General features: G+C 46.0%; 2 protein-coding genes and 1 pseudogene across 2 annotated transcripts; 1 reads left to right on the plus strand and 2 right to left on the minus strand.

Annotated features, from left to right (window-relative positions):
• Positions 1-691: 691 nt before the first annotated feature.
• LOC149438009 (receptor-type tyrosine-protein phosphatase U-like) lies at positions 692-46,081 on the plus strand. Its single transcript, XM_089660350.1, has 12 exons — positions 692-779; positions 5,235-5,351; positions 7,104-7,258; positions 7,675-7,810; positions 15,288-15,437; positions 18,927-19,026; positions 21,433-21,512; positions 29,962-30,096; positions 31,449-31,574; positions 36,482-36,639; positions 38,415-38,550; positions 45,389-46,081. The coding sequence occupies exons 1-12, from the start codon at positions 717-719 to the stop codon at positions 45,461-45,463; spliced, it is 1,431 nt and encodes a 476-aa protein (XP_089516476.1). The 5' UTR covers positions 692-716; the 3' UTR covers positions 45,464-46,081.
• Positions 46,082-52,177: 6,096 nt separating this feature from the next.
• LOC149438010 (asialoglycoprotein receptor 1-like) lies at positions 52,178-99,919 on the minus strand. The gene is made up of 12 exons (XM_089660351.1): positions 99,828-99,919; positions 97,838-97,920; positions 95,839-95,871; positions 88,174-88,284; positions 84,654-84,695; positions 79,313-79,354; positions 79,087-79,215; positions 76,155-76,199; positions 73,881-73,955; positions 71,539-71,690; positions 63,136-63,242; positions 52,178-53,222 (listed from the first exon to the last, which is right to left on the minus strand). Exons 2-12 carry the CDS (start codon positions 97,869-97,871, stop codon positions 53,069-53,071), a joined length of 924 nt encoding a protein of 307 aa, XP_089516477.1. The 5' UTR covers positions 97,872-97,920; positions 99,828-99,919; the 3' UTR covers positions 52,178-53,068.
• Positions 99,920-115,416: 15,497 nt separating this feature from the next.
• LOC149438011 (proteinase-activated receptor 1 pseudogene) lies at positions 115,417-117,574 on the minus strand (annotated as a pseudogene).
• Positions 117,575-130,520: the final 12,946 nt, after the last annotated feature.

Here is a 130,520-nt window from a genome sequence, read left to right on the forward strand (position 1 = left end):
AGGCCAGACTTAAAGCGAAGCTCCAGTCAAAATCTAAAAAAAATAAGTCAGCAGCTACAAAAACTGTATCTGCTGGCTTTTAAGAGAACAGGCGCTCACCTGTCCCTCGATCCAGCATTGTCCTCACCGCAGCCAGTTTCACTGGCCATCCTCGCCGGCATCCTAAGTGTGAGCACCTAACGGTGACAGCTTGTGGCTTCACAGCCGGGTGCCCACGGTGCATACATGAGTAGCGCTGGGCCTTGTGAATGGTCTCGCAGTCTTCTGGGACCTGTCACGTGTCCCAGAAGACTATTGGGAGGGAAGGAGGGAGGGAGGGAGGGGAGAGGACAACTGCTTCTGATCACCTAGGCAATCGCAGTGGGATCGGTACCTATCAAAATTGAGTACCCGCTCCCCAAAGATGCCAATCCTTACCAGGGAGTGGGGGATGAAGCCTTAAAGCAGAACTTTCCCTTTTGTGTGGAGCTCTGCTTTAAGTCTGTATGTAAAGGGATGCAGAGCTGGGAATTTGTAGCTCATATATCCTCCAGTAATGGGTTGAGTAAGATCTGTACAGCTCAAAGTCTTCTACATGGAATGTATTTTTATAACAGCAATATAGTCTAATGACATTTTTCTGCAGGAATGGCGTGGAATGTTTTATGATCATTTATTTCAGACTTATTACTCTTCTTCCAGGTCCCCTTCCTAGGACTCTGGCAGACTTCTGGAACATGGTGTGGCAGGAGAACAGTTCCGTCATTGTCATGCTGACGGGATTGCAGGAGCAGAACAAGGTGAGGTGATGAATAGTGAAGGAGTGGTGACTATGGATGAGAGGACAATGAAGCTGAGAGGATAGGAATATTCGACAGATATAGTGAAGGGTAAATAATGGATAGTGAATGTGTGGTGTGTGATAAACTAAACGTGAGATGTCCAAGAAGACAGGTCAGGTTGTAAAAGGCTGACAAAGTATAACAAGTGAACTTGAGGTGGTAATGAAAGTGAGATAAATGTTCAGTGAAAATAAGAAAAAGTGTAGTCAGTGTGAGATTGAGGACCACGAGAGGAAGGTGATGAATAGTGAAGGTGGAATGGTGGAAAGAGAACATGAGACAGTGGGCAGTAAAGATAGAAAAAATAATAATGTGAGATAGTGGCTCATGATTGTAGACCATGAGACTGAGATGGTGTGCCATGATAATAAGATGGTGGGCCCCAAGTATGGGATAGTAGATAATGAACATGACATAGTGAACATTGGTTAGTGGACCATGAAACTGAGATGATGGATCATGTGGTGAGTTGGTAAACCATGAGATTGAGATGATAGACCATGAGACTGAGATAGTGTGCCATGATAATAAGATAGTGGGCCCTAAGTATGGAATAGTTGATAAGGAGTGTGATATGGTGAACAATGAGTATTGAATGGTGGACCCTCTGGCTGAGATGATGGACCATGATAATTGAGATGATGGGCCATCTGATGAAATGGTGGACCTTGGGACAGAGATGGTGGATGGAAACCACCGTGACTTGGGCTCCTGGAGGGGCCTTGGGGCCAGCCTCCTTCCCACTGACTATGGACCCAGGACTAAGGTGATCCCCCTCCTGGAATTACAAGGAACCTTTTTCCCCAAGAGGGTTTTATCATTTTCCATGGTATTTGGCTGTTTGTGAATTATACCAGCTACCCTTTCTGTGCTGGGAAAGAATCCATTGTTTTCTTGATTGTTTGTTTGCTTATGTAATGTAATTTTATCCTGGGACTTGTAATATCTGCCATACCTGTCTAGGGGGAAGATCTTTGTGTATAAATGCTATGCTGTTTGTTAATAAAATCAGTACTGTTTTATTCCAACATTGCTTATGCCTGATGCTTGGAGTAAAGTTGCTTTATTCAAGAGTGGAGGAAGCTATAGTTTTATGGAGATATCCAGTCCGGGTGCCAGGCAGTTCATCCCATTTGGTGGCAGCAGTGGGATCTGTTTCTTCTCCCTTCTTTTGGAGAAGTGTTCCAGGAATCAGTCACCATGGAAGAAGAGTTCCAGTGGTGAATGCAAGAGATGTTCACCCAGTAAGAGCCTGGTTCTGCCCGGGACATACTGGAATTGAGAGACGCAATCCTCCAGGAGCTCTGAAGGGAGGTTCTTTAAGTGGGGCAAGACCGTTATGGAAAGATCTTCCCTATGCCCATGGATCAGCACTGGTTGCAGCTGAACTTGTGTATACTGTTCCTAGAAGAGCATCCTTGGGAGGAATGGCTGATGGAGCTGGATAGGCTGGTCCAGACAGAACTGATGCTGGATGATGGGTATTGGGTGCTGCAATGGTATGCTACCCAAGTGTGTCCATCGCTGGAGAACAATCCCATAGAAGGCTATGCCTTTGGCGGCCTTGGAATGGTTTTTTTGATGTTTCAGGAGGATCCACAACTTGGTAGTGCAGAGGAGTGAAGATGGGAAGACAGCTGAGATTTTAGGGAATTGAACCTTCCTAGTGAGCTTGGATTGGGCAGTGACTTGGACTTTATAGTCACACAAGAATGGGAGCTGGAACAAGCACACAAATGACTGTTTGATGAAGCTCAACATTATGCCCCAGCACCCATGTATTTTATGGATTATGAGTCACCTACTGAAGCACTGACCCTGGGCCCGAGTGTTGCTAGCTTGTGCCCTGGATCTTCAGCAATTCCAGAGCAGCAGGGAAGGGAGGAAGCTGTCCTCACTCCCCAGAAGCAGGCTGAGATGCAGGGGGGAGGAAGCCATTCCCCCTCCCCAGTGGCAGGCCAAGGACAAGGGAAAGCAGGTAGTTTTCTCTCTCCAGCGGCAGTTAAGAGTCTCAAGAGAAGAGGAAGCTGTCCTCCCCACCCCATCAGCCAGCCAGAGTGGAGGATGTGGGATCCCCCAGCAGCAGCACTGACAATAGGGCAGAGGCCCACCAACCTTTGCCCAGCACCAGCAACAACTCAGGGCAGGTGGCTCCTCCCCCCCCCCCCCCATGACAGGCTGATGTAGTGAAGCTCCAACTCCCAGCTGAAGTGCTGGCAACAGGACAGAGTGCCACTGGCCTCTGCCTAGCACCTACAGTGCCTACATGGCTCTAGGGAGCTAGGGAAGTTGTCCCCTCTCCCCAGTACCAGATCAGGCCCCAGAACAGTAAAGACCTCCCAGCTGAAGTGCTGGCAACCGGACAGAGCATCCACGATTTCTGCTCCACACTTACATCAACACGGGAACATCAGGGAGAAGCCGTCATCTTTGCTTCTCCCCAGCAGTCAAGGTAGTAGATCATGTGGACAGAATATGTGGATTCATACTGCCCGACTAACAAAGGTCCAGACCAGTTGGGGGTCTGAGACCTGGTTCGTCTACCTTGGGTAGGGGCTAAGAAATGTCACAGAAACCACCGTGACTTGGGCTCCTGGAGGGGCCAGCCTCCTTTCCACTGGCTAAGGACCCAAGACTAAGAAGACCCACCTCTTGAAGTTACCAGGAACCTTTTCCCCAAGATACTCAGGAATTCCTTCCTGAGTATCTGGCTGGCCATGAATCATACCTGCTACATATTCCATGCAATTAGGGCTGGAGGGACTGTTTCTAGGACCCCTTGGCATACTGTGCATAGTGTAACTTTTATTTTGGAGCGCTGTGTTATGTGGGGGGGGGAGATTCCAGTATTAATGGGGTTAAGAAACCTTATTTTCTATGACAGGTTTCCTGGCATCAGCTGTTGTTTTCTGTAATTAGATTTAGGTGATAAACTTTTGTTTAATTACTTCCAGAGTCCAGACTTCCAGGTGCCAGGAAGGAATCCATTGTTTTCTTGTGTTTGATTGTTTGTTTTTTTATGTAATGTAATTTTCTCCTGGGACTTGTAGTGTGTGCCATACCTGTCTACGGGGAAGGTTTTTGTGTATAAATTCTGTGCTGTTTCTTAATAAAGTCAGTCCTGTTTTACTCCAACATTGGTTCTGTCTGATGCCTGGAGTAAATTTGCTGTATTCTGGTTCCAGTGGGGAGGAAGTTGTAGTTTAGTGGAGATACCCAGTCAGGGTGTCAGACAGTTTGTCACAGTGGACCCTGAGAATGAGGTGGTGGAGTGTAAAGTGGATGTGGATATGGACCCTGAAGCTGAGGTGATGGGCCATAAAGAGATAATGTGCCATGATAATGAGATGGTGATCCATAAGTATAGGATGGTGTACAGTGAGTAAGGAATGGTGGACTGTGGGTATGAAAGGGTAGACTGTGGGTATGGAAAGGTAGACTGTGGGTATGGAAGGGTGGACTGTGATGAGTATGGAAGGGTGGACTGTGATGAGTACGGATGGGTGGACTGTGATGAGTACAGATGGGTGAACTGTGATGAGTACGGAAGGGTGGACTGTGAGTACGGAAGGGTAGACGGTGGGTACGGAAGGGTGGATGGTGAGTACGGAATGGTGGACTGTGAGTATGGAATGGTGGTCTGTGGGTACGGAAGGGTGGACTGTGATGAGTACGGAAGGGTGGACTGTGATGAGTACGGAAGGGTGGACTGTGGGTATGGATCTGTGAGTATGGAATGGTGAACTGTGGGTATGGAAGGGTGGATGATGAGGGAGAAATTATAGACTGGAAAGATGCTGGACAGTAAAGGTGGATGTGATGTTGTCCAGATGGTGTAACTCTTCCTGCTTGTAGACTCTCCGTTTCTGCTCAGAGTCCTATTTTGTAAAAGTGGTGCAGTACACAGTACTTAAAGCAGTACCAGTAACCTGCATCTGTCCCCTGAAGTACTTTTCTGCCACTAGATGTCCTCAGTCTGATGAGATTTTAATCATGGATAGAATCAGACAACCCATTTCCTCTGAGCCCAAGCCATCATGGATCCAGCCCAAGCCATCATGGATCCGCCCCCAGCCCCTGACTGGATAATGAAATGTGAAGCAGCACTTGGACGAGCTCCGCTCTCTTTTACTCTGTTCTCACCTCCTATCAGCATGCTCATTGTCAATACATGAGTTGATTAGCCTCTGGTGCTGCTTCTAAAACTCAAAGTCTGATCTCTGTTGTCCAATGAGTGCAAAAAGCTGATACCAGGTGACATTCCAGTACTGACACTGCTTGTATTTATAAAACACACGGAATGACGTGTTCATGATTACAGCACTGCATTGGTCTGTGTGCTTTATGTCTGCAGTTCAGATTTGTTTATAAACGTCCCAACTCATTTCAGTTTTAAATGTTGAATCCCCTCAGGTCAAATGTGAGTGCTACTGGCCAGAGCAGAGCCAGACCTACGGTGACATCACAGTGTCCGTCCAGAAAATCACCCAGACTGCCGCCATCATCACCCGCACCTTCAGCCTGAAGAAAGTAAAGATTTTATTATTTTTTATGAAATCCTAAAAATAGAAAAAAATGTAATAGAACCAAAAATTCTATTTTTTATATTTATATTCTTTTTTTTCTAATTTGTCTCGTTGAAATGGAACTAAAATTATGCAACAAAGCATGGCAACATTATTTACAATTTATTTATTTATTTATTTGCATTTTTGTGCTTTTTTTTAATGTAACACTAAAATATTAACAAACAAAAGAAAAACAAAAAAAGTTTAATTATTAATGATTAATCAGGGCTGGTTAGGAAACATAATGTTTATAATCAATGTTACTTTGTATCTCTATATCTCCTGACTGAACAATATTTAGAGAAATTTTACTTTGTATCTATCTCCCATCTGATAGATACAAAGTAACATTGTTTATAAACATCTATCAGATGGGAGATAGAGAGATACAAAGTAACATTGTTTATAAACATCAATAAGATGGGACATAGAGAGATACAAAGTAACATTGTTTATAAACATCGATCAGACGGAGATAGAGAGATACAAAGTAACATTGTTTATAAACATCGATCAGACGGGAGATGGAGAGATACAAAGTAACATTGTTTATAAACATCAATCAGACGGGAGATAGAGAGATACAAAGTAACATTGTTTATAAACATCGATCAGACGGGAGATAGAGAGATACAAAGTAACATTGTTTATAAACATCGATCAGACGGGAGATAGAGATACAAAGTAACATTGTTTATAAACATCGATCAGATGGGAGATGGAGAGATACAAAGTAACATTGTTTATAAACATTGATCAGACGGGAGATAGATACAAAGTAACATTGTTTATAAACATTGATCAGGTGGGAGATTGAGAGATACAAAGTAACATTGTTAATAAATATCGCTCTATCCCCCATCTGATCGATGTTTATAAACAATGTTACTTTGTATCTCTCAATCTCCCATCTGATCGATGTTTATAAACAATGTTACTTTGTATCTATCTCCCGTCTGATCGATGTTTATAAACAATGTTACTTTGTATCTCTCTATCTCCCGTCTGATCGATGTTTATAAACAATGTTACTTTGTATCTCTCTATCTCCCGTCTGATTGATGTTTATAAACAATGTTACTTTGTATCTCTCCATCTCCCGTCTGATCGATGTTTATAAACAATGTTACTTTGTATCTCTCTATCTCCCGTCTGATTGATGTCTATAAACAATGTTACTTTGTATCTCTCCATCTCTCGTCTGATCGATGTTTATAAACAATGTTACTTTGTATCTCTCTATCTCCCGTCTGATCGATGTTTATAAACAATGTTACTTTGTATCTCTATCTCCCATCTGATCGATGTTTATAAACAATGTTACTTTGTATCTCTCAATCTCCCATCTGATCGATCTTTATAAACAATGTTACTTTCTCTCTGATCAATGTTGATAAACACATATCAGTCTATGTTTTGACAGCACCAGAACGGCTGTATTTACAGAGAACAATTAGTTGCTGGTACATGGCGGTGGGGAATCAGCAATGTATGTTATTGTGGACATGTGTAGCACATCCAGTGTCCTCGAGTAGTTAAAACGAGCAAATACAAACCTTATATATTATGAGGTCAGTGAGCAGCATTACAGCTGTCTTTGTTTTGAGTCCCACCCGTAACCTTCTTTTATCTGTTGATCCCGCCAGTAGATCCCTTATTTTCTCCTCCTGTAATACGGTGGCAATGCTGTCTTATGTACATCTCTCCGGTTCAGGCGCAGTCTACGGTGCAGATTACGGTGGATCAGCTCCAGTACTTGCGCTGGCCGGATCATGGGGTGCCCAGGAACACGTCTGACCTGGTGCAACTGATAGCACTGATGGACAAGTGTAGGACCCCCGGGTCCGGACCCACCATCGTACATTGCAGGTATGGTACTAGGTACAGTTTGCATTCATGAAAGTACATTGCCCCCGGTAGTGTTTATTTCCTATTATCATCAGCTCCATCTAGTGTCCATAATGCGCTACTTTCCTGATTGCAGTATTTCCGGAACGTACCATTATATGGCCTTTGGAGGGAGCTAACAATCATAGGAAATACATTTATTATGGGGATTAATCATGGTGGCTGTGCTGAGCCATTCACACAGCAAATTGTTTATTAATAGACTCCATTGAGTCTTGTATGCCTGGCTTCATGTAGGGGGCATGCTTTCTCAATAAAAAAAAAAAACAAACAGCAGGCTGGCTTATGCCACCCTTGGTTCAGCCTGTGGGGGGGTCAAGTAATTTCTTTCTTCCTATAAATCCAATTCACACCCCAGTGGTCTTCCATGTTTGCAGTGCTGGGATTGGCAGAACGGGCACATTTATAGCACTGGATATTCTCCTGAAGATGGCGCATGCGGTGAAGAAAGTGAATGTCTATAAGTGTGTGTCAGAGCTGAGGAAGAAGAGATTGAAGATGGTGCAGGAAAAGGTTTGTTCATGTTCTATTGTCCTCCTTTATGTCACACCACTGACTTCATCATCACATGACACCTAATCCAATGTCACCTGATTCCCTATTCTCCCTGATAGACAACGAAGAGCTAATAAATGGCTATAGATGATACTCTTTATTATTTACATAGCTCTGACATATACCACAGCGCTGTACAGAGATCACTGAGCCAGTCACATCAGTCTTTGTACCAGAGGAGCTTACACTCTAATGTCCCCTCCCCCGCAGTCACATCAGTCTCTGTACCAGAGGAGCTTACACTCTAATGTCCCCTCCCCCGCAGTCACATCAGTCTCTGTACCAGAGGAGCTTACACTCGAATGTCCCCTCCCCTAGAGTCACACCAGTCTCTGTACCAGAGGAGCTTACACTCTAATGTCCTCTCCCCCGCAGTCCCATCAGTCTCTGTACCAGAGGAGGTTACACTCTAATGTCCCCTCCCCCACAGTCACATCAGTCTCTGTACGAGAGGAGCTTACACTCTAATGTCCCCTCCCCCGCAGTCACATCAGTCTCTGAACCAGAGGAGCTTACACTCTAATGTCCCCTCCCCCACAGTCACATCAGTCTCTGTACGAGAGGAGCTTATACTCTAATGCCCCCTCCCCCACAGTCACATCAGTCTCTGTAGCAGAGGAGCTTACACTCTAATGTCCCCTCCCCCACAGTCCCATCAGTCTCTGTAGCAGAGGAGCTTATGCTCTAATGTCCCCTCCCCCGCAGTCCCATCAGTCTCTGTAGCAGAGGAGCTTATGCTCTAATGTCCCCTCCCCCGCAGTCCCATCAGTCTCTGTAGCAGAGGAGCTTACGCTCTAATGTCCCCTCCCCCGCAGTCCCATCAGTCTCTGCACCACAGGAGCTTACACTCTAATGTCCCCTCCCCCACAGTCCCATCAGTCTCTGCACCACAGGAGCTTACACTCTAATGTCCCCTCCCCCGCAGTCCCATCAGTCTCTGCACCACAGGAGCTTACACTCTAATGTCCCCTCCCCCGCAGTCCCATCAGTCTCTGCACCACAGGAGCTTACACTCTAATGCCCCCTCCCCCACAGTCACATCAGTCTCTGTAGCAGAGGAGCTTACGCTCTAATGTCCCCTCCCCCACAGTCCCATCAGTCTCTGTAGCAGAGGAGCTTACGCTCTAATGTCCCCTCCCCCGCAGTCCCATCAGTCTCTGTAGCAGAGGAGCTTATGCTCTAATGTCCCCTCCCCCGCAGTCCCATCAGTCTCTGCACCACAGGAGCTTACACTCTACACCAGAGAGGTTGTGGTGCAGTTGCGCTCTCTCTCTCTCCAGACACCAGGGGGCCAGGCCTGCTCGCCTGGCCCCAGAAACACAGGAGGTAGAGGAAAATGGCGGAGGGCTGCTAAAGCTTATTAATGAAATGGAGTCTTCCCTAATTGGAAGAACCTTCCGGTTTTCTGAGGATTCTGCAGATGAGGATGACGGTGAGGACTCTGTACCTGGTTCTGTAAAGGAAAAAAAGAAAGAAAAGCCGCGCTTTATTAAAAGTGACAGTTTGGACTCCAGTGTGGACAGCCATGTGCACTGCAGTGTTTTGGAGGGAAATCCTCCTGTGTGTGCACAGAGCTCTGCAGGGAAGATGGCTGCTGTGCCTGCAGGACTGCACTCTGCTGGGACTGTGGACTCTGATACCAGGAACCCTGTGACTGTGGACTCTGCTGGGGGGAAGGTAAAGGTGGGATCTGACATTGTGGCTGGACAATCCCTGCTGATGGCTGCAAATGCAGCAGAAAATGGTGGGAGGGAAAATGGCAGCTGCATTGTGAAGGTGTTGCTGAAACCCAGGGGAGAGTGACCAGGAGTGGAAGGCTTTTGCCTAAGAGGAGTATGTTGGGGGAGGGGGAGACAGGAGCATCTGGTGTGAGTGGGTCTGCTGGGAGCAGTAGTGCCATGAGTGAAAGGAAACATGTGAATGATAAGAGTGCTTGCAATGCTGGAAAGGGGAATGCATGTGTGTTGGTGGATGGAGTGATTGCTGCTGTTGCCTCTGATGGTAGTTTGCAGAGCGGGGGTTCGGAGGTTCCTGCAACCAATGGGCGGGGTGCAGCTATAAGGTCCGGTACAAGTAATGCTGCAAATAAGACCTATGCTGGGGCTCTGGCTGGGAGGAGGGGGTCACATCATGCTGTCAGCTCTGTGGGAAGGTCTGCTGCAGGTCTGCCATCTGCACCCCTATCCTTCAGGAGGCAGAATGTGGTACAGCTCAGGTGGGAAGGTGGGGGTGCTCCCCCGGTCAGGAAGTTGGTGGTGGACAGGATTTTGGAGATGGGCTTTAAGGCGGATGACATCTTCGCATTGATCAGTCCAGTGGGATCCTATGAATATGATCTGTCCTTTGTGCGCCCCGAGTCTCTGGATATATTCTGGGAGAAATATGAACACATGTATAAGGGTCTGCTGGAGTGGAAGGGACTCGTCCCAAAGGTTGTCTCACACCAATCTCTAGTGAAGACGGTCACCATCCTAGTAAGGAATGAGTCGATCCCTTTGCTGACTTGGCTGTCTGGCTGAGGAGATTTGGGGAGCTATTGACCCCCCCTGAAGAAGATTGTGGATGAGAGAGGGATATGGACTGGTGGGTGGTCGGTGCAGATGAGGTTGTATGTGTGTGGGAATGTGGTCCAGCATCTGCCCTCCTCAGCCTTCATTGGGAAGGATAGGATTGTGGTGTTCTACCCTGGACAGCCCAAGCTGTAATAAGTGCGGTTCTCGGGGTCACTTGGCCTCCTCATGCCCAGAGATGAAGTGCTCCCTATGTCAGGATCTGGGGCACCTGGCTAAGGATTGTAACATCATCAGGTGCAATCTGTGTGATAAGGTTGGCCATTCATACAACCGGTGCCCTGAGGCCATGCACAACCAGTCAGCTTTGGTGGAAGAATTTTTTCGGCTGGACATGGAGGAGGCAGAAGAGAGGGAGGCTGTGCCAGGGGTCCCCAATGTCTCTGTCCCTGTGGTCCCAGTGTCTGATGATCCATCCAATGTGTCATCTCCTGGTGTTATGCCCCCTGAGCCAGTGTCTGTGGATGTTGTGTCTGATCCTCCTGTGTCAGTTTCCCCAAAGGTAGTGGGGGCTGTGGAGGGAGCTGGACCAAAATGTATGGTTACACCGACCCCCGCTCCCCAGTGTCTGAGGATCAGAGGGCGTGAGGCGCTGGGGGGTAGAGTGAATGATGGGGGTGTTGGGGTGAAGGTCGGGGGGGACTGCTGCGGTGAGTGGAGAGAGTGGGGTGGATGATGTTGGTGATGGTAGAAGGGAGGGGGCTTTGCAGTGTGGGTTATCAAATGATGATATGGAGTGGTTGGAAGGAAAAAGGAAGTATGGGAAGAAGAAGCGGAAGAAGGATGTGCCTGTACCTGACCCTGGGAGAGTGGAGGTGTCTAACACATTTGAAGTGTTATCTGAGGTGGAGGATGAGGGATCTTTGGGTGATGAGTCTGTGGTTTCCATGGAGGAGGAATCACAGAGGACATTGAAGCGTGTAGGGTCTCCAAGCAGGGAGGGGGTAAGCAGGCTAAGAATCGGGTACCTCGATCATCCTGATGGCGGTTCCCACTCCTTTGAAGGTGGCGACCATTAATGTCTCCAGCATAAAATCAGTAAGCGCTCGTAACATGGCCTTATTTTTGCTCAGCAGGTTTGATGCTGACATTTTCTTTTTGCAAGAGACCAGGTTGTCCAGTTTGGGGGATGTTCATATGGCGAAGGAGTGGAGGCGCGGCCCCTCCTTCTGGTCTCTTGCGGCCGAGCCTTACACTGGAGTTGCGGTACTTTTTTCCAGCATGGTAACCCGTCGGTGGATTATTGAGGTAGAAATGGGGAGATGCATGGTCTTAGACATCTCCATGGGGGGGCAGGACCTGCGCCTGATTAACATCTATGGGCCCCAGACAAAATGGGACAGGAAATGCCTCTTCATGAAGATCAAGCCTTTCCTTTTAACAGCCCAGCAAGTTGTCTTCGGTGGTGACTTTAACACCGTCACTAGGACTAAGGACAGGAGAGGGACCGGAGTCAAGCTGGACTGTGATGGGTTTTTTTTAAACAAAAGAGCTGGAGAGGCAGGTCTGGTTGATGTGCACATTCATTGCTGCCCAGACGACACGGGATTCACTTTTCAGCGAGGTTCTAGTCAGAGTAGGATAGATAGGGTTTTTTTTTTTAAAGGGGAACTCCGCCTTCTCGGCACCAGTGTGTCAGGCGGTGGAGTTTTCTGATCACTGTATTCTGTCTGTGACTCTGAGTGGCCCAGATACACCACCTAGGGGGAGGGGTACCTGGAAGCTGAATTCGGCACTCCTGGATGATGAGAAGGTGAGTCAATCCTTTTGAGGATTTTTTTCAGGCACAGGTATCAATCATGGATGTTTGCAGCTGTAAGTCCGAGTGGTGGGAGCTTACAAAACGAAGGATCGTTGGGTTTTTCAAGGCCATAGGAAGAAATAAACAGCTGGATAAGTATGTCACCTACCAGCGTCTCGAATAATGGAGATCCGAGGGCGATCTCTGAGGTTTAACTCTTGCTCAGGCAGTGTCAATATAACAGGCATGCCTCTTTGCTTCTGGAAAGGGATTATGGGAAATATCACTCCCCGACCCTTACCAGAATTTCAAACAAGGTAGAGCAGTTAAGTTAGTTGTAGGCCTGGTTGACAGTACGGGTTTCCTGACAAAGTCCAAGTCAGGGATCCTGGAAACCTCCAGGTCATATTATGTTGACCTCCTGGGTAGGAAGGACCTCGATCAGGTGAGCATGTTGGGTTTCTGGACTCTTCTCCAGGACTGGGAAATGGCAGTTCTCTTGTGAGTTTGACAGAGGACATCACGGCAGATGAGGTGGTGAAAGCTATTGATCAGCTTGCCATGAAGAAGTCGCCTGGGCCAGACGGACTGACAGCCGAGTTTTATAAGCACTTTAAGGTGACTCTGGCCCCATATTTGGTGGAGGTGTTTAATGGCTGTCTGAGAGAGGGTTCGCTCTCTCACTCCATGCGACAATCTGCAGTGATTCTTCTGTCAAAGGGTAAGGATTCTTCGAGAATCGAGAATTGGCGGCCCATTAGCCTTCTCAATGTTGATAGGAAGATACTGGCAAAGATCATTTTCTGGCGTTTATCGTCTGTTGCAGGCAATTTACTTTCTTGCCATCAGCACTGTTCAGTTCAGGGTAGAAGCACTTTTTCAGCGGTGTTAGCTGTCTGGGAGGCCCTGGAGCGGTGCAGGGCTGCAGGCTGGGGAAAGTTCCTGCTGGCATTGGATCAGGCCAAAGCTTTGATCGAGTCAATCATGAGTACCTATGGCTGCTTCTTGGCAAGTATGGCCTGGAGGGGGGCTTTATCGATTGGCTAAAGACTTTATACAGAGGGGCTGAAAGCTTCATGCTTGTAAATGGTTGGATTGGACGGCTCTTTGAGGTTGGCTCAGGTGTGCGTCAGGGTTGTCCTTTGAGTCCTCTGCTATATGCGTTTGTAATCGATCCCTTCATTCGGAGGTTAGAGAGCGGACAGTTGTGTGGAGTTCCTTTGGGCATTCCTGGGGGGCCCCCTCTTAGGGTTGAGGTCTATGCTGATGACGTGTCTGTTTTCATCTCCGGGACGCAGGAGGCGGAGGAGGTGGTCTCGGTGATGGAACAGTATGCTGAGGCATCTGGCTCAAAGATCAATCAGGATAAGAGTGAGGTTTTCTGGATGGGAGAGGAAGGCGAAGGCATTACCCTTCTGGACACCTTCCCAGAGCCCCAGCAGGAAATTAAAGTTTTAGGCATTAGATTTGGTCCCGATGATTACGGCCTTGCAAATTGGGTAAGCAGGCTACAAGATGCCGATGCCAAGGTGGCCAGCTGGAAGGATTGGAAACTCTCTTACAGGGATAGGATTGACCTGATTAAAACTTACCTGATCCCGGTATTTCTGTATGTCAACTTTGTCTGTGTTTTGCCAGTGTCTCTCTATGCAAGGATCTACAGTTGTTTTTTCCAGCTGTTATGGGGGCATAAACTGAACCTCATTAAGAGGTCTGTAACCTACCTTTCCAGGCGGATGGGTGGCCTAGGTATGGTCAACCCGGTGGTTTTCTTTTCTCTGATGTTTTTGAAACATAATTTTGGTAGCATGCTGGCAGAGGAACCGCCTGGGTGGGTTGGTATTTTTCAGTCCTGATTTAGGCCTTTTCTGTGGAGCTGGGAGAATGGAGGGCCAGTGAAAAGCCTGAGGGTCCAACATGGTAAGCTCCAGGCTTATGTTGCCCTATGTCTGAAAATGCTTCGGCAATGGCGAGTGACGGTGAAGGAAATTAAGTCTCTTCCTAGGAAGGCCCTGGAGAGGAGGGTTGTTGAATCTGCCTTTAGCGAGCCATTGACCTTGAGGGATTGCCCAGGCCCAGTTATGAGGGAGGGTCTGCGTTTGATGAATCTGGAGAGAATCCCTTTAAAGTTTCGGGATTTGGCCTGGCTCTCGTTCCATGGCAGACTCTATGTGAAGGGCAACCTGAAGCATTGCTCTGCAGAGAACCGTGGTTGTCCAAGAGTGGATTGCGGTGGGGTGGAGGAGACGATGGACCATTTCTTGCTTCAGTGCCCCTTCAATATAGAAGTCTACAAGCGGGTGGGTGGGGCTCTGGGGATCCCTTTCCTTTCCCGCTTGAGTTACGCGGAGTGGTCTTACGAAGCCTTTCAGACTCACCGAGACTTTGAGACCCTTTTTTCTAGTTAGCTTAGTAGTCCGTTACTACACGTGGAATGCACGGTGTCAGGTTTCCATTCGCAAAAAAGTCCTTCCTGTCGAGGTGGTGGTGAACAACATTCTGGGTGAGGTTGGGAAGATTCTGGGTCTTGAGAAGGACAGGTGGCGATCGGGAGCCTGGACAAAGGTGTGGAGGAATGTCAGGTCCCCGTAGCTGATGTTTATCAGTCACTGGGGGCGTGGCTTCTCTTTCTGTCTTTTCATGTCCCCTAGATTTTTGTAACATCAGAATTTTGAAGAAAGGCGGCATGCATGGGATCAATGTTTCATCGTTTCTTAGCCTGAGGGTGTGTTTAGGTGACGGTCAGGATTTGTTATTATTTTGCTGAAGCTGCTTTTGTTTAATTATATATATTTTATTCTGTATATATGTAAATATGATTTTTTATGATGTTTTTTGTTTGCAAGATTTTAATAAACAAAAAAATTACACTCTAATGTCCCCTCCCCAGCAGTCACATCAGTCTCTGTAGCAGAGGAGCTTATGCTCTAATGTCCCCTCCCCCACAGTCCCATCAGTCTCTGTACCAGAGGAGCTTACGCTCTAATGTCCTCTCCCCCACAGTCCCATCAGTCTCTGTACCAGAGGAGCTTACACTCTAATGTCCCCCCACAGCCTCTCTATTCCTCATGACTTCACCAGATGACAATGGTCAGAATATATGATCTTTCCCCCCTCCCGGTAGGAGCAGTACATCTTCCTCTATGACGCCTTGCTGGAAGCTCTCCTCTGTGGGAACACCATTGTTTTGGTATCGGACATCCAGAAACACATCCGTCACATGTCAGTACGGGATAGGAGGACCAACATGAGCGGGTACAACAAGGAATTCCAGGTAATGAGACAGTTGTGTTCATATAAAGTGAATTTTTATAGTGGAAACAAACACTACAAATGGTGAGCCAACGCTTTCTACACGAGATCACCACTTAGTGTGTCCTCTCCACCACCAACACTGGAGGCCGTCACATCTCCATAAAACAACCCAACCCTTGGTGGACTTTATTAATGGTAATACCTCATTCAGTCAGGAATTTATTTGATATTGGCTCTCCAAGAACTTATTATCCACTGAAGCACTACTCCCTTAGGAGTTGCTGAAGTTTTGGGTTCCCCTATAGTCCTGCACAGCCAGGCAACATGGACTTCCAGACTTGTACTTCAGAGACAATAAACAGTCCTTTGAACTTTTTTTTTTTAGATTTTATTAGGAGATTGGAACGTGGACGAGGATGAGGAATGCATGGGATGCCCAAGGAACAGTTGAGCTGAGGACAACTTCCTGAAACTATGTACCAGTGCTCAGAAGGGTTTCTCTTCTAGGAGAGCCATCCAGCCTCTCCTGGTGTAGGAATCCCTGGACAAGGGGATCTAGTGTCTGACACTTTAAAAGCACAGTCCAGCCGGGGGCTAGTCAGGTTTCCCACCCAAATGCCCTCTCCCCTACTCCAGTCCAGGAGATGTAGAAGTACTCACTGTCCCTCTTCTGCAAGCTGCAGGTTGGCAGCTGCCTTCAGGCCTTCTGCTGAGCTGGCTCCTTCAATAGCTCCACAGATGGTCCTTTCTCAGGGGGCTGGGGAGCTCCACAGATGGTTCTCTCTCAGGGGGCTGGGGAGCTCCACAGATGGTCCTTTCTCAGGGGGCTGGGGAGCTCCACAGATGGTCCTCTCTCAGGGGGCTGGGGAGCTCCACAGATGGTCCTCTCTCAGGGGGCTGGGGAGTTCCACAGATGGTCCTCTCTCAGGGGGCTGGGGAGTTCCACAGATGGTCCTCTCTCAGGGGGCTGGGGAGTTCCACAGATGGTCCTCTCTCAGGGGGCTGGGGAGTTCCACAGATGGTCCTCTCTCAGGGGGCTGGGGAGCTACACAGATGGTCTTCTCTCAGGGGGCTGGGGAGCTCCACAGATGGTCTTCTCTCAGGGGGCTGGGGATGTTCAGCTTTCCCTTTGTCAAGTCTATCCTCGTAGCAGGCCCCTTTCCTGAGCCCCATCCCAGACTCCACACTCCTGCTCCTGCTCTCACATTTTCCACCCGAACTCTCCCTCTTCTACTGAGCAGGCTCAGCTCTGCCTAAAAGCTGTCCCACCCCCTTGCCAAACCTCCTGCTTGGGGACTGGTTGAGATCCTTTAGGCAAACAGCCCACCCACTCGTCACCCCCGCCCACTGAGCTTTAGAGACTTCTCCAAGTCTCTAGAGCAGGGGAAGGTTTCAGAGAGATGATCTGCAGAGCCTCTCAGCCCTGACCCAAATTTGGCCCCTCTGGCTATTTCTTCCAACTGCTATTCAGCCTCCTGTCTAAAAAATAATTATCTAGCTCCCCCTAGTTTTCCTAGGAGGGTGCTAAACATGTTAAAGGGAATCTGTCACACTGCCCATCCCAGGTATGGCAACAGGTTCTTCTGATAGGTCAACCGCTACCCCTGGTAACTCTGCTGGGTTCCTCTTCTAGAGCCATGACTTTAATTCCTGTGTAAGCTCCATGTTGGTCATAGAGCTTACACAGGTTTACGTTTGGTATGTGGACTGTAAGGTTGCCAAGTATACCAGATCTTGTGGAACAGTCCAGTGTCCTGCAGTGCCCATGTCCTTTGGGCTGTCCCATATGATTCAGGACACTGAGAAGTAGTTTCAGGAACTGGCTGGTGTTGTGGCGGCTGCCATTGCCTGGTGCAGTCACTTCTGCTTCCTCTGTATCCATCTGCCAGACCTCAGATTCTGAAGCGGTGTGAGTGGCACACATAGTCCATGTATAATCCAGTGTGTGACTCAAGCAGGAAGTCCGCACTGGACAGAGTCTCAGAGGACCTTCTACTGGTTCATGAGCTGAACCTCTGGAAACCTCAATCTACAGAGTTCTCACACCTGTGGAGTGTGGTGCTCTATACTGCTCTGTATATGTGCATTGGTGTGCACTGAAGAGGACAATACCTTACTGTGTGTTATACATTGAACTGTATGTTGCTTATTCCACTATTCCTCATTCTGTACACCGTCCTGTACCTTCTCTACTCCACACCACCTCATTCAAAATTTTTGGTCATAATTCTTCTATGTCATATATAAAAGATAATATGCACTATATTGCCAAATGTATTGTTTCCGCCGGCCTTTCCACACATGTGACCTTTAATGTCCTTACAGTCTTAGTCCGTAGGGTTCAATATTGAGTTGGCCCCGCCCTTTGCAGCTATAACAGCTTCAGCTCTTCTGGGAAGGCCGTCCACAAGGTTTAGGAGGGTGTCTATGGGAAGGTTGGACCATTCTTCCAGAAGCATATTTGTCAGGTCAGGCACTGATGTCGGGGGAGGAGGCCTGGCTCACAGTCTCCGCTCTAATTCATCCCAAAGGTGTTCTATGGGGTTGAGGTCAGGACTCTGTGCAGGCCAGTCAAGTTCCTCCACCCCAAACTGGCTCCTCCATGTCTTTATGGACATTGCTTTGTGCACTGGTGCACAGTCATGTTGAGGGGGTCATCCCCAAACTCTTCCCACAAAGTTGGGAGCATGAAATTGTCCAAAATGTCTTGATATGCTGATGAATTAAAAATTCCCTTTACTGGAACTAAGGGGCCAAGCCCAACCCCTGAAAAACAACCCCACACCATAATCCCCTCTCCACCAAACTTTACACTTGGCACAATGCAGTCAGGCAAGTACCGTTCTCCTAGCAACCACCAAACCCAGACACATCCATCGGATTGCCAGACAGAGAAGCGTGATTGGTCACTCCAGAGAACACGTCTCCTCTGCTCTAGAGTCCAGTGTCAGCGTGCTTTACACCACGGCATCTGACACTTTGCATTGCACTTGGTGATGGAAGGCTTGGATGCAGCTGCTCGGCCATGGAAACCCATTCCATGAAGCTCACTACGCACTGTTGTTGGGCTCATCTGAAGGCCACACGAAGTTTGGAGGTCTTTAGCTATTGACTCTGCAGACAGTTCTTTTGTGCACTGTGCGCTTCAGCATGCTCTGAAATGTGACGTGGCCTACCACTTGGTGGCTGTTGTTCCCAGTTGCTTCCACTTTGTTATAATCCCACTAACAGTTGAGTGTGGAATATTTAGTAGCCAGGAAATGTCATGGATGGACTTATTGCCCAGGTGGCCACCTATCACGGGACCACGCTTGGAGTCACTGAGCTCCTGAGAGCGACCCATTCTTTCACCAATGTTTGTAGAAGCAGTCTGCATGCCTAGGGGCTTGATTGTATACACCTGTGTCCATGGAGGGGATTGGAACACCTGAATCACATAATTGGGAGGGCGGGGACAATACTTTTGGCAATATAGTGTAAATCTTTAACAAAATGATTTTCCTTTCAGGATCTGGAGAAACTCACAGAATTATATCAGATCTATCAATGTAAAGAAGGAAATAAGCTGGAAAACCTGGAGAAGAATCGTAACCCCAATATCCTGCCAGGTGATATCACTGTTTTATAGGGGAACAATGTAATATTTTGGGGGGAAATTGTCTTTTTTTTTTTTTTTCTCTTTTTCTTTAAACAAATAATGTATTTTATTAATTACCAATTAATCACTTGCTGTTTGGAGCAATTTTTTTTTTCCACACACAAATCAGCATGTTTTGCTGCACTACTTGGAAGTTACAAAAATGATATATATATTTAAAGCAAAGACCCTGGAAAATAGAATTGTGGCTGTAGCAATGTTTTATGTAGCAAATTTTTTATGTCGCAATGATATTTGGCACAGCCATTTACAAGTGCATATCTTCAGGGAAGAAAATGCTAGTCCTGAGTTGGACCTCCTTTTGCCTTCATTCTTCTTGGTATAGATCCAACAAGGTGTTGGAAACATTCCTCAGAGATTTTGGTCCATATTGACGTGATGGCATCACATAGTTGCTGCAGATTTGTCGGCTGCACATCCATGGACCATTGATACTAGGCAGTATGGATCCCCCACACCACGATACCACCAGTCTGAACCGTTGATGCAAGGCAGGATGGATCCACCACACCATGACACCACCAGCCTGAACCGTTGATACAAGGCAGGATGGATCCACCACACCATGACACCACCAGTCTGAACCGTTGATGCAAGGCAGGATGGATCCACCACACCATGACACCACCAGCCTGAACCGTTGATACAAGGGAGGATGGATCCACCACACCATGACACCACCAGCCTGAACCGTTGATACAAGGCAGGATGGATCCAAGCTTTCATGTTTTTTACACCAAATTCTGACCCTACCATCTGAATGTCGCAGCTGAAATCCAGACTCATCAGACCAGGCAACGTTTTTCCAATCTTCTATTGTCCAATCTTGGTGAGCCTGTGACAATTGTAGCCTCCGTTTCCTGTTCTTAGCTGACAGGAGTGGCACCCAGAGTCGTCTTCTGCTGCTGCTGTAATCCATCTGCTTCAAGGTTGGATGCGTTGAGCATTCAGAGATGGTATTCTGCATACCTTGGTTGTAACGAGTGGTTATGGGAGTTACTGTTGCCTTTCTATCATCTCCAACCAGTCTGCCCATTCTCCTCTGACATCAACAAGGCATTTTCCTCCACCCAACTGCTTCTCACTAGATATTTTCTCTTTTTCAGACCATTCTCTGTAGAGATGGTTGTACGTGAAAATCCCAGTAGATCAGCAGTTTTTGAAATACTCAGAAATACTCAGACTACCCCTCTGGCACCAACATTAATGCCATATTCAAAGTCCATTAAATTCCCATTGATACTCGGTTTGAACCTCAGCAAGTCTTCCCCACATCTGCATGCCTAAATGTATTGAGTTACTGCCATGTGATTGGCTAATTAGCAATTTGTGTCACCAAGCAATTGAGCAGGTGGGCCTAATAAAGTGGCTGCTGAGTGTATATATTGTGATATTATGGTGACCTTGAGTTGAGGGGCTTCAGGATTCTTACCCTAGAGATGGTTGTGCGTGAAAATGCCAGTAGATCAGCAGTTTTGTAAACACTCAGACCAGCCCGTCTGACACCAACAAGCATGCCACGTTCAAAGTCACTTTAATCCCCTTTCTTCCCCATTCTGATGCTCGGTTTGAACTTCAGCAAGTGGTCTTCATAACATCTATATGCCTAAATGCATTGAGGTACAGCCGTCTGATTGGCTGATTAGCAATTTGTGTTAGCAAGCAATTGGACAGGTGCACCTAATAAAGTGGCCGGTGAGTGTATATTTGAAGTAAAAAAAAAAGACTTTATTGCATCATTTGGAGATCCTGTTATCATTTTTTCCTATGTCGCTCCCCAAATACCTCAAAGGCAGTTGGAAGTAGTCCCTGGATCAAAATATTTCCAAATGAAACCTTATTTGTACGCAGTGTAGCCATGCATCAGTTAACTTGATAATAACTCTATGACTAATTTGAATACCTAAAAAATAAAGCTTTATTTGGATATATTGTATTTATTAGACACTGGCAATAATTTAGGGAAAATAACATTTCTACTCTTTACGATAAATGTCTTATTATTTTTGATAATGCAACTGTATCTGACAATTACACTATCAAACAAGTGGTACTGCAGATCCCACTGCAGCAGGTAGGTGGCAGCGTTTACATTCAGGCTGACTGTTTAATTGCATGCATGTGATCACTATAACAAGTTGTGAGGTACAAGTCCTCCTTTACAGTCTGTGACTTTCCTCAGCTGTACCACTCTTACCATAAAGCACTCCTTTGTATGCTGACCCTTCTAACCCTCCCAATATCCTTACAAAACTAAGAAACAGATTTTGGTGGGGATTTTACAGCCAAAAGATAAAGTAAAACTCTGACACATGGCCAGATGTCTTCTCACCTAAAGTGTTCTCTCTGTCTGCAGGTGATCACTGGCGGCCAGCCCTGATGTCCGCACTGAACACGCGGGAGGCTCCTGGATACATCAATGCTGTGTTTGTGAATGTAAGGATCATCCCAACTCAGTGCTTCCCGGTCACGGAAAAAGGCGGGATTATTATAAAGGAGCATCATTATTAGAAAGCAACATAAACATAGTATATTTATATATTATTGCAACATTTTTTTAATATATACAGTGGGGCAAAAAAGTGTTTAGTCCGCCACCAATTGTACAAGTTCTCCCACTTACAGAGATGAGAGACGCCTGTAATTGGCATCATAGGGAGACCTCAACTATGAGAGACAAAATGAGAAAACAAATCCAGACAATCTCATTGGCTGATTTGGAAAGAATTTATTTGCAAATTATGGTGGAAAATAAGTATTTGGTCACCTACAAACAAGCAAGATTTCTGGCTCTCACAGACCTGGACCTTCTTCTTTAAGAGGCTCCTCTGTCCTGCACTCATTACCTGTATCAATGGCACCTGTTTGAACTTGTTATCAGTATAAAAGACACCTGTCCACAACCTCAAACAGTCACACTCCAAACTCCACTATGGTGAAGACCAAAGAGCTGTCGAAGGACACCAGAAACAAAATTGTAGACCTGCACCAGGCTGGGAAGACTGAATCTGCAATAGGCAAGCAGCTTGGTGTGAACAAATCAACTGTGGGAGCAATAATTAGAAAATGGAAGACATACAAGACCACTGATAATCTCCCTCGATCTGGGGCTCCACGCAAGATCTCACCCCGTGGGGTCAAAATGATCACAAGAACGGTGAGCAAAAATCCCAGGACCACACGGGGGGACCTAGTGAATGACCTGCAGAGAGCTGGGACCAACGTAACAAAGGCTACCATCAGTAACACACTACGCCGCCAGGGACTCAGATCCTGCAGTGCCAGACGTGTCCCCCTGCTTAAGCCAGTACATGTCCGGGGCCCGTCTGAAGTTTGCTAGAGAGCATTTGGATGATCCTGAAGAGGATTGGGAGAATGTCATATGGTCAGATGAAACCAAATTAGAGCTGTTTGGTAGAAACACAACTCGTCGTGTTTGGAGGAGAGAGAATGCTGAGTGGCATCCAAAGAACACCATACCTACTGTGAATGGGGGTGGCAACATCATGCTTTGGGGCTGTTTCTCCGCAAAGGGACCAGGACGACTGATCCATGTACAGGACAGAATGAATGGGGCCATGTATCGTGAGATTTTGAGTGCAAACCTCCTTCCATCAGCGAGGGCATTGAAGATGAAACGTGGCTGGGTCTTCCAACATGACAATGATCCCAAACATACCGCCCGGGCAACAAAGGAGTGGCTTCGTAAGAAGCATTTCAAGGTCCTGGAGTGGCCTAGCCAGTCTCCAGATTTCAACCCCATAGAAAACCTTTGGAGGAAGTTGAAAGTCCGTGTTGCCCAGCGACAGCCCCAAAACATCACTGCTCTAGAGGAGATCTGCATGGAGGATGGACCAACATACCAGCAACAGTGTGTGCCAACCTTGTGAAGACTTCCAGGAAACGTCTGACCTCTGTCATTGCCAACAAAGGATATATAACAAAGTATTGACATGAACTTTTCATATTCACCAAATACTTATTTTCCACCATAATTTGCAAATAAATTCTTTCCAGATCAGCCAATGTGATTGTCTGGATTTGTTTTCTCATTTTGTCTCTCATAGTTGAGGTCTCCCTATGATGCCAATTACAGACCTCTCTCATCTTTGTAAGTGGGAGAACTTGCACAATTGGTGGCTGACTAAATACTTGGCCACGGAATCACTTTGCCCCGTTCTTCTTCAGAAATGCAAACAGTGGCCTTAGATGTGTGTTTTGGATCATTGTCATGTTGGAAAGGTGCACAACGACCGAGGGCACGGAGTGATGGGAGCATCTTCTCCTTCAATATAGAGCAGTTCATCTGTGAATTCATGACACCATCAATGAAATTCAGCTCCCTGACACCAGCAGCACTCATGCAGCCCCACAGGAGGACACTGCCACCACCATGTTTCACTGTAGGCACCATGCATTTTCCTTTGTACTCCTCACCTTTGTGACACCATACAGTTTTAAAGCCATCAGTTCCAAAAACATTTATCTTGGTGTCATCACTCCAGAGTACAGAGTGCCAGTAATCTCCTTATTTTCCAGCATGGGCTCTGGCAAATTTTAGGCGGGCTTTTTTGTGCATGGACTGTAGAAGAGGCTTCCTTCATGGACAACACCCATGCATGCCATTCCTCTGCAGTGTACTCTGTATTGTGTCACGGGAAACAATCACCCCAGTTTGGCTTTCTACTTCTTTAGCTAACTACAGTGAACTTGCGTGGCAATTTTTTAAAAAACCTCCCATCAGAAGATGCTCCTGTCGAGGTGTTTACTTCCGTGGATGGCCTGGACGTCTCTGTGAGATGGTTGCAGTTCCATCTTTGTTAAATTTTTATATCACTTTTGCTCTAGTATTCTGACTGATAAGTAAAGCTTTGCTGATCTTCTTGTAGCCTTCACCTTTCTTGTATAAAGAAATTATTTTCTTTCTCAAGCCTTGTTACATTTCTCTTCCATGTGGTGCCCTCGCTGACAGCATGAAATAAGGCGGGGTTTTCTTTAAGTAACGTCCTTTTATAATCACCTGTCTGCTGGACACCTGTTTAATGAATAATTAGACTCACCTGGAGTTGAATTCTTGTTCATTAGGATTTTGGTGTCTAAAATTTAGCTTTGCTCCTTAGACTTTCATTGGGGTGTGTTCATTTTTGCAACATGGTCTTGGATGAATTTGTTAGAAAAAATACTTTTTTGTGTGTGCAAATGAATAAATCTTGTCTGCAATCAATTGTCAGCATTTGTGGGAGGAATTTGCAGTATAGTACCCCAGAGAAATGTGGATTCTGAAAGGAAAGTAACTTCCCAAACAGGAGGGACCAAGCCAAGCCAAGCTGAAAGATCCCAGTCCCTATAAAGTGTGCGTTTCACATTACATCCACCAATCAAAAATTTGTACAAATTCACTGGTTTATGAATATTCATTAACTTAACAGATTTGTATTATATACTGAATGTGCCAGGTCTGTCATGTATCAGGAGGCGGGGCTGTGACACACAGAAATAATTTGCGTCTCAGGATATACACTATACTGCCAAAAGTATTGTCCCCGCCCTCCAAATCATGTGATTCAGGTGTTCCAATCCCCTCAATGGACACAGGTGTATAGAATCAAGCCCCTAGGCATGCAGACTGCTTCTACAAACATTGGTGAAAGAATGGGTCTCTCTCAGGAGCTCAGTGACTCCACGCATGGTCCCGTGATAGGTGGCCACCTGTGCAATAAGTCCATCCGTGACATTTCCTGGCTCAGCCACCCAGTGGTAGGCCATGTCACATGACCGGGTGGGGTCAGCGCATGCTGAAGCGCACAGTTCACAGAAGTCACCAACTCTCTGCAGAGTCTATAGCTAAAGACCTCCAAACTTGGTGTGACCTTCAGATGAGCACAACAACAGTGCGTAGAGAGCTTCATGGAATGGGTTTCCATGGCCGAGCAGCTGCATCCAAGCCTTCCATCACCAAGTGCAATGCAAAGCGTTGGATGCCGTGGTGTAAAGCACGCCGCCACTGGACTGTAGAGCAGTAGAGATGTGTTCTCTGAAGGGACCAATCACACTTCTCTGTCTGGCAATCCAATGGTCGTGTCTGAGTTTGACAGTTGCCAGGAGAACGGTACTTGCCTGACTGCATTGTCCAAAGTGTAAAGTTTGGTGGAGAGGGGGATTATGGTGTGGGGTTGTTTCTCAGGGGTTGGGCTTGGCCCCCTAGTTCCAGTGAAGGGAGCTCTTAAGGCATCAGCATACCAAGACATTTTGGACAATTTCATGCTCCCAACTTTGTGGGAAGAGTTTGGAGATGGTCCCTTCCTGTTCCAACATGACTGTGTACCAGTGCACAAAGCAAGGTCCATAAAGACATGGATGAGCCAGTTTGGGGTGGAGGAACTTGACTGTCCTGCACAGAATCCTGACCTCAACCCCATAGAACACCTTTGGGATGAATTAGAGTGGAGATTGCAAGCCAGGCCTCCTCCCCTGACATCAGTTCCTGACCTGGCAAATGTGCTTCTGGAAGAATGGTCCAACCTTCCCATAGACACCCTCCTAAACCTTGTGGACGGCCTTCCCAGAAGAGTTGAAGCTGTTATAGCTGCAAAGGGCGGGGCCAACTCAATATTGAACTCTACGGACATTCAAGTTCCTATGCATGTAAATGCAGGCATCCCAGTACTTTTGGCAATATAGTTTAATTCTCTTACTCTGTAGGGGCTCCTTCACAAGCAGTTGGGTTGAATTTTTTTCTGCTTACAATCCGCTTATCAACACCACTCAAAATGGTTAAAATAGGGAGTGGATGGAAGTACACGGCTCAAAAAAATGAAAAGGAAGACTTTGAAAACACATCAGATCTCAATGGGGACGAATCTTCTGCTGGATCTCTACAGTTGTGTTCAAAATAATAGCAGTGTGTTGAAAAAAGTGAATAAAGCTGAAACTCCTTCTAATCCTTTTATTTCCATCCACACAAATGCATTGGGAACACGACACATTCTATTCCAAATCACAACATGAAGAAAAATACATCAAATTTGTGTTGTTCCTCTAAAAAAATGGAAGAAAAGTGAATATTAGACGGTTCAAAAAAATGGCCGTGTTTGTATTCTTCTTTACAAACTCAAACATTCACTATATAAACTGAGAAATGTTTGAAGATTTTGCTTTCCTTTGAATGACTTCATGAATATTTGGTTGTAGTCGCACTGTTTCTGAGAACTGCTGTACATCTGTGTTGCATGGAGTCCCCCAACTTCTGGCCCCTGTGATCAGGTATTCCAGCCCAGGATGATTGGACCAAATTCCACAGTTCTTCTCTATTTCTTGGTTTTGCCTCAGAAACGGCATTTTTGATGTCACCCCACAAGTTTTCTATTGGATGAAGATCCGGGGATTGGGCTGGCCACTCCATAACGTCCATCTTGTTGGTCTGGAACCAAGATGTTGCACGTTTACTGGTGTGTTTGGGGTCGTTGTCTTGTTGGAACACCCATTTCAAGGGCATTTCCTCTTCAGCATAAGGCAGCATGACCTCTTCAAGTATTCTGATGGATTCAAACTGATCCATGATCCCTGGTATGCGATAAATAGGCCCAACACCGTAGTATGAGAAACATCCCCATATCATGATGCTTGCACCACCATGCTTCACGGTCTTCACAGTGTACTGTGGCTTGAATTCAGTGTTTGGGGGTCGTCTGACAAACTGTCTCCGGCCACTAGACCCAAAAAGAACAATCTTACTTCCATCAGTCCACAAAATGTTGCACCATTTCTCTTTAGGCCGGTCAATGTGCTCTTTGGCAGATTGTATCCTCTTCAGCACGTCTTTTTCCCAACAGTGGGACTTTGCGAGGACTTCTTGCAGATAGCTTGGCTTCACATCGGCATCTTCTAATTGTAACAGTCCTCACAGGGAACGTCACACCTTCTTTCATCTTCCTGGAGCTGATTGTTGGCTGAGTCCGCGCCATTTTGGCTATTCTTCTATCCATTCCAATGGTAGTTTTTCGCTTTCTTCCACGTCTTTCAGGTTTTGGTTGCCATTTTAAAGCATTTGCCATCATTTTAGCTGAGCAGCCGATCATTTTCTGCACTTCTTTATATGTTTTCCCCTCTCCAATCAACTTTTTAATCAAGGTACGCTGTTCTTCTGAACAATGTCTGGAACGACCCATTTTCCTCAGAATTTCAGAGAGAAATGCACTGTAACCAGCATGTCCAACATTTGCTGCCTTCCTTCCTTAAATAAGGGCAATAATTGCCACCTGTTTTTCAAAGAATGAATGACCTCACTAATAGAACTCCACGCTGCTATTATTGTGAACACGCCCCTTTCAATGAGTGATTCAATGACACAGAATCAGCAGCATGCATGTCATGACTGTCGGGTCTGTTGGATTTCTATGACTCTACTACACCTGCTAGGAAATTATTTGCCATGTAGAAATATCATTTCCACCAAAAACAGTGATTGATCCGGTTAGTGATGTCTGACTGCTAGTATTTTCAACACAACTGTATACTGATATAGACGTGGTAGTGTGTTAGGGATGTAAGGATGCCCCATTGTTTGATTGAAATTAAAATTATCAGTCTACAGAGGACTGAATTTAGGCGAGTCCATTTTGCTGAAATGTCATTGCAGCAACTCAAAATGGTCCTCAGTAGTCTTTATGGCCCCCACGTGCTTGTATGCATGCCTGTCAACATGCTTCTGAGATGACGGATGGTGTCCCGGGGTATTTCCTCCCAGATCTGGACCAGGGCATCACTGAGCGCCTGGACAGTCGGAGGTGCAACCTGGCAGCGTCAGCTGGACCAAAACATGCCATCCCAGAGGTGTTCTATTGGATTTAGGTCAGGTGAGCGTGGGGGTCATTCAATAGTATAAATTCCTTCATCCTCCTGGAATTGCCTGCATACTCTTCCCACATGAGGCCGGGTATTGTCATGCACCAGGAGGAATCCAGGACCCACTGCACCAGTGTAGGGTCTGACAATGGGTCCAAGGATTTCATCCCCATACCTAATGGCAGTCAGGGTGCCATTGTCTACCCTGTAGAGTTCTGTGCGTCCCTCCATGGATATGCCTCCCCAGACCATCACTGATCCACCACCAAATCGGTCCTCCTGAACCATGTTACAGGCAGCAGAACGTTCTCCATGGCTTCTCCAGACCCTTTCCCGTCTGTCACATGTGCTCAGGGTGAACCTGCTCTCATCTGTGAAAAGCACAGGGCGCCAGTGGTGGACCTGCCAATGCTGGTGTTCAATGGCAAATGCCAATCCGGCTCTATGGTGATGGGAAGTGAGCACAGGGCCCACTAGAGGACGTCAAGCCACCCTCATGAAGTCTGTTTCTGATTGTTTGGTCGGAGACATTCACACCAGTGGCCTGCTGGAGGTCATTTTGTAGGGCTCTGGCAGGGCTCATCCTGTTCCTCCTTGCATAAAGGAGCAGATACCGGTCCTGCTGATGGGTCAAGTACCTTCTACGACCCTGTCCAGCTCTCCTAGAGTAACTGCCTGTCTCCTGGAATCTCATCCATGCTCTTGAGACTGTTCTGGGAGACACAGCAAACCTTCTGGCAATGGCACGTATTGATGTGCCATCCTGGAAGAGTTGGACTGCCTGTGAACCTCCTGTAGGGTCCAGGTATGGCCTCATGCTTCCAGTAGTAACACTGACCCTAGCCAAATGCAAAACTAGTGAAAAACAGTCAGAAAAGATGAGTAGGGAAAACAAGGTCAGTGGCCTCCACCTGTAAAACCATTCCTGTTTTGGGGGTTGTGTCATTATTGCCCATCTAGTGCACCTGTCACGGTCTGGGTCAGGTTCAGAAACCAGTTGCTACAGCAGTGTAAGGCTTACCTGAAATCAGCAGGGTTGGTACACCAGCGGATCACCCTGATGATGCAGGCTCACCTGAGGTGCGGGGTCTAAGTATTAACCAGTTTTCCCCAGAGCTCCTAATGGTGGAGATGGATTTGGCTGCGTGCTAATACCAGGTCGCAGATCTCAGGATCACCCCACCAGGGAATGAACAAGCTGGAAACCAAAAGCGGATCAAACTGATTAGGGATCAAACAGAAGCAGAGTCAGTCACAAGCCAAGGGTCGGTCACCAATGGTAGTAGATAGGATGAGGCAGAATCGTAGTCAGTAGCAAGCCAAAGGTCGGTAACGAAGATGTAGACAGCAGCAGGAACGGTAAGCAGGATATTGGCTGGGAAGGCACAATAATCTGGCAAGGAGGAAGTGCATGGACATGGCTTTTATAGGAAGTTCATGGGAGGAGCAAGGAGTTCAAGGTTCAAGACAAACAAGGCCAAGGCAGGATCATAAAAAGAATTGTCAAGTGAGCTGTCCAGCATTCCAGGTGGTTCAGTGAGAAGCAACACTGCCTCTCACTGCAGAAGGCCCAGGTTCAATCCCAGGCTCTGACAGCACCTGTTGTTAATTTCATTAACACCAAAGTGTCTGAAACTGATGAACAACCTCCTCTGCTACTTTACCCGAACAGATCAATATCCCAGGAGTTTCATTGACTTGATGCTAGACTTTGATTAAAATGTGTTCCTTTAATTTTTTTTGAGCCGTGTACATATACGGCAGCATTAGCATTGCCACACAAAATTAATGCTGCTTGCAGAGTTCAGCAGGTATTGACGCTTTGTAACCATCCCCATTCACTTCTACTGAAACACACTTTAAATGCACCTCAGACATGGTTGTAAAACATCAAAGTGATCATTTTCCCCTTGTAACTTTGAAAAACAAAATCCTACACGGCATTAGAGGAGCATCATTATTTTTGTAGTTTATTTTTGTATCTTAGTGGTCTTCTCTTCTAGGAATATTATTCATCTACAGTGTTCCTCTGTTCTTTCAGTCCAACAGTAAGGAAGACATCCTGATCGCCACCCAACTACCCATGAGGCAGACGCTGGTCGATTTCTGGGCGCTGGTCTGGGATTATAAATGTACAGTGATGGTGATGATGCAGAGAGCTCAGGACCTGCATGAGGTTAGCATGGACATTACTCCATTGTTACTCATACTCCTTACCATCCCACTGTCCTTCACCATACCACCATCCTGTACCATCCCTCCCTTTACCATCCCACCTTCCATCACCATCTCACAGTCCTTCACTATCCCACTGTCCTTCACCATACCACCATCCTGTACCATCCCTCCTTCCTTTACTATCCCACCTTCCGTCACCATCTGACAGTCCTTCACTATCCCACTGTCCTTCACCATCCTACATTCATTCATTATCCCACTGTCCTTCACCATCCGACATTCATTCATTATCCCACTGTCCTTCATCATCCCACCTTCATGCATTATCCCACTGTCCTTCATCATCCCACCTTCATTCATTATCCCACTGTCCTTCATCATCCCACCTTCATTCATTATCCCACTGTCCTTCACTATCCCACTGTCCTTCACCATACCACCATCCTGTACCATACCCCCTTCCTTTACTATCCCACCTTCCTTTACTATCCCACCTTCCTTCACCATCTCACAGTCCTTCACTATCCCACTGTCCTTCACCATACCACCATCCTGTACCATCCCTCCTTCCTTTACTATCCCACCTTCCGTCACCATCTGACAGTCCTTCACTATCCCACTGTCCTTCACCATCCCACTGTCCTTCACCATCCTACATTCATTCATTATCCCACTGTCCTTCACCATCTGACATTCATTCATTATCCCACTGTCCTTCATCATCCCACCTTCATTCATTATCCCACTGTCCTTCATCATCCCACCTTCCTTCATTATCCCACTGTCCTTCATCATCCCACCTTCATTCATTATCCCACTGTCCTTCACTATCCCACTGTCCTTCACCATACCACCATCCTGTACCATCCCCCCTTCCTTTACTATCCCACCTTCCTTCACCATCTCACAGTCCTTCACTATCCCACTGTCCTTCACCATCTCACATTCATTCATTATCCCACTGTCCATCATCTCACCTTCATTCATTATCCCACTGTCCTTCACAATCCTATTTTTTTTCACCATTCCACCATCCTTCCACATCCCGCCATCTTTTACCAACCCACTGTCCATTGCCATCTCACCATCCATTACCAAGTCACCGTTCTTCACCCTCCCACCTTCCTTCACCATCCTACTTTTCTTCCAAGTAAGTGAGATCTCCAACATGGCTATGAAGGACCTTCTGTAGTATCAACAAAGGGGAAAGATGACTCCACCAGCATAGCAACATTTCAGAAAATATTGCACACAATTAGCTTAATATTACTTTGTTATTTTTATCATTTGTACACATGTATTATGGAACCCTGTGGCTTGGGACGAGTATAACCATTTTATCTTCTACAGAACGGTTGCTGTTTCTTCCCACATAAAGGAGAGGCCAGTTACGGGATGTACAAGGTCAGGATGACCTCAAGGACTTCTAGGAATGGATTTACAGGCTTTAAGTTCAGCCTGAGGAAGGCCAAAGAGGTGAGATCAGGGGGCAGCTACCTGGAGGAGCCAATAACCTGGGAAATCTCTATATTCATAGTTACATAGTTAGTCTGGCTGAAAAAAGACACAAGCCCATTGAGTTCAACCATAAAAGGGGGGGGGGGGAGTGTATATCCTTTACCCACAGTTGATCCAGAGGAAGGCAACCCCCCCAGCAAAGCATGATCCAATTTGCTCCTGCAGGAACAAAATTCCTTCCTGATCCCCCGAGAGGCAATCGGATATTCCCTGGATCAACTTTACCTATAAATGTTATATCCAGTTATATTCTGTGTATCCAAGAAAGAATCCAGGACTTTTTGTATAATTAGCAATTTTTTTTACTTTTTAAATGAAGCATCTCGTACAACATACAATACAATTGCAAGGGATAATGGCGGCACGCAGGCAGGTAAAATGATAACAGTGCCTGATGGACAATAATCCTATCAATAGCATATGAAGAGAAAGTTTAGCTCAGAAGAGGCAGCCCTGGATCAGAGATGATACAGGTAATCAGACAGATCTTTGCTAGGCTATCAGTAATATAGACAATATGCCCGTCCACCTCGAAGACAAAGTACTGGATGTGTGTCTTGAAAACAATAATAAACAAAAAGAAGTAGAAAAAGATAGAGAAAGAAAGAAAAGAGAGACCTAGGACTTTCCATTCTCCAGAAGTTACCCGTGTCCACCAGCTGGGAGAGACCTATCCAGGACTTTTTTAAAGCAATCCACTGAGCTGGCCAGAACCAACTCTTGAGGGAGTCTATTCCACATGCTCACAGCTCTTACTGTGAAGAAGCCTTTCCATATTTGGATATTAAATCTCTTTTCCTCCAGATGTAGAGAGCGCCCCCTTGTCCTCTGTGATCACCTCAGGGTGAATAGCTCTACACTGAGTTCACTATATGAACCACTGATGTATTTATACATAGAGATCATATCCCCCCTTATGTATTATACATGGAGATCATATCCCCCCTTATGTATTATACATGGAGATCATATCCCCCCTTATGTATTATACATGGAGATCATATCCCCCCTTATGTATTAAACATGGAGATCATATCCCCCTTATGTATTATACATGGAGATCATATCCCCCCTTATGTATTATACATGGAGATCATATCCCCCCCTTATGTATTATATATGGAGATCATATCCCCCTTATGTATTAAACATGGAGATCATATCCCCCTTATGTATTATACATGGAGATCATATCCCCCCTTATGTATTATACCTGGTGATCATATCCCCCCTTATGTATTATACATGGAGATCATATCCCCCCTTATGTATTATACATGGAGATCATATCCCCCCTTATGTATTATACATGGAGATCATATCCCCCCTTATGTATTATACATGGAGATCATATCCCCCCTTATGTATTATACATGGAGATCATATCCCCCCTTATGTATTATACATGGAGATCATATCTCCCCCTTATGTATTATACATGGAGATCCTATCCCCCCTTATGTATTATACATGGAGATCATATCCCCCCTTATGTATTGTACATGGAGATCATATCTCCCCTTATGTATTATACATGGAGATCATATCCCCCCTTATTTATTATACATGGAGATCATATCCCCCTTATGTATTATACATGGAGATCATATCCCCCTTATGTATTATACATGGAGATCATATCCCCCTTATGTATTATACATGGAGATCATATCCCCCCTTATGTATTATACATGGTGATCATATCCCCCTTATGTATTATACATGGTGATCATATCCCCCTTATGTATTATACATGGAGATCATATCCCCCCCCTTATGTATTATACATGGAGATTATATCTCCCCCTTATGTATTGTACATGGAGATCATATCTCCCCCTTATGTATTATACATGGAGATCATATCTCCCCCTTATGTATTGTACATGGAGATCATATCTCCCCCTTATGTATTATACATGGTGATCATATCCCCCCTTATGTATTATACATGGAGATCATATCCCCCCTTATGTATTCTACATGGTGATCATATCCCCCCTTATGTATTATACATGGAGATCATATCCCCCCTTATGTATTCTACATGGTGATCATATCCCCCCTTATGTATTATACATGGAGATCATATCCCCCCTTATGTATTATACATGGAGATCAAATCCCCCCCTTATTTATTATACATGGAGATCATATCCCCCCTTATGTATTATACATGGAGATCATATCCCCCCCCCTTCATGTATTATACATGGAGATCATATCCCCCTTATGTATTATACATGGTGATCATATCCCCCCTTATGTATTATACATGGAGATCATATCCCCCCTTATGTATTATACATGGAGATCATATCCCCCCCTTATGTATTATACATGGAGATCATATCCCCCCTTATGTAGTAAACATGGAGATCATATCCCCCCTTATGTATTAAACATGGAGATCATATCCCCCTTATGTATTATACATGGTGATCATATCCCCCCTTATGTATTATACCTGGTGATCATATCCCCCCTTATGTATTATACATGGAGATCATATCCCCCCTTATGTATTATACATGGAGATCATATCCCCCCTTATGTATTATACATGGAGATCATATCCCCCCTTATGTATTATACATGGAGATCATATCCCCCCTTATGTATTATACATGGAGATCATATCCCCCCCTTATGTATTATACATGGAGATCATATCCCCCCTTATGTATTATACATGGAGATCATATCCCCCCCTATGTATTATACATGGAGATCATATCCCCCCTTATGTATTTTACCTGGTGATCATATCCCCCCTTATGTATTATACATGGAGATCATATCCCCCCCTTATGTATTATACATGGAGATCATATCCCTCCCCCTTATGTATTATACATGGAGATGATATCCCCCTTATGTATTATACATGGTGATCATATCCCCCCTTATGTATTATACATGGAGATCATATCCCTCCCCCTTATGTATTATACATGGAGATGATATCCCCCTTATGTATTATACATGGAGATCATATCCCCCCTTATGTATTATACATGGAGATCATATCCCCCCTTATGTATTATACATGGTGATCATATCCCCCCTTATGTATTATACATGGAGTTCATACCCCCTCCTTATGTATTATACATGGAGATCATATCCCCCCTTAATCTCCTCTTCTCAAGAGAGAATAAATTTGGTTCCTCTAATCTTTCCTCATAGTTGAGCTCCTCCATGCCTCATATCAGTTTAGTTCTTCTCTGTACTTTCTCCAGTTCCCCAATATTCTTTTTTGTAAATCGGAGCCCAAAACTGAGCTGCATATTCCAGATGAGGTCTTACTAATTATCTGTACCGGGGGAAATTATATCTCTCTCTCTGGCTGGAGTCTATACCTCTAGAACCCGCAGCTTGGCATTGCATACTATTATTAAGCTTGTGATCTACCAGAACTCCCAGATCCTTCTCCACCATTGCCCTCCCCTCCCAGATCCTTCTTCACCATTGACCCCCCCAGTTGTACCCCCCTAGTATGTATGATGCATGTATATTCTTAGCCCCCAAGTGCAGAACCTTACATTTATCACCATTAAACCTCCTTGGCCCCATAGTCCCCCAATTACACAGAGCATTGAGATTGGCTTGTAAGTTGGAGACATCCTGTAAGGACGTTATTCCCCGGCACAGCTTGGTGTCATCTGCAAAGACTGAAATGGGATTTATAATATCAGACCCGATATTGTTTATAAATAGATTAAAAAGTAAGGGTCCCAATAATGAACCTTGGGGTACCCCACTAATAACACTGAACCTTGGGGTACCCCACTAATAACACTGAACCTTGGGGTACCCCACTAATAACACTGAACCTTGGGGTACCCCACTAATAACACTGAGCCTTGGGGTACCTCACTAATAACACTGAACCTTGGGGTACCTCACTAACAACACTGAACCATGGGGTACACCACTGACACCCCTAGACCATTCAGAGTATAAATCATTAACCACTACTCTCTGAATACGATCTTTTAGCCAGTTTTCTATCCATTTACATACAGACTTTTCCAGCCCGTAGACTTTACCTTACACATTAGCCGTGTGTGGGGAGCTGTGTCAAATGCTTTTGCAAAATCCAAGTATACCACGTCCACCACCACCCCTCTGTCCATGTATAGCATGTCCACCACCATCCCTCTGCCCAAGTCTACCACATCCACAACCACCCCTTTGTCCAAGTCTACCACGTCCACAGCCACCCCTCTGTCCAGGTTTACCACATCCACAGTCACCCCTCTGTCCAAGTGTGCCACGTCCACAGCCACCCCTCCGTCCACATATACCATGTCCACAATTACCCCTCTGTCCAAGTATACCATGTTCACAGCCACCCCTCTGTCCAGGTATACCATGTTCACAGCCACCCCTCTGTCCAAGTATACCACGTCCACCGCCACCCCTCTGTCCAAGTATACCACGTCCACCGCCATCTCTCTGTCCAAGGTTTTGTTCACCTCCTCATAAAAAGAAATCAGATTTGTTTGACAACTTCTGTCTTTCATGAATCCATGCTGTCTGTTGCCTAAAATATTTTTTCAAGCAAGAACTCCTCTATGTGGTCTTTTATTAAACTCTCCAGTATCTTCCCAACTATAGAAGTTACACTAACAGGTCTATAATTACTTAATAAAGACTTTGACCCCTTTTTAATATTGGCACCAGTTTGGCCTTACGCTAATCCAGTGGTACTATGCAAGTCATTAAAGAGTCTCTAAATTTTGGAAACAATGGCTTTGAAATGACAGAGCTCAATACTTTTAGGCTCTACTTTCTCAGATTGTGTTGTATATTCAATAGCAGGAACAATGGATCTAACAAGTAAGCTCTGTTATCCACAGACCTATGACAACATCCTGGAGGTGAAGCTGTGGTGCTTGGACTCCTGGCCCCTGGACAAACCTCTCCCGAAGAATCCATCAGGCTTCATCAGCCTACTTGGAGAGGTGGAGAAGCACCAGTTGACTGTGCCAGAAAGTCACATCTTGGTGACCTGCCTGTAAGTTCAGCATTTCCTCTGTGGTATGGCGGCTGACTATAAAAATGTACCTTAAATTGTTCCAATATTGGATCATGGCTCATGCAGGGACTGGTGATGTATGATGGGTTGGTGCCGGCCTGGTGAACTGATTTAGGAGGAATTGTTTTGAATTGTGAGTGGAAACTGGAATGCACAGAGGAAGTCCAGACAAACATACAGACTTCATGCCAAGTGTGAATTGAGGACGGGGAGGCCAGGACTAGCACCACAGGACTTAACACAGAACTATAGTACAATTTTTTTTTTAAACAGCAGCTTAAAATGTTAAAGATTACACTGCATATTGCATTGTATGATTTCTACTGTGGGGCTTTAATGCCTTGTGACTCTGCCAATGCCTGCAACCTCCTTCAGCATTCTGACAACAAAAGCTTCATTTGCAGTGAAGTAATTGTATTGTTGTCACCCTGTTGAGCACTGCACCAATATGTAGGCAGTGATGGAGGGTTCTTACCATTGTTACAGGAGAGACCCATTCTCCCCAATGCCAATCAAATATGACCACACCCCCAAGCCTTGTGACTGAGAGCACAGCATGGCCCATGATGGCTGAGAGGAGGAGCAATTGGCATCCCACAGGGGCCTAAAGGCACTCTCTTCATTCCTGGCTATGGTGGCCATAGGAATTCTGTAGCACCTAGGATGATGTCACAAGAGCTACAACAAAAATATTTACAATATCCCTGGAGCCAGTAAGGGGGACAGTACATTTACAATATAAATTAAGACAAGAGGGTTAGTATGCTGTCATATAAAGGGGAAGGGAAGGAAAAGGGATATGTCAAGATGGCGTTGATGGTAAAGGACAGCGGGATGATGAAGAACGGTGGGATGGTGGAGGACATTTCTCATGTTTGGTTGATAGTACCCAATTCTCCCCCAAGAAGATATGCTTGAATTACACTGGGATGATGATGTTGTCCACTCTTGAGGCAGTAATTGTGGGTGGATGAGTTGATAGATAAATGTTCATTTAGCTGTTATGTAGAGGTAGGATAGCATTCCAAAAAGAGATACGTTTTCAGGGAATGGCAAACTCCAACAGAATGGGAGACAGATTGGGGTTTCAGAGGAGTTGTGTCATGAGAACCAGAGAGCACACAGAGACAGATTGCACGGAACCCAACGTGCTTTTATTGGGGAGGTTTTTGGGGCACAGACAACAGTTCCTTTAGTTCACAGATCCACACCAGACACAGCAACACAGTACAGTTCTCTGGAAGGAAATATGGAACAACAGGGGTATGGTAATCCACAGGGTTAGTCCACACAGGAGGCTCCAGACAGGGAAGGGTTAAGTCCAGGCAGGTTCATGAAGAGCAAGGGGTTAAGTCCAGGCAGGGGATAGATCCAGCCAGGCAGATGCACGGGGACAGCAGAAGATTCCTCCACAGTGCAGGGATTCCAGGCAGCACAGACAGTCCGGGAGATGAGGAGGAGGCCGGGGGATGGTCGTATGAGAGAAGCTGGCACTCAGCGCAGCCTTTCCTCACACACGCAGCCAGGAGAACACACGGGGGTTTCCTTGCTCTCTCTTAAGTATAGAGATATGTGCCTTATTGGTAACCGGATACTTCCTGTCGGGTTACCATGGCAATTGACCCTGTCTCCCAGGTCTCCAGACCTGCCCAGGGAGCCCAGGAATTTTTGCATGAGGGGGAAGGGAGGAGGGGGCCTGTTATGGATTCCTTCAGCAGGAGGCCAGACTTTTTATATCCTTTGTGTTTGCACAGCGATGGAGGAAGCCGCTCGGGTCTCTTCTGTGCCGGAATCATACTCTGTGACCAGATCCGCAGTGATGGCTGTCTAGATGTGTCGCAGGCTGTGCGTTCCCTCCGGAGGAGACGCCGCCAGTTCATTCCTGATGTGGTATGTTGGTATTTTAGCACTATTGAGATCAGGGGCGGACTGACAACTCATGGGGCCCCCGGGCAATAGGGGATCATGGGGCCCCTGTGTCCTTGCCCAAACTCAAAAAAGCCTATGAAAAAGGTACCAGGGGCATCTCATGGGGCCCTCTACTGACCCCGGGCCCTTGGGCAGTGCCCAAGTTTCCAAATGGTCAGTCCGCCCCGATTGAGATCTATCACCATTCTATATCCTGTCTCTTCTTCCCAATACACCAGCCCCATGTAGATGACAACTAAAGGGGAAATGAGATTTATTTTATGTATTTATTACAGGTGAGATACTGTAAAATTGTGTGTGTGTGTGTGTGTGTGTGTGTGTGTGTGTGTATATATATATATATATATATATGTGTGTGTGTATAAAACATAGCAAGACCCTGACACTGCAAAAATGGAGGAGAATGTAACAGGATTCACATTAAGGGTTGATACAATGTTCTGGACTATTGTTTCTGAGTGCAGAATGCTGTGTTTTTGTTTTTTTATGGATTCTGTAGTTCTGGATTGGAACCTTCAATTCTGTGTCTAATGCCTGCAGCTTGTCTGAATACACAGGTCTTCAGGGTTATGTACGAAACCTGAGGATAGCTCAGAGCTCCCAGTTCAGGAGGCAGGAGGGTTCACCAATGGGTCAGAGGAGCCCCAGCCAGAAGCCAAGAGACAGGAGGTCTTGTTCCAAGGGTCAGAGTAGCCCCAGCAAGGAGCCAAGAGACAAGAGGTCTCACTCAGGTGTCAGAGAATCCCCATCCAGGAGCCAAGAGACAGGAGGTCTCACCCAAGGGTCAGAGGAACCCCAGACAGGAGCCAAGAGGTCTCACTCAGGTGTCAGAGAAGCCCCAGCCAGGAGCCAAGAGACAGGAGTTCTCACTCATGGGTCAGAAGAACCCCAGACAGGAGCCAAGAGGTCTCACCTAGGGGTCAGAGGAGCATCAGCCAAGAGACAGGAGGTCTCACCCAGGGGTCAGAGGAGCCCCAGCCAGGATCCAAGAGACAGGAGGTCTCACTCAGGTGTCAGAGAAGCCCCAGCTAGGAGCCAAGAGACAGGAGGTCCCACCCAGGGGTCAGAGGAACCTCAGCCAGGAGCCAAGAGATAAGGTCTCACCCAGGGGTCAGGAGTTTCAGCCAGGAACCAAGAGACAGGAGGTCCCACCCAGGGGTCAGGAGTTTCAGCCAGGAACCAAGATACAGGAGGTCCCACCCAGGGGTCAGAGGAGCCCCAGCCAGGAACCAAGAGACAGAAGTTCCCATCCAGGGGTCAGAGGAGCCCCAGCCAGGAGCCAAGAGACAGGAGGTCCCACCCAGGGGGCCAAGGAGCCCCAGCTAGGAGCCAAGAGACAGGAGGTCTTGTCCCAGGGGGCAGAAGTCTCCTTTCAGGGTGTCAGGAGAACCCCTATTCAGAGGCCAGGACAGAGCACTGCAACTAAAGGCTAAGAGAGCCAAGGGAACCAGTAGAGCTGGACAACATAGTCAGAGGAACTGGTAAGAAGAGAAGTGGTGCTGCCAAAAAGGGAGTCAGGTGGTTTGATACTTTCATTTGTTCATATTGATGTGGAAGAACTGATGTCTATGTGAACTTTCCATTTGGTTTAATAAAAGTGGGCTGCCATGCCCTTAATTACAGTTTGGACTGGCACAACTCAATGGAAAAGCATCTGCCACACGAGTATAATCTCCCCACAATATATACTCACCAGCCACTTTATTAGGTCCACTTTGCTAGTATTAGACTGGGCCCCCTTTTTCCTTCAGAACCTCCTTCATTCTTTGTGGCATAGATCCAACAAGGTGTTGGAAACATTCCTCAGAGATTTTGGTCCATATTGACATGATAGCATGATGCAGTTGCTGCAGATTTGTCGGCTGCACATCCATAAACTGTTGATACAAGGCAGGATGGATCCATACTTTCATGTTGTTCGCGCCAAATTCTGACCCTACCATCTGATTGTTACAGCTGAATTCATGACTGATCAGGCAACATTTTTCCAATCTTCTATTGTCCAATTTTGGTGAGCCTGTAGCCTTCGTTTCCTATTCTTAGCTGATAGGAGTGGCACCCAGTGAGGTCCTCTGCAGCTGTAGACCATGTGCTTCAAGATTGGGCAGGTTGTGCATTCAGAGATGGTATTCTATACCTTGGGTGTAACAAGTTGTTATTTGAGTTACTGTTGCTTTCTATCATCTGGAACCAGTCTGTCACGTACCTGATTGGAGACTGAAATGATGAGGTCGGCCTCACTTGTGTCACTAGCCCTGACCCCACTGGAAGTGGAACAGAGGGTGTCTAGGGACCAGGGGGACAAGAGCTCCAGCAGATGTTGTTTGCAGCTCTTGCAGTTGGAGACTTTGGAAGACTGATGAACCTCTGATTCAGGATCAGTAGTGATATGCAGAGCTAGTATGGTAGATCGCCAGGTGTGCACCAGAACAAGGCAGGAAGCTGGGATAGGAGACAGGAGCAATGTCATAGGAATAGCCGGGGTCATCAACGGACGGACAGCGAGGTACCAAATCAGAAGCAAGCCAAAGTCAGGAGCAGAGGCGAAGTCAGTAACCAGTATCAAGCAGAAGAGTAATCAAGAGTCAGGTCAGCAACAAGCCGGGTCAGTAGCAAGGAAATCACACACAGGAACGAGCAGGAAATGGGGAACAGCTGAAGACCAGTCAGCAGTCAGCACAGGCAGAGGCACCTTTTAAATAGTTCATCTGGCGCCAATCTTCACCGTGCGTGATCGTGCATTTCTGTGCACATGCGCACATCTCCTCACCAGCCGTCTCACGGGAATTCCCTTACACAGTCTGCGCATTCTCCTCTGACATCAACAAGGCATTTTCCTCCACACAACTGCTGCTCACTGAATATTTTCTCTTTTTCGGACCATTCTCGGTAGAGATGGTTGTGCGTGAAAATCCCAGTAGATCAGCAATTTTTTAAATACTCAGATCAGCCCGTCTGGCACTAACATTAATGCTACATTCAAAGCCAATTAAATCCCCATTCTGATAGTCAGTTTGAACATCAGCAAGTCGTCTTCACCACATCTGCATGCCTAAATGCATTGAGTTGCTGCCATGTGATTGGCTAATTAGCAATTTGTGTTACCAAGCAATTGAACAGGCGGACATAATAAAGTGGCCGGCGAGTGAATATATTGTGATATTATGGTGACCTTGAGTTGATGGGCTCCAGGGTTCTTATGCCATGTGGAGGAAACTGAATGTTTGGTTTCCTCAGAGATTGATAGAACTTGGTATGAGGTAGAGAGGGTGGAGGCTTTGAAGGACTTGAAATGGATGAATTCTCCGATCCTGGGTCCATGTTTTACCAGAACTCATGTACTGTAAGTGTAGCCCTTTTAGTATAGTTGCTAGCAACAGTTCAGAGCTCCTTCCTCCCTCTGGATCAGCCAAAGGTGCAGGTATGGCCAGAGGGTTTGTTGCAAAAGGTTTTTAATGCAATAAGTTACAAAGGAGCATTTGCCAATTCCATTGTAAAACTGCAAAACAATACAGCCTTATATTTCACATTGGGTTTACAGTACAACAATAAAACGCCAAGAACAGTCCCCACAATCAGAGATTCTGCTGTTACACCAATTGACCCAGTGTTTCTATCATTTCTCAAAGTGCTCGGGGACAGAGATTTTTCATTAGCAATAGTTGACTCTCATTAGAGCAGTAGCTTTTGACACATTTGGTGCCAGCTGTGTTCTCCAGAGTTTCAGCACCGTGATGCATAGAACGTTCGACAGTCCGTAAAGGTAAGGGTAACATTTTCTGGTATATGAATTTTCTTCTAAATAAAATTGGGCAAGAAAATCCTAAATGGAAAATTTGGTATGGTGACTGTGTCCTTATGTAGCACTACCCCCTTAGGGATTTCTGATGAATTGGGTCTCCCTATAGTCCTGCACAGCCAGTCATTCAGCATTTTCTGCACAAGCTTTCATCTGGAGACAGAAATAAGGCTTTGTTTTTGTTGTTTTATTTGCTGTTTTATTGAGGGGATTAGAACTTGGATAGGGTAAGAGGGGTATAGAGTGCCCAAGGGAATCTGAGGATAACTTCCTGAACTATTCACAAGTCTCTGTTGGAGTGCTAGCCAGCAGCTTCTAGTTGAAATACCCCAGACCCTAAATGAACTCCTCTTACCCAGCAATCTGAAGCCTTACTTACTGAGCAGGGGATCTGGCTCCTGTTCATTTAAAGTAGGCGCACAGTCACTAGAAGGGGGCTAATCTGGTTTCCCACCAGAGTGCTCCTTCCTTTATCCTCCCAGGGGCTGTAGGTACTCACTCAGATCTTCTCCTGTACAGCTTGTGGAATGGCTGCTGCTACTAGTCCTATTAGCTGGGCTGCTCCATCCCTGCCGTACAGGTGGTCCTTGCTCAGGGGGTTAGTGAGTACCGAGTTTTCCTCCTTTCCAGCTCCAGGCTTGCAGGCAGGCCCCATCCCACTAGGTCTCCTTACAGCCTTCCCCCTTCAGCCTTTCCTTCTTCCACCTGACTCTCTCCCTACCACACCTGCTACTGAGCAGCCTCTAACACTTTTAAGGAAGTCCCAGCCCCTTGTCAAGCCTTCTGTTGAGGATTGGCTGAGGTCTCTCAATAGTGCAGCCAGCCTGAGATCCATCCACTGCCTCCAAGACCTTCCTCTGAAAAACTCTGAGCAGGGGGAAATTCCAGAGGGGATAGCCTGCAGGGTCTCTCAGCCCTGACCACAATTTAACCCCTCTGGCTATCACACCTGAGCTGCTAACCTGCTCCTCACTAACCATTAGGGTCTAGCTCCCCCTAGCTAAACTAGGAGGGCGCTACACTTAGAAGCACCACACTTGAACTAATTTCCTAATATACTAGTGTAATTTTTTTCCTGACTGCACCTTTGGCCATACATGCTCAGCTCAGTATGCCTTGGAGTTACATAATCCTAACCTGGCTATTCAAGAAGACCTCTTTGAAGATCTGACCTTTCAGGAATTGCCTGATGGTAGACAGATTAGGAGATAGTCAGACAGACTGATAGAGGTAGAGGGTTCCAGAGGATGGGAGAGGCTCTGGATAGATCAGGGTAGGGAATTCCAGAACAAAGGAGAGGCTCTAGAGAAGTTACAGAGGTGAGCATGGAAGGACGTGACAAGGGAGGAGCAGGAGGTCTTGAGAGCAGTGAAGAGGACAGTTAAGGTGAAATTGTGAGATGAGGTTGGTGATGCAACTCAGGAAAGAGTTGCAGATGGCTTTGTATGTTGTAGTCAGTAATTTGAATTGTATCCATTGGGTAAACAGAAGCCAGTGGAGGAATTGGCAGAGGGTGGGGACACTGAATGGAAGCCAGTGGAGGGATCAGTAGAGAGGGGTGGAGAACACTGAATGAAAGCCAGTGGAGGGATTGGCAGAGAAGTGTGGTGAACACTGAATGGAAGCCAGTGGAGGGGTTGGCAGAGAGGGATGGAGGACACTGAATGGAAGCCACTGGAAGGATTGGCAGAGAGGGGTGGAGGACACTGAATGGAAGCCAGTGGAGGGGTTGGCAGAGAGGGATGGAGGACACTGAGTGGATGCCAGTGGATGGATTGGCAGAGAGGGGTGGATGATACTGAATGGAGGCCAGTGGAGGGATTGGCAGAGAGGGGTGGAGGACACTGAATGGAAGCCAGTGGAGGGGTTGGCAGAGAGGGGTGGAGGACACTGAGTGGATGCCAGTGGATGGATTGGCAGAGAGGGGTGGTGGACGTTGAATGGAGGCCAGTGGAGAGATTGGCAGAGAGGGGTGGTGGACGCTGAATGGAGGCCAGTTGAGGGGTGGTGGACACTGAATGGAAGCCAGTGGAGGGATTAGCAAATAGGGGTCATGGACACTGAAGAGAAGCCAGTGTAGGGATTAGTAAATAGGGGTCGTGGACACTGACTAGAAGCCAGTGGAGGGATTAGTAAATAGGGGTCGTGGACATTGAATAGAAGCCAGTGGAGGGATTAGTAAATAGGGGTCAAGGACACTGAAGAGAAGCCAGTGGAGGGATTAGTAAAAAGGGATCGTGGACACTACATAGAAGACAGTGGAGGGATTGGAAGAGAGTGGTGGAGAACACTGAATGGAAGCCAGTGGAAGGATTGGAAGAGAGGGGTGGAGAACACTGTGTGGAAGGATTGGTAGAGAGGAATGAAGGACACTGAATGGAAGTCAATGGAGGGATTGGTAGAGAGGGATGGAGGCATGGAGGACACTGAGTGGAAGCCAATGGAGAGATTGGCAGAGGGGTGGAGGACACTGAGTGGAGTCCAGTGGAGGGATTGGTAAATAGGGGTCGTGGACACTGAATAGAAGCCAGTAGAGGGATTGGCAGAGAGGGGTGGAGGTCAATGGGCGGTTGGTAAGATGCATAAGTCTGGTAGCAGCACTCATAATAGACTGAAGGGGGATAGTTTGTGTAGAGGTAGGCCAACGAGGAGGACATTCTAATTGTCAAGGCAAGTGATAAGGATGTCCATTATTATCTCGGTGGTGTCATTGGTTAAGCAGGGTGGATGTTGGAAATGTAGAGTTCAGCAGAGTCTAGTTCCATTTTAATACCATAATGTGACTGTAACAGGGGCGGACTGACCATTTGGAAACTCGGGCACTGCCCCAGGGCCTGGGGTCAGTAGGGGCCCCATGAGATGCCCCTGGTACCTTTTTCATAGACTTTTTTGAGTTTGGGCAAGGACACAGGGGCCCCATGATCCCCTATTGCCCGGAGGCCCCATGAGTTGTCAGTCCGCCCCTGGACTGTAAATAAGTGTTCTTTCCTCTTTCTGCAGGAACAATACTCCTTCTGCTACACCCTGGCTCAGAGTTATCTGGATTCATTTGAAACCTACGGGAACTTCAAATAATGAATAATCCCTAAATAATAAACCTGTTATCCAGGGACATCCCCAGCCATGGAACCAGCAGAATCCAGCCAGGAACCCGGCTCAATGAAATTCCAAATTATGGACAGAACTGGACATGCCATCAATGCATTCTGGGTCTCTGCATGGTGGTCCACATGGGACCCATCGAAGGATAAGAGGGGGAGTACAGGATGAAGGGGGACGTGCCTTCACACTAAAGAGCTTTTGGACCTTTCTGTAAATTACGCAGCTCACAATATAGAGACTTAACTGTAAAAAAAGGGATCTATGCATTAATTTGATTTTTTTTTATGTGTTCTATATGTAAATCTTTTTTTTTGTAAAGTTCTGTGCAGACTTTTGGGGCAATATAAATCCTGCATAATAATTATATCAATAATAAACACTGTGATTATTCCAGTGATAAGTTTTATGAATGTGTGTCAGTGCCGACACCTTGTTTCCATGGATAGTTTGTAATTCTGTATCATTGTTTCTGGTGGTTCTACACAGTGATTGCACTTTGCTGTTTCCCTCAATGACAGCAAGTCTTACCATCAGCTCCGACAGCCAACAAATGATTAGTCTTCACCATACAGTGAGGGGGAGAAACTACAAACCCGGATATGTAATAAAATATAAATTGTCTATTTAAGTAACAAAATTCCATTTGGCCATTGTATATACAGTGAGGAACAGAAGTATTTGAACCCCCTGCGATTTTGTAAGTTCTCCCACTTAGAAATCATGGAGGGTCTGAAATTCACATTGTAGGACATTCCCACTCTGAGGACAGAATTAAAAAAAAAATTCAGGAAATCACATTGTATGATTTGTAAAGAATGTATTTGTCTCGCACGGCTGAACATACTGTAAGTATTTGAACACCTAAGAAACAGCAAGAATTCTGGCTCTCAAAGACCTGTTACTGCGCCTTTTAAAAAGTCCACCTCTACTCCACTCATTCATCTCACTTAGTAGCACCTGTCTGAGCTCTTTAAAGACACCTGTCCACCCCACAGTCAGTCAGACGCCAACTACTACCATGGGCAAGACCAAAAGACACCAGAGACAAAATTGTGGACCTCCACAAGGCTGGAAAGGGCTACGGGGCAATTGCCAAGCAGCTTGGTGAAAATAGATCAACTCTTGGAGCAATTGTTAGAAAATGGAAGAGGCTAAAGACGACTGTCAGTCTCCCTCGGACTGGGGCTCCATGCAAGATGTCACCTCGTGGGGTATCACTGATGATAAGAAAGGTGAGGAATCAGCCCAGAACTACAAGGGAGGAGCTGGTCAATGACATGAAGAGAGCTGGGGCCACAGTTTCAAAGGTCACTGTCGGTAGAACACTACGCCGTCATGGTTTCAAATCATGCATTGCACGGAAGGTTCCCCTGCTCCAGTCATCACATGTCCAGGCCCGTCTGAAGGTTCCCCTGCTCCAGTCATCACATGTCCAGGCCCGTCTGAAGGTTGCCAATGACCATCTGGATGATCCAGAGGAGGCATGGGAGAAAGTCATGTGGTCAGATGAGACCAAAGTAGAACTTTTTGGTCTAAACTTCACTTGTCGTGTTTGGAGGAAAAAGAAGGATGAGTTGCATCCCAAGAACACCATCCCTACTGTGAAGCATGGGGGTGGTAACATCATGCTTTGGGGGTGCTTTTCTGTGAAGGGGACAGGACGACTGCACTGTATTGAGGAGAGGATGAATGGGGCCATTTATTGTGAGATTTTGAGCAACAACCTCCTTCCCTCAGTCAGAGCATTGAAGATGGGTCGTGGCTGGGTCTTCCAACATGACAACGACCCGAAGCACACAGCCAGGAGAACCAAGGAGTGGCTCCGTAAGAAGCATATCAAGGTTCTAGAGTGGCCTAGCCAGTCTCCAGACCTAAATCCAATAGAACATCTTTGGAGGGAGCTGAAACTCCGTGTTGCTCAGCGACAGCCCCGAAACCTGACAGATCTAGAGGAGATCGGTGTGGAGGAGTCGGCCAAAATCCCTGTTGCAGTGCAAACCTGGCCAAGGACTACAGGAGACGTCTGACCTCTGGAATTGCAGACAAAGACTTCTGTACAAAATATTAACACAGATCTTCTCAGGGGTTCAAATACTTCTGTTCAGCCGTGCGAGACAAATACATTCTTTACAAATCATACAATGGGATTTCCTGAATTCTGTCTCTCAGAGTGGGAATGCATCTATAATGTGAATTTCAGACCCTCCATGATGGAGAAGTGGGAGAACTTGCAAAATCGCAGGGTGTTTAAATACTTCTGTTCCTCACTGTAAATGCCAGATGGGTGTTTCCTGGGGGCAGGAGGCCGTACATATACTCTCACTACCTATATGCAAATTGTGATCGTGGTGACCTTTTGGACACAGTAGATTGTGGTACAGGACCAATGGAATTTGACCCTTACCATGTGACTGCTGTGACCGATCACAGCAATTTGTAAACAAAGGCTCTATGTTTCAGCCAGTGCGCCCTTTCCTCTCACAGTGATCGGCACTTTAGGAAATACTTTTTTTTTTACAGTATCAACTACTGTAACGGAACCGACCCAGACTGCACTTTGGTACTTCCGTTATAATACCGCTTCCCCGCCCAAACACCGACAACAGACACCACAGACGACCAAACAAGACTAGACGACGCCAGTCTGTCTGAACATGAAGCTCTTTATTTGAAACTCGAACTGGATTTTTATATACTCAGGGGGGCAATCCCCCCTCCCTGCATAATGACACAGGGCGGGGCAACCTACACCCAGCAACAAGAGGCACACAGGTATTCAAACTTCACACCAGCAGACAGTCCCATTAGGAGGGAGGGCTGCTGGAAGCATCCCCCACTAAGCTCAAAAACACATAAATCCCATAATAGTTTGCTCCCAAGTAAGACACACAATAGAACAATGGGATGCAACCACATGACATCAAACAATCAACAACCCCCCACCCCAATATTAGGACAGATCACCCTATACCCCTAACAGGCACAGGGTGACTTACACATAAGAGGGATATGGGGAGCTGAGACAGGGGTCTCCCCACCTCTCCAAAGTGAGCTGGGTTCCATGGGCCCCCCACCCAAAGTGACTCCCATCACGACCACCTCATTACATTGTTACTATGATAACATTGTAGTAGGGTGATTAGTGGTCAGGGACACTGATTGGCTGCTTTGGTGACACGGTATGAGAATACAGCCAGTCAGTGCCCACTAAACATTTCAGTACAATGTTGCTATATTAGTGCAGCCAGCCACAGTGTCCCTGATCACCGCCACACCAGTCCCAGTGTCACCAGACCAGTGCAGCCAGCAATGGCGTTCCTGATCACCACCATACCAGTCCCAGTGACCCAAACTAGAGCATCCAGCAAAAGGGTTCCTGATCATGGCTACATCAGTCCCATTGTTACCAGACCAATGCAGCCATCAACGGTGTTCCTGATCACCACCACACCAGTCCCAGTGTCACCAGACCAGTGCAGCCAGCAACGGTGTTCCTGATCACCACCACACCAGTCCCAGTGTCACCAGACCAGTGCAGCCATCAACGGTGTTCCTGATCACCACCACACCAGTCCCAGTGTCACCAGACCAGTGCAGCCAGCAACGGCGTTCCTGATCACCACCACACCAGTCCCAGTGACCCAAACTAGAGCATCCAGCAAAAGGGTTCCTGATCATGGCTACATCAGTCCCATTGTTACCAGACCAATGCAGCCATCAACGGTGTTCCTGATCACCACCACACCAGTCCCAGTGTCACCAGACCAGTGCAGCCAGCAACGGTGTTCCTGATCACCACCACACCAGTCCCAGTGTCACCAGACCAATGCAGCCAGCAACGGCGTTCCTGATCACCACCATACCAGTCCCAGTGACCCAAACTAGAGCATCCAGCAAAAGGGTTCCTGATCATGGCTACATCAGTCCCATTGTTACCAGACCAATGCAGCCATCAACGGTGTTCCTGATCACCACCACACCAGTCCCAGTGTCACCAGACCAGTGCAGCCAGCAACGGTGTTCCTGATCACCACCACACCAGTCCCAGTGTCACCAGACCAGTGCAGCCATCAACGGTGTTCCTGATCACCACCACACCAGTCCCAGTGTCACCAGACCAGTGCAGCCAGCAACGGCGTTCCTGATCACCACCACACCAGTCCCAGTGACCCAAACTAGAGCATCCAGCAAAAGGGTTCCTGATCATGGCTACATCAGTCCCATTGTTACCAGACCAATGCAGCCAGCAACGGCGTTCCTGATCACCACCACACCAGTCCCAGTGTCACCAGACCAGTGCAGCCAGCAACGGTGTTCCTGATCACCACCACACCAGTCCCAGTGTCACCAGACCAATGCAGCCAGCAACAGCGTTCCTGATCACCTCCATACCAGTCCCAATGTCACCAGACCTGTGTAAGCCAGCAACAATGTTCCTGATCACCCCCTCACCTGTCCCAGTGGCACCAGACCAGTGCAGTCAGCAACGGCATTCCTGATCACCACCACACCAGTCCCAGTGACCCAAACTAGAACATCCAGCAAAAGGGTTTCTGATCATGTCTACATCAGTCCCATTGTTACCAGACCAGTGCAGCCAGCAACGGTGTTCCTGATCACCACCACACCAGTCCCAGTGTCACCAGATCAGTGTAAGCCAGCAACAGTGTTCCTGATCACCACCACACCAGTCCCAGTGTCACCAGATCAGTGCAGCCAGCAATGGCATTCCTGATCACCACCACACCAGTCCCAGTGTCACTAGACCAGTGTAAGCCAGCAACAGTGTTCCTGATCACTAGAATGGTCAGTCCCAGCATCATCAGAACAGTATAAGCTAGCAACAATGTTCCTGATCACTGTCATACCAGTCTCAGTGTCTCCAGACCAGTCTCCCCTGCAATGTTCGGACTTGGTACAGACACACAAGGGGACACACACGGAGTCTAATGGCAATTAAATGACGCCAAGACGCAAAGCAGCCTCATATTTGCACACCATCAGAAAATACATATGTGCTGAGAGCGCGAGTTGCTGCGCCTTGAGTCACATTGGTGGAGACAGAACCCGTTAACCACTTCCCGTCCAGCCCATGTACATAAACGGCCGAACTGGAGCAGTGCAGGAGCGTGTGGACGTTTATAAACATCCTCCCACTTCCCTGCCTATGCACGCTCCCTGGGAGCGCATGGCACGGCAATCCGGTGAGGACACCGTGGAACACTGATTGCTCTACAGGACCTCTGTGTGAGGTCCCAATCAGTGATCACATGAACAGTAGTAAGCAAGATGTCACATCTGACATCATTGCTTACTACATGTGAAATCTGTGAATGATCACAGAGATCACATGGTACAGAGCTATTCACAGCTGCCTTGTACCATGTGACAAGCTATGACCAATCACAGCTCTCACAGTATTTCTCAATGGCTGCAAGAATGCAGCTAGAAAGAAGGAGAAATTATTGCTTTTATAGCCTTTATGGGTGTAAAAGCAATCAGTGTAGAAAAAAAAAAATCTTCATCACCCCCCACAAGTAGTACAGTGTCACCATGGAGACATTGTAGTGTAAGTGTGATGGTATGTTAAAAAAAACAAAATATAAATAATAATATAAAAAAATAAAAATGTAATTTTTTTTTTAAATTATAATTTTTGGTTATAAACTAATTTGCATTATTTATTTTTTTTACAAAAAAAGATAGCTGAATACATTTTGGCCAAGATTTATGAAGAAAGATTATTTATTTGCAAAATTTCATAACAAAAAATTTTTTTGTGTTAATTTTTGGACATTTATATATATATAAGATAAAAATGCCAGCGGTGAATAAATACCACCAAAATAAAGTTTTATCTGTCTCAAAAAAGATGCTAAAAAATCCATATGGATACAGTGTTGCATGACCGCGCAATTGTAATTCAAAGTGTGAGAGCGCTGAAAGCTGAAAATTGGCCTGGACGGGAAGGGGGTGAAAGTGTCCGGACTGGAAGGGGGGGGAAAGTGTCCGGACTGGAAGGGGGGGGAAAGTGTCCGGACTGGAAGGGGGGGGAAAGTGTCCGGACTGGAATGGGGGGAAAGTGTCCGGACTGGAAGGGGGTGAAAGTGTCCGGACTGGAAGGGGGAGAAAGTGTCCGGACTGGAAGGGGGGGAAAGTGTCCGGACTGGAAGGGGGAGAAAGTGTCTGGACTGGAAGGGGGGAAGTGTACAGACTGGAAGGGGGAGAAAGTGTCCGGACTGGAAGGGGGTGAAAGTGTCCGGACTGGAAGGGGGAGAAAGTGTCCGGACTGGAAGGGGGGGGAAAGTGTCCGGACTGGAAGGGGGAGAAAGTGTCCGGACTGGAAGGGGGAGAAAGTGTCCGGACTGGAAGGGGGGAAAAGTGTCCGGACTGGAAGGGGGGGAAAGTGTCCGGACTGGAAGGGGGAGAAAGTGTCCGGACTGGAAGGGGGGAAAAGTGTCAGGACTGGAAGGGGGGGGGAAAGTGTCAGGACTGGAAGGGGGTGAAAGTGTCCGAAATGGAAGGGGGTGAAAGTGTCCGGACTGGAAGGGGGGGAAAGTGTCCGGACTGGAAGGGGGTGAAAGTGTCCAGACTGGAAGGGGGTGAAAGTGTCTGGACTGGAAGGGGGGGAAAGTGTCCGGACTGGAAGGGGGGGAAAGTGTCTGGACTGGAAGGGGGGGGGGGAAAGTGTCTGGACTGGAAGGGGGTGAAAGTGTCCGGACTGGAAGGGGGGGGTAAAGTGTCCGGACTGGAAGGGGGTGAAAGTGTCCGGACAGGAAGGGGGGGAAAGTGTCCGGACTGGAAGGGGGGGAAGTGTCCGGACTGGAAGGGGGGGAAAGTGTCCGGACTGGAAGGGGGGGAAAGTGTCCGGACTGGAAGGGGGGGAAGTGTCCGGACTGGAAGGGGGGGAAAGTGTCCGGACTGGAAGGGGGGGGTGAAAGTGTCTGGACTGGAAGGGGGTGAAAGTGTCCGGACTGGAAGGGGGGGGTAAAGTGTCCGGACTGGAAGGGGGGGAAAGTGTCCAGACAGGAAGGGGGGGAAAGTGTCCGGACTGGAAGGGGGGGAAGTGTCCGGACTGGAAGGGGGGGAAAGTGTCCGGACTGGAAGGGGGTGAAAGTGTCCGGACTGGAAGGGGGTGAAAGTGTCCGGACTGGAAGGGGGTGAAAGTGTCCGGACTGGAAGGGGGGGGGAAAGTGTCCGGACATTAAGGAGTGAAAGCGTCTGGACTTGAAGTGATTAAAATTAATATTTTTTGGAATTGTCGTGCAGCTTTTTGCATCGCAAATTGCATGATAAGTCGCGTCGGTGTGAAACGGGGATAAATGACGTACGTCGATACATCGAAGGACCTTATGGAGCCCCATCAGAAAAAAAAAATCACATAATAACAAAATAACTTTTAATCAATTAAAATAAATGCAAAAAAAAACAGTGTTGTAATGCCAGGAACAATGTATGTGATATAATAATTATCCCCCAGTAAAGTCCCAATACTAGATGGCATCACAGAGAGATCACCATTGGGGGTGCTGTGGGTCGTCCTATGAGGCCGGATGGACGATTTTCTGATTCCCGCCATTACAGTAGGATGCGTTTATTCTCACAGATGTACATCAGTTGGAGGGAACAGTTGTCATGATTCCAGGAATGTCCGCCCACCAGATAGGCGCACTCGTCCTCTCCTCGGAGATCGGAAACCAACCAAGTATGACGGCCGCCGTACTGCCAGTGCCTGGGGGAGGCAAGAAGGAGAGATGTGCGTGACTACACAGAGAGGAAGAGAGAGAGGATGACAGAGAGGAGGAGAGGGAGGAGAAGAGAGAGGAGGACAGAGAGGAGGACAGAGAGGACAGAGAGGAGGACAGAGAGGAGGAGGACAGAGGAAGACAGAGGAAGACAGAGAGAAAGACAGAGAGGAGGAGAGAGAAGAGGAGAGGGAGGAGGAGAGGGAGGAGGACAGAAAGGAGAGGGAGGAGGAGAGAGAGGAGGACAGGGAGGAGGACAGAGAGGAGGAGAGAGAGAAGGACAGAGAGGAGGAGAGAGAGAAGGACAGAGAGGAGGACAGAGAGGAGGAGAGAGAGGAGGACAGGGAGGAGGACAGGGAGGAGGACAGGGAGGAGAAGAGAGAAGAGAACAGGAGAAGAGGAAAGAGAGGAGGAGAGAGAGAGGAGGACAGAGAGGAGGAAAGAGAGGAGGAGTACAGAGAGGAGGACAGAGTGGAGGAGAGAGAGGAGGAGTACAGAGAGGCGGACAGAGAAAAGGAGAGAGAGGAGGACAGAGAAGAAGGGTGATTTGTCATCTTATAGAGGACATCTGCAGTGCCCTGAAAGATGTGCCTTCAGTCCTGTCTAACTTCAGAAATATATCAGTGTGCTTCCTGTGCTAGGCACTGCTCATATCCCTCTCCATATCAGTGTGCTTCCTGTGCCTAGGCACTGCTCATATCCCTCTCCATATCAGTGTGCTTCCTGTGCCTAGGCACTGCTCATATCCCTCTCCATATCAGTGTGCTTCATGTGCTAGGCACTGCTCATATCCCTCTCCATATCAGTGTGCTTCCTGTGCCTAGGCACTGCTCATATCCCTCTCCATATCAGTGTGCTTCCTGTGCCTAGGCACTGCTCATATCCCTCTCCATATCAGTGTGCTTCCTGTGCCTAGGCACTGCTCATATCCCTCTCCATATCAGTGTGCTTCCTGTGCCTAGGCACTGCTCATATCCCTCTCCATATCAGTGTGCTTCCTGTGCTAGGCACTGCTCATATCCCTCTCCATATCAGTGTGCTTCCTGTGCTAGGCACTGCTCATATCCCTCTCCATATCAGTGTGCTTCCTGTGCTAGGCACTGCTCATATCCCTCTCCATATCAGTGTGCTTCCTGTGCTAGGCACTGCTCATAACCCTCTCCATATCAGTGTGCTTCCTGTGCTAGGCACTGCTCATAACCCTTTCCATATCAGTGTGCTTCCTGTGCTAGGCACTGCTCATATCCCTCTCCATATCAGTGTGCTTCCTGTGCCTAGGCACTGCTCATATCCCTCTCCATATCAGTGTGCTTCCTGTGCTAGGCACTGCTCATATCCCTCTCCATATCAGTGTGCTTCCTGTGCCTAGGCACTGCTCATATCCCTCTCCATATCAGTGTGCTTCCTGTGCCTAGGCACTGCTCATATCCCTCTCCATATCAGTGTGCTTCCTGTGCCTAGGCACTGCTCATATCCCTCTCCATATCAGTGTGCTTCCTGTGCTAGGCACTGCTCATATCCCTCTCCATATCAGTGTGCTTCCTGTGCTAGGCACTGCTCATATCCCTCTCCATATCAGTGTGCTTCCTGTGCCTAGGCACTGCTCATATCCCTCTCCATATCAGTGTGCTTCCTGTGCCTAGGCACTGCTCATATCCCTCTCCATATCAGTGTGCTTCATGTGCTAGGCACTGCTCATATCCCTCTCCATATCAGTGTGCTTCCTGTGCCTAGGCACTGCTCATATCCCTCTCCATATCAGTGTGCTTCCTGTGCCTAGGCACTGCTCATATCCCTCTCCATATCAGTGTGCTTCCTGTGCTAGGCACTGCTCATATCCCTCTCCATATCAGTGTGCTTCCTGTGCTAGGCACTGCTCATATCCCTCTCCATATCAGTGTGCTTCCTGTGCTAGGCACTGCTCATATCCCTCTCCATATCAGTGTGCTTCCTGTGCTAGGCACTGCTCATAACCCTCTCCATATCAGTGTGCTTCCTGTGCTAGGCACTGCTCATAACCCTTTCCATATCAGTGTGCTTCCTGTGCTAGGCACTGCTCATATCCCTCTCCATATCAGTGTGCTTCCTGTGCCTAGGCACTGCTCATATCCCTCTCCATATCAGTGTGCTTCCTGTGCTAGGCACTGCTCATATCCCTCTCCATATCAGTGTGCTTCCTGTGCCTAGGCACTGCTCATATCCCTCTCCATATCAGTGTGCTTCCTGTGCCTAGGCACTGCTCATATCCCTCTCCATATCAGTGTGCTTCCTGTGCCTAGGCACTGCTCATATCCCTCTCCATATCAGTGTGCTTCCTGTGCTAGGCACTGCTCATATCCCTCTCCATATCAGTGTGCTTCCTGTGCTAGGCACTGCTCATATCCCTCTCCATATCAGTGTGCTTCCTGTGCCTAGGCACTGCTCATATCCCTCTCCATATCAGTGTGCTTCCTGTGCCTAGGCACTGCTCATATCCCTCTCCATATCAGTGTGCTTCCTGTGCTAGGCACTGCTCATATCCCTCTCCATATCAGTGTGCTTCCTGTGCCTAGGCACTGCTCATATCCCTCTCCATATCAGTGTGCTTCATGTGCTAGGCACTGCTCATATCCCTCTCCATATCAGTGTGCTTCCTGTGCCTAGGCACTGCTCATATCCCTCTCCATATCAGTGTGCTTCCTGTACCTAGGCACTTCTCATATCCCTCTTCATACCAGTGCACTTCCTGTGCCTAGGCACTGCTTGTATCCCTCCCCATACCAGTGCACTTCCTGTGCCTAGGCACTGCTTGTATTCCTCCCCATACCCGTACACTTCCTGTGCCTAGGTACTGCTTGTATCCCTCCCTATACCAGTGCACTTCCTGTGCCTAGGCACTGTTTGTAACCCTCCCTATACCAGTGCACTTCCTGTACCTAGGCACTTCTCATATCCCTCTTCATACCAGTGCACTTCCTGTGCCTAGGAACTGCTTGTATCCCTCCCCATACCAGTGCACTTCCTGTGCCTAGGCACTGCTTGTATCCCTCCCCATACCAGTACACTTCCTGTGCCTAGGCACTGCTCGTATCCCTTTTCATATCAGTGCACTTTCAATGCCCAGGCACTTCTTATATCCCTTATCATATCAGTGCACTTCCTGTGCCTAGGCCCTGCTTGTATCCCTTTTTATACCAGTGCACTTCCTGTGCCTAGGCACTGCTTGTATCCCTCCCCATACCAGTGCACTTCCTGTGCCTAGGTACTGCTTGTATCCCTCCCCATACCAGTGCACTTCCTGGGCCTAGACAATGCTTGTATCACTCCTCATACCAGTGCACTTCCTGTGCCTAGGCATTACTTGTATCCCAGTTCAAATCAGTGCACTTCCTGTGCCTAGGCCCTGCTCGTATCCCTTTTCAGATCAGTGCACTCTCAATGCCTAGGCACTTCTCATATCCCTTATCATATCAGTGCGCTTCCTGTGCCTAGGCCCTGCTCGTATCCCTTTTTATACCAGTGCACTTCCTGTGCCTAGGCACTGCTCGTATCCCTTTATATACCAGTGCACTTCCTGTGCCTAGACACTGCTTGTATCCCTTTTCATATCAGTGCGCTTTCAATGCCTAGGCCCTGCTTGTATCCCTCTTCATATCAGTGCACTTTCAGTGCCTAGGCACTCCTGTTCTGTATCCTCATATCTGTATGTCTGCAGGGATCATCTCACAGATCTGGACTGAGATTTGGTATGTAATGCTGCTCACTGTTCTCCTTGCTGAAAGGGAAGCTGTCTCTGAGGACCTGTGACACTAGAATCTCCCTGCTTCATCCTGCGGCTCTGTGCTTCCTCCACCCCTCCTGCTGCTTCTTAAAGTGGAATTTTAGTTACAAAATGAAGTTCTGCTGATCCTTAGCCCCCCTCCCCCACCTGTATTGAAAACTTTTTTTCCCCTGGGATCGGGTACCTATTTCTGACAGGTTCCCGCTCCCACTTCTTCTTGCCTAGGTGAGGAGAGGGTAAGTTTGGCCCCCTACTTCCTGCCCACAACCTCCTGGGACACATTAGACATGTTCATGTTGCAAATGTTTGATTTGTTTTGTATCAGATCCAATCGTTCATGAAAGAATTTTGTTTCGAACGCATCTGTTAATTAAACCAATTCGTTTTTGGAATCCATTTCGTATCTTCGAATTGCATTTCATTGTGAGTAGCTAGTTGTTAGGGAGCAGGCGGCCGCAGTGTCCTTAACAACCAGGACTCATATGATGTCAGTGGGATTCACCGCTGTCAGCAGAATGCGAACAAATGCCGGATAACCACCTGCCCACCACCCTGTAGTAGAAGTACTTGTACTGGGCGGCAGGGCTACCCAAGGTCACCTACTGTATATATACGTGATTTGTATTTCCGGGCAGGGGGCGCGCGCCGCTATTGGTGGCTGTGGATGTCAATCACCGGGTCCCGGCTTGTGATTCCTGGCTGGCACTCAGTTATCATCAGCAAGCTGTGAGGGGAGAGACCTGTGTAAAAACACAGGTCTCTCTGCTGCCAGAAAGGACATGCTGCTTTGTATCTCTCCCCTGCCAGCAATGACATGCTTCTTTGTATCTCTCCCCTGCCATCAATGACATGCTTCTTTGTATCTCTCCGCTGCCATCAAGGACATGCTGCTTTGTATCTCTCCCCTGCCAGCAAGGACATGCTGCTTTGTATCTCTCCCCTGCCAGCAATGACATGCTTCTTTGTATCTCTCCCCTGCCATCAAAAACATGCTGCTTTGTATCTCTCCCCTGCCAGCAAGGACATGCTGCTTTGTATCTCTCCCCTGCCAGCAATGACATGCTTCTTTGTATCTCTCCCCTGCCATCAATGACATGCTGCTTTGTATCTCTCCCCTGCCAGCAATGACATGCTTCTTTGTATCTCTCCCCTGCCATCAAAAACATGCTGCTTTGTATCTCTCCCCTGCCAGCAAGGACATGCTGCTTTGTATCTCTCCCCTGCCAGCAATGACATGCTTCTTTGTATCTCTCCCCTGCCATCAATGACATGCTGCTTTGTATCTCTCCCCTGCCAGCAATGACATGCTTCTTTGTATCTCTCCCCTGCCATCAAAAACATGCTGCTTTGTATCTCTCCCCTGCCAGCAAGGACATGCTGCTTTGTATCTCTCCCCTGACAGCAATGAAATGCTGCTTTGTATCTCTCTCCTGCCAGCAATGACATGCTTCTTTGTATCTCTCACCTGCCATCAATGACATGCTTCTTTGTATCTCTCCCCTGCCAGCAAGGACATGCTGCTTTGTATCTCTTCCCTGACAGCAATGAAATGCTGCTTTGTATCTCTCCTGGCAGTAAGGACATGCCTCTTTGTATCTCTCCCCTGCCAGCAAGGACATGCTTCTTTGTATCTCTCCCCTGACAGCAAGGACATGCCGCTTTGTATCTCTCCCCTGACAGCAAGGACATGCCGCTTTGTATCTCTACCCTGACAGCAAGGACATGCTGCTTTGCATCACTCCCCTGCCAGCAAGGACATGCCTCTTTGTATCTCTCCCCTGATAGCAAGGACATGCCGCTCTGTATCTCTCCCCTGCCAGCAAGGACATGCCGCTTTGTATCTCTACCCTGACAGCAAGGACATGCCGCTTTGCATCACTCCCCTGCCAGCAAGGACATGCCTCTTTGTATCTCTCCCCTGATAGCAAGGACATGCCGCTCTGTATCTCTCCCCTGCCAGCAAGGACATGCTTCTTTGTATCTCTCCCCTGCCCTCAAGAACATGCCGCTTTGTATCTCTCCCCTGCCAGCAAGAACATACTGCTTTGTATCTCTCCCCCGACAGCAAGGACATGCCACTTTGTATCTCTCTGCATAGTATAGCATGTCTCCTTAGTAAAACACACCCAGCACACAGGTAACCCTTTGATCACCCCAGATGTTAACCCCTTCTTGCCCAGTGCCATTAGTACAGTGTCGGTGCTTTTTATTAGCACTGATCACTGTATTGGTGTCACAGGGGATGTCAGTGACACCAAATCAGTTCCCCCCCCCAGTGTCGCTGATCGCTGCCATTACTAGTATTACAAAAAAAATAAATTCCAGTATATATACCGCCATTTGTAAATGCTATAACTTTCAAGTAAACCAATTAATATACAATTATTGGGGGGGGGGGGGGGTGTTAGCAAAGACACAGAGCAGAATACATTTTGGCCTAAATTTATGAAAAAAATGTGATTTTGTTTTTTACTGGACATGTTTAATAGCAGAAAGTCAAAAATATTGTTTTTTTTCCACAATTGACTGTCTTTTTTTGTTTACAGCACAAAAAATAACAAAAACGCAGAGGCGGTCAAATACCACCAAAAGAAATCTCCATTTGTGGGGAAAAAAGGACGTAAGTTTATTTGGGTGCAGCGTCACATGACCGCGCAATTGTCAGTTAAATGCAAAAAATGGCCTGGTGAGGAAGAGGGGAAAATCCTCTAGAGTGCGAGGGGTTAAAAGGAATGTAGAAAAAAAAACAGCGTGGAGGTCCCCCTCAATTCATACTAGGCCCTTAGGGTCTGGTATAGATTTTGAGGGGTACCCCATACCAAAATATTTTTAAAAATCCATATCCGAGCATGCAGGCCAAGAAAGGGGGAGCTACCCTTCTGAACCATACCAGGCTGCATGCCCTCAAAAAAGGGGGTGCTTTGGAGGAATCGCCCCCCCAAAGCACTTTGTCCCTATGTTGATGAGGATAAGGGTCTCTTCTCCACAACCCTGGCCCAGTGGTTATGGCAGTGTGGGGGGGGTGACTTTAACAAGAGGGCCCCCAGATCCACACCCCCTCATGTGCATGAGTATGGGGTACATAGTACTCCTACTCATTCACCAAAAAAAATGTCAAAAGTAAATAGAGACACAAAGTCCTTTATAAAAAAAAAAACTTGTCCCGTGATTTAAATTCGGCGTCAGTCACCATGAACAACGACCTGCACAAAAAACAAAAACCTGCAGCCAAACATGGAGGCAGGATCACGCGGTGACGTCACGAAAAGCGAATCAGAACGAATCGTACAAAATGAAAACACTCAGCCTTGAGCTCCTCCTGAGCCCCGCCCCTGATGCATTTCTCCTCACCCATGGGGTTTGTCATAGAGGAATCTGGCAGGTCATACACGGGTCGAATTCCATACGAATTTTCTTTAGAAAATCAGAAATTTCATGCGTTTTGTAACCTGATGGCGCCACCGTTCATTTCGGAATTCGACCAACCAAGCCTTCCATTTCACCTCATGCTGCCAAAGAAAAGGATTTTCCTGGCCAAGAGTTTTCTCTTCTTTCCAGGTCACGGCTCGCGTTTGTTTCTTTTTTGTTTATATTTCTCCCACAATTCTCCCATCATTGATTCAAAATTTGTTTGTTTTTCAAAAAATTTCCAACGTGCCCGAAAACTCATATTCAATGGTCGCACAAAAATAGGCCGTTTCTATGATCCATTAATGGTGCGAAATTCGAACTAAAATTCTTAGAAAGGATTTTCGAAAGAAAATTCTTTCGGAATTCGACCTGTGTATGGCCAGCTGGGTGGGCCGGGTGAAATGCATCAGGGGCGTGGCTCAGGAGGCACCAAAGGCTGAGGTCGCACACGTTTCGTCCTACCTGTTGAGCTGGTGGTGTGCCACGTCTCTCATCCCCTCATATTTCACATCTTTCTGGATCCAGCACAAGACAGCTTGCACCCTCGCATTGCTGTGAGACACTGGATTTTTTTTTTCACCAGCAGAGCACCTTGAGCTGCGCTACAACCGGTCCCTGAGCAGAACAAGCTATAGTGAGTCAGTAATGGGGAAATGGGAAATCACCGTTTATTGTATTGCCAAGTCTTTAAAGCGAAGTTCCACCCAAAGGAAGAAGCTCCACTTTTCTGTCTCCTCACCCCCCCCCCCCTCCCCTGCCACATTTGGCACCTTTTAGAGGGGAGTGGGTACCTGATTTTGACATATATCTGCTCCCACTGCCACACCAGTTCTCCGCAGCACCCCTGCAGCCCTCTGGGACACTTCCAAGGTCCCAGAAGACTGTGGCCCATTCGCCCATGCACAGTAGGATGCCGGTGGTGAAGCCTTAAGGCTTCACTACCGGTTTCCCTTAGCCAAGATGGCGGCACCAGCACCTGACAGCCGATTGAAAAATCAGCTTGGGGTGAAGACACCACTGGATGCCTGAACAGGTAAGTGCCTGTAATCCCTATGAAATGTGTTTGCCTTGGACCCCTTGCTTCTTGGGTAATTTTTACAACAAAGCATTGTTGCCCAAATGCCGGGAGCATGAGAGGTGACTGACGTGCCATTTCTCTAGGCCAAAGGAACAGAGTCCCAAGATATTCTGCTGAGAGCAAGATAAAAACTTATTTATGGAAACTGAACGTGATTATGACATCTAGTAACCTCACATTAGGAGGTAAAAACCTGTTTAAAGACGTCTACTTGCTTGAGAATTTAGAAATCCTTAAGTCTGGGGTAGATGAGAAGTTGTGGAGTAGATAAGAAGCAAAAGTGTGACTTTTCAGATAACGAATACAGTGGTTGAACGTGACTCCTCGTGGAACCCTTCTGCTAGCTTCTCCTGCGGTGGATGTGGCGCCCGCCCACTATTGGACAGCTTCCAGAAAATTGGTTTAAAAGCCTAAGGTCCAGGGGAAAATCCCCCCTAGTGGCCAGAGGACGCTCTGACGCTGGGATTTTTGCCAAGGCTATATGGGATCATCAACTGGTCGAGCTTACGGCTTCCCCATGACCCCCTGGGCAGCGTGGTTCCGATGGGATTTGCTCCTCCCAGCTTCTAACATAGCTTCCGTACTGTATTAATTCTATGATGTGTCTATTTCATGCTATAATGCTCACATTATTATTGGTGTGTGTTATTATGCAGATTGTGATGACTATAAGATATATCCTCCTGTGTGTCGTGTGACAATAAAAGTGGAGGTTCTGACAGTGCAAGAATATTGCAGTTGGATTCTGTTTTTTATTGGAGTGCCGAGTGAATGCTATGATGTGCCAGGGCAGGTGTTCATTCGGTAGATGGTCTTTCACATGTGTAGAATATGTAATGGTTCAAATGCTGATTAAAAGGTATCTGCATTTTGAAAGAGTAGATTGGGGTTATATGTTGGATACACTGGAAGTATTGGGGTTGGGACCCAGAATGAGAGAATGGATAAGGAAATTATACAGTCAACCCTCTGCAGCAATCATGGTAAACGGGGAATTGTCAGAGTACTTTGGGATGCAAAATGGAACAAGATAGGGATGTCCTTTGTCTCCACTGTTGTACATTTTATCTTTGGAATCTCTGCTGGCTACAATAAGGAATAACATAGATATAAAAGGTATTAGGATAGGAGATACAGAGCATAAGGTGGCATGTTATGCAGATGATATGTTGTTCTATGTGGGAAATCCAAGGATAACATTGCCAAATGGTGAAGGGAGAGGGATGGGCGGGGGGAAAAATATTAAGATTAAGGTTAATATTTAGATATCATGACAAGCACATTAGAGGTTGTTGTTTGTGTTTATCTTTTTTTAAATGGTCTGTTTGTACAAACTTGCAATTTGAAAATTTAATAATAAAATATTTAAATAATAAATAAAAAGGTACCTGCATGACATGTTGATTGTGTGCGTGTATATGACTTGCTTTTAGTTATTGCACCCGGCATCTCTATTACAGAGCACTACTATTAAAAGTCAGCAGCTACAGTATTTGTAGATGCTGACTTTTCATTTTTGGTGGGGGGGCCTGAAATCCACTTTAAATCCCTTACTTCACAAGAGGCACAAGAGACATGTTGATACGGTGTATCTTTTATCTTTGGAAGTCATGTGAGAAGGAATTTAATACTTAGGAGGAAAGGGTCTTACGTCGGAGTCGTCTCGTAGTAAGTATTGTCCACCCATTTCCAGGTTCCTTGCTTTCCAGAAAGACCGATCCATGTAGTCTCCTGCCCCGAAAAGTGGTAAAGAAAATTCTTCAGGAAGGAAAAAAAAAACTGAATTTGTTACCACAGGAGGTTTTCTCGCGTTCATTTCCATTTATTGTACAGACAAAAGCTATCAGATTGTTCTGGGGCGAATGCCGCCCCCCCCCCACCCCCCACAGCCAAATGTATACATGCCCATGATCTTTATTTATACATTGAAATGTAATTACTCAATCAAGTAGGTTTGTGGTTACATGGGGTCGATTGTGTAAAATCTTGACTTGCTTATCCATATTCGTCTACAGTTCTAGAATATGTAACTCCCCACATGGAAGAAAAAATTTTTTTGAAATATATTTGAAAAATATTCTTCCCAAATATAGTGCTATATATTTGAAATGCTACAATTTTGGCCAAATTCAATATATATAAATATACAGTTTACTGCATGTTGAAATGCATTTTTATTACAAAATATATGAAAAAAATTTTAAAAATACATTTCAAATGTACTGTATGTCTTTAAAAATACAAATCTACATTTTTGGAATGCATTTACAAATATATGTAAAAATATAGATTAAGATGAATTTTTTATATGTTAAAATAAATCTAAAGAATATATTTTAAAAAATATGTTTTACATATAAAAAAGTCGTTTTAACATATATTTTATATATATTTGTAAATGCATTCCAAAAATGTAGATTTGTATTGTTAAAGACATACATTATATTTGAAATGTATTTTTAAAAATATTTTTCATATATATTGTAATAAAATGCATTTCAACATGTAGTATATACAGTAATAGGAAATGCGTATTTGCTCCCCGGCTGATGTTGAATGTTCGCCCCTCACACATAAATGATCGGTCTAACAATGGAATGTTCGCCCCTCACACAGAAATGATCGGTCTAACAATGGAATGTTCGCCCCTCACACAGAAATGATCAATCAAAAAATCGAATGTTCGGTGTAACACTGAAAGACAGAATACAACAAATTCAGCAGAAATGCGTCTAACAAATGATGACTGATCTGCATGTTCATGAGGGAAAGAAGGATTTGATCCCCTTCACAAAACATGACTTAGTACTTGGTGGCAAATCCCTTGTTGGCAATCACAGAGGTCAGACGTTTCCTGGAGTTGGCCCCCAGGTTCGCACACATCTCAGGAGGGATTTTGGCCCACTCCTCTTGGCAGATCCTCTCCAAGTCATTAAGGTTTGGTGGCTGACGTTTGGCAACTCGAACTTTCAGCTCCTCCACAGATTTCAATCGGATGAAGGTCTGGAGACTGGCTAGGCCACCCCAGGACCTTAATGTGCTTCTTCTTGAGCCACTCCTTTGTTGCCTTGGCCGTGTGTTTTGGGTCATTGTCATGCTGGAACACCCATCCACCACCCATTTTCAATGCCCTGGCTGAGGGAAGAAGGTTCTCACCCAAGATTTGAGGGTACATTGCCCCGTCTATCGTCCCTCTGATGCGGTGCAGTTGTCCTGTCCCCTTAGCAGAAAAACACCCCCAAAGCAGAATGTTTCCACCACCATATTTCACAGTTGGGACGGTGTTCTTGGGGTCATAGGCAGCATTCCTCCTCCTCCAAACACGGCGAGTTGAGTTGATGCCAAAGAGCTGGATTTTGGTCTCATCTGACCACAACACTTCCCACCAGTCCTCCTCTGCATCATTCAGATGTTCAGTGGCAGACTTCAGACGGGCCTGGACATGGGCTTTCTTGAGCAGAGGGACCTTGCGGCACTGCAGGATTTCAGTCCTTGTCGGCGTACTGTGTTACCAATTGTTTTCTTGATGACTGTGGTCCCAGCTGCCTGGAGATCATTGACAAGATCCTCACGTGTAGTTCTGGGATGATTCCTCACTGTTCTCATGATCATTGACACTCCGCGAGGTGAGATCTTGCATGGTGCACCAGACCTAGGGAGACTGACACTTGTTTTGTGTTTCTTCCATTTGTGAATGATTGCACCAACTGTTGTCACCTTCTCACCAAGCTGCTTGGCCATAGTTTGGTAGCCCAGTCCAGCCTTGTGTAGGTCTACCATCTTGTCCCTGACATCCTTGGTCTTTGCCATGGTGGAGAGTTTGGAATCTGATGGTTTGATTGCTCCTGTGGACAGGTGTCTATTATACAGGTAACACAATGAGATTAGCAGCACTCCCTTTAAGAGACTGCTTCTAATCTCAGCTTGTGACCTGTATGAGAGACACCTGGGAGGCAGAAATCCTGCTGAATGATAGGGGATCAAATCCTTCTTTCCCTCATGAACATGCAGATCCGTCATCATTTGTTAGACGCATTTCTGCTGAATTTGTTGTTGTATTCTGTCTCTCAGTGTTACAATACACCGAACATTCGATTTTTAGACCGATCATTTCTTTGTGAGGGGCGAACATTCAACATCAGCAGGGGAGAAAATACGCATTTCCTTCACTGTGTGTATATACTGTATATGTATATATATATACAGTTGCAAGAAAAAGTATGTGAACCCCTTGGGATTACGTGGAGTTTTGCATGAATTGGGCATAAAATGTGCTCTGAATGTCATCTAAATCACAACAATAGAAGAACACAGTCTGCTGAACATAATACTACACAAACATTAGATGTTGCCATGGTTTAATTGCACATAACATGTAAACATTCACAGTGCAGGGAGCAAAAAGTATGTGAACCTTTGGACTTAATAACTGGTTGACCCTCCTTTGGCAGCAATAACCTCAACCAAACGTTTCCTGTAGTTGCAGATCAGACCTGCACAACGATCTGGAGTCATTTTGGACCACTCCTCTTCACAAAACTGTTTCAGTGTAGCAATATTCTTGGGATGTCTGGTGTGAATCGCTCTCTTAAGGTCATGCCACAGCATTTCAATCGGGTTGAGGTCAGGACTCTGACTGGGCCACTCCAGAAGGCGTATTCTGTGCTATTGCAGCCATTGTTTTGTTGAATTACTTGTATGCTTTGAGTCATTGTCCTGTTGCATCACCCATCCTCTGCGGAGCTTCAGTTGGCGGACAGATGGTCGTACGTTTTCCTGCAAAATGTCTTGATAAACTCTGGAATTCATTTTCCCATCAATGACAACAATCTGTCCAGGCCCTGAGGCAGCAAAGCAGCCCCAAACCATGATGCACCCTCCGCCATGTTTTACAGGGGGGATGAGGTTTTGATGTTGGTGTGCTGTGCCTTTTTTTCTCCACACATAGTGTTGTGTGTTCTTCCCAAACAACTCAATCTTGGTTTCATCTGTCCACAGTATATTTTGCCAGTAGTGCTGTGGAACATCCAGGTGCTCTTTTGCAAACTTCAAACGTGCTGCAATATTCTTTTTGGACAGCATTGGCTTCCTCCGTGGTGTCCTCCCATGTACTCCATTCTTGTTTAATGTTTTCCTTATTGTAGATGTGTCAACAAAAATGTTAGCATGTGCCAGAGATTTCTGTAGGTCTTTAGCTGACACTCTGGGATTCTTCTTTACCTCATGCAGCATTCTGCGCTGTACTCTTGCAGTCATTTTTACAGGACGACCACGCCTAGGGAGAGTAGCAACAGTGCTAAACTTTCTCCATTTGTAGACAGTCTGTCTTACCGTGGACACATGAACATCAAGGCTCAAGGAGATACTTTTGTAACCCTTTCCAGCTTCATGCAAGTCAACAATTCTTGATCGTAGTTCTTCTGAGAGCTCTTTTCTGCGAGGCATGGTTCACATCAGACAGTGCTTCTTGAAAGCAGTAAACCCAAAACAGGTGTGTGTTTTTTAAGGGCAGGACAGCTGTCAGCAACACATCCAATATCATCACACTGATTGGAGTCAAGGTTGGCTCACTCCTGGCTCCAATTAGCTCTGGGAGAAGTCATTAAGCTAGGGTCTCACATACTTTTTCCTCCCTGCACTGTGAATGTTTACATGTTATGTGCAATTAAACCATGGCAACATCTAATGTTTGTGTAGTATTATGTTCAGCAGACTGTGTTCTTCTATTGTTGTGACTTAGATGACGTTCAGAGCACGTTTTATGCCCAATTCATGCAAAACTCCATGTAATCCCAAGGGGTTCACATACTTTTTCTTGCAACTGTATATATATATATATATATATATATATATATATATATATATATATATATATATATTGAATACTGCCAAAATTGTAGCATTTCAAATATATTTTCCTTCCATGTGGGTCATTCCCCCAACCCCCCCGTTCAGTTATACATTACTGCAAATGCCTGGTTGCATGGAAAGGTTCAAACAGACTGTAAAGTTGTCAGATACATTTTGGAATATGGAACAAGTAGAAACGAGGTTCTGGATTCAAATTATCCATAGATCAATCAAATTATGATTGATCACAAGGGATCTTGTGAGGATTCTCTTACAAAAGCAGGGTGTCCTTAAAGCAAGGGGGCCAGATTTGAAAATTCAAGTGTGCAAAGTTCAACGTGGGCATCAAACAAAAGGTCTGAGAGTTCAAAAAGCTTTAACAATGATCTTTCTTCACATAAAGACAACATAGACCAGCCAACACATTTCAGGGGTTCAAAGATCTCCTCCCTACTTCAAGACATTCGTATGATGATCCAGTTTGCTCCAGCATAGGGAAACCAGTGCAAACACATGTTCATACAATGTCACATGGTCCAGTTCGTAGGGTGATCGCCTGACTTTAGCAGGCCATAGATGGTTCGAATCTCGGCCGGTTCGGCATGGACCAGCTAAGGTTAGAACCACCTATGGGCAGGATGATTGTACCCGAGTTGATCCATCAGTCAGATTTTTAGGTTGCTGTTATTGACGGCTCCCTGAGCCTCCCCATCCCCCTGCCAGCAGGGATTCCCCCCAAATTCCATATCATGTTCTTTGAGTCTGGTATAGATTTTAAGGGGGAGCCTCATTCAAAAAAAAAAAAAAGGATGGAGTCCCCCACCAATCCATATCACAACCTTAGCCGAGCATGCAGCTTGGTGACCAAAAAAGGGGGGGGGGCAAGTGTGCAGCCCCCCTTCCCCCTGAACCATAGCAGGCCACATGCATTTAACATGAGGAACATTACTTGCTAGGGAGGGACAATCCTAGCAAAGTACTGTACCTTGTCCTCACGTTGATGAAGACAAGGGCCTCTTCCCCACAACCCTGGCCCGGTGGTTGTGGGGGCCCATGGACAGGAGGATAATTGGAATCTGGAATCCTCATTAAAAATAGGATACCAGCTTTCCCCTACATGAATCAGTACGGAGTATATAGTAACCATACTGATTCACAAAAAAGTCAATAGTAAATGAATGCACACACAGTTTGTTTCGAGTTTTGCCATGGATCCTGCCAGTGCCCCGATGACTTGTTGCCAACCTACCTGGCCATCAGCATGTTGATTCCTCTACTGACTAATGTTTGTATCGACCATCTATCTAGGGACTTACAAAACTTTAATATCTGCTAGTTGGCTGATGCTAGAGATGAGCGAAGTATTCAAAAATTCGATTCGGCTGATTCGGCGAATTTCAGGAAGAAATTCGATTCGATGCGAATTTATTCGCTACGAAGATGACTTATAAAAAGGGTTTCTAGGCTTCAGAGAGCCTTTAAATTAGTGCAGAACACTGTACCTTTAATTTAAATGCCCTTGGAGATGAGGAAGGAGAAGGAGAAGGAGAAGGATGAGAAGAAGGAGAAGGATGAGAAGAAGGAGAAGGAGAAGGATGAGAAGAAGGAGAAGGAGAAGGAGAAGGATGAGAAGAAGGAGAAGGAGAAGGATGAGAAGAAGGAGAAGGATGAGAAGAAGGAGAAGGAGAAGGATGAGAAGAAGGAGAAGGATGAGAAGAAGGATGAGAAGAAGGATGAGAAGAAGGATGAGAAGAAGGAGAAGGATGAGAAGAAGGATGAGAAGAAGGAGAAGGATGAGAAGAAGGAGAAGGATGAGAAGAAGGAGAAGGAGAAGGATGAGAAGAAGGATGAGAAGAAGGATGAGAAGAAGGAGAAGGATGAGAAGAAGGATGAGAAGAAGGAGAAGGATGAGAAGAAGGAGAAGGATGAGAAGAAGGATGAGAAGAAGGAGAAGGATGAGAAGAAGGAGAAGGAGAAGGATGAGAAGAAGGAGAAGAATGAGAAGAAGGAGAAGGATGAGAAGAAGGAGAAGGATGAGAAGAAGGAGAAGGAGAAGCAGAAGGAGAAGGATGAGAAGAAGGCGAAGGAGAAGGATGAGAAGATGGAGAAGGAGAAGGATGAGAAGAAGGAGAAGGATGAGAAGAAGGAGAAGGAGAAGGATGAGAAGAAGGAGAAGGATGAGAAGAAGGAGAAGGATGAGAAGAAGGAGAAGGATGAGAAGAAGGAGAAGGATGAGAAGAAGGCGAAGGAGAAGGATGAGAAGATGGAGAAGGAGAAGGATGAGAAGATGGAGAAGGAGAAGGATGAGAAGAAGGAGAAGGATGAGAAGAAGGAGAAGGAGAAGGATGAGAAGAAGGAGAAGGATGAGAAGAAGGAGAAGGATGAGAAGAAGGAGAAGGATGAGAAGAAGGAGAAGGATGAGAAGAAGGATGAGAAGAAGGATGAGAAGAAGGAGAAGGATGAGAAGAAGGAGAAGGAGAAGGATGAGAAGAAGGAGAAGGATGAGAAGAAGGAGAAGGATGAGAAGCAGGATGAGAAGAAGGATGAGAAGAAGGAGAAGGATGAGAAGAAGGACAGTTCTGTGACAGTTTCTGTCTATTTCTGACAGTTCTGGGACATTCACTCCATACAGCGGTTGAAACAAGAAGGAGAAGGAGAAGGATGAGAAGAAGGAGAAGGATGAGAAGAAGGATGAGAAGAAGGATGAGAAGAAGGAGAAGGATGAGAAGAAGGATGAGAAGAAGGAGAAGGATGAGAAGAAGGAGAAGGATGAGAAGAAGGAGAAGGAGAAGGATGAGAAGAAGGATGAGAAGAAGGATGAGAAGAAGGAGAAGGATGAGAAGAAGGATGAGAAGAAGGAGAAGGATGAGAAGAAGGAGAAGGATGAGAAGAAGGATGAGAAGAAGGAGAAGGATGAGAAGAAGGAGAAGGATGAGAAGAAGGAGAAGGAGAAGGATGAGAAGAAGGAGAAGGAGAAGGATGAGAAGAAGGAGAAGAATGAGAAGAAGGAGAAGGATGAGAAGAAGGAGAAGGATGAGAAGAAGGAGAAGGAGAAGGAGAAGCAGAAGGAGAAGGATGAGAAGAAGGAGAAGGAGAAGGATGAGAAGAAGGAGAAGGAGAAGGATGAGAAGAAGGAGAAGGATGAGAAGAAGGAGAAGGAGAAGGATGAGAAGAAGGAGAAGGAGAAGGATGAGAAGAAGGAGAAGGATGAGAAGAAGGAGAAGGATGAGAAGAAGGAGAAGGATGAGAAGAAGGATGAGAAGAAGGATGAGAAGAAGGAGAAGGATGAGAAGAAGGAGAAGGAGAAGGATGAGAAGAAGGAGAAGGATGAGAAGAAGGAGAAGGATGAGAAGCAGGATGAGAAGAAGGATGAGAAGAAGGAGAAGGATGAGAAGAAGGACAGTTCTGTGACAGTTTCTGTCTATTTCTGACAGTTCTGGGACATTCACTCCATACAGCGGTTGAAACATTGTATCTATTTTTTTCCATAAATGACATTCTGCAAATACACTTAGAGGAGCTCTGCAGATACACTTTTTGCCGGCTTGGAATTAATCTTATTTTCATCCTACTTCTTCTTCTTCTTCTTCTTCTTCATCCTCATCCTCATCCTCAGAAGAAGAAGAGGATGAGGATGAGGATGAAGAAGAAGAAGAAGAAGAAGTAGGATGAAAATAAGAATAATTCCAAGCCGGCAAAAAGTGTATGTGCAGAGTTCCTCTATTTCTGACAGTTCTCTGACAGCTCCTTCACATGTACAGCGGTTGAAACATCTGTATCCTAAATGGAAACTAATAGATACAATGTTTCAACCGCTGTACATGTGAAGGAACTGTCAGAGAAATGTCAGAAATAGCGGAGCTCTCTGCAGGGACACTTTTGCCGGCTGATCGGGAAAATTTCGATTCGCGCACCCGAAGTAGGCAAAATTTCGGATTCGACGCGAATCAAATTTTTCCTGAAATTCGTATCGAATTCCGGTTCGCCTGGTTCGATTCGCTCATCTCTAGCTGATGCCCCCGATGGCACAGAGGCAACACCACTCCTTGACAGTCTACTGAACCCCACCACCATACCTAGACCTGTGTTTTTCCCATCTTCCCGATGGCTGTCCGCTCCAGAATACCTAGAAAAAGTTCTTACAGAAAAAACTTTTTCATACATGACCCTCTCTATTTCCTATAGTGGTGTTCATCGTTCTTACCATCTCATCGTCTCCATTAATGACCACCAGGTCCGACATATTGTACTCGCAGTCTTTCCTGGCATTTTCCCAAGATTCCGGTTTCCAAGACATATAGTAACAGCTGAGGCCATAGTGAGCCCAGTTGGTTTCACACAATGGAGTAGAAGGTCCTGAGAGAGAAAGAGAGAGAGACAGACAGAGATAGGGAGGTGTGAGAAAGAGAGGAAGGATGGCGAGGACCATAAAGGACTGGCCCAGTTACAAGCGTCTGTTAAAGTTAAAGTAAATAAAGGACCAAAAAATGTTTTTTTGTTATAGATACAAGGAAATGGCTACACCCTTTGTTGTCTTTTTCCTTGCTGATGTCCTGGTGGGACTTTTCCCTTCATTTCCTGTAACAGAGTCTAAACAGGAATTGGGATGAAATCTCTCCAAAGTGACAGTTGTTAGACGAAGCTGCTTTACAGTCTTATGAAATGAATTCCTGGAGATGTCCTTTAAGATAAAATTGGCATAAAACCACTTTTTCGTGTTCACTATTTTAAAACAAAAATATAAAGGTCCTCTTTAGACCTAAATGTGAGTATTCTAGGGGTAATTAAGAGTGGAGCTCTGTGTAGGGCAGTCCCTAGCCGTTCCCCATACTCGTCACTCCATAAGGGGCCTACAGAAATATAGAGCTATCCATGGTCATCTTATACTCTAACCACCCCAAATACTGCACAGATCTGTTTCAACATGTACTCATGGTAGGTCCAAGACCTCACAACTCCTCCCCCCTGGTCTGCCACTGCACTGATCCTTTAAATTTTATTTGGGCAGGAGTACTCACAATACAGGGCTTCGTATGTCTCTTGGGGTTCCAACTTAAGGTTCCAAAACTCCAGCTGAACACCTGAGGCCCATGAGACACAGGAACCCAGGTCCCCCTTTGTGTGTTTCTTTGAGGGGTCTGCTCTTCATCTCTGGGGAGGGTGACATCTTTCCCCAACCACCACCACTTCCTAACCACCACACTTGTTACTTGTTTTCAGGATCCCATTCACCAGTAGCTGTATTGCACATTATGAGGCGTCACCCTTTTAGCCACCAGTGTACCGGCCCACTTTACATGTCATCACTCAGTCATTCAAATAACATACTACCAGCCACAAGCCAAGTCCATTTCCTTTACATATAGTTAAGTCAACACGACTTCTAAATCAGAGCATTGAAGTGAGTCACATAATAAAACTGGAGGAGCTTAAAAACACAATCCAGAGACCCAAATTTTTGGTATCACAAGGAACTGCTCCCAAAAGGTCAGGGGTTAGTTCTTTGCCAGATGACCCACCAAAGGGAAAGTCCACATGATGGGGGACCAAGGACACAATGTAAGAGCATTCCTCCCTAATGTTTCTTGCCTGGTCTCTACTCCCAACCTCAACCCCTAAACTCCACTCACTCTATTTATGGGAAATCAACCATATAGGGGAGAGATTAGATTTCACTTCTTGGAAGGGACAAGGAGGAGCCCAGATTAAATGGAGATAAGGTACCCCCTTCCTACATGGGGGTATAGGGAAATTGATGGTCCAGTGAATGTATCAAGTAAAACTCACCGAGTGCTTTCTGGATTCCATCTGCTAGTTTCCCAACAGCTCCCAAGGCCCATGAGACATGAGGAACCCAGGTCACCCTTTGTGTGTTTCATTGAGGGGGTCTGCTCTTCACCACCAGTATAGTGACCTCTTTTCCTAACCACCACCACTTCCTAACCACCACACTTACTTGTATTCAGGATCCTGTTCACCAGCACCAGTGTAACCCTTTTTGAGACATCGCCCTTTTAGCTGTCTGTGGCCCAACAGTGTACTGGCCCACTTTACATGCCATACACTCAGTCATTCAAATAACATACTACCAGCCACAAACCAAGTCCATTTCCTTTATGTATAGTTAAGTCAACACAACTTCTAAATCAGAGCATTGAAGTGAGTCAAATAACAAAACTGGAGGTGCTTAACAACACAATCCAGAAACCCAAAGTTTTGGTATCACAAGGAATTGTTCCCACAAGATCAGGGATTAGTTTAGTGCTGGATGACCCACCAAAGGGGAAGCCCACATGATGGGGGACCAAGGACACAATGCCAGAGCCTTCCTCCCTAATGTTTCTTGCCTGGTCTCTACTCCCAACCTCAACCCCTAAACTCCACTCACTCTATTTATGGGAAATCAACCATATAGGGGAGAGATTAGATTTCACTTCTTGGAAGGGACAAGGAGGAGCCCAGATTAAATGGAGATAAGGTAACCCCTTCCTACATGGGGGTATAGGGAAATTTGGTGGTCCGGTGAATGTATCAAGTAAAACTCACCATGTGCTTTCTGGATTCTATCTGCCAGTTTCCCAACAGCTCCCGAAATCCTCTGAGTGTCATTAGAAATAGGCCCTGTTATAGAAGAGCAGAAGATCTCATTGGGGAACTACTCAACTATACATAGTACACAAAGAGTGACCAGTCCCCTATCATGGGTACAAAGGGTTCATCCATCATTATTATGTTACATTGTTGTGTCACCCTTTACAGCACATACAGTCATCATACGTACATTAGTAATACAGAACATATGAAACCAAAGGGAGGATGAGTAATAAAGTCTATTATCTAATAGAAAAGAGGAGGTATGAGGGTCCTGCTCATTACATCTAATAGAGGACAGGAGGTATGAGGGTCCCGATCATTACACCTTACATCTAATAGAACAGAGGAGGTATGAGGGTCCTGCTCATTACACCTTACATCTGATAGAACAGAGGAGGTATGAGGGTCCTGCTCATTACAACTTACATCTAATACAAAAGAGGAGGTATGAGGGTCCTGCTCATTATAACTTACATCTAATAGAAAAGAGGAAGTGTGAGGGTCCCGATCGTTACATCTAATAGAGGACAGGAGGTATGAGGGTTCCGGTCATTACATCTAATAGAGGACAGGAGGTATGAGGGTCCCGATCATTACATCTAATAGAGGACAGGAGGTATGAGGGTCCCGATCATTACATCTAATAGAGGACAGGAGGTATGAGGGTCCCGATCATTACATCTAATAGAGGACAGGAGGTATGAGGGTCCCGATCATTACATCTAATAGAGGAAAGGAGGTATGAGGGTCCCGATCATTACATCTGATAGAGGACAGGAGGTATGAGGGTCCCGATCATTACATCTAATAGAGGACAGGAGGTGTGAGGGTCCCGATCGTTACATCTAATAGAGGACAGGAGGTATGAGGGTTCCGGTCATTACATCTAATAGAGGACAGGAGGTATGAGGGTCCCGATCATTACATCTAATAGAGGAGAGGAGGTATGAGGGTCCCGGTCATTACATCTAATAGAGGAGGTATGAGGGTCCCGATCATTACATCTAATAGAGGACAGGAGGGATGAGGGTCCCGGTCATTACATCTAATAGAGGACAGGAGGGATGAGGGTCCCGATCATTACATCTAATAGAGGACAGGAGGGATGAGGGTCCCGATCATTACATCTAATAGAGGACAGGAGGGATGAGGGTCCCGGTCATTATATCTAATAGAGGACAGGAGGTATGAGGGTCCCGATCATTACATCTAATAGAGGACAGGAGGTATGAGGGTCCCGATCATTACATCTAATAGAGGAAAGGAGGGATGAGGGTCCCGATCGTTACATCTAATAGAGGACAGGAGGGATGAGGGTCCCGATCATTACATCTAATAGAGGACAGGAGGTATGAGGGTCCCGATCATTACATCTAATAGAGGACAGGAGGTATGAGGGTCCCGGTCATTACATCTAATAGAGGACAGGAGGTATGAGGGTCCCGATCATTACATCTAATGGAGGACAGGAGGTATGAGGGTCCCGATCATTACATCTAATGGAGGAAAGGAGGTATGAGGGTCCCGATCATTACATCTAATAGAGGACAGGAGGTATGAGGGTCCCGATCATTACATCTAATAGAGGACAGGAGGTATGAGGGTCCCGGTCATTACATCTAATAGAGGACAGGAGGTATGAGGGTCCCGATCATTACATCTAATAGAGGACAGGAGGTATGAGGGTCCCGATCATTACATCTAATAGAGGACAGGAGGTATGAGGGTCCCGATCATTACATCTAATAGAGGAGAGGAGGTATGAGGGTCCCGGTCATTACATCTAATAGAGGAGAGGAGGTATGAGGGTCCCGATCATTACATCTAATAGAGAAGAGGAGGTATGAGGGTCTCGTTCATTACATCTAATGGAGGACAGGAGGTATGAGGGTCCCGATCATTACATCTTAGAGAGAAAGGAAAGGTTAGGGAAAGGTTCCACATGATTGGGACTGGATGGGGATCCTTCCTGGAATCCTGCTATTTGGGTACAGACCAGTCATTCCACCCTCTGAAACAGACATGGTCGGCACTCCTGAGACTTTCTCTGTTCCACGTTGCTGTTACAACCTGCGAGGGTTCGGATTCGGCTGCCATCCCATTGGCCGTTTGTAATGTTGAACTTTGACTTTCATTTCTGTTTCCCACCACTGGACTCTACGAGTTTACACAACGCTGCACCTCCCCCACATACAGGATACAATAGGAGTGATATCATTGACTTACGTATCCCCCGCTTAAGGATTTCCAGGTTTATAGAGAGGTCGTCGGCTGAAAAGGAAAAAATACAAATAGGAATTTTACAAATATAAAATGACCTCCTTCCGTTCCCAGAATTCTGCTGTACATTTAGGGACTTGTGTTCCCCGCTTTATACCTTTCATAGGATTTTTTTTGTTTTGTAAACTTCTCCCTGGCATTGCTCTGCTCAGGAATATTCTCTTCCAGACTATGTTGAGTAGGATCCGGGGGGGGGGGGCAGGGTCAGAGGTGTATCATGTTTGTTGGTGGGCCAGTCCCGATTTGTCTTTAGTTGGTTGGGCCAAGCTTTATGGAATTGCCGAGCACCTTTCTGGACGGGTTCCTGTGCCTGAGCCTGTGCCCGAGGGCTGAAGTCTGTACATGGGGTTGTGGAGTTGGAGCCCAGGCCCTGACAGCACAGCCCTTTGGGGGCCGAGTGTTTGATATTTTATCTCAGAAGACCTCACCCAAGTGTGTGAGGAACACCAGAGCTAGGGGATCCTGGAGAACCTCCACTGGTCTGAATGCTGCAGTCAGGGATTTGGCACAGAGAAGACACAACAACCACCATTTTGGACCTAAGTGGGATGTCTGCTTGTGAAGTTGAACCCCATCCAGGGCAGCAGATGAAGCTGTAAAAGCCAAAACTTTTGAGTACTTCAACTTCTCATTGTTCGTTCTGCAATGAAGCCTTTAAACCGATTATAAACGTATCAATTAGATGTGGCAGCTCCATTAGTTTTTTTTATAAGGATTTTTCCCTCTATTTTCACCTGGTGATCTGGCCAGTAGTATTAGAGCGCACGCACTCTGGATGACAGAGCACAGGGGGCACCTTTGGGCAGCAGCATTATCAGTCCGGGGGGGGGGGTGGAGTGTTAGATGGACTAGCAGATTTAGATATACTAATAAATTAAAGCCAAATTCCAGACTTCATAAGCCGTTACAGCAAACAGTTTATCCTTTTCTGATAAAGGCTTTACATAAAAATATAAAAGCTGATCATTGTAAACACCCCTGTCAGTGGTAAATGATTTGTCTTAACCCTCTAACTGCTGAATCTGCAGGACAGCTTTTTTTGTTAGAAAACAACAGACTTACTGGCTGGATCATCAGATGAAAAAAAAAAAGAGACAGCCTACTAAAAGAAAGCTAGTGCAGACATCACATCTGACAAATGAAAAAATGCAATATAATAAATGTTTGCTTTTGAGTTAAATACCTGGTTTTCAGGAACAGTCTCAGTGTCACATAGCCTGGTGACATGGCCAGTTGGTGGTCCCACTTGCAATAGAACAAGTGGATGGCCCAATCTGGGGACATGGTCTGCTCAGTTGGGGGTCCCACTTACAATAGGACAAGTGGATGTCATAGCCTGGGGACATGGTCTGTTCAGTTGGGGGTCCCACTTCCAATGGGACAAGTGGGTGGCACAGTCTGGGGACATGGTCTGCTCAGTTGGGGGTCCCACTTGCAATAGGACAAGTGGGTGGCACAGTCAGGGGACATGGTCTGCTCAGTTGGGGGTCCCACTTGCAATGGGACAAGTGGATGTCACAGCCTGGGGACATAGTCTGCTCAGTTGGGGGTCCCACTTGCAATGGGACAAGTGGGTGTCACCGCCTGGGGACATGGTCTGCTCAGTTGGGGGTCCCACTTCCAATGGGACAAGTGGGTGGCACAGTCTGGGGACATGGTCTGCTCAGTTGGGGGTCCCACTTGCAATGGGACAAGTGGATGTCACAGCCTGCGGACATGGTCTGCTCAGTTGGGGGGTCCCACTTGCAAAGGGACAAGTGGGTGGAACAGTCTGGGGACATGGTCTGCTCAGTTGGGGGGTCACACTTGCAATGGGACAAGTGGGTGGCACAGTCTAGGGACATGGTCTGCTCAGTTGGGGGGTCCCACTTGCAATAGGACAAGTGGGTTTCACCGCCTGGGGACATGGTCTGCTCAGTTGGAGGGTCCCACTTGCAAAGGGACAAGTGGGTGGCACAGTCTGGGGACATGGTCTGCTCAGTTGGGGGGGTCCCACTTGCAATTGGACAAGTGGGTGGCACAGTCTGGGGACATGGTCTGCTCAGTTGGGGGGTCCTACTTTCAATAGGACAAGTGGGTGGCACAGCCTGGGGACATGGTCTGCTCAGTTGGGGGGTCCTACTTTCAATAGGAAAAGTGGGTGGAACAGTCTGGGGACATGGTCTGCTCAGTTGGGGGGTCCCACTTGCAATGGGACAAGTGGGTGGCATAGTCTGGGGACATGGTCTGTTCAGTTGGGGGTCCCACTTGCAATAGGACAAGTGGATGTCATAGCCTGGGGACATGGTCTGCTCAGTTGGGGGGTCCCACTTGCAATGGGACAAGTGGGTGTCATAGTCTGGGGACATGGTCTGCTCAGTTGGGGGGTCCCACTTGCAATAGGGCAAGTGGGTTTCACTGCCTGGGGACATGGTCTTCTCAGTTGGGGGTCCCACTTGCAATGGGACAAGTGGGTGTCACAGCCTGGGGACATGGTCTGCTCAGTTGGGGGGTTCCCACTTGCAATAGGACAAGTGGGTGTCACAGTCTGGGGACATGGTCTACTCAGTTGGGGGGTTCCCACTTGCAATAGGACAAGTGGGTGTCACAGTCTGGGGACATGGTCTACTCAGTTGGGGGTCCCACTTGCAATGGGACAAGCGGGTGTCACAGCCTGGGGACATGGTCTGCTCAGTTGGGGGTCCCACTTGCAATGCTCAAGGTCCTTCTGAGTGAAGGCAATGCACTAGAGAAGAACTCAAAGGGTCACAGATCTTCCACATAGTCTCCCAGTTTACCAGATGCTGAGAGGAGTGGTCACTGCACACTGTATGGTGAGGGCCATCTCATATGACCCCCCAAAACAGGCTTACATATACCGTATATCCTATTTACTTACTTCTTTCCTTCTCCATTTCCAGTTTGAAATTGATTGTTTTCAGTCGTGAAGAGAAATGACGCCGTTGTGAAGAGAGCTGTTTCCATTGCGAAGCGAGATCTTCCTGCCGTAAAGCAGAAAGGTTGTTGACTGAAGGAGGACAAAACAAAAACATAAAAATGTATCCTTCGGACATCTGCCCCCAAACAGGTGGACGTCTTCTAGTCCATACATGGATCTGACTTACTTGTATTTTTAAGGTCTTCCAATCGTGAAGAGAGGTTACTGACTGGAATGAAGAAAAACAAATTATGCATCCCATCGTAAAGCAAACAGCAAGATTGGTCGGCCACATAACATGCCCTGCCCCTCGAAATAACATCTCACGGGATCCATCAGGTGTAAGAGGGGAGCAGCCTCATACAAAACGTGACTTTAAGGGTGTCGTGGTCTTTTCAAGGTCAATTCTATTGGTTATGGACCACTTTAAGCATTAATTAACTAATTTGTTTATTTTAAAGCAGAATTCCAGCTAAAAATTAAAAAAAAATAATAAATTATAAACCCGGTAAGAGTAGTACTTTGCTGTAACTTCTTCGATCCAGGACTGACCCTCGCAGTACTCATTTTCTGCCCCTGGATGTTGTCAGTCTTCCGGATTGAATGGTTGAATAGGGGGTCCGTGTAATTTTGTAGGCAGGTGCAGGTTGACCTCCCTACACAAGTGGCGCTGTTGAATTCACCCTGCAGGGAGAGTGGAGGACAAGAGGAATACCCATTCCTCCTAGGCCTCCATAGGTGACATCAGGTGGGCTCCTGTCTGATTGGACACTGTCACCCAGGTGACCTCTGTGTCCATATATAGTGAAGGCAGACCCTACAAAATGTCCTGACTCACTTGCATTCTGTGCAAGTCCCGCATTCTGCTGTGAGCGTTGCTGCTGGTTTCATGCTACAGGATAGACTCTGTTACTGTATCTGGAATGGTTTGACAATATAGCTTCGCCTTTCCAACCCCTGTGTGTGCCGTGCCTTCCCTCTGGGTGCCCACCGCCTGGGCCTTCCTCCACCCCACAGCCTACAATTTAACCCAATTATTCTAGCCCTAATGGGCCCACCCTCTGCTGTACATCCTTATAGACCCACCTTCTGGATTACATCATCATGGGATCATTCTCTGGATTACATAATTAAAGACCCACCCTCTGGATTACATCATTTTGGGACCACCCTCTGGATTACATCATTATTGGATCATTCTCTTGATTACATCATTATTGACCCACCCTCTGAATTGCATCATGGGATAATTCTCTGGATTACATCATATAGATTTACCCACTGGATTACATCATCATGGGATCATTCTCTGGATTACATCATATAGATTTACCCACTGGACTACATCATCATGGGATCATTCCCTGGATTACATCATTATAGACCCACCCTCTGGATTACATCATCATGGGACCACCCTCTGGATTACATCATTATAGACCCACCCTCTGGATTACATCATCATGGGATCATTCTCTGGATTACATCATTATAGACCTACCCTTTGGATTACATCATCATGGGATCATTCTCTGGATTACATCATTATAGACCTACCCTTTGGATTACATCATCATGGGATCATTCTCTGGATAACATCATTATAGACCCACCCTCTGGATTACATCATCGTGGGATCATTCTCTGGATTACATCATTATAGACCCACCCTCTGGATTACATCATCATGGGATCATTCTCTGGATTACATCATTAGAGACCCACACGTTGATTACATCATCATGGGATCATTCTCTTGATTACATCATTATAGACCCACCCTCTGGATTACATCATCATGGGATCATTCTCTTGATTGCATAATTATAGACCCACCCTCTGGATTACATCATCATGGGATCATTCTCTTGATTGCATCATTATAGACCCACCCTCTGGATTACATCATCATATGATCATTCTCTGGATTACATCATTATAGACCCACCCTTTGGATTACATCATCATGGGATCATTCTCTGGATTACATCATTATAGACCCACCCTCTGGATTACATCATCATGGGATCATTCTCTGGATTACATCATTATAGACCCACCCTCTGGATTACATCATCATGGGATCATTCTCTGGATTACATCATTATAGACCCACCCTCTGGATTACATCATCATGGGATCATTCTCTGGATTACATCATTAGAGACCCACACGTTGATTACATCATCATGGGATCATTCTCTTGATTACATCATTATAGACCCACCCTCTGGATTACATCATCATGGGATCATTCTCTTGATTGCATCATTATAGACCCACCCTCTGGATTACATCATCATGGGATCATTCTCTTGATTGCATCATTATAGACCCACCGTCTGGATTACATCATCATGGGATCATTCTCTTGATTGCATCATTATAGACCCACCCTCTGGATTACATCATCATGGGATCATTCTCTGGATTACATCATTATAGACCCACCCTTTGGATTACATCATCATGGGATCATTCTCTGGATTACATCATTATAGACCCACCCTCTGGATTACATCATCATGGGATCATTCTCTGGATTACATCATTAGAGACCCACACGTTGATTACATCATCATGGGATCATTCTCTTGATTACATCATTATAGACCCACCCTCTGGATTACATCATCATGGCATCATTCTCTTGATTGCATCATTATAGACCCACCCTCTGGATTACATCATCATGGGATCATTCTCTTGATTGCATCATTATAGACCCACCCTCTGGATTACATCATCATGGGATCATTCTCTTGATTGCATCATTATAGACCCACCCTCTGGATTACATCATCATATGATCATTCTCTGGATTGCATCATTATAGACCCACCCTCTGGATTACATCATCATATGATCATTCTCTGGATTACATCATTATAGACCTACCCTCTGGATTACATCATCGTGGGATCATTCTCTGGATTACATCATTATAGACCCACCCTTTGGATTACATCATCATGGGATCATTCTCTGGATTACATCATTATAGATTTACCCTCTGGATTACATCATCATGGGACCACCCTCTGGATTACATCATTATAGACCCACCCTCTGGATTACATCATCATGGGATCATTCTCTGGATTACATCATTATAGACCCACCCTCTGGATTACATCATTATAGACCCACCCTCTGGATTACATCATCATGAGACCACCCTCTGGATTACATAATTATAGACCTGCCCTCTGGATTGCATCATCATGGGCCCACCCTTTGGATTACATAATTATAGACCCACCCATTCATTACATCATCATGGGACCACCCTCTGGATTATATAATTATTGACACACACTCTGGATTAATTCATCATGGGACCACCCTCTGGATTACATCATTATAGACCCACCCTCTGGATTACATCATCATGGAGCCTCAGCTCTGAGTTCACCTGCTCCCACATCATTACACGAGTAACATAAGGGCTTCAGTAGGGACCCCCCCCCCCCCCCCCCACTGCATTTGCTGGAGAAAGAGTGGGGTGTAAGCAGGGTGAAATAGGGCATCTTTGTTTATGGAATTGGACTGATTGAACATTTCCTCGCTCTCCCCTCCCCCAGTGATCTAAATGTACATTGCAACTTTGTAGCAAGTCACAAGAGAGGCTGCAGCAGGGGCTGAGCTGTGTCAGTCATTTGTGAACCAGAACTTCACATGCACCAAGATTTGCATGACTGCATCATCTCTGGGCTGGAAACTCTGTCTAGGAAATAGATGATGAACCTGGATGATGCCTGAACTAGGATGGTGTCATTATTATGGAGAGAAGAGCAGATGAAGGCATTGTCAGGGGGGAGTACTATGAGCTCTGTGAGAAGTAATAAATACCTGGAAGAGTTACACTGATACATTACTGAGTATGATGGACTTAACCTTTAAAATATCTGATGATTCTTCCTCCCCCATTCATGAGGAAGATCCAACAGTGCGATTTTGGATCCTCCTATCCACTCAGCCTCAATTTTGCTGAAACCTCAGTGTTCTGATGTACACACCCACTGCCTATCCTCATGCCCTGAGGTACATGCCTCCACCCCTGAGGCACATGATTCCACCCCTGAGGCACATGCCTCCACCCCCGAGGCACATGCCTATACCCCTGAGGTACATGCCTCCACCCCTGAGGCACATGCCTACACCCCTGAGGTACATGCCTACACCCCTGAGGTACATGCCTCCACCCCTGAGGCACATGCCTACACCCCTGAGGTATATGACTGTACACCTGAGGTGCATGCCTACACTCCTATGGTACATGCCTACAACCCTGAGGTACATGCCTCCACCCCTGAGATACATGCCCAATCCTCTGAGGTACAACTGCACTGCCCCTGTGGTACATGCCTCCACCACTGAGGTACAAGTGCACCACCCCTATGGTACATGCCTACACCCCTGAGGTATATGCTTACACCCCAGAGGTACATGCCTACACCCCTGAAGTACAAATGTACTGTCCCTGTGGTAAATACCTCCACCCCGAGGTACAAGTGCACCACCCCTATGGTACATGCCTACACATTTGAGGTATATGCCTACACCCCTGAGGTATATGCCTACAACACTGAGGTATATGCTTACACCCCGAAGTACAAGTGCACTGCCTCTGTGGTATATGCCTCCACCCCTGAGGTACATGCCTCCACCTCTGAGGTATATGCCTACAACACTGAGGTATATGCTTACACCCCGAAGTACAAGTACACTGCCTCTGTGTTATATGCCTCCACCCCTGAGGTGTATATCTACACCCCTGAGGTACATGCCTCCACCCCTGAGGTACATGCCTCCACCCCAGAGGTACATGCCTCCACCCCAAAGTACAAGTGCACTGCTCCTGTGGTACATGCCTCCATCCCTGAGGTATATGCTGACACCCCTGAGGAACATGCCTCCACCTCTGAAATACAAGTGCACTGCCCCTGTGGTACATGCCTCCACCCCTGAGGTATATGCCTACACCCCTGAGGTACATGCCTCCACCCCTGAGGTACATGCCTCCACCCCTGAGGTACATGCCTCCACCTCTGAAGTACAAGTGCACTGCCCCTGTGGTAAATGCCTCCACCCCTGAGGTACATGCCTCCACCCCTGAGGTACATGCCTCCACCCCTGAGGTACATGCCTCCACCCCTGAGGTACATGCCTCCACCTCTGAAGTACAAGTGCACTGCCCTGTGGTACATGTCTTCACCCATAGAAATACATGTCTACCATCTGTACAGCAAAGGGTATACCAATGAGGATTTGCAGTCACATGACTGCAAATAAAGAATTTTTTAAAGTATTTGTTTTTGGGCACATTTCATTTAGAAGCTGAAATTTCAATATTGTCAGTGCCATCGGACTGTTTGCTGTGTTTAGCCTCCCCAAGGACTTTAATCATGGCTGCCATTTCAAACCACAAATTGTTACAGCCAAATGTATTTCCTAAAAGATCTTCATGACTTCATACAGTGAGACGTCATTTGTAGAAGAGGATGGATAACGGGTTCTCTTCCTACCGTCATTCATCAGCAATGCCTGCTCCTCCTTGAGATTATCATCTGAGGAGGAAACAAAAACACATCATATCAGAGATTATCCTCCAGCACTGTATATATTCCATAGTATATGTATATAGAAAGCCTAAATATACAGAGTTGTACATATCTGCAGTCTAGTAGCTGCCATCCACAACACTGCCCCGGCTACATCACCAACCTCATCCACAGATACCGCCCAAATCGCCCGCTCCGCTCCGCCCATGATATCCTCCTCTCTAGCTCCCTCATCACCTCCTCCCAAGATCGCCTCCAGGACTTCTCCAGAGCCTCTCCCATCCTCTGGAACTCCCTACCACAGCCCCCACCCTGTCTGCCTTTAGGCGATCTTTGAAAACTCACTTCTTCAGGGAAGCCTACCCCACCTCCACCTGAGAACTGTACTTGAATCACCTCCACCAGATCATCCCCCGCAGCTATCACCTTTTGTATCACCTCCCCCTTCCTTTAGATTGTAAGCTCCACGAGCCGGGCCCTCCTATTCCTTCTGTACTGAAAGTATTGTAATTGTATTGTCTCCCATATATTGTAAAGCGCTGCGGAAACTGTTGGCGCTATAAATCCTGTATAATAATAATAATAAACAGACATGTGATGGTTGGTGCCATGGAGTTGGAGCAGGGAAACTCCATTGTGAAACTCGGGCACTGCCCAAGGGCCCGGGGTCAGTAGGGGGCCCCATGAGATACCCCTAGTACCTTTTTCATAGGCTTTTTTGCAAGTGGAACCCCCCAACTAAGCAGACCATGTCCTCAGATTGGGCCATCCACTTGTTCTATTGCAAGTGGGACCCGCAACTCAGCAGACCATGTCCCCAGGCTGTGACAATCGCTTGTCCCATTGCAAGTGGGAACTCAACTGAGTAAACCGCGTCACCAGGCTGTGACACCCACTTGTCCAATTGCAAGTGGGACCCCCAACTGAGCAGACCACATCCCCAGGCTGTGACACGCACTTGTCCATTTGCAAGTGGGACTCCCAACTGAGCAGACCACGTCCCCAGGCTGTGACACCCACTTGTCCAATTGCAAGTGGAACCCCCCAACGGAGCAGACCATGTCCCCAGACTGTGACACCTACTTGTCCCATTGCAAGTGGGACCCCCCAACTGATCAGAGCATGTCCCCAGTCTGTGCCACTCACTTGTCCCATTGCAAGTGGGACCTCCCAACTGGGAAGGCCATGTCCCCAGGCTATGACATCCACTTGTCCCATTGAAAGTGGGAACAGGGGCGGACTGACCATTTGGAAACTCGGGCACTGCCCGAGGGCCCAGGGTCAGTAAGGGGCCCCATGAGATGCCCCTGGTACCTTTTTCATAGGCTTTTTTGAGTTTGGGCAAGGACACAGGGGCCCCATGATCCCCTATTGCCCGGGGGCCTCATGAGTTGTCAGTCCGCCCCTGAGTTGGAGTCCAGTCTCTGCTAGATTGGGTGACAATTTGTGATCGTCCGAAATGCCATGGATTTGATTCAAGAAGGGGGTGAACGGCAAAGGAGTTTGGATGATGGACTGGAACCCCAACAAAATGAATGGGAGCCAAATCTGTCAAGTTAAAAAAGCCCATTTTCTGGGTTAACCATGCTGGGTGCCCAGTGCGCTCCTGTACCTTTAAGGAGGGGTGGGCTCCCTCAGGTCCATCTGCCCTTGGTCTATCCATAAAATACATGTGCCTCTACTATGGGGGTTCTTAAAATTGGAGAGTTAGGAACTACAGAACATCGGGGTGCCTCTGTAGCTTACACACGTATTTGCAAATGTGTGCTAATTAAACCCGTTTTTATTACATACTGATAGACAGGGCAATTTGGTTTGTTTGCAGGTTGGATGGCAAGTTAGAGCTTGGAATTTTTCTTTTTTGTTGTTGGACATGCGTTGCCCTTCCATGTGCTCCTTGCTCTGAAGGCCAGTTATGGACTGGGGCAGTGGACATTGTTTGTAGTATTACCTCTTACCCATTCAACTGGGAGGGCCATATCTAGGGGTCTTTTGATTGTTACAAGGGCTTTCAGATTATGATAAGTCCCCTCCTGAGGAGTTCCTGGTCCTCAATTAACATGGGGACAAGGTGCTTTGCTGGAGGCAATGGGTACCCCCCATGTTGAGGGCATGTGGCCTGGTATGATTCAGGAAAGGGAGGCACACCTGCCTTCTATCTTTCCTGGCTATCCAGGCTGCATACTCAGATAAGAGTCTATTATGGATCTTGGTGGAACTCCCTCGCTTTTTTGTTCTTTTTTTGACTGGGCTTACCCCTTAAAACCCATACCAGATTTGAAGGATCTGGTATAGAGCTTGGTGGGGATAACAGACAAACTTTTTGATTTTGACTTTTTTTGTGGGGTTTTCCTTGACTTCCAGGCCAGATCACCCCCACCTAGGGTAAAGGTCTGGTATAGATAAGGGGAACAAATGGAGAAACAGAAAAAGGGCGCACCGACCTAGTGCATTATCGTTTAAAATAATTTATTAAAGAAACAAAAAAAGGTATCATACTCACAATGGACATAATAACACAGGCATGTCAAACTGAACAAGGTGTATGATCCAAACAACATCTGAGTCCATATGATGGAACCCTGGATGACCAACTGGCTAACATTTTTTGGCTCTGAGGAAGAGGTTGTGTCCTCGAAACTCATTAGCCAGTTGGTCATCCAGGGTTCCATCATATGGACTCAGATGTTGTTTGGATCATACATCTTGTTCAGTTTGACATGCCTGTGTTATTATGTCCATTGTGAGTATGATACCTTTTTTTGTTTCTTTAATAAATTATTTTAAACGATAATGCACTAGGTCGGTGCACCCTTTTTTCTGTTTCTCCATTTGTATCAAGTGTATTCGGACCACCCCGGTCTGTTGAGGGCAGCAAGCAGTGCATATTCCAGAAAATTCCAGAACATTCCTATTGGGTCTACTGAGTCCTTTCTAGCGCAGGAGTAAAGTGTTTGTTGTGTTGGATAGATAAGGAGAAACCTTCTTTGTAAATGTCGGTGTTGCTGTCATAGGCTGTATACATTGTACAGATGAGCCACCTCACAGGCAGGGTCTGGGCACCCCCAGGAATGTTATTTAAATTCATTTTGTAATTTTAATAATTCACTTTATGCATTGATAAAATTGGCCATTCTACGGGGTTCAGATTTAGCACCCGAACTTCAGTTCTCTGAACCCGCTTCACCCCGAACCCAGGTACATTTGGCCCATCCCTACTCACACATGGGCATTACCTGGGGCAGTCTGCATGCAAATATAACCCGTCTAGGAACACCCACTCATGCAGACTGACCCACCCATTTAGGTATTTTGATAACGCCTCCCAAGGGCCAACCCATTGCTTACATCAGGACTGAAGGCTCTTGAGAGGATTACTGAGGCGGGGTGCTGGAATATTTAAAGGAGGATATGAACAGCCCCCTGCCACCCCCCTCCCACCAGACTGAAAAAAAAAGCTGAAAGCTGTGATAATGATACTCACAATGAATAAACTGGAGGACTGTGAAGAAGACCAAAATAAGGAACATGAACATGACAATAATCACAAGGATGAGGACCACCCAATATTGTGTGTTCCTGGGGGCCGCAGTCCCTGGAATAGTTATAGACAGAAGGGGTTATAGATAAAACAGAATATTTCAGCAGATGTGATAAACCAACATGGCAATGAGATACATGAAGACGTGTGGGGGAACCATGGAAGATCTATGAATCAGTGCCCAGATAGAGCTCCACCACCACTACTGAATGGCTGTGATGTGAGATCTGCTGTACACCCCTCTGTACTCCATTCTGTGAACCCCTCTGAGCACCCCTCTGTACACTCCTCTTTGCATCACTCTGTACCCCATTCTGTGCACCCCTCTGTACACCCCTCTGTACATTCCTCTTTGCACCACCCTGTACACCCCTCTGTACACCCCTCTGTACACCCCTCTGTACATTCCTCTTTGCACCACCCTGTACACCCCTCTGTACACCACTCTGTACACCACTCTGTACTCCATTCTGTGCACCCCTCTGTACACCCCTTTGTACTCCATTCTGAGCACCCCTCTGTACACCCCTCTGTACACTCCTCTTTGCATCACTCTGTACTCCATTCTGTGAACCCCTCTGTACACTCCTCTGAGCACCCCTCTGTACTCCATTCTCAGCACCCCTCTGTACACTCCTCTGTACACTCCTCTTTGCATCACTCTGTACTCCATTCTGTACACCCCTCTGTACACTCCTCTGTACACTCCTCTGTACACTCCTCTGAGCACCCCTCTCTACACCCCTCTGTACACTCCTCTGTACACTCCTCTGAGCACCCCTCTCTACACCCCTCTGTACACTCCTCTTTGCATCACTCTGTACACCCCTTTGTACTCCATTCTGTGCACCCCTCTCTATACCCCACTGGGCACCCCTCTGTACCCCATTCTGTGCACCCTTCTCTACACCTCACTGGGCATCCCTCTGTGCACCCCTCTGTACACCTTTGTACACCCCTCTGTGCATCCCCTTCATGCACCCCTCTGTACACCTCTCTGTACACTCCTCTATACACTCCTCTTTGCACCACTCTGTACACCCCTCTGTACTCCATTCTGTGAACCCCTCTGAGCACCCCTCTGTACACCCCTCTACACTCCTTTGTGCACCCCTCTGTGCACCCCTCTGTACACCCCTCTGTACACTCCTCTGTACACTCCTCTTTGCACCGGTCTGTACACCCCTCTGTACTCCATTCTGTGCACCCCTCTCTACACCTCATGGGGCATCCCTCTGTGCACCCCTCTCTACACCCCTTTGTACACCCCTCTGTGCATTCCCTTCGTGCACCCCTCTGTACACTCCTCTTTGCACCACTCTGTACTCCATTCTGTGAACCCCTCTGAGCACCCCTCTGTACACCCCTCTACACCCCTTTGTACACCCCTCTGTGCACCCCTCTGTACACCCCTCTACACCCCTTTGTACACCCCTCTGTGCACCCCTCTGTACACTCCTCTGTACACCCCTCTGTACACTCCTCTTTGCACCATTCTGTACATCCCTCTGTACTCCATTCTGTGAACCCCTCTGTGCACTCCTCTGTACACTCCTCTGTACACCCCTCTGTACACTCCTCTGTACACCCCTCTGTACACTCCTCTGTACGCCCTTCTTTGAAACCCTTCTGTGAACCCCACTGAGCACCCCTCTTATCAGAATAATACTCTACTTAAAGCGGAGCTCCACCAAAAGGGGAAGTTCTGTTTTAAGGACTTCTCCCCCACTCCCCATTAAGGATTGGCACCTTTGGGGGGCGGGGTGGAGTGGGTACCCGAATTTGACAGGTACCCACTCCCACTTCCAGTCCGATCACCTAGGTGATCAGAAGCGGAAGGTGTCCTCCCTCCTTGTAGTCTTTTTGGACATGTGACAGGTCTCAGAAGACTACAGGACCATTCATGAAGTGCAGCGCTACTTGCACATGCGCAGTGGGCACCAAGCTGGGAAATACTCAATATTAGGTGGCTAATCAGTATACAGTAATATACAGGTGAAACTCGAAAAATTTGTATATGGTGCAAAAGTTGATTTATTTCAGTGCAGCAACTTAAAAGCTGAAACTAATATATGAGACTCATTACATGCAAAGCAAGATAGTTCAAGCCGTGATTTGTCATCATTGTGATGATTATGGCTTACAGCTCATGAAAACCCCAAATCCACAATCTCAGAAAATGAGAATATTGTGAAAAGGTGGAATAATCTCGGCTCAAAGTGTCCCACTCTAATCAGCTCATTCAGCCATAACACCTGCAAAGGGTTCCTGAGCCTTTAAATGGCCTCTCAGTCTGGTTCAGTAGGAATCACAATCATGGGAAAGACTGCTGACCTGACACCATCACTGACACCCTCCATAAGGAGGGAAAGCCTCAAAAGGGAATTGCAGAAGAAGTTGGATGTTCCCAAAGTGCTGTATCAAAGCACATTAATAGAAAGTTATGTGGAAGGGAAAAGTGTGGAAGAAAAAGGTGCACAAGCAGCAGAGATGACCGCAGCCTGGAGAGGATTGTCAGGAAAAGACCATTCAAAAGTGTTGGGGACTTTCAGAAGGAGTGGACTGAGGCTGGAGTCAGTGCATCAAGAGCCACCACACACAGATGGATCCTGGACATGGGATTCAAATGTCGTATTCCTCTTGTCAAGCCGCTCCTGAACAACAAACAACGTCAGAAGCGTCTTACCTGGGCTAAAAAAAACAGACCTGGTCTGTTGCTCAGTGGTCCAAAGTCCTCTTTTCTGATGAGAGCAACTTTTGCATCTCTTTTGGAAACCAAGGACCTGGAGTATAGAGGAAGAATGGAGAGGCCCAAGGACCCCGAGTATGGAGGAACAATGGAGAGGACCAAGGACCCCGAGTATGGAGGAACAATGGAGAGGCCCAAGGACCCCGAGTATGGAAGAAGAATGGAGAGGCCCAAGGACCCCGAGTATGGAGGAAGAATGGAGAGGCCCAAGGACCCCGAGTATAGAGGAAGAATGGAGAGGCCCAAGGACCCCGAGTATGGAGGAAGAATGGAGAGGCCCAATGACCCCGAGTATGGAGGAAGAATGGAGAGGCACAAGGACCCCGAGTATGGAGAAAGAATGGAGAAGCCCCAGGACACCGAGTATGGAGGAAGAATGGAGAGGCCCAAGGACCCAGAGTATGGAGGAAGAATGGAGAGGACCAAGGACCCCGAGTATGGAGGAAGAATGGAGAGGCCCAAGAACCCCGAGTATGGAGGAAGAATGGAGAGGCCCAAGGACCCCGAGTATGGAGGAAGAATGGAGAGGACCAAGGACCCCGAGTATGGAGGAAGAATGGAGAGGCCCAAGGACCCCGAGTATGGAGGAAGAATGGAGAGGCCCAAGGACCCCGAGTATGGAGGAAGAATGGAGAGGCCCAAGGACCCCGAGTATGGAGGAAGAATGGAGAGGCCCATTGACCCCGAGTATGGAGGAAGAATGGAGAGGACCAAGGACCCCGAGTATGGAGGAAGAATGGAGAGGCCCAAGAACCCCGAGTATGGAGGAAGAATGGAGAGGACCAAGGACCCCGAGTATGGAGGAAGAATGGAGAGGCCCAAGGACCCCGAGTATGGAGGAAGAATGGAGAGGCCCAAGGACCCCGAGTCTGGAGGAAGAATGGAGAGGCCCAAGGACCCCGAGTATGGAGGAAGAATGGAGAGGGCCAAGGACCCCGAGTATGGAGGAAGAATGGAGAGGCACACACTGCAAGATGCATGAAGTTCAGTGTGAAGTTTCCACAGTCTGTGTTGATTTGGGGAGCCATGTCATCTGCTGGTGTTGGCCCACTGTGCTTCATTAAGTCCAGGGTCACCGCAGCCGTCTACCAGGAGATTTTGGAGCACTTCATGCTTCCTTCCGCAGACGAGCTTTATGGGGATGCTGACTTCATTTTCCAGCAGGACTTGGCACCTCCCACACTGCCAAAAGCACCAAAACCCGGTTCAATGACCGTGGGATTACTGTGCTTGATTGGCCAGCAAACTCACCTGACCTGAACCCCATAGAGAATCTATGGGGCATTGCCAAGAGAAAGATGAGACACATGAGACCGAGCAATGCAGAAGAGCTGAAGGCCGCTATTGAAGCATCCTGGTCTTCCATAACACCTCAGCAGTGCCACAGGCTGATAGCTTCCATGCCACGCCGCATTGAGGCAGTAATTGCTGCAAAAGGGGCCCAAACCAAGTACTGAGTACATATGCAGCTTCTACTTGTCAGAGGATATTGTTCTGTGTACAATCCGTGTTTTATTGATTGCATGGAATATTTTCATTTTCTGAGATTGTGGATTTGGGGTTTTCATGAGCTGTAAGCCATAATCCTCACAATGATGACAAATCACGGCTTGAACTATCTTGCTTTGCATGGAATGAGTCTCATATATTAGTGTCACCTTTTAAGTTGCTGCTCTGAAATAAATGAATGAATGCACCAGATTCTAATTTTTGGAGTTTCACCTGTATGTGTGTAGCCCATGGTATTGTCTTCTGCTGCCCGGTCTATAGCATTCACAGACAAAAATGTACGCCTAGGTTAATTTTCCCTAGAAGTAGACCCAATGATGCTCCGAAGCTCACAGTGTTCTCCTGGCACTTTAAATGGTGTAAGAGTATAAGGTGAAGGGCCGGCAAATTGTTCTCCTGATATTGGGAGAGTGAGTTGCCAGCTCTTCATCTTATACTCCTATTCGGTCCACAGCATTGTTCTGGTTGGCAGCATGGACCAGGCTACTACTACTGCTGCCACCGGCACATCTCCTCTCCCCCTCTTGAGCTATCAGAGAGACAGACTTGCTGTGTGTGAGAGAAGAGAGAGAGAGAGAGAGAGAGGACATTACAGCTACTGTAGGTCTGTATATATAGCCTGAGGAAGCCCTGCCCACCACCTGGGAACACAGAGAAGAGGAAACTGAACAGCTGTGCATCCTGAGAAGGACGGAACCTGCTGGGAGGAGTTATGACTTCTGGGGGAAGCTGCACCGGGGGGAGACTGAGCCTGTGCTGCATATTGGCTCTGGAACGACAGGTCTCAACAATACCAGGACTCCTCAGAGAAGGAAAAAGAAAGACAGCTCCTGGGCCTCAGGCCAGTCATTTGGAGGACCTTGTGGAGCACACAGTGCAGCGGGCTGCCTGTTGGATGATTTGCCACAGTATTGAGGCATGTCTGTGGGAATGTCACTGTCAAGCATGGTGTTGACGCCTGTTTGTGGGGCAATCTTCTGTTCTGAGCCCCAGAAAAAGCAGAAGGAGGCGAGTCATCATATGTGTTGATGAGGGGCTGCTGGCCATATCCTCTGCACACTATTTAACCACCTCCTGTCCAGCCGCCGTTTATAAACGGCAGGACCGTGGCACTCCAGGGGCGGGTTGCCGCTCATAAACAGCACCCGCATTATCAAGCTGTGTGCGCTCCCTGGGAGCATGCTGCACCGCGATCTGGTGCCCGCTGCGTCCTCCGGACACAGTGGAACACCGATCGTCATACAGGACCTCTGTGTGAGGTCCCGATCATGTGATCAGTGATTAGCCAATCAGTGATCACATGCAGAGTAGTAAGCAAGATGTCACTTGTGACATCATTGCTTACTACGTGTGAAATCTGTGAATGATCACAGAGATCACATGGTACAGGGCTATTCACAATTGCCTTGTACCGTGTGACAAGCTGTGACCAATCCCAGCTCTCACAGTATTTCTCAATGGCTGCAAGAATGCAGCCAGAGAGAAGGAGAAATGATTGCTTTTACAGCCTTTATGGGTGTAAAACCAATCAGTGTAAAAAAAAAATCTTCATCACCCCCCACAAAGGAGTTCAGTGTCACCATGGTGACACTGTACTGCTAGGGTGACAGTATGTAAAAAAAAAAACATAAATAATAATATAAAAAAAATAAAAATGTAAAAAAAAAAATTTTTAAATCATCATTTTTGTTTATAAGCTAATTTGGGTTATTTTTTTTTTACTAAAAAGATAACTGAATACATTTTGAATACATATGATGAAATACTATTTATTTGCAAAATTTTATAAGAAAAACACTTTTTTCAAAATTTTGGGATTTTTTCATTTATATAGCAAACAAAATAAAATCCCAGCGGTGAATAAATACCACCAAAATAAAGTTTTATCTGTCTAAAAAAAATGCATCTGGGTACAGTGTTGCATGACCGCGCAATTGTCATTCACAGTGTGATAGCGCTGAAAGTTGAAAATTGGCCTGGACAGGAAGGGGGGGAAAGTGTCCGGACTGGAAGGGGGGGAAAGTGTCCGGACTGGAAGGGGGGGGAGTGTCCAGACTGGAAGGGAGGAAAGTGTCCGGACTGGAAGGGGGGAAAGTGTCCGGACTGGAAGGGGGGGAAAGTGTCTGGACTGGAAGGGGGGGAAAGCGTCCGGACTGGAAGGGGTGAAAGTGTCCGGACTGGAAGGGGGTGAAAGCGTCCGGACTGGAAGGGGGGTGAAAATGTCCGGACTGGAAGGGGGGGAAAGTGTCCGGACTGGAAGGGGGGGAAAGTGTCCGGACTGGAAGGGGGTGAAGGTGTCCGGACTAGAAGGGGGGGAAAGTGTCCGGACTGGAAGGGGGGGAAAGTGTCCAGACTGGAAGGGGGGGAAAGTGTCTGGACTGGAAGGGGGGGAAACTGTCCAGACTGGAAGGGGGGGAAATTGTCCGGACTGGAAGGGGGGGAAAGTGTCCGGACTGGAAGGGGGGGAAAGTGTCCGGACTGGAAGGGGGTGAAGGTGTCCGGACTAGAAGGGGGGGAAAGTGTCCGGACTGGAAGGGGGGGAAAGTGTCCAGACTGGAAGGGGGGGAAAGTGTCCGGACTGGAAGGGGGGGAAACTGTCCAGACTGGAAGGGGGGGGAAATTGTCCGGACTTGAAGGGGGGGAAAGTGTCCGGACTGGAAGGGGGGGAAAGTGTCCGGACTGGAAGGGGGGGAAAGTGTCCGGACTGGAAGGAGGGGGAAAGTGTCCAGACTGGAAGGGGGTGAAAGTGTCCGGACTGGAAGGGGGGGGGAAGTGTCCGGACTGGAAGGGGGGGGGGAAATTGTCCGGACTGGAAGGGGGTGAAAGTGTCCGGACTGGAAGGGGGGAAAGTGTCCGGACTGGAAGGGGGTGAAAGTGTCCGGACTGGAAGGGGGTGAAAGTGTCCGGACTGGAAGTGGTTAAAGTAGTATCATTGCCTGCTTGGAACACCATTTAGGCATTTACACCCAGGTTTGCTGGATTTGGGCTCCAATGCACTGGCCTGTGGAAAAGGAATTGCCAGAGTCGGACCCCTTTCTTGGTATCACTTCTTAGTCAGGACCCCCCTAGTATGGGGATTAAGGGTAAAGTCATTGGTTCCCTTGTTCTTTCCTGGCACAGTATTTTTGTAACTGTTTTTGTTTACTTATTGAAGTATATATTGGTATTTTCCATTCTCTTGGTTGTTGAATTATTGTGTTTTGTTTCAATAAATGTTCACCCTTCCACCGTGGTGTGTTGGAGAATGTGGTGCTGCCCAGAGAGTTGTTGGGACTAGGAACAGAGGACCCGAGAGCGGCTGCTGCGGGGTAAAAATGACAGAAGAAGGTGCTTATCATATGAAAACTCACCGTCATCATTTGGTTCCTTCTTCATCATTTCAGCTGAAGATAAAAAAAAGAAACCTTAATATACAGATTTCCAAAAATTTCAATTTTCAGAAAAGGTTTTCAAAAAATGCTTCGCAGATATAATGGTTCTCTCTGAGTGCCAGTCTGAGCCCTTCACTCAATATCTCTTGGCACCATACATCCTATCTTAATAGTTGGCTTGGAATGGCCTTTAAATATAATTATTTTTTTAAAAGTAAATCTAAACCCTGGCTGGACATTTCTTGCATCTCAGTGCTGCTGATCTTTATTCTTTGTAACAAATTTTGACTGTATACTAATTATAACCTCTAAGACACCTATGCTGATAATTATAGGAACTCATCGCCCTAATGTAGTCATTAATACATGCATTTTTATTGGTTGAAAATGGAATACTTTTGACCTATTGCTTGGTTGTGTTCTGTTTACTTAAAGTAGAAATAAAGGGAAAAACTTTTTTTTAATTTTGGATGTCACCTGTTAAGTGTCCCATTGGAGAGATTTAGGGTTTTAATAATAACAATAATAATAAATGAATAAATACATGTATAATATGCAATAATAAATAAATAATAATAATCAACCCCTAACCTCCTAATCCCTCATTTTAATAAAGTAATTATTATTATTATTATTAACAATAATAAATAATTATTATTATTATTATTATTATTATTATTAATACATAATAATAATAATAATACATCCTACTACAAAATAAATAAAATAATAACAATAATAAATACATTATTATTAATATTTCTAGTTTTTGTTTTATAAAGGTGTATATATAGTCACTAAATCTGGTGTCCCCATTGGAAAATGTTCTCTATATTCCTGTTCTGGTGGACACTTCGAGTTTGGGATTTTTTTTTTCACTCTCTGTAACAAATAGAGGGTGAATCTTCCTAACGGGGGCACAGAGAACAATAATAAGGTGTTCTGATCCCTCTCCACTCCATCAGCAACAAAAAATAAGTTCTGTTTTCAGTAATACTGGCCTTTAAATTTTATTTTTTTTTTTTTTTAAGTAAATCTAAACCCTGGCTGGACATTTCTTGCATCTCAGTGCTGCTGATCTTTTTTCTTTGTAGCAAATTTTGACTGTATACTAATTATAACCTCTAAGACAGCTGTGCTGATATTATAGGAACTCATCGCCCTAATGTAGTCATTAATACATGAATTTTTATTGGTTGAAAATGGAATACTTTTGACCTATTGCTTGGTTGTGTTCTGTCTACTTAAAGTAGAAATAAAGGGAAAAACTTTTTTTTAATTTTGGATGTTAAGTGTCCCATTGGAGAGATTTAGGGTTTTAATAATAACAATAATAATAAATGAATAAATACATGTATAATATGCAATAATAAATAAATAATAATAATCAACCCCTAACCTCATAATCCCTAATTTTAATAAAGTAATTATTATTATAATTATTATTATTATTATTAACAATAATAAATAATAATAATAATTATTATTATTATTATTATTCATACATAATAATAATAAAACATCCTACCACAAAATAAATAAAATAATAACAATAATAAATACATTATTATTAATATTTTAGTTTTTGTTTTATAAAGGTGTATATATATAGTCACTAAATCTGGTGTCCCCATTGGAAAATGTTCTCTATATTCCTGTTCTGGTGGACACTCCGAGTTTGGGATTTTTTTTTTCACTCTCTGTAATAGAGGGTGAATCTTCCTAACGGGGGCACAGAGAACAATAATAAGGTGTTCTGATCCCTCTCCACTCCATCCGCAACAATAAATAAGTTCTGTTTTCAGTAATACTTGCATTCATATGTGAGTTTAGAGAACTTGAGTATTTTTTGCGCATTTTGTTGCACGATTTTTGCGCATTTTCATACAGCGTTTTTCAGGCTTTGACTTTTTTTCTTAGCCAATACCAGCCATCCAAAACCAACATTCCTCATGATTGGATCAAAGCTCGGAATTACCTGACTCCATCTCCAGATCTTCTGTTTTGCTCATCGCGCACCGGGTACAAATGGAATTGCAAATGCTGTGTGATCCGCGTCTTCTACAACCGGGAACATACAAAGGTGAGTTCACCCGACACTACGTTATATTTCTAGGTACATAAAGTTACAAACGTAGACTCTTTGCATCATCATTTCTATGAATATTAACCACTTGAAGACCACGCCTTTCCTGATACTTTTTACATTTAAAAATCAGTATTTTTTGCTAGAAAATTACTTATAACCCCCAAATATTATGTATATTTTTTAGCAATAATATATCATAATAAACTGAAATAACTGAGTATCTCTCAACAAACTGTAATAATGTATCATACAACAAACTGTAATAATGTATCACACAATAAACTGTAATAATGCATCATACAACAAACTGTAATAATGTATCATACAACAAACTGTAATAATGTATCACACAATAAACTGTAATAATGTATCACACAATAAACTGTAATAATGCATCATACAACAAACTGTAATAATGTATCACACAATAAACTGTAAAATTATATCACTCAACAAACTGTAATAATGTACCAAACAATAAACTGTAATAATGTATCTCTCAAACTGTAATAATGTATCACTCAACAAACTGTAATAATGTATCATACAACAAACTGTAATAATGTATCACACAATAAACTGTAATAATGTATCTCTCAAACTGTAATAATGTATCACTCAACAAACTGTAATAATGTATCATACAACAAACTGTAATAATGTACCAAACAATAAACTGTAATAATGTATCACTCAACAAACTGTAATAATGTATCACACAACAAACTGTAATAATGTACCAAACAATAAACTGTAATAATGTATCACTCAACAAACTGTAATAATGTATCAAACTATAATATTGTATCATACAACAAACTGTAATAATGTATCACACAACAAACTGTAATAATGCATCAAACTATAATATTGTATCATACAACAAACTGTAATAATGTATCACACAACAAACTGTAATAATGTATCAAACTATAATATTGTATCATACAACAAACTGTAATAATGTATCTCTCCATAAACTGTAACATTGTATCACACAACAAACTGTAATAATGTATTACACAACAAACTGTAATAATGTATCACACAACAAACTGTAATAATGTATCATACAACAAACTGTAATAATGCATCACACAACAAACTGTAATAATGTATCAAACTATAATATTGTATCATACAACAAACTGTAATAATGTATCTCTCCATAAACTGTAACATTGTATCACACAACAAACTGTAATAATGTATTACACAACAAACTGTAATAATGTATCACACAACAAACTGTAATAATGTATCACACAACAAACTGTAATAATGTATCTCTCCATAAACTGTAACATTGTATCACACAACAAACTGTAATAATGTATCTCTCCATAAACTGTAACATTGTATCGCACAACAAACTGTAATAATGTATCACACAATAAACTGTAATAATGTATCACACAACAAACTGTAATAATGTATCACACAACAAACTGTAATAATGTATCTCTCCATAAACTGTAACATTGTATCACACAACAAACTGTAATAATGTATCACACAATAAACTGTAATAATGTATGTCTCCATAAACTGTAACATTGTATCATACAAGAAACTATAACAATGTATCCGGCTGTACAGTCTACTAATAACTAAACCGTTTCTATTATATCGATTCCATGTCTCCATACATCACAGGAACACAATGGATCATTTCCAGATTTGGACCTCCATACGGTTCTGCCCGGACATACTGGATCCATGTAGTGACAGCGTCTATGGACATGTGAACTGATAACAATGTAATCCCCCCCCTCCTGTGCTACAAATAGCTCTACAATGATCACAAAAGAGCAGAAACATGTAACCAGCGATATATATATATACTGTATATGGGGTTCTGTCTACGAGTCGCACCCACCTGCAGAATGCACAAGTCGGAGTTCTGGGGGACAATCCAATCACCCCAAGTCTGCCAGTCTGTGTAATAAGTCCCTGACACACAGCAGGTCCTGCCCTGGACTCAGAATCTCCTCCCCTTGTCATCACCATACATATATACAATGAGCCAGAAAGAGTGTACTGATCACCAGTCAGAACCAGTACCGGGCTCAATACTAGTGCCAGTCAGTTCCAGTCCCTGATCACCAGTCAGAGCCAGTACCGGGCTCAGTACTAGTGCCAGTCAGTTCCAGTCCCTGATTACCAGTCAGAACCAGTACCGGGCTCAACACTAGTGCCAGTCAGTTCCAGTCCCTGATCACCAGTCAGAACCAGTACCGGGCTCAACACTAGTGCCAGTCAGTTCCAGTCCCTGATCACCAGTCAGAACCAGTACCGGATTCAACAATAGTGCCAGTCAGTTCCAGTCCCTGATCACCAGTCAGAACCAGTACCGGGCTCAACACTAGTGCCAGTCAGTTCCAGTCCCTGATCACCAGTCAGAACCAGTACCGGGCTCAACACTAGTGCCAGTCAGTTCCAGTCCCTGATCACCAGTCAGAACCAGTACCGGGCTCAGCACTAGTGCCAGTCAGTTCCAGTCCCTGATCACCAGTCAGAACCAGTACCGGGCTCAGCACTAGTGCCAGTCAGTTCATGTCCCTGATCACCAGTCAGAACCAGTACCGGGCTCAACACTAGTGCCAGTCAGTTCCAGTCCCTGATCACCAGTCAGAACCAGTACCGGATTCAACAATAGTGCCAGTCAGTTCCAGTCCCTGATCACCAGTCAGAACCAGTACCGGGCTCAACACTAGTGCCAGTCAGTTCCAGTCCCTGATCACCAGTCAGAACCAGTACCGGGCTCAACACTAGTGCCAGTCAGTTCCAGTCCCTGATTATCCAGTCCCTGATCACCAGTCAGAACCAGTACCGGGCTCAACACTAGTGCCAGTCAGTTCCAGTCCCTGATCACCAGTCAGAACCAGTACCGGGCTCAATACTAGTGCCAGTCAGTTCCAGTCCCTGATCACCAGTCAGAACCAGTACCGGATTCAATACTAGTGCCAGTCAGTTCCAGTCCCTGATCACCAGTCAGAACCAGTACCGGGCTCAACACTAGTGCCAGTCAGTTCCAGTCCCTGATCACCAGTCAGAACCAGTACAGTGTTCTATACCAGTGAGAGCTGACACCAGTATAATTTATCACCAGTCAGCACCAATACAGTGTTTTGTACCAGTGAGGGCCGGCACCAGTGTCCTCCTCACCAGTCAGAACCAGTACCGGGTTCAACACTAGTACCAGTCAATTCCAGTCTCTGATCACCAGTCAGCACCAATACAGTGAGAGCCAGCACTGGTCTGCTCCTCAATCCCCCCACCACTGCACCTACCATAGACCCCCACTCCAGTACAGCCCATCCACATGCCAGGATTCTGCTCTGGAACTTAGCAAGTCCCCATAGGGGGATGTCCCTGGGGTTACTGCTTACTCTGGCACGTTTTACTAAGCAGGGAAGGGATGAGCCATTGGTTGTTAGGATGCTGGCGGGTGCCAACTCCCTAACAACCAGCAGAAACTGTCCCATTAGCAGCAATGCCGCTGCTAAGTGAGCTGAGCAGTCTACTCTACCTACAAAAAAATATATAAAAAAGCATGAAAAACACATCAAGAAGACGCAATGTCACATTCTAAGATCTTGGATCAAGTGGAAGCTGCTGCAGTGTGACTCCAGACTCGGCATTATTATGTCACACGTATTCCTTGGGTACCCGAAGGTCTATTATAAAATAATGAACTATTTCTGAAGGAATTGGGACGTGGCGCCATAGTACATGTCCAATACAACCTGCGTGGTTTCATGTGTTTCAGCAGGAATGTGGGGGGGGGGGGGGGTGTTGCACCTGAAAGGGTGCTGGGGTGTGTTGGAGGGTCTATATATAAGGATATATTGTCACTGGGGGGGGTTATTATTGTGGAGGAGCCTATTGTTGCTGATGGGGGATCTATTATTGTGGGGAAGTCTATTGTTTCTGATGGGGGATCTATTATTGTGGGGAAGTCTATTGTTGCTGATGGGGAATATATTATTGTGGAGGAGCCTATTGATGCTGATGGGGGATCTATTATTGTGGGGAAGTCTATTGTTGCTGATGGGGATCTATTATTGTGGAGGAGCCTATTGTTGCTGATGGGGGATCTATTATTGTGTGGAAGTCTATTGTTGCTGATGGGGATCTATTATTGTGGAGGAGCCTATTGTTGCTGATGGGGGATCTATTATTGTGGAGGAGCCTATTGATGCTGATGGGGGATCTATTATTGTGGAGGAGCCTATTGTTTCTGATGGGGGATCTATTATTGTGGGGAAGTCTATTGTTTCTGATGGGGGATCTATTATTGTGGAGGAGCCTATTGATGCTGATGGGGGATCTATTATTGTGGGGAAGTCTATTGTTTCTGATGGGGGATCTATTATTGTGGAGGAGCCTATTGATGCTGATGGGGGATCTATTATTGTGGGGAAGTCTATTGTTGCTGATGGGGATCTATTATTGTGGAGGAGCCTATTGTTGCTGATGGTGGATCTATTATTGTGGGGAAGTCTATTGTTGCTGATGGGGATCTATTATTGTGGAGGAGCCTATTGTTGCTGATGGGGGATCTATTATTGTGGAGGAGCCTATTGATGCTGATGGGGGATCTATTATTGTGGAGGAGCCTATTGTTGCTGATGGGGGATCTATTATTGTGGGGAAGTCTATTGTTTCTGATGGGGGATATATTTTTGCTGGGAAGGTGGGATTTATGTTCTTCGGGAGGGTCAATTGTTACTGGGATGGATCTACTGTTGAGGGAGGGGGGCTATTGTTGCTGGCTACTAGTACCTCAGTATGGACCTGAGCTGGTCATGTTTGCAATGCTTTGCAGACTCACAAACAATAAATGCTATTCTCCTCTAAAGGTGAACTCCCGACAAGGAACCCTTCTTTCTCTTCATCCAATCCTGAGATTTACACAGCTCTGCCACAGAGCACAGTCCTTGTGTAGCAGAGGTGGACACCTGATTTTTCTATGCTGCATAGAAGGCCTCATGCATACTGGATGTATTTACAGCGGCTGTTTTGGGTGTCAGGCAATTTTTCTGCAGCCAGCATGTTATCCTATGTGTCCATGCGCACATAGGCTTTTATCAGCATTTTTTTGCAGGAGTATTTTCAAGCTGGAAACCCCCACCCCCCCCCAGAAATCCTGCTTTTCAAGAGGATTTTTCCAGCTATAAAAACGCTCTAACACTGAAAAACGCTGACAAACTCGCTTATTCAGTGTTTATGAGCATTTTTGAGACTCGTGCTTTTTTTTAAACCAATATATTTGGACACTGACATTTTTCTACAGTAAATTCCTACATTTCCCAGTGTGCTTTGCTGCTCTTGCTTTCATTGTCTGACCTGTGCTGTGTGCAAACTTGAACATTTGCCAGTGTCCTATGCTGTCTCATTGTCTCAGCTGACTGAATTGTGTGCAAGCAGGAAATTCCTTTTGTGGACATTTCCCAATGTCCTTTGCTGCCTCACTTTCTCAGCTGGCTGAACTGTTCCTCCAATGGCCTTTGCTTCCCAGTGTGCTTTGCTGCTGATACTTTCATTGTCTGACCTGTGCTGTGTGCAAACATGAACATTTGTCAATGTCCTTTGATGCCTCACTGTCTCAACTGACTGAATTGTGCATACAGAAAATTCCTTTTATGGACATTTTCCAATGTCCTTTGCTGCCCCATTGTCTCCACTGACTGAACTGTGTGCAAACAGGAAATTCCTTTTATGGACATTTCCCAATGTCCTTTGCTACCTTATTGTCTCAGCCGGCTGAATTGTTCCTTCAATGTCCTTTGCTTCCCAGTGTGCTTTGCTGCTCTTGCTTTCATTGTCTGACCTGTGCTGTGTACAAACAGGAACATTTCCAAATGCCCTTTGTGGCCTCATTGTCTCAGCTGACTGAATTGTGCACACAAGAAATTCCTTTTACGGACATTTCTCAATGCCCTTTGCTACCTCATTGTCTCCTCTGACTGAACTGTGTGCAAACAGGAAATTCTGTTAAATGGACATTTCCCAATTTCTTTTGCTGCTTCATTGTCTACACTGACTGAACTGTTTGCAAACAGGAAATCCCTTTTATGGACATTTCCAAATGTCCTTTGCTGTCCCATTGTCTCAGCTGACCGAATTGTGTACAAACAGGAAATTCCTTTTATGGACATTTGCCAATGTCCTTTGCTGCCTCATTGTCTCAGCTGGCTGAACTGTTCCTTCAGTGCCCTTTCTTTCCAGCCAGTAAACTCCACTGCATGCATGTCCATGCACACATAGGCTTTAATCAACATTTTTTTGCAGGGGTGTTTTCAGGCTGAAAAAATAAAACAGAAATTCTGCGTTTGAAGAGGATTTTTTTCAGCTATAAAAACGCTTTAACGCTGAAAAACTAGATTATTCGGTGTTTATAAGAATTTTTTAGACTTTTTTTAAACCAATATATTTGGACATTGACATTTTTCTACAGTAAATTCCTACACTTCCTAGTGTGCTTTGCTGCTCTTGCTTTCATTGTCTGACCTGTGCTGTGTGCAAACGGACATTTGCCAATGTCCTATGCTGCCTCATTGTCTCAGCTGACTGAACTGTGTGCAAACAGGAAATTCCTTTTATGGACATTTCCCAATGTCTTTTGCTGCCTCATTGTCTCAGATGGCTGAACTGTTCCTTCAGCGCCCTTTCTTTCCCAGTGTGCTTTCCTGCCCGTATTCTTATTGTCTGACCTGTGCTGTGTACAAACAGGAACATTTCCCAATGTCCTTTACTGCCTCATTGTCTCAGCTGGCTGAACTGTGTGCAAACAGGAAAGTCCTTTTATAGACATTTCCCAATGTCCTATGCTGCCTCATTGTCTCAGTTGACTGAATTGTGTGCAAACAGGAAATTCCCTTTATAGACATTTCCCAATGTCCTTTGCTCCCTCATTGTCTCAGCTGACTGAACTGTGTACAAACAGGAAATTCCTTTTATGGACATTTCCCAATGTCTTTTGCTGCCTCATTGTCTCAGATGGCTGAATTGTTCCTTCAGCGCCCTTTCTTTCCCAGTGTGCTTTCCTGCCCGTATTCTTATTGTCTGACCTGTGCTGTGTACAAACAGGAACATTTCCCAATGTCCTTTGCTGCCTCATTGTCTCAGCTGGCTGAACTGTGTGCAAACAGGAAATTCCTTTTATAGACATTTCCCAATGTCCTTTGCTCCCTCATTGTCTCAGCTGACTGAACTGTGTGCAAACAGGAAATTCCTTTTATAGACATTTCCCAATGTCCTATGCTGCCTCATTGTCTCAGTTGACTGAATTGTGTACAAACAAGAAATTCCTTTTATGGACATATGGAGGACACACAACAGGATATCACAGGATGGGTCCAGAATCGTCAGCAATGGCTGCTTCTCTCCTTCAGCTGTCTCTGTCTCTTCACCATCCCTAACAGAATCCTCAGTTTTCTGCATTACAGGATCCATAATGGACGTAGCAACGAAAAGAAAGATAGCTCCTGAACAACACGGTGCTCTCTCTGCTCTGAAAATGGCATCTAAACACCTACACAATGACTATTCAGAGATGCATTGTGGGAAAGTGGGAGTTTAAATAGCAAAAAAATGCTAAAAATGCTAAAAGAAAACCTCTAAAAACTGCTCATGAAAAAAGAGGCAAAATGCTACTTGAGTTTTTATAATGCCCAGTTTGCATGAGGCCCAATACTTAGTGCTTTCCCCCCAATCAATGGTTAGACAGTGAAAGGAAAAGCAGCAGACTGGTGAGCTCATCACTCTGCTCTCTCCTCCATTCAGCATCTTTCTGAGTTGCACATTTTTTCTTTCCTCTAGTCTGAGCTCTGCTGTACAGGAACTGAAAGGAGACTGAGACCCAGTTACATCCAAGTATGTTCACTGCTTGTATTTCCCAAAATGTATTCTCCATTCTGTTATGTAGAAGTGTGATTTCTCATTCATAACTGAATCCTCGCTTATCACAAGGCCCGGAATGTGGCAGCAGGAAATGCTGCGCTGTGATCATGTGATCTTCATCTTTGCGTTCTCTGATTATTCTATATATAACACAGATGATGTTATCATCGCTATCCACGTCAGACAGATGTCCTGTGGTCAGCGGCGTCATTCCATGTGGTCGTTCTGACTAACTGTACACAGGGCGGTGATAGCTCAGATCTCCAACCCATGGCTAGGCGTATGGAAGCCGACATCCAGCATGTGTGCATTATCTCTCCAGCAGACAAAGTTCCTCTCCAGAGCTCCAGTCCAGAACTTGGCTTCACCACTCCTGCGTGACACCTCCACTCGGGCAGTGCCAGCGTCAGGACCCACAACTGGGCGTACCTTTCTCTAAGCTCATGTGTCTATCCAGGCGGTGAGCTCAGGAGGTCAGGAGAGCAGCTACTCACCTTGCCTAGGAAGAACCGGGGCGGTAGGAGACCTTCCAGAAGGTACCTCCTGTGCCTCACCTCCACTCGGGCAGTGCCAGCGTCAGGACCCACAACTGGGCGTACCTTTCTCTAAAGCTCATGTGTCTCTCCAGGCAGTGGGCTCAGGAGGTCAGGAGAGCAGCTACTCACCTTGCCTAGGAAGAACCGGGGTGGTAGGAGACCTTCCAGAAGGTACCTCCTGTGCCTCACCTCCACTCGGGCAGGGCCAGCGTCAGGACCCACAACTGGGCGTACCTTTCTCTAAGCTCATGTGTCTCTCCAGGCGGTGGGCTCAGGAGGTCAGGAGAGCAGCTACTCACCTTGCCTAGGAAGAACCAGGGCGGTAGGAGACCTTCCAGAAGGTGCCTCCAAAAAATATGTATTCCACCACTGGCAATAAACCCCCTAGTGGTTGGCCAGGGAGATATAAATATCTATAACTATCGCCAGGTACATTCCCCAGCAGCAGACAGAAGCAAACAATAACCAGAGCTCAGGGGGCAACCAACAGAGGTGGTATCGGGCCACGTTATGAAGGGATTGGCAAGTGTTCATCAGGTCCTCTACCATACTTACAGTGAGGAACATAAATATTTGAACACCCTGCGATTTTGCAAGTTCTCCCACTTAGAAATCATGGAGGGGTCTGACATTCACATTGTAGGTGCATTCCCACTCTGAGAGACAGAATTAAAAAAAAAAATTCAGGAAATCACATTGTATGATTTGTAAAGAATGTATTTGTCTCGCACGGCTGAACAGAAGTATTTGAACCCCTGAGAAGATCCGTGTTAATATTTGGTACAGAAGCCTTTGTCTGCAATTACAGAGGTCAGACGTTTCCTGTAGTCCTTGGCCAGGTTTGCACTGCAACAGGGATTTTGGCCGACTCCTCCACACCGATCTCCTCTAGATCTGTCAGGTTTCGGGGCTGTCGCTGAGCAACACGGAGTTTCAGCTCCCTCCAAAGATGTTCTATTGGATTTAGGTCCGGAGACTGGCTAGGCCACTCCAGAACCTTGATATGCTTCTTACAGAGCCACTCCTTGGTTCTCCTGGCTGTGTGCTTCGGGTCGTTGTCATGTTGGAAGACCCAGCCACGACCCATCTTCAATGCTCTGACTAAGGGAAGGAGGTTGTTGCTCAAAATCTCACAATAAATGGCCCCATTCATCCTCTCCTTAATACAGTGCAATCGTCCTGTCCCCTTTGCAGAAAAGCACCCCCAAAGCATGATGTTACCACCCCCATGCTTCACAGTAGGGATGGTGTTCTTGGGATGCAACTCATCCTTCTTTTGCCTCCAAACACGACGAGTGAAGTTTAGACCAAAAAGTTCTCCTTTGGTCTCATCTGACCACATGACTTTCTCCCATGCCTCCTCTGGATCATCCAGATGGTCATTGGCAACCTTCAGACGGGCCTGGACATGTGATGACTTGAGCAGGGGAACCTTCAGACGGGCCTGGACATGTGATGACTGGAGCAGGGGAACCTTCAGACGGGCCTGGACATGTGATGACTGGAGCAGGGGAACCTTCAGACGGGCCTGGACATGTGATGACTGGAGCAGGGGAACCTTCCATGCAATGCATGATTGGAAACCATGACGGCGTAGTGTTCTACCGACAGTGACCTTTGAACCTGTGGTCCCAGCTCTCTTCATGTCATTGACCAGCTCCTCCCTTGTAGTTCTGGGCTGATTCCTCACCTTTCTTATCATCAGTGATATCCCACGAGGTGACATCTTGCATGGAGCTCCAGTCCGAGGGAGACCGACAGTCGTCTTTAGCCTCTTCCATTTTCTAACAATTGCTCCAACAGTTGATCTATTTTCACCAAACTGCTTGGCAATTGCCCCGTAGCCCTTTCCAGCCTTGTGGAGGTCCACAATTTTGTCTCTGGTGTCTTTTGACAGCTCTTTGGTCTTGCCCATGGTAGTAGTTGGCGTCTGACTGACTGTGGGGTGGACAGGTGTCTTTAAAGATCTCAGACAGGTGCTACTAAGTGAGATGAATGAGTGGAGTAGAGGTGGACTTTATAAAGGCTCAGTAACAGGTCTTTGAGAGCCAGCCGTGCGAGACAAATACATTCTTTACAAATCATACAATGTGATCTCCTGAATTCTGTCCTCAGAGTGGGAATCCCCTGCAATGTGATCTCCTGAATTCTGTCCTCAGAGTGGGAATCCCCTGCAATGTGAATGTCAGACCCTCCATGATGGAGAAGTGGGAGAACTTGCAGAATCGCAGGGGGTGCAAATACTTCTGTTCCTCACTGTATATACAATGAGCCAGGAAGAGTGTACTGATCACCAGTCAGAACCAGTACTGGGTTAAATACTAGTACCAGTTAGTTTCAGTCCCTGATCACCAGTCAGAACCAGTAATGGGTTCAATACTAGTACCAGTCAGTTTGAGTCCCTGATCACCAGTCAGAACCAGTACTGGGTTCAATACTAGTACCAATCAGTACCAGTACAGTGTTCTATACCAGTGAGAGCCAACACTAGTGTCCTCATCACCAGTCAGCACCAGTACAGTGTTCTATACCAGTACAAGCCAGCAACAATGTCCTGATCCCCAGTCAGGATCAGCACTGTGTTTAGTACCAGTACGATCCAGAAGTAGTACAGTGTTCAATATTCAATACCAGTACCAGCTAACACCACTGTCCTGATCACCAGTCAGAACCAATGCAGTGTTCTGTACCAGTGAGAGCTGACACCAGTGTCCTCATCACCAGTCAGAACCAGTACAGTGTTCAGTACCAGTGAGAGCCGACACCAGTGTCCTGATCACCAGTCAGAACCAGTACAGTGTTCTGTACCAGTGAGAGCCGACACCAGTGTCCTCATCATCAGTCAGAACCAGTACAGTGTTCTATATCAGTGAGAGCCGACACCAGTGTCCTCATCAGTCAGAACCAGTACAGTGTTCAGTACCAGTGAGAGCCATCACCAGTGTCCTCATCACCAGTCAGAACCAGTACAGTGTTCAGTACCAGTGAGAGCCGGCACCAGTGTCCTCATCATCAGTCAGAACCAGTACAGTGTTCAGTACCAGTGAGAGCCATCACCAGTGTCCTCATCACCAGTCAGAACCAGTACAGTGTTCTGTACCAGTGAGAGCCGACACCAGTGTCCTCATCATCAGTCAGAACCAGTACAGTGTTCAGTACCAGTGAGAGCCATCACCAGTGTCCTCATCATCAGTCAGAACCAGTACAGTGTTCAGTACCAGTGAGAGCCGGCACCAGTGTCCTCATCATCAGTCAGAACCAGTACAGTGTTCAGTACCAGTGAGAGCCATCACCAGTGTCCTCATCACCAGTCAGAACCAGTACAGTGTTCTGTACCAGTGAGAGCCGACACCAGTGTCCTCATCATCAGTCAGAACCAGTACAGTGTTCTGTACCAGTGAGAGCCGACACCAGTGTCCTCATCATCAGTCAGAACCAGTACAGTGTTCAGTACCAGTGAGAGCAGGCACCAGTGTCCTCATCATCAGTCAGAACCAGTACAGTGTTCAGTACCAGTGAGAGCCGACACCAGTGTCCTCATCATCAGTCAGAACCAGTACAGTGTTCTATATCAGTGAGAGCTGGCACCAGTATCATGAACACCAGCCAGGACCAGTACATTGTTCAATACCAGTACCAGCCAGCAAGAGTGGCCCAATAGCTAGCCAGTGCTTGTACAGTGTCATCAATAATGTACGAGGTGATTGTAGCCGTATTAGTGCATTTGCAACAGAAACAACTGAGTACTGACGTTGGAGTCCAACTTCTAACATTCTGCTAAAACTTTGTAGTAGTCCTGCTTGGACCTTGAAGAAGGGGACATTCCCCGAAAGCTTGTCCTCAAATTTGTATGTTAGTGCAAATAAAAAAAGTATCCCGTCAGTACTCCATTGTTTCTATCAATAATGTAAAAATACGACCATCAGTCCCTCCCCTCATGCCAGGGTGCGAGGTGTAATCCTGGACTCCCATCTGTCCTTCCAGCCCCAAATCCAAATCTTGTAGACTTGAAGAGAGAGCTCAACCTGCACGCCCTCCCAGCTGTTCTCTTGTCTCCTCCAGCGCCAAGCTAACAGGAGTAGTGAAGCTGGTGTCACTATTCTTGACACCTTGTAGGTAGGAACTCAATATGGGTGCCCCCCCCACCAACACCACCTCCCAGGATACCACTGTGCCTAGGGCAGCCCCACTCCTGCCCAGGGGACTGACAACTCATGGGGCCCCCGGGCAATAGGGGATCATGGGGCCCCTGTGTCCTTGCCCAAACTTAAAAAAGCCTATGAAAAAGGCACCAGGGGCATCTCATGGGGCCCCCTACTGACAACGGGCCCTCAGGCAGTGCCCAAGTTTCCAAATGGCCAGTCCGCCCCTGCTCCTGCCCACTCCTTGTCCCAGCCCTGCCAGAATGCTTCAGGTTCCATTTCACTATTCTTGACACCTTGTAGGTAGGAACTCCATTCGGGTGCCCCCCCCACCACCTCCCAGGATACCACTGCGCCCAGGGCAGCCACCCCTCCTGCCCACCCCTTGTCCCAGCCCTGCCAGAATGCTTCAGGTTCCATTTCACTATTCTTGTCACCTTGTAAGTAGGAACTCCATACGAGTGCCCCCCCCCCACCACCTCCCAGGATACCACTGCGCCCAGGGCAGCTGCCCCTTCTGCCCACCCTTTGTCCCAGTCCTGCCAGAATGCTTCATGTTCCATTTCACTATTCTTGACACTTTGTAGGTAGGAACTCCATATGAGTCCCCCCTCCTCCACCACCACCTCCGAGGATACCACTGTGCCAAAGGCAGCTTCCCCTCCTGACCACCCCTTGTCCCAGCCCTGCCAGAATGCTTCATGTTCCATTTCACTATTGTTGACACCTTGTAAGTAGGAACTCCATATGGGTGCCACCACCTTTCAGGATACCACTGCGCCAAGAGCAGCCGCCCCTCCTGCCCACTCCTTGTCCATTCCATTCATGGAGCAGGAGGTGGGTGGGTCCATTGGGGTGCCAGGTTGCTTGAATCAGGAAGAGGCACCTGCCACTTGTCGCCATGATCAAAGATGGCAGCTCAGGGCCCAGGTTCTGACAGCGGCACAGCACATCACAGCAGAACACCACTGGACCTGAATTGTGGACAATACTGTGTGACAGGTGAGGGTGGAGGAAAAAAAATGAATATGGGGGTGACCGTAAATCCTCTTTAGGTTATCTGGTAAGGAAAAGAACACCCTCTGCTCATAGTGAGGAAGTTGGAAAATGTATTTAGACAAAAAGGGATACAAAGTAGCGAGATTAGGATGTGCGCATGGAGGCTGGACATCGTTAATGTGCCACAGTTTTTAAGCATGATGTTTTTATTATTATTATACAGGAATTATGGCGCCAACAGTTTGCGCAGCGCTTTACAATATAAATGGAGACAGTACAATGACAATACATTTCAGTACAGAAAGAATAGGAGGGTCTTGCTCGTGGAGCTTACAATCTAAATTAAGGGGGAGGGGATACAAAAGGTGATCGCTGCAGGGCATGATCTGATGGAGGTGATTCAAGTACAGGTGTACCTCGGTTAACGAACGCCTCGGTTAACATAGATTTCAGTTTACGAATAAAAATCCATTGAAAATAATGCCTTTTTGCAATACGAACGGATTCATTGGTTTTCAATACATTTACAAATCTTTCTTTAATCACGTCCCTGTACAGTATTTATGCCTTTAAAGTGCACTTTATAAAGAGTTTTGAACAGATAAAACTTTTTCTGACTTTTTCTGACCTCCAGAACAGAGTAATTGGCTTTCAATGCATTTACAAAGTCATTTTTAATCATGTCCCTGTACAGTATTTATGCCTTTAAACTGCACTTTTATAAAGAGTTTTGAATGGATAAAATACTTTTGTTTAACTTTTTTCTGACCTCCAGAAGGGATTAACCGCATGCCGCCCAGCCACTGTACATATACGGTGGCAGGGCGGCACTCACAGGCAAAACCACGTTTTAAAACGTGTGTTTTGTAAACAAATAGGGGGCGCGCGCAAGGCGTGCCGCCGCCCTATTTGTCCCGCGGTTCACCGCCGCAGATGTCAGTCGCCGGGTCACAGCCGCTCATTAGCGGCTATGTCCCGGCGATCGGCGGCAAACAGTGACAGAGAGCACAGCTGCAGTAGCTGTGCTGTCTGTCACTTCCCTGTCAGCTCGAGGATGAGCTGATCGAGAAAGAACAGTTTCTCTTTCTCGATCAGCCTTGTCCCGCCCAGTACACCCCCGCCCCGCCCCCTAGTAAAACACTCCCCCTCACTCCTATAACCCTTCCCTGCAAAATAAAGTTAACCCCTTCCTCCCCAGTGCCATTAGTACAGTGTCAGTTTTTTTTTTTTTTGCACTGATCACTGTATTAGTGTTTTTGGGGATGTCAGTGACCCCAAGTCAGTACCCCCCAATGTCAGAACGTCCGCCGCAGTCTCGCCATAAGTCGCTGGTCGCTGCCATAAGTCGCTGATCGCTGCCATTATTAGTATAAAAAAAACCTCTAAAAATCCCAGTATCTTTCCCGCCATTTGTAAACGCTATAACTTTCACGTAAACCAATTAATTTACAGGTATTGGGTTTTTTATAGCAAAGACATGTCGCAGAATGCATTTTGGCAGAAATTTATGACTAAATTTGATTTTTGCATTTTTTTTTACTGGACATGTTTTATAGCAAAAAGTCCAAAATATTGTTTTTTTTTCCTCAAAATTGTCGGCCTTTTATTTTATAGCGCAAAAAATAAAAACCGCACAGGCGATCAAATACCACCGAAAGCTCAATTTGTGGGGAAAAAAAGGATGTAAATTTAATTTATGTACCGTATTGCATGACCGCGCAATTGTCAGTTAAACTAGTGCAACGCTGTATAGCAGAAAATGGCGTAAATTGCGGTATCTATCCCATAGTTTGTAGACGCTATAACTTCCACACAAAGCAATCAATATACACTTATTGGGATTTTTTTCACCAAAAACATGGAGCAGAATACATTTTGGCCTAAATTTATAACCAACTTTGAGTTTACTATATATTTTTTATAGCTGAAAGTAAAAAATAGTGTTTTTCTTCAAAATTTTGGGCCTTTTTTTGTTTATAGCGTGAAAAATAAAAAGCGCACAGGTGATCAAATTACACCGAAAGAAAGCTCTATTTGTGTGAAAAAAAGGACGTAAATTTTGTTTGGGTGCAGCATTGCATGACCGCGCAATTATCAGTTGAATTAGTGCAGCGCCGAGTAGCAAAAAGAGGCGTGGTCATTAAGGGGGGTAAATCCTCTGGAGCTCAAGTGGTTAAATTGGTTTTCAATGCATTCCTATGGGAAACCGCATTTCGGTTTAAAACATTTTCACAATATGAAAAGTCCCGCAGAATGCATTAAGTTCGTAAAACGAGGTACGCCTGTACAGGTCTTAGGTGGAGGTGGGGTAGGCTTCCCTGAATCTAGGAAAGTTGCAATATATGATCTCCCAACTAAATATCATTTGACATTTTAACACATTCCCCTACGAAATTGCACAAGTAACACATATAACAAGAGACATTCATTTCCGTTATTTTGGAAGACATTATCCCCTTGACCATGACCCAGACTGAAATGACTCGCTGTACAACATACAGGGACAAACCATCTCTCCACAGACTGCGCAACAACACATTCCAAGGACATTCTAACAACACGTTCAAAGGACATTTTAGCAAGATATTCTAAGGACTGTCACTAATGGGGACTGTCACTAATGGGGACTGTCACAAATGGGGGCTGTCACTAATGGGGACTGTCACTAATGGGGACTGTCACTAATGGGGACTGTCACGAATGGGGACTGTCACGAATGGGGGCTGTCACGAATGGGGGCTGTCACGAATGGGGGCTGTCACGAATGGGGGCTGTCACAAATGGTTGAGATTGTGGATCCCCTGTGCAGCCTGTATGCTGGATGGCAACGTTATCAGATAGCACACCCATCCTAGCCAGTGGTGTATTTAGGGGTCGTGCTGCCCTTGGCAGCACAAAAAATTGCCCCCCACAGAGAGAGACTGACATTGACCAACAACACCCCAGCTCCCCACCCAAGAAAGCCTTCCACTATCACTGCCCCCCATACACCAGTCGTCATCCCCCACAGCAAGAGAGAGATAGACACTAACCTTCTTTCACAACTCTGGACATCCCCGGGAATAAGAGTTGGGTTGTGCATACACCGCCATGAAACCCGCAGCCTCTCTCGGAACACACCAGGTCTCCATGCCGCGTGTGTCCCTTCTTCAATCCCTTCTTCCAAGGGGCAGTGCTGCCCCCCCTGAAATATGCCACCCTAGGCAAATGCCTTGTTTGCCTTGTGGTAAATACACCTCTGATCCTAGCTACAGCTGATCTAGGAGGACAGGGAAGCAATGAGATAAGGGTCTTCGAAAGCACAGAATACCGGACTCACAGGAATAACAGGAGTATTAGGCTCCCCATGCACACTGGGGGGGGGGGGGGGTTTAATAATGCTGGTAACGGTAGCTGTGTAAAGTCACATTTTTCAGCTTTTTTTATCGTTTTTGCATTAGCGTTTTTTTCCGCATTTAGCTGTTTTCCCACGTTTTTCCGTGTTTGTGGTTTTTAGCATCTTTTAGGTGTTTTGGTAAAAAAAATCCAAATACGCAGTTTTGTGGCATTTTACCATGTTATGACTCATTTTTCAGCGTTAGAACATTTTTACAGCTAAAAAAACTAGTCCTGGGCTTTTTTTTTCAGCCAAAAACTGTCCCTGCCAAAAAACGTTGATTTCAGTCTATGTGTGTATGGACACTTGGAGAACATGCTGTGGGTTTTACTGGCTGTAGAAAAAAAACATCAAAAGCCAAAAACAGCCGCTGTAAAAACTAGTGTACCTCAGATGTACTGAGGGTACACTAGGAATCTTCTCAGGAAGCCAAGAACACAAAGATGCACTGGGGGTACACTAGGAATCTTCTCAGGAATCCAAGGACACAAAGATGCACTGGGGGTACACTAGGAAACTTCTCAGGAAGTCAGGGACACGAGGAAGCACTGGGGGTACACTAGTAATCTTCTCAGAATGAAGGAAGCACTGGGTGTACACTAGGAATCTTTTCAGGAATCCAAGAACACAAACATGCACTGGGGGTACACTAGGAATCCTCTCAGGAAGCCAAGAACACAAAGATGCACTGGGGGTATACTAGGAATCTTCTCAGGAATCCAAGGACACAAAGATGCACTCGGGGTACACTATGAAACTTCTCAGGAAGTCAGGGACATGAGGAAGCACTGGGGGTACACTAGTAATCATCTCAGAATGAAGGAAGCACTGGGTGTACACTAGGAATCTTCTCAGGAAGCCAAGGACACAAAGATGCACTGGGCGTACACTAGGAAACTTCTCAGGAAGTCAGGGACACGAGGAAGCACTGGGGGTACACTAGTAATCATCTCAGAATGAAGGAAGCACTGGGTGTACACTAGGAATCTTCTCAGGAAGCCAAGAACACAAAGATACACTGGGGGCAGGGGCGGACTGACCATTTGGAAACTAGGGCACTGCCCGAGGGCCCGGGGTCAGTAGGGGCCCCATGAGATACCCTTTGTACCTTTTTCATAGGCTTTTTTGAGTTTGGGCAAGGACACGGGGGCCCCATGATCCCCTATTGCCCGGGGGCCCCATGAGTTGTCAGTCCGCCCATGACTGGGGGTATACTAGAAATCTTCTCAGGAATCCAAGGACACAAACATGCACTGGGGGTACACTAGGAATCTTCTCAGGAATCCAAGGACACAAAGGTGCATTGAAGGTACAGTAAGCATCTTCTCAAAATGAAGGAAGCACTGGAGGTACACTAGGAATCTTCTTGGAAATCACTGGCATGGTCTGGCACTAGGAACACTAACTGTTGCTCAGGCAAACCTTGAATAAATAAGTCCAGCTTATAGAATGAGATGACCTTCCTGGGCTGGGCAAAAATATGACAAGAACATTCTAACAGCATCTTTCTGCAAAGTAATTTCCAGCAAGTAAGCGTGTTATATAAAGAACCCAACATCGGCAAATACTGTAAGCGCTTAATATGTAACCATTAGTAAATCATATACTGTATCAGTTATTTCTCTTCATAAAGGGGATCACTTTCTGGAAATGTTACATAAACCGAGAAGTTTCAGAAGATTTGTCGGTACTTCTCTGCATCTTGTCTTTTTGGACAAGGACCCGATGCTGGTTTACTGGTGTTTTATGTTCTCTCCTACACCCCAGCAGGCTATACAGGTGTCTCTGCCATTGAGAGGATGCATAGTAATAGATAAGAGGATCCAGACAACAACTGACACTGCCCATACTGACAGAGACGATGTAGACGATGTACAAGAAGTTACTGGCTCGTTTATAGACCTGCAGGAAATGCATCAACCAAATAACATTGGCTGGGCCAAAGCAGAGGATAGACACACACAGCACAACCACAGACAGGAGGATGGCTCGGGATCTCTTCTGGGCGCCCTTAATGCTCGGGGCGCTGAGGCTGCGGACAATTCCAATGTAACAGAAGGCCATAATAGTTAAAGGTAAGAAATATAAAAATGCGATATAAAAGGGGAAATAATAGTAAACATAAAACTTGTAAAAAGAATCGGCATCCTGGACATCAGAGCAAGTTGTGATCTTCAGGATTGGAAATTTTTGGGTTTGTTACCTAATGAGAAGCGGCACCGTGCTGACCATCAATATCACCCAGATGCAGCAACACACCAGCCAGGCTCGTCTCACTGTGCGCCAGGGAAGGGACTGGACCGGGTAGACTAGAGCCAGGAACCTATCCACACTGATACTCGTCATCAGCAGAATGGATCCACGCATGTTACTATAAAATGCAGCAGTGACAAATTGGCACATCCCTTCCCCCATAAGCCAGTTACTGCCTAAGAATCGGTACACAATGTGGAATGGAAGAATACTAACAAAGAGAACATCGGCAGCGGCTAGGTTCAGCAGGTACACCACTGCCGGCTTCTTCACCTTCACCTTCACCAAGAACATGATGATCGCCATTATATTGAGCGGAAGAGCCACAAGGAGAACTATAGTATAGATGGAGGGCACAAGCTTTTTCAGCCACCAGCTGTTCAGATACTTTTTCAATGGAAATATGTAGATTTGTTGGGTTGAGTTCCTGTTAGGTTCTTTATCTGAAACCACAAAATATGAGCTGAAGTCATTGTACGAGAAACATTTTGCAGTATTTTTCACATTACAACAAATAGGATGACAGCTTCGGATCTCCCATGTGCTCCCTTTATGTTAAGTGCGCTAAGATCTGATGATGATTCCATTGTAAGAGGATGGAAACAGAAGATCTCAGGGTTTATGCTTCGACTCTAGGAGATTGGACACTAGGAATCTTCTCAGGAAGCCAGGGGCACAAGGAAGCACTGGGGGTACACTAGAGATCTTCTCAGAATGAAGGAAGCACTGGGGGTACACTATGAATCTTTCCAGGAAGCCAAGGACACAAAGAAGCACTTGGGGTACACTAGGAATCTTCTCAGGAAGCCAGGGACACAAAAACTCACTGGGGGTACACTAGGAATCTTCTCAGGAAGCCAAGGACACAAAAAGCACTGAGGGTACACTAGGAATCCCCTCAGGAAGTCAAGAACACAAAGATGCACAGGGGGGTACACTGGGAATCTTCTCAGGAAGCCAGGGATATGAGGAAACACTGGGAGTACACTAGGAATCTTCTCAGGAAGCCAATGACACAAGCACTGGGTATAAGCTAGGAATCCTCTCAGGAAGCCAAGGACACAAGGAAGCACTGGGGATACACTAGGAATATTCTCAGGATGAAGGATGCACTGGAGGTACACTAGGAATCTTCTCAGGAAGCCAGGGACATTAGGAAGCAGGAAGCTTGGGGTTTATGCTTCAGCTCTAGGAGACTGGACACTAGGCAAACCAAAAGACACAACAGACCTCTGAGTATATGCTTCAGCTCTAGGAGACTGGACACTAGGCAAACCAAAAGACACAGCAGACCTCTGGGTATATGCTTCAGCTCCAGAAGTTTGGACACTTGGCAAACCAAAATACACAACAGACCTCTGGGTATATGCTTCAGCTCCAGAAGTTTGGACACTAGGCAAACCAAAAGACACAGCAGACCTCTGGGTATATGCTTCAGCTCCAGAAGTTTGGACACTAGGCAAACCAAAAGGAACAGCAGTTCTCTGGGTTTATGCTTCAGCTCTAGGACACTGAACACTAGGCAAACCAAAAGACACAGCAGACCTCTGGGTACATGCTTCAGCTCCAAACGTTTGGACACTAGGCAAACCAAAAGGCACAGCAGATCTCTGGGTATATGCTCCAGCTTGAGGAGATTGGACACTAGGCAAACCAAAATACACAACAGACCTCTGGGTATATGCTTCAGCTCCAGAAGTTTAGACACTAGGCAAACCAAAAGGCACAGCAGATCTCTGGGTATATGCTTCGGCTCTAGCAGGATGGATACTGGGCAAACCATAATGCACAGCTGCGTCTAGTGGCTACTACCTTTGCTAATAGGAAGCAATCCCAGGAAGAGCAAGTATTAAAGAAGATGACAATAAAACAACACTACATTGGAAAAACACTTTTAACTAAGGCAGACCTATCCATTAAAATGGTGGGCAGGATCCATGTCCCCCAATGGACTACTGAAAAAAAGGATAAGTTACATGTTGGATGCTGGGATGGGTTTTCAAGATCAAGGGGTCCAGTAAGATACTAATATTAATATCAGCAGATGGGTTAGCCCTCTGTTTATGGGGTTCAGCATGAAACTTGGGGATCTGTTTATAATTTCTTGATCAAATATGACAAGCATTCATCTGGTCCTGACCAGTTCTGACCTTATTTAGCTTGATACAGTGACTTCCTATGATCTTTAGCTCCATCTAATGGTCATAATATTTATATATATATATATATATATATATATATATATTTAGTAAGTTTCTTAATCCGTTGATGATTAAGGATGGGCTCAGGTGTGTTTAAACTCACCTGAGCTGTCCGGCCAGAAAGTTGTCAAAGTTAACAGCCAATGGGTAGTGTAGGTATTCCCCGCCCTGCAGCCGCATGTATGCAATGGGTGTGCTATAGGCTGGAGAAAGCCTTCACTGCCCATGATTGGCTCCATCCAGACCCATATGTCTCTTTCTTTATGTAGGAGTACACAGCCCACAAACCATTTGAATGGCATATGACTGTTTGACAGCTTTGACAACTTCCTAGAAGGAGAGCTCAGATGGGTTTGGATTCATCCCTGAACACGCCTGGTGACATCCCATTAGCCAGAGTCTAACTTCCAGTCACTGCTCTTTGCTCTCCCCCCTGCTTTGGATTGGAGTGCTGGGCTGTGAAGGAGAAGGGAGCTGCTAGCTCAGGCTCCCAGTGGATCACTTAGAGGCTGAGCCAGGTGCCGCTCCAGACCCTGGAGTGGATCCTGACATTAAAGTCAGGATCAGGGGCGGGCTGACAACTCATGGGGCCCCCGGGAAATAGGGGATCGTGGGGCCCCTGTGTCCTTGCCCAAACTCAAAAAAGCCTATGAAAAAGGTACCAGGGGCATCTCATGGGGCCCCCTACTGACCCCAGGCCCTCGGGCAGTGCCCGAGTTTCCAAATGGTCAGTCCGCCCCTGGTCAGGATATTTCCCCAGCCTGGACCAGCTGAGTGACGCTACAGGGTCACAGGATCCACCGGAGAAGTCCAGCCAAAAGAGTTTTGGCTATACTTCTCCTTTAAGTTACATTTTTGCTACAGAATAAAGGAAACATTAAAAAACTTTTAATAATGAAGCTCCTTACCTGGATAGGCCATGGCCGCTGAAAATAAGAGAGAAGGCACAGAGTTAGGTTTGATCTTCCATCAATATAAAAGTCACTTCATACAGATAATGAGGAGTGTTGAGCTCCAGCAACCAATCAGATCTCAGCTTACTGTGGTCACATGGTAGAAGATATGATTTTTGTCACCTCTCACTTACTATCTCTGTGGGACAAATTGAAGATTCGCTTCCTTCTCCAGTCATTACATAACCCCTTGCTATCGTATCTCAAGAACCCAGCTTTTCCCCCAGCATGGTCATCGCCTAGCTCGTTCAAATTATGGACCTCCACAAAACTTTCTCCGTACCCATCATTTCTTGCAAAGGAACAAATTCAAATCCTTTGCCTCATTACAAGAAACACATAGCCTCCCAGCTTCGGAAATATTTCGATATTTACAATTACAACACTTTTATGGTCCCTACACTATAACATCTAACCAAACTAATACTATGTCTCCCTTTGAACAGGCCAGTCATAAAGATCCCCATAGACGCAGCCTCATTTCATGCTTGTATTCCCTTTTTACAACTTCGACCACCGCATCCCCCCTATATATACCCGCAGGTGGGAAACGGATCTAAATAGACAACTAGATCCCTCTGATTGGGACCACATCTGGGTCAACACAAAATCATCGTCACAGAATATTGTAGCCTTGGAAACCAACTATAAAGTTTTATTTTTATTTTTTTCTATTTTTTTTATTTTATTTGATTCGTTGTATAATCTGAGGACCGTCTCTATCAGTGGTGGTCGAATTTCCTGGCATCATCAAAGGGCCAACCATAATATGCAGAAGCCATTGCAAGATAAGAGATACAGTATACAGTGAGGAACAGAAGTATTTGAACCCCCTGCAATTTTGCAAGTTCTCCCACTTAGAAATCATGGAGGGGTCTGACATTCACATTGTAGGTGCATTCCCACTCTGAGAGACAGAATTAAAAAATAAATTCAGGAAATCCCATTGTATGATTTGTAAAGAATGTATTTGTCTCGCACTGCTGAACAGAAGTATTTGAACCCCCTGCGATTTTGCAAGTTCTCCCACTTCTCCATCATGGAGGGTCTGACATTCACATTGCAGGGGATTCCCACTCTGAGGACAGAATTCAGGAAATCCCATTGTATGATTTGTAAAGAATGTATTTGTCTCGCACGGCTGAACAGAAGGATTTGAACCCCTGAGAAACAGCAAGAATTCTGGCTCTCAAAGACCTGTTACTGCGCCTTTAAAAAGTCCCCCTCTACTCCACTCATTCATCTCACTTAGTAGCACCTGTCTGAGCTCTTTAAAGACACCTGTCCACCTCACAGTCAGTCAGACGCCAACCACTACCATGGGCAAGACCAAAGAGCTGTCAAAAGACACCAGAGACAAAATTGTGGACCTCCACAAGGCTGGAAAGGGCTACGGGGCAATTGCCAAGCAGCTTGGTGAAAATAGATCAACTGTTGGAGCAATTGTTAGAAAATGGAAGAGGCTAAAGACGACTGCAAGATCTCACCTCGTGGGGTATCACTGATGATAAGAAAGGTGAGGAATCAGCCCAGAACTACAAGGGAGGAGCTGGTCAATGACATGAAGAGAGCTGGGACCACAGTTTCAAAGGTCACTGTCGGTAGAACACTACGCCGTCATGGTTTCCAATCATGCATTGCACGGAAGGTTCCCCTGCTCAAGTCATCACATGTCCAGGCTCGTCTGAAGTTTGCCAATGACCATCTGGATGATGCAGAGGAGGCATGGGAGGAAGTCATGTGGTCAGATGAGACCAAAGGAGAACTTTTTGGTCTAAACTTCACTCGTCGTTTTTGGAGGAAAAAGGATGAGTTGCATCCCAAGAACACCATCCCTACTGTGAAGCATGGGGGTGGTAACATCATGCTTTGGGGGTGCTTTTCTGCGAAGGGGACAGGACGACTGCACTGTATTAAGCAAAGGATGAATGGGGCCATTTATTGTGAGATTTTCAGCAACAACCTCCTTCCCTCAGTTAGAGCATTGAAGATGGGTCGTGGCTGGGTCTTCCAACATGACAACGACCCGAAGCACACAGCCAGGAGAACCAAGGAGTGGCTCCGTAAGAAGCATATCAAGGTTCTGGAGTGGCCTAGCCAGTCTCCACACCTAAATCCAATAGAACATCTTTGGAGGGAGCTGAAACTCCGTGTTGCTCAGAGACAGCCCCGAAACCTGACAGATCTAGAGGAGATCAGTGTGGAGGAGTCGGCCAAAATCCCTGTTGCAGTGCAAACCTGGCCAAGGACTACAGGAAACGTCTGACCTCTGTAATTGCAGACAAAGACTTCTGTACAAAATATTAACACGGATCTTCTCAGGGGTTCAAATACTTCTGTTCAGCCGTGCGAGACAAATACATTCTTTACAAATCATACAATGTGATTTCCTGAATTCTGTCCTCAGAGTGGGAATCCCCTGCAATGTGAATGTCAGACCCTCTATGATTTCTAAGTGGGAGAACTTGCAAAATTGCAGGGGGTTCAAATCCTTCTGTTCCTCACTGTATGAGACTGCTAAGATCTCAGCTAGTACACCTCTTGCTAAATGCTCCCACTATGAACAGAAATCTCAATAGTACGGGAAATCTCAATAGTACGGGAAATCTCAATAGTAAGGGAAATCTCAATAGTAGGAGAAATCTCAATAGTAAGGGAAATCTCAATAGTACGGGAAATCTCAATAGTAGGGGAAATCTCAATAGTACGGGAAATCTCAATAGTAAGGGAAATCTCAATAGTACGGGAAATCTCAATAGTACTGGAGATCTCAATAGTAAAGGAAATCTCAATAGTAGGAGAAATCTCAATAGTAGGGGAAATCTCAATAGTAGGGGAGATCTCAATAGTACGGGAAATCTCAATAGTACGGGAAATCTCAATAGTACGGGAAATCTCAATAGTACGGGAAATCTCAATAGTAAGGGAAATCTCAATAGTAGGGGAAATCTCAATAGTAGGGGAAATCTCAATAGTACGGGAAATCTCAATAGTAAGGGAAATCTCAATAGTACGGGAAATCTCAATAGTAAGGGAAATCTCAATAGTACGGGAAATCTCAATAGTACGGGAAATCTCAATAGTACGGGAAATCTCAATAGTACGGGAGATCTCAATAGTAAGGGAAATCTCAATAGTACGGGAAATCTCAATAGTACTGGAAATCTCAATAGTACGGGAAATCTCAATAGTACGGGAAATCTCAATAGTACTGGAAATCTCAATAGTACGGGAAATCTCAATAGTACTGGAAATCTCAATAGTACGGGAAATCTCAATAGTACGGGAGATCTCAATAGTACGGGAGATCTCAATAGTAAGGGAAATCTCAATAGTAAGGGAAATCTCAATAGTAGGGGAAATCTCAATAGTACGGGAAATCTCAATAGTACGGGAAATCTCAATAGTACGGGAAATCTCAATAGTACGGGAAATCTCAATAGTACGGGAGATCTCAATAGTAAGGGAAATCTCAATAGTAAGGGAAATCTCAATAGTAGGGGAAATCTCAATAGTAGGGGAGATCTCAATAGTACGGGAAATCTCAATAGTACGGGAAATCTCAATAGTACGGGAAATCTCAATAGTACGGGAAATCTCAATAGTACGGGAAATCTCAATAGTAAGGGAAATCTCAATAGTAGGGGAAATCTCAATAGTAAGGGAAATCTCAATAGTAGGGGAAATCTCAATAGTAAGGGAGATCTCAATAGTACGGGAGATCTCAATAGTAAGGGAAATCTCAATAGTAAGGGAAATCTCAATAGTAGGGGAAATCTCAATAGTAGGGGAGATCTCAATAGTAGGGGAAATCTCAATAGTACGGGAAATCTCAATAGTACGGGAAATCTCAATTGTTACGGGAAATCTCAATAGTACGGGAAATCTCAATAGTAAGGGAAATCTCAATAGTAGGGGAAATCTCAATAGTAAGGGAAATCTCAATAGTAGGGGAAATCTCAATAGTAAGGGAAATCTCAATAGTAAGGGAAATCTCAATAGTAAGGGAAATCTCAATAGTAAGGGAAATCTCAATTGTAAGGGAAATCTCAATAGTAGGGGAAATCTCAATAGTACGGGAAATTTCAATAGTAAGGGAAATCTCAATAGTATGGGAGATCTCAATAGTAAGGGAAATCTCAATAGTACGGGAAATCTCAATAGTACGGGAAATCTCAATAGTAAGGGAAATCTCAATAGTACTGGAAATCTCAATAGTAGGGGAAATCTCAATAGTACGGGAAATCTCAATAGTACGGGAGATCTCAATAGTAAGGGAAATCTCAATAGTAGGGGAAATCTCAATAGTAAGGGAAATCTCAATAGTACGGGAGATCTCAATAGTACGGGAGATCTCAATAGTAAGGGAAATCTCAATAGTAAGGGAAATCTCAATAGTAAGGGAGATCTCAATAGTAAGGGAAATCTCAATAGTAAGGGAAATCTCAATAGTAAGGGAAATCTCAATAGTAAGGGAGATCTCAATAGTACGGGAGATCTCAATAGTACGGGAGATCTCAATAGTACGGGAAATCTCAATAGTACGGGAAATCTCAATAGTAAAGGAAATCTCAATAGTAAGGGAAATCTCAATAGTAAGGGAAATCTCAATAGTAAGGGAAATCTCAATAGTACGGGAAATCTCAATAGTACGGGAGATCTCAATAGTAAGGGAAATCTCAATAGTACGGGAGATCTCAATAGTACGGGAGATCTCAATAGTAAGGGAGATCTCAATAGTACGGGAAATCTCAATAGTACAGGAAATCTCAATAGTACGGGAAATCTCAATGGTACAGGAAATCTCAATAGTACGGGAAATCTCAATAGTACGGGAGATCTCAATAGTACGGGAAATCTCAATAGTAAGGGAAATCTCAATAGTAAGGGAAATCTCAATAGTACGGGAGATCTCAATAGTAAGGGAAATCTCAATAGTAAGGGAAATCTCAATAGTACGGGAAATCTCAATAGTAAGGGGAATCTCAATAGTACGGGAAATCTCAATAGTACGGGAAATCTCAATAGTACGGGAAATCTCAATAGTACGGGAAATCTTAATAGTACGGGAGATCTCAATAGTACGGGAAATCTCAATAGTACGGGAAATCTCAATAGTACGGGAGATCTCAATAGTAAGGGGAATCTCAATAGTACGGGAAATCTCAATAGTACGGGAAATCTCAATAGTACGGGAAATCTCAATAGTACGGGAAATCTTAATAGTACGGGAGATCTCAATAGTAAGGGGAATCTCAATAGTACGGGAAATCTCAATAGTACGGGAAATCTCAATAGTACGGGAAATCTCAATAGTACGGGAAATCTTAATAGTACGGGAGATCTCAATAGTACGGGAAATCTCAATAGTACGGGAAATCTCAATAGTACGGGAAATCTCAATAGTACGGGAGATCTCAATAGTATGGGAGATCTCAATAGTAAGGGAGATCTCAATAGTACGGGAAATCTCAATAGTACAGGAAATCTCAATAGTACGGGAAATCTCAATAGTACGGGAAATCTCAATAGTACGGGAGATCTCAATAGTAAGGGAGATCTCAATAGTACGGGAAATCTCAATAGTACGGGAAATCTCAATAGTACTGGAGATCTCAATAGTACGGGAAATCTCAATAGTAAGGGAAATCTCAATAGTACGGGAGATCTCAATAGTAAGGGAAATCTCAATAGTAAGGGAGATCTCAATAGTACGGGAAATCTCAATAGTAAGGGAAATCTCAATAGTACGGGAAATCTCAATAGTATGGGAAATCTCAATAGTAAAGGAAATCTCAATAGTACGGGAGATCTCAATAGTAAAGGAAATCTCAATAGTACGGGAGATCTCAATAGTACGGGAGATCTCAATAGTAAAGGATCAGAAGCAAAAAAAACCATAAAAGTGAAAGAACAGCACAGAAAAAGTAAGAAAAAGTGCAGAAACAAAGAAACAAACCAAATCAATGTAACAATATCGAAGGCTGTGCCCCCTGCTGGCTGCTGTCAGAGCCATATAATTTAAAGCCAAGGGAAGCTGCCCCCAGGCTCCTCCTCACCTTTGATGTGTCACATGATACAAAATGAAGGGGGAGCTTTGGAGAAAAAATGAGGTCTGTACATTCATCGAAGGAGGGGGAATTGGGACATGATGGCATGGGAAGCAAAGTTTTATATTGGGGGATTTGTGTTGGGAGGAAGAATTTGGGCTGAAAGGGGGGATTTTGAGGGAACATGATTTGGGCTGGGAGGGGGGATTTTAAGGAAAGATGATTTGTTCTGGGAAGGGGATTTTAAGGGAAGATTTGTGCTGGGAGGAGGATTTTGAGGAAAGATTTGTGCTGGGAATGGGGTATTTTGAGGGAAGATTATTTGTGCTGGAAGGGAGGATTTGGAGGAAAGATGATTTTTGCTGGGAGGGGGGAATTTCAGGGAAGATTTAAGCGGAGAGGGCAGATTTTTGAGGGAAGATGATTTGTGCTGGGTGGGGGTAATTTGAGGGATGATGATTTCTGTTGGAAGAGAGGATTTTGAGGAAAGATGATTTGTGCTGGGAGGGGGGATTTTGAGGGAAGATCTGTGCTGAGAGGGGGGATTTTGAGGGAATATTATTTGTACTGGAAGGGGGAATTTGAGAAAAGATGATTTGTGCTGGAAGGGAGGATTTGGAGGAAAGATGATTTTTGCTGGCAGGGGGGAATTTCAGGGAAGATTTGAGCGGAGAGGGCAGGTTTTTGAGGGAAGATGATTTGTGCTGGGTGGGGGTAATTTGAGGGAAGATCTGTGCTGAGAGGGGGGATTTTGAGGGAATATTATTTGTACTGGAAGGGGGAATTTGAGAAAAGATTATTTGTGCTGGGAGGGGGATTTTGAGGAAAGATTTGTGCTGGGAGGGGGATTTTAAGGGAAGATTTGTGCTTGGAGGGGGGATTTTGAGGGAAGATTATTTGTGCTGGAAGGGGGATTTTAAGGGAAGATTTGTGCTTGGATGGGGGATTTTGAGGGAAGATTATTTGTGCTGGAAGGGGGATTTTGAGGGAAGATTTGGGCTGAGAAGGGCATTTTGAGAGATTATTTGTGCTGAAAGGGAGGATTTTGATGAAAGATGATTTGTGCTGGGAGGGGGAAGATTTTGAGGGAAGATTTGTGCTGGGAGGACAGATTTTGAGGGAAGTTGATTTGTGCTGGGGGGGTGGGGTTTGAGGGAAGATTTGTGCTGGGAGGGGGGATTCTGAGGGATTATTTGTGCTGAAAGAGGAAGATGATTATTGTTGATAAGGTACCCTGGTAGGATTTCAGCACTCAGACAATCCAGCCTGCTGATCCTGGCACTTTTGGAGTACAACCACCTGCCTGGCTACTACTACTAGGCCAAATGGCACAGAGGAGACGGTCTCTCTGTATGGCCTTCCCTGTTCCCAGTACACCCTCATTCTTTCATTCTCAGGAGGTGGTCTGTCAGCCGGAACCCTGAGGTCTTCCATGCTGATTTCATTTTTAACTAATTCAGAGAACCCACAGGTATCTGCCACAGATTCCAAGAGGATGACAGCCTGAGGAGACCTCATGCACCCTGGGCCGGGTATAGAGGAGAAGGGGTACAACCTGGTTGGATTGTCCCCTTCTGCACACAATTCCTCTTTAGCCCAAGGAGGGCCAGTGGGTGCTGCAGATAAGCACTGCAACAGAGGGAGCATCTGCTTTGCACAGAATATCACACATACCATCATTATATTAGAGGCCATCATGGCTTCAAGTTCTACTCCAGGCCTTTGCTCCGGAGACCCACATGGGCAAGGCCCTGACCCTCCCCAGAAATCCTCATGTGCATCGAGTTATCAAACAAAACTTTAAGTGAATCTTGGGTCTCAGGTGGAGATGCAGGCACCAAGAGGGTGAACTTGGCTACTACTGGGCTTTTACACACCTCAGGTCAGTAGCCATTAACACATTGGTGGAGATAGAGTCTGTTACCTTCACCCTTGTCATTCCTCTCTTGGCCCCCCTGTAAACACAGGCTGTGGGTACTTCTGGGTTGATGCATCAGTGCCTTTGACAGTCATGCTTTTGCAGGAAATAAAATTTATAGGACTTGCTAGCTTAGGGTGCACTAGGGTCACCTATGCCCTAGTGTCCTTTAGGCCAGTGGCGTCTCTATGCCTAATATCTGAGAAGCATTTTGCATTCCTGGAAGCATACAAATCAACGGGGACCATGTTGGATGGCTTGGGAATAGGGAGGTGAGGTCAAATTCCTTCTTCTGGGAGCAAGGTATGCTGAGGTGACCCATGTTGTTAACAAAACCTCTCCAGGTTTCCACAGCAGCTGGTTTGGTTCTGTGAGGTTAAGGTGCTTTGGGTCCCTGGCAATCAGGAGAAGAGGGTTCAGATGTCCTGTATATTATTCTGTATATAATCCAGGCCAGAAGCAGAGACTATTAGGTAATTCTTTCTGTATTCTGTCTGTGTAATTGTAGCTGCCTAACTTCTTGATCTGTATCTTTGTGACGGACAAGTCTCTATCCTATTGTTATTATCTCACATGCACAGTGCCAGATAGCTAGGTCTGTGCTACTGTGTGTATGCAGTGGCCAATATCTAGTATATGAGTAGGTAAACCTGTTTATTAAAATAATTTTTATATGCAGCTCTTAGTTATTAAGAAAACCCTGTCCCTTCTGGTCCGGGATTATTTAACTAGTTTTAGCTTAGGGTTCAATAACAAACATAAGCTAGACATCCTGGTTAGGCATCCAATGGTCTCTTCCGGTAGTTAGATGTCTGGTTGCAAGTTAGATTAGAAAATATTAGGGAGGGTCTAAAGTGCAGAATAAATAGTCTGACTCTGAGTTTCAGTGCCACACCACAGTTCCTGTCACAAGACACTCCATTCCAGGCTGGTTGGACAACAGTTGGAGGATCTCCCCATCACAGCTGATCTTGTCTTCTGGTCTCCGACACAAAGACAGATGCTGCATCCTCAGGGGCCCCTGCAACTGAACGTTTCTGGAACAGTCATCTGGAGGTATCTCTATAACTATATATTCCTAGGTATATGTGGACAGTTCCACCAGGAACACGGCCATTTACAACAACCAATCCCATTCAGAGAACAGCAGGAAGTAGAGTGCTTGCTCATGGGCGGCATGTTATCAGTGCGCTCTGGGGCCAGTTTTAGCAGAGATGTATAAGAGAAAGGACAGCACATTACCCTTCCTGCTTGTGATCCTTTCTCTAGATAGTGGCTGGATAAATACCAAACCAGGACTGGTTGGGATCTGCCCGGAAGCCTGAACCAACAGTTGGCTCAACCTCTCAGCCAGCAACTCCTGCCCATTCCATAGCCCAGCATTCCACTGTGCACTGGAGGGGCAGAGCAGACAGCTAGTGACTGATAGTCACCGTCTCTCTTCAGGCTGAGTGTCAGGAATGGGCTCACCTGCCTTGTGGGCTGCAGTACCAGTGCTGGCCAGCGGGTGCTCTCAGCAGCCAGAATCTCACTCCTGCAGTCAAGCCATCGCCTGAGGCTGATTGCAGGAGGGGTATTTAAGCAATGGCCAGGCCTGCAATCAGTGCCTTGGTGTATTGTTCCCATGAGCCCCTGTGCCTGAACCTGATCCTGTCGTCTGCCTGCCTTCCTGATCCCTCTGCCTGACTCCTGACATTGATCGAACTCTGCCTGCACTAACCTCGGCTATTCCTGACCCCTCTTCTGCCTTCTCCTTTGTACCTTGTCTGCCCGATGGTTCCTGACCCGGGCCTGCCTGACCACTCCACCTCACCAGCCCTGACTACTCTTGTCTGTGTGATTGTACTTTCCGTTATCAGTTGGAGGTTTGGTTTTGTTTATATTGTGCGTTTATATTTTTGTGTAGTCTCTAATAAATTATATTGTTTACACCATACTTGAGCCTGCGTTTCCCTGTGTTAGTCCACACACCTCTGGTCATACCTGGAGCCCTGACACTGAGGACCAAGAGTTGAGCACTCAGTGGTGTTTGATCGCTCAGTTCTCAGTCTTAGAGGCGGCGAGGTTTACCTACTCATATACTAGAAATTGACCACTGCATATATAAATTAGCACAGACCTAGCTATCTGGCACTGTCCATGAGATAATAACAATGGGACGGAGATGTGTTCGCTGGATGGAAGGTGGTGAGGTGGAGGCTCCCATCCCCCCGCATTACTCCCTTCACACTCACTT

Source organism: Staurois parvus, unplaced genomic scaffold (assembly GCF_062004578.1).
Source record: "Staurois parvus isolate SC_StPar_1 unplaced genomic scaffold, SC_StPar_1.0 ptg001227l, whole genome shotgun sequence".
Taxonomy (NCBI): Eukaryota; Metazoa; Chordata; class Amphibia; order Anura; family Ranidae; genus Staurois; species Staurois parvus.

What these genes read in the sequence shown, in the direction of transcription:
- LOC149438009 (XM_089660350.1), top strand. Translation starts at nt 717, where the DNA reads ATGGTGTGGCAGGAGAACAGTTCCGTCATTGTCATGCTGACGGGATTG. An exon ending in TCAATGCTGTGTTTGTGAAT is followed by an intron (nt 21,513 to 29,961) that starts GTAAGGATCATC and finishes CTGTTCTTTCAG; the next exon opens with TCCAACAGTAAGGAAGACAT. An exon ending in GCCAGTTCATTCCTGATGTG is followed by an intron (nt 38,551 to 45,388) that starts GTATGTTGGTAT and finishes CTCTTTCTGCAG; the next exon opens with GAACAATACTCCTTCTGCTA.
- LOC149438010 (XM_089660351.1), bottom strand. Translation starts at nt 97,871, where the DNA reads ATGAGCAAAACAGAAGATCTGGAGATGGAGTCAG. An exon ending in GGAAGACCTTAAAAATACAA is followed by an intron (nt 79,216 to 79,312) that starts GTAAGTCAGATC and finishes GTCCTCCTTCAG; the next exon opens with TCAACAACCTTTCTGCTTTA. An exon ending in AATCCTTAAGCGGGGGATAC is followed by an intron (nt 73,956 to 76,154) that starts GTAAGTCAATGA and finishes CTTCTATAACAG; the next exon opens with GGCCTATTTCTAATGACACT.